At 49.3% G+C, this 107,851-nt stretch overlaps 2 protein-coding genes across 8 annotated transcripts in view; one reads left to right on the forward strand and one right to left on the reverse strand.

Annotated features, from left to right (window-relative positions):
- Positions 1 to 9,187, reverse strand: part of LOC116958194 (uncharacterized) — a 342,903-nt gene extending 333,716 nt beyond the window's left edge. The window contains exons 1-2 of the mRNA XM_076056175.1: positions 8,947 to 9,187; positions 8,439 to 8,541 (exon numbers count right to left, since the gene is read on the reverse strand). The gene's annotated coding sequence lies outside the window, so the exon portion shown is untranslated. The remainder of the gene's footprint in view (positions 1 to 8,438; positions 8,542 to 8,946) is intronic.
- Positions 9,188 to 44,756: 35,569 nt separating this feature from the next.
- Positions 44,757 to 101,167, forward strand: LOC142905310 (uncharacterized). 7 transcript variants are annotated; one of them, XM_076056226.1, is made up of 10 exons: positions 44,758 to 44,973; positions 57,737 to 57,796; positions 62,277 to 62,374; positions 66,115 to 66,183; positions 68,580 to 68,765; positions 70,235 to 70,485; positions 81,673 to 81,840; positions 82,847 to 83,012; positions 86,487 to 86,564; positions 87,868 to 101,167. In XM_076056226.1, the coding sequence occupies exons 3-10, from the start codon at positions 62,284 to 62,286 to the stop codon at positions 89,676 to 89,678; spliced, it is 2,820 nt and encodes a 939-aa protein (XP_075912341.1). In that variant the 5' UTR covers positions 44,758 to 44,973; positions 57,737 to 57,796; positions 62,277 to 62,283; the 3' UTR covers positions 89,679 to 101,167. The 7 variants fall into 7 exon arrangements, with proteins under 7 accessions (XP_075912345.1, XP_075912346.1, XP_075912341.1 ...); XM_076056227.1 differs by lacking the exon at positions 44,758 to 44,973 and adding an exon at positions 49,288 to 53,365; XM_076056230.1 differs by lacking the exon at positions 57,737 to 57,796 and having other exon boundaries at positions 44,757 to 44,973; positions 66,115 to 66,165.
- The last annotated feature ends 6,684 nt before the right edge of the window (positions 101,168 to 107,851 follow it).

Below are 107,851 nucleotides of genomic sequence, written 5' to 3' on the forward strand. Positions count from 1 at the left end.
AATTCGTTTTCCATGTAGTATAATGCATAGTAGAGTACAGTGTAGCGTGTGTAGTTATAGTTTAGTATGTATGTAGAACTTTCCTTCGCAGCCGTAAGTAGCCAACCGTGCTAAATCGGAGGTGCGGGCGGAAGGACAACAAACTATTATAATCATCATCATCATCATAGTCATCATCGTCAATCATTATCGGCAGCTATCAATCCACTGCTGCGATTGAAACGCTCCCCCCAAACCCCACACCGAGGTGTCGGCATTCCTGCGACGAATCTCGTCCACTTGGGATGGGCGGCGGGGCGGCGGGGCGGGGATGTTAAATTAAAAATAATCCCGGACAGGTTTCGCTCTTTGCCTCAACCAAGAACCAAAGGCCCTAAACCCAGCGGTTCTTAACCTAAACTCCCTTTCCTTCTCAATTGTTAACAACAATGTAACACATGTTAACAAACACACACACACACACTAGGGTTTGATTAAACAAAAGTACGTTGTAACTTACGTGACCGTGGCTTCTCATTTGTGTTTCGACGATTCACCTTCTAAAAAAGAATCTGGCCGTGTCTCGCCACCCCCCAGAAAGGGCATCATGCACCCCCCATGTTAAGAACCACTGCCTAACCTTTCTCAAGCTTTGCCGTCTCTCTCTCTCTCTCGGTCCCTCCTCCTTGTGCTCAATCCACGCCGTCGCTATCCACCCCCTCCTCCACTGGAACAAACTTCCCCCGTCCGCATTAATAAGCAGTCACCTTCGCCCAATAATTTTCCACTGCTCACTCAAAACTCACTTCTTGATACTCCTCCCCCCCCCAGCACACCCCACGACCCTCCCCTTAATCTCCCCCTCATAACGACCACCGCCATTCCTGTTCCCCCTTCATATTCTCATTACGCGGCTATCACTCATCAACCCCCATTCATTCAATCAATTCATCATCATTTACCGTCATCAATTTCAATTTTCACCAAATTCACGCATCATCACAGATTCGCACCCCCTCCGCCCCCCCTCCCCCCCACCATTGCTTCCTCTCATTTATTTCGTCCACCTCACCTCCACCGTTATACAATCACACATGCCGTTGTTGTACCACTGTTAATTCTCTGTAAAGCGCCTTAAGGCGGTCGATAAAATGCGTTAAAGAGTCGCTCGTGCCAAGGAAAACCCCTACCCATATCGTGCATTGTACGTACAACTGGGGCGGAGGAGCGGTGGCGCAGCGATTAGTCGCTCTGCGTTCCGGGATCTGGAAACTGCCGAGCGGGGGATATATCCCGCTCCCCATCTCCGTGGTGGACATCCTCCGGGACGCGTTCCCTCCCTCGGCTGCCACTCCGCGCTTAGTCTCGACCACCGGCGCACCGTCCCTCCAGACCGTGGACGTGTTATCCTGCACGAGCCCACTTACTACTGTTTGCCCGCAACTATTTGAGCGCCTTTGACCTTCTCCCGTGTCCGAGACGTTTGACGTCTGATGCAAGTTCCAGGATGGGCCCGGGGGTGTGTCCCGATCACCCGCCGAATCTCGGAGCGTGCGAGCGGCTCGGCGTTAGTTTTATTTCGGGAGGCGTAGTAGTAGCGGCATTAGCTGTGGCAGCAGTAGTGGCAGTGGTAGTAGCACCCTCCCGCATGGCCTTGTGGGAGCCTCCGTACCGACGAAATGAGTTAAATTCATAGAAATAGGTTTAACCCTTTTAACTGGCACAAAAACTGACACCTTTATTCAAGGCATCATGTCTGCAATAACCACAACACAAGCAGTCAAAACGCAAACAAAAAAGACAACTCTGATAATAATGTGCACTGTCCTTGAATTTGATTGGTCCACACCCGAGACGGCTTTTCTTAGAGCCTAGTCTCCATTGGTGTTGGACCAGAAGACGCCAAAAGGCGTACAACTCAAAAACAGCGCACTATCAGAGTATTGAGGGCTCGGGGTGAGCATTTATATTATGAGACCTCCTTTGCCAGTAACCAGATATAGGTTAAACCTATTTCTATATCTGGTTACTGGCAAAGGAGGTCTCATAATATAAAAGAGTTAAATTCAGTTTTCATTCCTATTCTATTCCGATGAACTACCGTTCCGTTCACGTCATCGGAAGGGATTAATCTGTTCCCTAATCGATGGTGATATGTTAACTACCTCGCCTGGAATTCAGTAGATTGCGAGTTCATTCCCAAGTTTGTTGCCTGTGCATTTTGGAGTTTGCGGTGTCCTCTCCTCGTGGTCGCATGGATTTTTCTCCAGGTCCGCCAGTTTTTCCCCTTCACATTTAGAAACATGGGATTCAGAGTGTTTGGCCGATAGAAGTTTCCACACCAGAGGCCACATCGTTAAGCTATCATTTGTGCTCGCCAGGTCACTTATGAAAAAGAGCCACTAGGCTCGGCGGGCCTTAACTCGGTCACGTAAAAATATTAAACGCTAAAAGTACGTGATCCAGTCTGTCAATATCCTTCCAGGCACGCACCTCCGCAGTCTTCTTTGCATTTTGTTGAGCGGGATAATTTTCTGACTTTCATCGCTGATAAACGGCTTTCGCGACAAGCGAGGTTTCTGGACACCGTCAAGAGTCCGCACGTGGTGCAGACGCCATAGACGGAACACCGCAAGTCAAAAGGTAACGAACGGCGTCCTCTTTGCTGAAACCAGAGAGAAGCGAGAGTCAAACCCTCAGGCAGACCCCGGGTCTCTCTACCGTAAAACCAATGATGACCTCGTCAACGCCTATAAAACGGTGTGCGCGTATGCTGCCAAGGATGGGGCTCACCATACTCCGTAATACCTGTGTGATGTCATGACCTTAATAGGTGCTCGCTAACAGCACTTGTCCCTGCAGTGTAAGGCTAACATGGGGGGGAGAGATCTATGTTTTGTGTGTGTGTGTATATATAGCTGTGGGAGATAGACAACGATCCCCAGTGTAGCCTTCAACAGACTGCCGCGGCAAGTGCTGTTAGCGAGCAGCACCTATGAAGGCCGCCACGGCACACGGGGGGGGGGGTGGGTGGCCAGCACCACGCCCGGCCGCCTTTGTCTCCCTCGTGGCGATGTTCACTAACACACCGCACTTGGCACCGTACCTCATTTCAGAATCCGAAAGTTGGTTCATACTGGCGCAATCCGACGAGCTACAAAAAGCCCTTCTCTCACAGATGTCCAGTCTGACCGAGGGGATTACTCAGGACCAGTTCAGATAAATCCGTCACCGATGTTGGCCGTGAGCGGGAATCGAACTCGGGCCCGGTCGGGGTTCGGGGCGCCACCGCTCCCCGATCCACTGTAATGCATTTGTTAGCAGCACCGCAGGCGCAACATTTGTCGCGAGAACATCTTATATTGCACACTCTTATTATGAGTTTCAGTCCATCACGAGTGCACAGAGGGCCGGGCATATGTTGCAAAGACTGAGCAAACGTTTCTTTTGGGGGGAAACCGGTAACATTCGACTGGCACTGCAAACTAAAACCGCATGCGGCATTTTAAAAGGAACCTCGCAAGGTAACGGCAGGCGTATGCTCAGCGTGTTGACAGTGAGCGTGGCGTATTTACAATTGCAGTTTCAGAATCCCAGGGCACAAGATACGCACCGTCCCCCCCCCCCCCCCATGGAGCCGGTAGGAAAAACGCATTTCCAGCAGGCAAGCGGTACAAGAGTAATCTTAAATGCTCTGAGAGCAACAGCAGCATATTTAATCTAAATTCACTCACACGCAGTGTCAATTATTGCCTTCTTCGGCACGGTCTGCCAATACACAATGTGGCGCGCACACACACACACACACCAGCAGCAACAACAACAACAGCAGAGCAATATACGCGCACATTTAGTAAACACCAAAGACCAAGACAAAGCTCCCCCCCGTGTAGCCTCTAACATACTTGGGGCAAGTGCTGTTATCGAGTAGCGGCACCTAGGAAGAGCGGCACACCGTGGCACACGAGGGGGTGGGTGGCCAGCACCACGCCCGGTCGCCTTCGACTCTACCCATTAGGGATGTTTACTACACACACCGCCATCGCTACACCAGCTACTTATTTGAGGCCGAGAGGACCTCACGGGGGAGGCGCCAGGACAGGTTCAGATAAATCGTTACCTGGTGGTGTTGGTGGCCGTGAGCGGGAATTCAACCCGGGTGGGCCAGGTTTGTAGCGCAGCGCTAACTGCTACACCACTATCGTGTACAGAAGGCCTACGCGATGTTGTATATGATCCATAGTATAGGTTTTTTTTTGGGTTAGATCGCGTAAATGTAAAAGTGTCGTGAAACCCGCCACCACCACCCGGACAAGACAATTTTGCAAGGTTTTGTCACGGAAACAGAACGTGCCAATTCGTTATTAGTACAAAACAACCGTTGTGTTCGTATTAAAGGTTTGTGGGTTAGATCACGTTATTTATAAATGTGTCGTAACCCTCCACCACCCGACACGGCCAATCAACAAAAAAAAGTGTCACGCTGACAAAAGACAAATAATTCACTACTTCAGCCCACCAGTGTGTTGAAGAGTGAATCCACAACATTTTCAGTTTGGTTACGACACATTTATAAATAAACGCGATCTAACCCAAAAAAAACTTTATTATGAATAATATTGGTCGCGAAAGCCTACGTGTTAAACCAACCGTGGTGTGTTGGAAAGCAAATCCACAACATTTACAGAGTACAACATTTCGTCAGTAATTACAACTAGCATCATCTTTGCTCTCCAATACACTGATGTGCTGTACAATGTTTGTGGAGTTACTCTCCAACACACCGCTGTGCTGTACAATGTTTGTGGAATTACTCTCCCAATACACCGGTGTGCTGTACTATGTTTGTGGAATTACTCTACCAACACACCGGTGTGCTGTACAATGTTTGTGGAATTACTCCCCAACACACCGGTGTGCTGTACAATGTTTGTGGAATTACTCTCCAACACACCGGTGTGCTGCTGTACAATGTTTGTGGAATTACTCTCCAATACACCGGTGTGCTATACAATGTTTGTAGAATTACTCTCCAACACACCGCTGTGATGTACAATGTTTGTGGAATTACTCTCCAACATCACCGATGTGCTGTACTATGTTTGTAGAATTACTCTCCAATACACCGGTGTGCTGTACTATGTTTGTGGAATTACTCTCCAACACACCGCTGTGCTGTACTATGTTTGTGGAGTTACTCTCCAATACACTGTGCTGTACAATGTTTGTGGAGTTACTCTCCCAACACACCGGTGTGCTGTACTATGTTTGTAGAATTACTCTCCAACCCACCGCTGTGATGTACTATGTTTGTGGAATTACTCTCCAAAACACCGGTGTGCTGTACTATGTTTGTGGAATTACTCTCCAATACACCGGTGTGCTGTACAATGTTTGTGGATTTACTCTCCCAATACACCGCTGTGCTGTACAGTGTTTGTGGAATTACTCTCCAACACACCGGTGTGCTGTACTGTTTGTGGATTTGCTCTTCAATACACCGGTGTGCTGTACAATGTTTGTGGATTTACTCTCCCAATACACCGATGTGCTGTACTATGTTTGTAGAATTACTCTCCAACACACCGGTGTGCTGTACAATGTTTGTAGAATTACTCTCCAATACACTGATGTGCTGCTGTACAATGTTTGTGGATTTGCTCTTCAACACACCGGTGTGCTGTACAATGTTTGTGGAATTACTCTCCAATACACCGATGTGCTGTACAATGTTTGTGGAATTACTCTCCAATACACCGGTGTGCTGTACAATGTATGTGGAATTACTCTCCAATACACCGATGTGCTGCTGTACAATGTTTGTGGAATTACTCTCCAATACACCGGTGTGCTGTACAATGTATGTGGAATTACTCTCCAATACACCGGTGTGCTGTACAATGTATGTGGAATTACTCTCCAATACACCGGTGTGCTGCTGTACAATGTATGTGGAATTACTCTCCAACACACCGGTGTGCTGTACAATGTTTGTGGAATTACTCTCCAACACACCGGTGTGCTGTACTATGTTTGTGGAATTACTCTCCAATACACCGGTGTGCTGTACAATGTTTGTAGAATTACTCTCCAACACACCGCTGTGATGTACAATGTTTGTGGAATTACTCTCCAACATCACCGGTGTGCTGTACAATGTTTGTGGAGTTACTCTCCCAACACACCGCTGTGCTGTACAATGTTTGTGGAATTATTCTCCCAACATACCGGTGTGCTGTACTATGTTTGTGGAATTACTCTCCAATACACCGATGTGCTGTACAATGTTTGTGGAATTACTCTCCAATACACCGATGTGCTGCTGTACAATGTTTGTGGAATTACTCTCCAACACACCGCTGTGCTGTACTATGTTTGTGGATTTACTCTCCAATACACCGGTGTGATGTACAATGTTTGTGGAATTACTCTCCCAATACACCGGTGTGCTGTACTATGTTTGTGGAATTATTCTCCCAACACACCGGTGTGCTGTACAATGTTTGTGGAATTACTCTCCAACACACCGGTGTGCTGTACAATGTTTGTGGAATTACTCTCCAATACACCGATGTGCTGTACTGTGGAATTACTCTCCAATACACCGATGTGCTGCTGTACAATGTTTGTGGAATTGCTCTTCAATACACCGGTGTGCTGTACAATGTTTGTGGAATTACTCTCCCAACACACCGGTGTGCTGTACAATGTTTGTGGAGTTACTCTCCACTACACCATGTGCTGTACTATGTTTGTGGAATTACTCTCCAATACACCAGTGTGCTGTACAATGTTTGTGGAATTACTCTCCAATACACCAGTGTGCTGTACAATGTTTGTGGAATTACTCTCCAATACACCGATGTGCTGTACAATGTTTGTGGAATTACTCTCCAATACACCGATGTGCTGCTGTACAATGTTTGTGGAATTACTCTCCAACACACCGCTGTGCTGTACTATGTTTGTGGATTTACTCTCCAATACACCGGTGTGATGTACAATGTTTGTGGAATTACTCTCCCAATACACCGGTGTGCTGTACTATGTTTGTGGAATTATTCTCCCAACACACCGGTGTGCTGTACAATGTTTGTGGAATTACTCTCCAACACACCGATGTGCTGCTGTACAATGTATGTGGAATTACTCTCCAATACACCGCTGTGCTGTACAATGTTTGTGGATTTACTCTCCAATACACCGATGTGCTGCTGTACTATGCTGTCGATTTGATCTCCAACACAACCGCTGTGTTGGAGATCAAATTAGCAACGAATTGGCACGTTTTGTTTAAGTCGGGTGGTGGCGGCATCAACGACACATTCATATTTACGCGATCAAACCTAAAAACAAAAAAACTACATTATAAGTTACGTACGTTTACGAGTATGCATTAGCATGTCGGGCCCATGAGTGAGGTAAGGCTGAGGAGGTTGCGGTTAAACCTTTAACTATACATTACTATTTATCTAACCTAAAGAACAACCTATATTATACATTTACTACATTACGAGTAATTATGGGCATATCGGAGCCAGTGGCGCGCTCCGAATAAGGGGGTGGAATAACAAAAATCGTGAGGAGAGTGAACGACGCCCCAAGTCGTAGATTAATACAAATTAAGGTCTTGGAAGGAGAGAGAGAAAAAAAACATCGAATAACAAAAAACAAAATTTGGGGTGGAATTTTAACAACAAAAATTTTTCCACTCTCAAGGCGCCGTCAGCGCCAGCCGAAGCCTCCTGGGCCCAATCCAGGCGAGCTATCCCGCCACTTTAACGCAGCCGAAAGCCAACGACAACTTCGACACAGATAGCAAACGCCGCGGCGAAAACCCGGCGCCGTGGGAGACAAACGAAACGCACAACTATAAACGTTTTAAAACGAGGGGAGGCGAGGTCGCGTTCTATCGATAGATGGAAGGGGAGGGGGGCTTTGTATATTCGGCGTTTTGTGTCAAACACAAGGCCTAGGCCCGTCTACTCCGCGCGCCCTCCCCCCTTGCCTAGAACGCCACCGCCGGGCGAGCGCGAGACCGGGCACTGGGAGCTAGGCGAGGTCGAGGCCTCGACCTCGAGGTTCGGAGGTGGGGGGGGTTTAATTTCTCTCCTGTGCGTCTGTTATAATCGCTTTATACTTTAATTCCCCTACTCCTTTCCTCGCAGATTGTTGTGCGTATATATTTTGTCGGTGGTGGTGGGGAGGGTATCAACGTTTAAATAAAACTGCCATCGCCTCTTTTAATCGGCGGTAGTAATGTTGAGAATATTAATAAATAAATAAAACTGACGTCGCTTCTTAATTAATCTTCACTTTACAAACCCCGGCGATACTTCTTTTACCCCCCCCTCACCGCCGCCGCATTAACAGCAGCGCTTTAAAGCGACACACACAAAAAAATGTTTAAAAAAACGAATTAAAGCCTCGACCACACCTGGGCCTCTGCGCCGACTTACCGAGTCGGGGCGAGTCGGCCCCAAGCGGGACTGGGAACGGCTCCCTCCTCCTCCTCGTCCTCCTCCTCGTCCTCGTGTGTCACAGCGATTTGTATTCTTCCGCCTTTCCAAACGCAGCAAAGCAGACAAAATAAAACAAAGCCCTCCCCCCACCACCACTACCACCTCAAAATCTCAAACGTAGACGGGAGAAGTCGCGCATTCAACTCCCACGTTTTTACAAAATTTGGCCACCCACCACCCAGGCCAGGCAGCCACTCGCCCGCTCACTCACTCACCCACCCACCCCCCAAATCGTCTCCCTCCACGCAAGACGAACGCCTTCTACGCTGGGCTAAGGCGTTGTGGGGGACGATTTTAATCGAGGCTGTTATTTAATTGACGCGAGAGGAGAGCGACAGCTTTCCGCACCGAAACAACAGCAGCAGCAACAACAATAATAATATAAACCACCCCCTCCATGAGCGATAGCAGCGGTAGTGAGTAACAATGGCGAAAGAGCGGCCACCAGCGATGGGGTAGAGGAGGTGGTGAGGTGGGAGGGAGCTGTCCCCTTTCTCTCTCGCCTCTCTCTCTCTCTTCGCGATGGCTTCTCCGGCCTCTGATTGCCTCCCCCCCCGCCCCCGTGAAAGCAAGGGAGGAGGAAGGAGGAGGAGGAGGGAGGAAGGAGGAGGGAGGAGGAGGCGGCGGTGGTGGTGGCGGCAGCCGCCGTAGGGGCGACAGGGCGGGCGGGCGGAACAAAGGCTGCGGGAAAACGGTGACGTAGTCACTCACGTGACCGCTCACGGTGGTGGTTGGTGGTGGTGGTGGTGACGGTGGTTGGTGGTGGTGGTGGTGACAGTAGTGGTTGGTGGTGGTGGTGGTGGTGACGGTGGTGGTTGGTGATGGTGACGGTGGTGGTTGGTGGTGGTTGGTGGTTGGTTGGTGGTGGTGACGGTGGTGGTTGGTGGTGGTGGTTGGTGGTGATGGTGACGGTGGTGGTTGGTGATGGTGACGGTGGTGGTTGGTGGTGGTGACGGTGGTGACGGTGGTGGTTGGTGATGGTGATGGTGGTGGTTGGTGGTGACGGTGGTGGTTGGTGGTGGTGACGGTGGTGGTTGGTGGTGGTGGTTGGTGGTGATGGTGACGGTGGTGGTTGGTGATGGTGACGGTGGTGGTTGGTGGTTGGTGGTGGTGACGGTTGGTGGTGGTGACGGTGGTGGTTGGTGGTGACGGTGGTGGTTGGTGATGGTGACGGTGGTGGTTGGTGGTGGTGGTGACGGTTGGTGGTGGTGACGGTGGTGGTTGGTGGTGGTGGTGACGGTGGTTGGTGGTGGTGGTGACGGTTGGTGGTGGTGACGGTGGTGGTTGGTGGTGGTGGTGATGGTGGTTGGTGGTGGTGGTGACGGTGGTGGTTGGTGGTGGTGGTTGGTGGTGGTGACGACGGTGGTGGTTAGTGGTTGTTGGTGGTTGGTGGCGGTTGTGACGTTGGTGGTGACGGTAGTGGTGGTGACGACGGTGGTGGTTGGTGGTGGTTGGTGGCGGTTGTGACGTTGGTGGTGGTGACGGTGGTGGTTAGTGGTTGTTGGTGGTTGTTGGTGGTGGTGGTGGTAGTTAGTGGTGGTGTGAGGCATGAAGAGGTGAGATAGAGGCACCACCCAGCATCATTGTCAACAACAATTCTCAACCATAAAAATCAACACCACAACGATCACCAGCCATGCAACTGGCGGTAGTGACGTGATTGTGGTTGGTGGTAAGTTAGTGACGGTGGTGGTGACGGTGGTGGTGACAGTGGTGGTGACAGTGGTTGTAGTGACGGTGGTGGTGGTTGTAGTGACGGTGGTGGTGGTTGTAGTGACGGTGGTGGTTGTAGTGACGGTGGTGGTTGTAGTGACGGTGGTGGTGGTTGTAGTGACGGTGGTGGTGGTTGTAGTGATGTTGGTGGTTGTAGCGAAGGTGGTGGTAGTGACGGTGGTGGTGGTTGTAGTGACGATGGTGGTAGTGACGGTGGTGGTTGGTGGTTGTAGCGAAGGTGGTGCTAGTGACGGTGGTGGTGATGTGAGCAGGAGACGACGCCGAGAGACAAGACAGAGACACCCAGCATCATTGTCAACAACAATCAACAACAATTCACAACAACAATAATTCACAACAACTTCAACTGTCTCACGTTGAAGGTGGTGGTGGTCGTGGTGTGAGCGGCGGCGAGACGGAGACACCCAGCATCATTGTCAACAACAATCAACAACAACAATCAACAACAATCAACAACAATTCACAACAACTTCAACTGTCACACGTTGAAGGTGGTGGTGGTGGTGGTGTGAGCGGCGGCGAGACGGAGACACCCAGCATCATTGTCAACATCAACAACAATCAACAACAATCAACAACAATCAACAACATCAACAACAATTCACAACAACTTAAACTGTCTCACGTTGAAGGTGGTGGTGGTGTGAGCGGCGGCGAGACGGAGACACCCAGCATCATTGTCAACATCAACAATCAACAACAATCAACAACAATCAACAACAATTCACAACAACAACAATTCACAACAACTTCAACTGTCTCACGTTGAAGGTGGTGGTGGTGTAAGCGGCGGGGAGACGGAGCCACCCAGCATCATTGTCAACATCAACAATCAACAACAATCAACAACAATCAACAACAATTCACAACAACAACAATTCACAACAACTTCAACTGTCTCACGTTGAAGGTGGTGGTGGTGGTGGTGTAAGCGGCAGGGAGACGGAGCCACCCAGCATCATTGTCAACATCAACAATCAACAACAATCAACAACAATTCACAACAACAATAATTCACAACAACTTCAACTGTCTCACGTTGAAGGTGGTGGTGGTGGTGTGAGCGGCGGCGAGACGGAGACACCCAGCATCATTGTCAACAACAACAACAATCAACAACAATCAACAACAATCAACAACAATTCACAACAACAATAATTCACAACAACTTCAACTGTCTCACGTTGAAGGTGGTGGTGGTGGTGGTGTGAGCGGCGGCGAGACGGAGACACCCAGCATCATTGTCAACATCAACAATCAACAACAATTCACAACAACAATTCACAACAACTTCAACTGTCTCACGTTGAAGGTGGTGGTGGTGGTGGTGTGAGCGGCGGCGAGACTTAGACACCCAGCATCATTGTCAACAACAACAATCAACAACAATCAACAACAATTCACAACAACAACAATTCACAACAACTTCAACTGTCTCACGTTGAAGGTGGTGGTGGTGTAAGCGGCGGGGAGACGGAGCCACCCAGCATCATCGTCAACATCTAAATTAGTAATATTTCAATTTAAAAAAAACTTTATTTTTAAACACGCTTTAATGAAATGTACCGTACTAGTAGTGGCAGAACTCCACGACTCCAGGAAGTGACCATGAAGCTTGCCACAACGTAAGGGGGACGCGTGGTGATTTACAGCCAACAACGTCAGTTGAGCGTGGACAATTAGAGGCCAAGCCGAAACATAACGTGGAAAAAAATATTGTTTAAAAATATTTTTTTTTATGATAGAATATAGTGTTGTCATCAGTGTGACATAAGTATACCAAGTTTGTAGTCGATACCACATTGGGAAGTGGGTAAACATTGAGTTACAAGATTTGAGGATACAACAACAAGAACAGACTGAGTTAAATAAAAGAGTGTAATAATAATAGAAACAACAATTGACAAACACAACCGGTGCTTTATGATTTACACTCGGTGTGGCTGTTGTGAGTGACGTGAAAAGAAGGCGTTCTCATTGAGAGAAACGTCGTCACGTTATTGGCCTTCCCGTGAAAGTGATATCGTCTTATCTACCGACGGTAGAGATTTATAAACAACTAGCTTTAACTACCCGGCTTCGCCCGGGACTTGGATTCACCACGCCCGGCCGCCTTTGTCTCCCCAGTGGCGATGTTCACACACACCACACCAGTTGCTCGTTTGAGGCCGAGTCGACCTAGGGGAGGCCCAGGACCGGTTCAAATAATCGTCACTGGTGGTGGCCGTGAGCGAGAAACGAACTCGGGTCGCCGGGTTCGTAGCGTGGCGTAGCAGTAACAGCTACACTACACACATACACACACAGATACACACACACACACGCAGATACACACACACAGATACACACACACATACACACACAGATATACACACACACGCAGATACACACACACACAGACACACACACAGACACACACAGAGAGATGCACACACATACACACAGACACACACATACACACAGACACACACACACAGACAGCGCGCTACCCGCTACGCTACAATGCGTTACGCTTCCACACACACAGTCACAACAACAACAACCGCCATTCGCCGCTAAGTAGCGGTGACATCACCACGACGCTTGTGTCAGGCTATGTGCACCTTGAGGCCACGTGAAGTGTCGAACGCCCGCTGGCAGGAGTTGACGGGGCAGACCCAGGTGCCACGGGTCGACTGACTGAGATGACTGGCTGATGCACCACCTGTGCCCCCTACTGTGCCAACCTGCTGTGCTTTAGCCACCCGGCGCTCCGCTCGTTGTTCTGAGCGTCGCTCCTCCGCCCTCCGTTGTTGTTAGAGGGCGACTACCTCCAACTGCCCAGTAGCGTCCTTCACGAGCCTCCTCCACAGAGGCCGATCTTGACACCGCTGGAACCAGTCATCGGCAAGTCCACTCAGCTCCACGTCCTCCTGTACCACATCACTCCATCTCTTCTCTAGCCCGTGCCGCGCCCGTTTAGCCCCCTCAATCCGGCCGAACAAAAGCTGTTTCGGCATGCGGTGGCTGGGCATGTGGGCTACATGACCCAGCCATCGTAGCCTTGCCCGCCGGAGGAGCTCACCGATGGGACCTTGCCCAAATCTTTCAAGGATTTGTGAGCTCCTCACACAATCCAGTCTGGTTAAACCCAGGATGGATCGTAGGCAGGCCAGCCTAAATGTTTCTAACCGGCGAAGATGTTCCATTAGGGGGGTCCACGTTTCGCAAGCGTAGAGAAGGGAGGGAATGACCGTGGCCGAGAAGACCTTAAGCTTAGTGCGGAGCGACAGACCAGGTAGCTTCCACACAGCGTTACGCAACCGATGAAAAGATATTGCCGCTCGACTGATTGAGAGTGAGACCTCTGCTGTTAAACTGGAGCCGGTCATAAGCACACTGCCCAGGTATGGGAAACTCTCCACTCGCTCCACAACTGCCCCATCACTGATTGGGAATTGTGGGGGTGTAGTGTCCGATGGTACAAAATATCCAGGCAGGTGCTTAGTTTTGGTGGGGCTGATGGTAAGGCCCTACCTCTTAGTGGCACGCTCCAGTCTCAGCAGCAGCGTCTCAAACTCCTCCTCTGAATGAGCAGCTATAGGGAGCGATCCCTTGACCGCACCCGGGCTTCGATCAGCCTCCCATTATATCTGTACCAAATAGAGATTCCCCCGGTACAGCTATTGAAGGCTTCACGAACTACGTGGTCAAAATAGATGTTAAATAATGTTGGAGCCAGAGGACATCCCTGTCTTACCCCAAGGTGTACTGGGAATGGCTCTGACTCCCGGCCACGTAGTTTTACCCGGGCCCGCTCACCATCATAAAGGTCCTTAATGATCGTGAGCAGAGGGTCAGGGACTCCAAAAGCACGAAGAATAACCCAGAGCCCAGGCCTACTGGATGGTATCCTAGGCCTTGACCAGGTAAATAAAGCAGAGATGTAGGTCTTATTGGAATTCCCTACACCTCTGCTGTAGCAGACGGACAGAAAATATGGAATCTGTGCAGGACCGCCCTTTCCTGAAACCGCATTGGGGCTCCGCAAGCCTCTCATCAGCGTGCCTGGCGAGGCGATGTTGAATAATCCTTGCCAGGACCTTTCCCGGCACACTGAGGCGTGAGATGCCCCTGTAGTTGTTACAGTCTGTGCGGTCCCCCTTCTTGAAAGGGGGACAACCAGTGCATCCTTCCAATCCTGCGGAACCCGTCCAGTGGTCCAGATTGTTGTTATGATGTCATATAGGGCAGTCTGTGCACAAACGCCACCCTCCCTCAGCATTTCGCTTGGGAGATCATCTCTGCCCGCTGCCTTTCCTGGTCTCAGACTCCGGATCGCTTTCAGTACTTCTTCAACAGATGGTACTTCAGCCAGCCACTCATAGGGGGTGACTTCTTCCAATATTTGAGGCACCGCAGCCTCAGCAGGGTCATCCTCACTTTGTGCCACGATGTTTTCCTGGCTAAGAGATTTTCCCTCCCCCAGGACCTCACAGAAATGCTCAGCATATCTGCAAACCTGTTCCTGGGGGTTGGAGATTGGATCACCGTTTTTTTCCCCTAATGATGGTAATAGGTGTGGCGCTGCAGGTTACTTTTTTGATGGAGTTAAATAGAGATTTGTGATCGCGGGCCACTGAGGCAGACTTCATCTCCTCAGCAACCCGCGACCACCACCCATCCTTGCAGCGCTTCACGGCTCTCCGAACCTCCGAGCGAAGGCTGCGGTAAGCCTCCTCATTCTCTGACGTGGGATTCTGTCGCCGATGACAGTGGGCTTGTCGCTTTTTCTCAACCATCCTGAACATCTCCTCTGTCAGCCAGGGTCTCTGGGGAGGTCTGGACCGCGTACCCAAAGCAGCCATTGCAGCTGCATGAGTCACAGTCCTAAACCTCGCCCATTTAACCTCGACATCAGGAGGAGTGGGGGACGATACCAATCCCAGCCGCAAGCGATGATGACATTCTCGCTTGCAACTTTCATCAGATAACTGAGACCAGGCCACATTAGGTAGGAATGGGGTCCTGGGTGTACACCCACCACCGGAGTGGAAGAATGGCAGATGCATCTTACAGTTGACTAGTCGATGGTCAGAGGGCAGATCAGCTCTACGCTAGGTCCTGGTGTCAAGGACATGGGCTCGCATCCGCTGGTCCGTCACTATGTAGTCCAGCAGATGTTCTTGCTTGGACCCGGTATGCATCCAAGATGTTGTGTGGATGCGCCGATGCGGGAACAGCGTGTTGGTAATTACAAGCCCATGGGCTGCACAAAAATCTAGCAGCCTCCTACCGTTGTTATTGAGCTGATCTGGCCCATGCCCTCCAATCACTCCAGACCAGGTGCCAGCATCATGACCAACTCGGGCATTGAAGTCACCCAACATGATGACTCTATCCCGAGGTGCCACTTTAGCCAGCACCTGTGACAGGAGGTCATAGAAGGCATCCGACTCATCGGCTTTGCCTGCATCCCTCCACAGATGTTCGTATTCGGTGGGGGCATAAGTAACCACGACCACCACTCCTCGCCTCCGGTTGATGGAAAGGCGAGCCCAAAGTAGCCAGGGGCTTACAGCTTCCCACACCTCACCGTCACGCTCCCACGCCCCCTTCATTCTTTTGTTCAAAAGACGAGCCACACTCTGTTGTTTGGCAGTCTGCTGCCCCGATTAGAGGACTGTCCACCCCTCATGGTGGCAGGAACCAGAACCGGTCCACCGGACCTCCTGAATGCCACAGAGATCCAGGTGGTACCGGTCCAGCTCCCGACAGAGGAGTGGCAGCCTCTTCTCCGCAGTGAGCGTTCGAACATTCCACGTGGCCATCCGTAGAGCTTTTCGTTGTTTATGGAGGAGCCCCGAGGGTAGAGATTCAATCTCCTGGCTCCGCCAATTGGGGTTTGGCCAGGAGACGTCATAGACGCCTGTCCCCCCGGGGCCTCCGGCACAAGCTTATTAGTTACATATTTCAGTTTAACTCGTGGTTTAGTGGTAATTAATTGAAACACACATACAGACATACACACACACACACAGACAGCGCGCTAACCACTACTCTACAATGCGTTATGCTTCCACACACACACAGATACACAGACACACACACAGACACACACACACAGACACACACACAGACACATACACACAGACACACACAGACAGCGTGCTAACCACTACACCACAATGCGTTACGCTTCCACACACACACAGATACACAGACACATACACACAGACACACAGACACACACAGACAGCGTGCTAACCACTACACTACAATGCGTTACGCTTCCACACACACACAGATACACACACAGATACACACACAGACACACAGACACACACAGACAGCGCGCTAACCACTACACTACAATGCGTTACGCTTCCACACACACATACACACACACAGACACACACACACACAGCGCGCTAACCACTACACTACAATGCGTTACGCTTCCACACACACACAGATACACACACAGATACACACACAGACACACACACAGACAGCGCGCTAACCACTACACTACAATGCGTTACGCTTCCACACACACATACACACACACAGACACACACACACAGCGCGCTAACCACTACACTACAATGCGTTACGCTTCCACACACACACAGATACACACACAGATACACACACAGACACACACACACAGACAGCGCGCTAACCACTACACTACAATGCGTTACGCTTCCACACACACATACACACACACAGACACACACACACATCGCGCTAACCACTATACTACAATGCGTTACGCTTCCACGTGCGCAGGTCACGTGACAGATTTGACGTGACAGCTCGCTTGCCGTGCAAACAATATCTTAATTATTGAGCTCCTCCCCCACTCCCCCCCAAAAAAGTGTAATTTTTATAATTTTTGCATGGTGTACACTCTGGAAAGTACCCACAAATTAGCTGCATGTCGGGAGGTACGCTAAACATTTTGAACAGAAACACATAATCACAACTTTGCCTTTTATATATATTGAGATACGCAACAATAAAACAATAAAGCACACTACACAACCTAAGGGCCGTCCATAAATGACGTCACGCACCTAGGGGGGGTGGTGGGGGGGTGAGACATTTGTGACGATTTGTGACGAGGGGGGGGGGGGGGTGAGTAATGTGACGTCACATCAATAATGCGCAACTTTAAATAAATATAGACAACACGTTCTACTTAATTAAATATACTTTTTTCAATAAATGTTTTCTCCTACAACATCAGAGTGCAGCGCCACATTAAACACGCACTACAATGACAAATAGTTTAAAGCGATTTGAAGCATGCTTTATTTATTTATTTTGGAGGGGGGATGGGGGCAGAGCTTTGTGACGTCATATTTGAGGGGGGGGGTCTGGCTTTTTGCGACGCCGTGTGACGATGGGGGCGCGGGGGGTGTGGTCAAAAATCGTCCAAAATCGCGTGACGTCATTTATGGACGGCCCCATAGAGCCGGGACCTGCTATGTCTGCAGAGTGCAAACTCGCATTGTGACACAGTCTCATTACAGCCATGGGTTCCCCTTTCCACTGCCCTGAATGGAGCTCAAACGGCGTGGCAAAAGTGCGAGGCTAATGGCAATGAACGAAGGGAAAATCTCTCACTCAGACGCCTTCACAGCCGCCCCGAGGCCACAAATTAGACTGTGGTGTTGCAGCTGTTTCTAATATACGAAAAACGTACAATGTTAACTTCATTAGATGATTCACGTTGAAAGAACCATTACATCTTTTTTTTTTTTAATAAACAAAACAGTTAAATTTCGATTTAAAGCTTTCGTGACTGCAAGGATTCATCTTCTTTGGTTCTTTCGGTAAAGTCACCACGTAGAATGAGAATGAAACAATAAAACAAAATAAGACAAAATTCTCACGACGTTTCGGCCACAACACAAGCAGCCTTCTTCAGGTGAAGCGCTGTCGTCCCGACAGTTCTGTTCCTTCACCTGAAGAAGGCTACTTGTGTTGTGGCCGAAACGTCGTGAGAATTTTATCGTCTTATTTTGTTTTATTGTTTTTATTCTCATTCTACGTGGTGACTTTACCGAAATAACCAAGAAGACAAAACAGTTTATAGAAAAGTATTTTTTTTATTAGAGGAATAATTTACTCACCTCCAGTTGCTTGGTGTGGTGGGGCCCAAGAACCCAGAGTGGACGAACATCGCCTGACCACAACAATCAACAACAATCAACAACACCAATCAACTACAACAACAACAACCATCAACCATAACAACAAACAACAATAAACAATAATCACCAACTGCAGCACGTGACAGTGGTGGTTTGAGCGAGCGTGAGACGCGCAGAGCTGGCGTCAGACGGAGGCACCCAGCATCAGCCGCATCACCAGGAACGAATCTGCGACATTGGGCTCCGGCAGAATCTCTAACTTATTCAACTCAAAACTCAATTACTAAGCTAAAAAACTCAACTATAAAACTCTAAGCTCAACCATTATGCTCAAATTTCAACCATTAAACTCAAAGCTCAACTAATCAACTCAAAGCTCAACAATTAAACTCAAAGCTCAACTAATCAACCCAACTATTAAACTCAATGCTCAACTATTAAACTCAAAACTCAATTGTTAAACTCAAAGTAAATTATTAAACTCTAAGCTAAACAATTAAACTCTAAATTTGGATTTAAAGCTTTCGTGACTGCAGGGATTCATATTCTTGGTTCTTTCGGTAAAGTCAGGTAGAAGGGAAACAATGAAATAATAAAAATATAAAACAATAAAATTCTCACGACGTTTCGACTGCAACACTAAGCCATCATCATCAGGTGTGAAAAGCACGGCAAGAAAATTTGAAAAAAGTGGCGGGTTTGTTTTAACGTTAGCACCACGGAGAGCGATTTGGCAGTTATTCAGATGGACGAGTTCATCTATGTTCGGAAAAGAGGAGGGGGAGACGAAATATAATGGATACGGTCTGAAAGCCACCATAAGCGTGAAAAATCAATTAAGACCAGAAATGGTTTATCAAATTCTTCCAATGATTGCTAAACCAGAATCCATCTTCTCGGTTGAAATGGTCTCTGTGCTTGTATATGTGGATAGCCTCATGAACGAATCTTTCATGGCAGCCAGATGGCTTGCAAAGAACCTCTGTCTTGGAAAAGTCAATGTCATGTGAACCTACTGAATTATAACAGTGATCTGCCACGGCCGAGGTGTTGGCCCTACCGTGTTTTAGGTCTGCTTTGTGTTCATGAATGCGGTCCGAGACATGTCGTTTGGTTTCTCCAATGTAACTACTACCACAGATATTCTTGGTTCTTTCGGTAAAGTCACGTTGATGATGACTGTTTGTGTTGCAGTCGAAACGTCGTGAGAATTTTTATTGGTTTATATATATTTATTATTTTATTGTTTCCTTTCAACGTGACTTTATCGAAAGAACCAAGAATATGAATCACTGCAGTCACGAAAGCTTTAAATCAAAATACTACTAGTTTGTAGACACCAGGGTACTGTATGTCCAGAATCACATATTTTACAGACGGCACCAGATCACGGATTTTATGTAATGTGTTGAATCAGACCTGGATCTTGTGTTTATTCAAGATTTTGGAGATCTTTTTTGTGATCCCCGTGATGTAGGGTAAAGTGATGGTTTTGAAAGGCTGCTCAAGAGGGTCCTTCTTCATGGTTGGAGTGATAGCTTTGCGGATTGTGTAGTCGGAGTAACCATTAGCCTTAAGAGCTTGTTGTACGTGCTTGAGTTCACTGGCTATGTGTTCCTGGTCGGATATGCATTGGGCTCTATGGTGCAGAGTCTTGATGAGGGAATTCTTCTGGGATGGATGGTGGTGGGAATCCGGTTTCAGGTAAGCATCCGTATGGGTAGCTTTCCTGTAGATAGAGTGGCTCATTGAACCATCAGGTCTCTTTTTTATTAGGACATCCAAAAAAGGTATCTTGCCATCTATTTCGACTTCCATGGTAAATCTGATGGCTGGGTGTATGGAATTGATGTGGTCGAAGAATTGGTCTAGAGCAGGCCGGCCATGTGGCCAGATGACAAAAGTGTCATCCACGTACCTCTTCCATAAGGTTGGGCGCAGAGTGGCAGTCTGGATGGCGTCAGTCTCAAATTTCTCCATGAAAATGTTGGCTACAACCAGAGATAGGGCGGAGCCCATTGGGGTGCCCTCAGTTTGTTTGTAGAAAGTTCCATTCCAAGGGAAGTATGTATTGGTTAAGCAGTGTCTCACCAGGGGGGGTACCTCAGTGTTTAGTTCTTGATGAACCAAGTCTTCAATGATTGCGATGGTGTCAAGTACAGGAACTTTGGTGAATAAGGAAACCACATCAAAGTTGACAAGCAGGTCGTCTGGGGACAGGGAAATACCCGTGAATGTCGATACCAGGTGAGTAGAATTTTGTATCGCAGAGGTGGTTTTTCCAGTGAAAGGTCGCAGGATTTCAGACAGCAAACGAGCCTGTTTGTAGGTGGGGGAGTTGATAGTAGAGACGATGGGACGAAGGGGTGTATCTACTTTATGTATTTTTGGTAAGCCGTATAATCTTGGTGGGCTGGCAGCAGAAGGTTTCAACGAGAACTGTTTGGTTTGATCAATTAATGCGGTTGAATCAGAAATGATTTTGTTGGTTTGTATGACGAGGCTGTTGGTGGGATCTCTTTTTATTTTTGTAAAGCTGCCATCGTTGAATAGTTCTTGAATGTTGTTGTTATATTCTATTTTATCCATGATGACCTAAAACACGGTAGGACCAACACCTCGGCCGTGGCAGATCACTGTTATAATTCAGTAGGCTCACATGACATTGACTTCTCCAAGACAGCGGTTCTTTGCAAGCCATCTGGCTACCACGAGAGATTAGTTCATGATGCTATCCACATATACAAACACAGAGACAATTTCAACCAAGAAGATGGATTCTGGCTTAGCTATCATTGGAAGGATTTGATCAACCATTTCGGGTCTTAATTTATTGTTCACGCTTACGGTGGCTTTCAGACCTCATCCATTATTTTTGTCTCCACCCTCCTCTTTTCCGAACATAGATGGACTCGTCCATCTGAAGAACTGCCAAATCGCTCTCCGTGGTGCTAACGTTAAAAAACCACCACTTTTTCAAATTTTCTTGATGTGGTTTTCACACCTGATGATGATTGCTTGTGTTGCAGTCGAAACGTCATGAGAATTGTATTGTTTTATATTTTTATTATTTTATTGTTTCCCTTCTACGTGACTTTACCGAAAGAACCAAGAATAATTAAACTCTAATCACAACAATGAAACTCAAAGCTAAACTTATAAACTAAAAGCTAAACCATTAAAATCAAAGCTCAACCACTGAACTAAAACATCAACTATTCAACTCAAAACTGAACTATTATACTCAAATCTAAACTTTTAAACTCTTAACTCAACAATTAAACTCAAAATTAATCGTTTTAACTCAAAGCTAAACCGTTAGACTCTAAGCACAACCATTAAACTCAAAACTCAACCATTAAAATAAAAGCTAAACCAAAGCTCAACTATAACACTCAAAGCTCAACTTTTAAACTCAACTATTACATACTCTTTTGTTCTTTCGGTAAAGTCCCGTAGGCATAAAATAAAATAAATCACGACGTCTTGAGCGAAACACAAGCGTCCGTCATCAGGTGGGAAAGCATGATCTGCTGCTGAGGCAGACTCTGCAAACCTACCGGCTACCTTCAGAGACTTGTTCATGAAGCCATCCAGATATATAAACACAGACACAACTTCAACCACGAGGATGGGTACAAACTGAGCAATCGTTGGAAGGACGCTATTAACCAGGTAAAGTCTTAACTGACTGTGATGTTTCCATCCTACCTGCCTATGTCAGCTGTTATTTCCGACTCTCTGTGTGTGTGTCTCTTTCTCTATGCCTCTCTCTAAGATCTTGTAAAAAGGTTTCAGTTTTGTTGCCAGAAAAAAGGGGAAAAACCCTATTATTACATTTTGGTACTGGCAAAGGAGGTCTAATGATGTAGATGCTCACCCCGAGCCCTCATTACTTTGATTGTGCATTGTCTTTGAGCTGTGTAACGCCTTTTGGCGTCATCTGGTCGAGCACCAATTGGGTCGAGGCTCGAAAGAAAGCCGTCCCTTGGTGTGGACCAATCACTTTTAAGCACAATGCCACATATATTATCATAGTGTGTGTTTTTTGTTTGCATTTTGACTGCAGGTATTGTGGCTAATGCAGACATGAATCCTTGTAAAAAGGTTTCAGTTTTGCTGCCAGAAAAAAAGGGGAAAAACCCTATTATTACATTTTGGTACTGGCAAAGGAGGTCTAATGATGAGGAAGTTAGATGTTAACAAGATTGTCATCAATCAGAGTATCATCTAGATTTGAAGTTTTCGTGACTGCAGGGATCCATAATCTTTGGTCCTTTCGGTAAAGTGACATAGGTAGAAAATTAAATAAATTCAATAAATTAAATCACAAATTTATTTTATTTTATACCTACGTCACTTTACCGGAAGAACCAAAGAGCATAGTAACATCCCAATTTCCGACACCCTAAAATCGGTACTAGCTCAAGGGTTGAATTTCGCAGTCACCCCTAAACATATCCCAGTGGATGATATAATTTCCCAGGTCGACGTAGCCCTCAAAGGCTTGGGACACATCCCGGCAGACGTTGCTAGATCTGAACTCGCTGCTATCCTCAAAAACGCTAAGAAACCCATTAGTAACATCAGCAAGGACGAGCGTTCTGAACTCGCTCCATTTAAAAAAACAGAGATGACATAGTCATCCTCTCAGCCGACAAGGGCAATGCCACTGTCATCCTGGATAAAACCACATACAACAACAAAATCCAGGACCTTCTTAATGATGGCAGCTATACCAAAATCAACAGAGATCCCACCAACTGCCTAGCTACAAAAACCAACAATATCATCACTAAATCGACTTCTCTAATCGACCAGACCAAGCAGAGCTCCCTAAAACCTTCGGCTGCTAGACCACCCAGATTTTATGGCCTTCCAAAAATCTACAAAGAAGGCACCCCGCTCCGTTCTATCGTCTCCACCATTTACTCACCCACCTACAAACTGGCCCGATTTATGTCTGAGAACCTGCTTCCTTTCACGGGCAAGTCCACCTCAGTTGTACTTAACTCAGCTCACTTGGTTTCTCTAATCAAGGACATCTCATTGTCTCCAGATGATTTGCTTGTCAGTTTCGATGTAGTCTCTCTGTTCACCAATGTACCTGTACCTGAGACCATTGCTATCATTGAAGACTTGGTCCAACAAGGACTGAATGCAGATGTACAAACTTTGGTAAGGCACTGCCTTACCAACAAATGCTTCACCTGGAATGGTACATTCTACAAACAAAATGGGGGAACCCCAATGGGTTCTCCCTTATCGCCAGTGGTAGCAAATCTTTTCTAGGAGAAATTTGAGACAGATGCCATCCAGACATCCACCCTACATTCGTCTTCTGGCCACATGGCCTGCCAGTACTGAACCAATTTCTAAACCACATCAATTCCATACACCCGTCTATCAAATTCATCATAGAAGTGGAAAAGGATGGCAAGCTACCATTCCTGGATGTTTTGATCGAGAAGAGACCCGATGGCTCGTTGGGACATTCGGTCTACAGGAAAGCCACCCACACGGATGCCTATCTAAAGCCTGACTCCCACCACCATCCAGCCCAGAAGAATTCCCTCATCAAAACACTACAACATCGGGCCCATTACATCTCTAACCAGCACCACCTAGCCAGTGAGTTGGAGCACGTACTCCAAGCCCTCAGGATGAACGGATACTCGGACTATACAATCCACAAAGCGGTCTCCCAAGCTATGCGGAGACAATCGTCTTCAGGAGCCAACCAAAACCATCACTTTACCTTACATAGCAGGGGTTACCAAAATATTTCCTAAATCTTAAACAAACACAAGATCCAGGTTCGTTTCAACAAAGTACACAAAACCCGTGATTTAATCCCATCTGTAAGGGATGTTATTCCTGACATGCAATACCCTGGTGTCTACAAACTGAGTTGTGGTTGTGGCAGCAGGTACGTTGGGGAAACGAAATGACATGTTGCTGATCATTGTTTTAACGCTGTGGGTTCACACGAAATTGATTTTTCCAAGACAGAGGTACTCTGCAAACCTACCTGCTACCTTCAGAGACTTGTTCATGAAGCCATCCAGATATATAAACACAGACAACTTCACGCGAGAGGATGGGTACAAACTGAGCTATCATTGGAAGGACGTTATTAACCAGGTATAGCCTTAACTGACTGTGATGTTTCCATCCTACCTACCTATGTCAGCTGTTATTTCCGACTCTCTGTGTGTCTCTCTCTCTCTATGCCTCTCTCTCAGATCTCTCATGCTCGCATGTCCTTTGGATTACACTCTCATGCTCAAATGTCCTTTGGATCACACTCTCATGCTCACATGCCCTTTGGGTTGCACTCTCATGCCTTTAGATTACACTCTCATGCTCACATGTCCTTTGGATCACACTCTCATGCTCACGTGCCCTTTGGATCACACTCTCATGCTCACGTGCCCTTTGGGTTGCACTCGCATGCCTTTGGATTGTACCATTCTTCGATCTTACATTAACATGCTAATCCCTCACATTAACATAGCCACTTCCGTGCCCTCATCGAGGAGGCCGCTCTCCTCCTGTCTTACAGTTGCAATGCTAATTTCTCACATTAACATAACAAGCCCCGCCCAAATCGTTATGACCCTTGAATTACACCTCAGCAGCAGACCACGCTTTCAAACCTGATGACGAACGCTTTTGTTGAGCCAGAAACGTCGTGATTTATTTTATACCCACGTGACTTTACCAAAAGAACCAAAGAGTATGGATTCCTGCAGTCACGAAAGCTTCAAATCAAGATTCTACTATTCCACTCAAAGCTCAATTATGAATCTCAATAAGCTACTGTTAAACTCAAAGCTCAACGATTAAACTCAAAGCTCAACCTTTACACTCAAAGCTCAATTATGAAGCTGAACACTCAACTATTGAACTCAAAGGCCAACTATTAAACTGAAAGTTCAACTGTAGATTTGAAGCTTTCGTGACTGCAAGGATCCATACTCTTTGGTTCTATTCGGTAAAGTCACGTAAAAAAACAACAAAAAACACAACCCAAGTGGCCTTCATCAGGTGAAGGGACCAGACTGTCTAGAGGACAGCGCTGGAGTGCCAGAAACGTCAGTCTGGTCCCTTCACCTGATGAAGGCCACTTGTATTGTGGCCGAAACGTCGTGAATTTTTTTACCGAATAGAACCAAAGAGTATGAAAGTTCAACTATTAAACTCAAAGCTCAACCATTGAAATCAAAGCTCAACTATTAAACGCAAAGGTCAACGATTAAACTCAAAGTTCAACTTTTAAACTCAAAGCTCAACTATGAAACTCAAAACGCAACTGTTAAACTCAAAGTGCAGCTATTAAACTCAATGCTCAAGGAATAAACTCAAAGGTCAACCATTAAACTCAAACTGAACTATGAAACTCAAAGCTCAAATATTAAAATCAACACTCAACTTGAAAAAACTCAACGCTCAACTGTTAAACTCAAAGTTCAACCATTACACTTAAAACTAAACTATTACACTCAAAGCTCAACTATAAAACTCAACACGCCACTGTTAAACTCAATGCTCAACTAATAAACTTAAAGCTCAACCATTAAACTCATGACTCAATTATTAAACTCAAATTTCAGCGATTAAACTCGAAGCTCAACTAATAAGCTCAAGGCTCAACTATTCAACGCTAAACTCAACTATTACACTTAAAGCTCAATGATTAGGCTCAAAGCTCAACGATAATTTTCAAAGCTCAACTATTAAACTCAAAGCTCAAGTATTAAACTGAGTGTTCAACCATCAAACTCAAAATACAATTATTAAACTCAAAACTCAACTATTAAACTCAACGTTGAACTATTAAACTCAGAGCTCAACCAGTAAACTCAAAGCTGGACGATCAATCTCAAAGCTGAACTATTAAACTCAAAGCTCAACTGTTACACTCAAAGCTCAACTATGAAACTCAAAGCTCAACGATTAAACTCAAAGTTCAACTATTACACTGAAATCTCAATTTGAAACTCAAAGCTCAACCATTAAACTCAACTATTAAACTCAAAGCTCAACCATTAAACTCAAAACTGAACTATTAAAATCAAAGCTTAACTATTAAATTAAAAGTTCAACTATTAAACTCAAAGGTCAACGATTAAACTCAAAGTTCAACTATTAAACTCAAAGCTCAACTATTAAACTTAAAGCTCAACTATTACACTCAAAACTCAAATATGAAACTCAATAAGCCACTGTTAAACTCAAAGCTCAACAATTATACTCAAAGTTCAACCTTTGAACTCAAAACGCAACTAATAAACTCAGAACTCAACTATTCCTCTCAAAGCTCAAGTATTAAACTCAAAGCTCAACGATTAAACTCAAAGGTCAACTATTACACGCAAAACCAAACTATTACACTTAAAGCTCATTTATTAAGGTCAAAGCTCAATGATTATTCTCAAAGCTGAACTATGAAACTTAATGTTTAACCATTACACTCAAAACTCAACTATTAAACTCAAAACTGAACTATTAAACTCAAAGCCCAACTATTAAAATCAAAGCTTAACTATTAAACTTAAAGTTCAACTATTAAACTCGAAGGTCAACGATTAAACGCAAAGTTCAACTATTAAACCCAAAGCTCAACTATTAAACTCAACGTTCAACTAATAAACTCAAAACTCAACTATTAAACTCAACGTTCAACTAACAAACTCAAAACTCAACTATTAAACTCAACGTTCAACTATTAAACTCAAAGCTCAATTATTAAACTCAAAGATCAATTATTAAACTCAAAGCACAACTATTAAAATCAAAGCTTAACTATTAAACTCAAAGTTCAACTATTAAACTCAACGTTCAACTATTAAACTCAAAGCTCAACGATTAAACTAAAAACTCAACCATCAAACTCAAAACTGAACTATTAATCTCAAAACACAACTATTACACTCAAAACTCAACCATTACACTCAAAGATCAACTATGAAATTCAAAACGCAACTGTTTAACTCAAAGTTAATTTATTATACTCAATACTCAACGAATCATACACTGACTCACTCACACATCATACACTGACTCACTCACATCATGCACTGACTCACTCACACATCATACACTGACTCACTCACACATCATACACTGACTCACTCACACATCATACACTGACTCACCCACACATCATACACTGACACACTCACACATCATACACTGACTCACTCGCACATCATACACTGACTCACTCACACATCATACACTGACTCACTCACACATCATACACTGACTCACTCACACATCATACACTGATTCACTCACACACCATGCACTGACTCACTCACACATCATACACTGACTCACTCACACATCATACACTGACTCACTCACACATCATACACTGACTCACTCACACACCATGCACTGGCTTACTCACACATCATACACTGACTCACTTACATCATGCACTGACTCACTCACACATCATACACTGACTCACTCACACATCATACACTGACTCACTCACACATCATACACTGACTCACTCACACATCATACACTGACTCACCCACACATCATACACTGACACACTCACACATCATACACTGACTCACTCGCACATCATACACTGACTCACTCACACATCATACACTGACTCACTCACACATCATACACTGACTCACTCACACATCATACACTGACTCACTCACACATCATACACTGACTCACTCACACACCATGCACTGACTCACTCACACATCATACACTGACTCACTCACACATCATACACTGACTCACTCACACATCATACACTGACTCACTCACACATCATACACTGACTCACTCACACATCATACACTGACTTACTCACACATCATACACTGACTCACTCACACATCATGCACTGACTCGCTCACACATCATACACTGACTCACTCACACATCATACACTGACTCACTCACACATCATACACTGACTCACTCACACATCATACACTGACTCACTCACACATCATACACTGACTCACTCACACATCATACACTGACTCACTCACACATCATACACTGACTCACTCACACATCATACACTGACTCACTCACACATCATACACTGACTCACTCACACATCATACACTGACTCACTCACACATCATACACTGACTCACTCACACACCATGCACTGACTCACTCACACATCATACACTGACTCACTCACATCATGCACTGACTCACTCACACATCATGCACTGACTCACTCACACACCATGTACTGACTCACTTACACATCATACACTGACTCACTCACACATCATACACTGACTCACTCACACATCATACACTGACTCACTCACACATCATACACTGACTCACTCACACACCATGCACTGGCTTACTTACACATCATACACTGACTCACTCACATCATGCACTGACTCACTCACACATCATACACTGACTCACTCACACATCATACACTGACTCACTCACACATCATGCACTGACTCACTCACACATCATGCACTGACTCACTCACACATCATACACTGACTCACTCACACATCATACACTGACTCACTCACATCATGCACTGACTCACTCACACATCATGCACTGACTCACTCACACATCATACACTGACTCACTCACACATCATACACTGACTCACTCACACATCATACACTGACTCACTCACACATCATACACTGACTCACTCACACATCATACGCTGACTCACTCACACACCATGCACTGACTCACTCACACATCATGCACTGACTCACTCACACCATGCACTGACTCAATCACACCATACACTGACTCACACATCATACACTGACTCACTCACACCATGCACTGACTCACTCACACCATACACTGACTCACTCACACATCATACACTGACTCACTCACACATCATACGCTGACTCACTCACACATCATACACTGACTCACTCACACATCATACACTGACTCACTCACACATCATACGCTGACTCACTCACACACCATGCACTGACTCACTCATACATCATGCACTGACTCACATTTTGCACTGACTCACTCACACATCATACACTGACTCACTCACACATCATACACTGACTCGCTCACACCACATACACTGACTCGCTCACACATCATACACTGACTCGCTCACACATCATACACTGACTCACTCACACACCATGCACTGACTCACTCACACATCATACACTGACTCACTCACACACCATACACTGACTCACTCACACATCATACACTGACTCACTCACACATCATACACTGACTCACTCATCATACACTGTCTCACTCACACATCATGCACTGACTCACTCACACATCATACACTGACTCACTCACACACCATGCACTGACTCACTCACACATCATACACTGACTCACTCACACATCATACACTGACTCACTCACACACCATGCACTGACTCACTCACACATCATACACTGACTCACTCACACATCAAACACTGACTCACTCACACACCATGCACTGACTCACTCACACATCATACACTGACTCACTCACACATCATACACTGACACACTCACACATCATACACTGACTCACTCGCACATCATACACTGACTCACTCACACATTACACTGACTCACTCACACATCATACACTGACTCACTCACATATCATACACTGATTCACTCACACACCATGTACTGACTCACTTACACATCATACACTGACTCACTCACACATCATACACTGACTCACTCACACATCATACACTGACTGACTCACACACCATGCACTGGCTTACTTACACATCATACACTGACTCACTCACATCATGCACTGACTCACTCACACATCATACACTGACTCACTCACACATCATACACTGACTCACTCACACATCGTACACTGACTCACTCACACATCATACGCTGACTCACTCACACACCATGCACTGACTCACTCACACATCATACACTGACTCACTCACATCATGCACTGACTCACTCACACATCATGCACTGACTCACTCACACATCATGCACTGACTCACTCACACATCATGCACTGACTCACTCACACATCATACACTGACTCACTCACACATCATACACTGACTCACTCACACACCATGCACTGGCTTACTTACACATCATACACTGACTCACTCACATCATGCACTGACTCACTCACACATCATACACTGACTCACTCACACATCATACACTGACTCACTCACACATCATACACTGACTCACTCACACATCAAACGCTGACTCACTCACACACCATGCATTGACTCACTCACACATCATACACTGACTCACTCACATCATGCACTGACTCACTCACACATCATGCACTGACTCACTCACACATCATACACTGACTCACTCACACATCATACACTGACTCACTCACACATCATACACTGACTCACTCACACATCATACACTGACTCACTCACACATCATACACTGACTCACTCACACATCATACGCTGACTCACTCACACACCATGCACTGACTCACTCACACATCATGCACTGACTCACTCACACCATGCACTGACTCAATCACACCATACACTGACTCACACATCATACACTGACTCACTCACACCATGCACTGACTCACTCACACCATACACTGACTCACTCACACATCATACACTGACTCACTCGCACATCATACACTGACTCACTCACACATCATACGCTGACTCACTCACACATCATACACTGACTCACTCACACATCATACACTGACTCACTCACACATCATACGCTGACTCACTCACACACCATGCACTGACTCACTCATACATCATGCACTGACTCACATTTTGCACTGACTCACTCACACATCATACACTGACTCACTCACACATCATACACTGACTCGCTCACACCACATACACTGACTCGCTCACACATCATACACTGACTCGCTCACACATCATACACTGACTCACTCACACACCATGCACTGACTCACTCACACATCATACACTGACTCACTCACACACCATACACTGACTCACTCACCCATCATACACTGACTCACTCACACATCATACACTGACTCACTCATCATACACTGTCTCACTCACACATCATGCACTGACTCACTCACACATCATACACTGACTCACTCACACACCATGCACTGACTCACTCACACATCATACACTGACTCACTCACACATCATACACTGACTCACTCACACACCATGCACTGACTCACTCACACATCATACACTGACTCACTCACACATCAAACACTGACTCACTCACACACCATGCACTGACTCACTCACACATCATACACTGACTCACTCACACATCATACACTGACTCACTCACACATCATACACTGACTCACTCACACATCATACACTGACTCACTCACACATCATACGCTGACTCACTCACACATCATACACTGACTCACTCACACATCATACACTGACTCACTCACACATCATGCACTGACTCACTCACACCATGCACTGACTCACTCACACATACACTGACTCACTCACACCAACAACAACAACCGCCATTCACCACTAAGTGGCAGTGTCGTCACCACAATGCTTGTGCCAGGCTATGTGCACCCTGAGGCCACGTGAAGTGTCGAACGCCCGCTGGTAGGAGGTCACGGGGCAGACCCAGGTGTCACGGGTCGACTGACTGAGATGACTGGCTGATGCACCACCTGTGCCCCCTACTGTGCCAACCCGCTGTGCTTCAGCCACCCAGCGCTCCGCTCGTTGTTGTGAGCGTCGCTCCTCCGCCCTCCGTTGTTGTTGGAGGGCGACTACCTCCAACTGCCCAGTAGCGTCCTTCAAGAGCCTCCTCCACAGAGGTCGATCTTGACACCGCTAGTACCAGTCATCGGCAAGTCCACTCAGCTCCATGTCCTCCTGTACCACATCACTCCATCTCTTCTCTAGCCCGTACCGCGCCCGTTTAGCCCTCTCAATCCGGCCGAACAAAAGCTGTTTTGGCATGCGGTGGCTGGGCATGCGGGCTACATGACCCAGCAATCGCAGCCTTGCTCGCCGGAGGAGCTCACTGATGGGACATTGCCCAGATCTTTCAAGGATTTGTGAGCTCCTCACACAATCCAGTCTGGTTAAACCCAGGATGGATCGTAGGCAGGCCAGCCTAAATGTTTCTAACCGGCGAAGATGTTCCATTAGGGGGGTCCACGTTTCACAAGCGTAAAGAAGGGAGGGAATGACCGTGGCCGAGAAGACCTGAAGCTTAGTGCGGAGCGACAGACCAGGTAGCTTCCACACAGCGTTATGCAACCGATGAAAAGATATTACCGCTCGACTGATTCGGAGTGAGACCTCTGCTGTTGAACTGGAGCCGGTCACTCACACCATGCACTGACTCACTCACATCATGCACTGACTCACTCATCATGCGCTTATTCACTCACACATCATACACTCGCACAACCACTGACCCATTCACTCAGCATACACAGGTTCACTCATCGTGTGCTGGCTCACTCGCACATCATACACTGACTCAATCATCATACACTGACTCACACATCATACACTCGCTCACACATCATACGCTGACTCACACATCATACACTGGGAGTGTCGAGTGGCCAGCTATGGCTGCAGTTTTTTGTCATACATGTTATGTATATCGTTTATTGTTACATTTAAAATCACAGTTCCTATGATTACTGTTGTTACATTGCTATTATAGCTTTATTTTTGTCTGGTTGTGGTGTAATAGTTTTCAGCAAAGTAGATTAATATTTTGTTTGTTGCGGTTGCACCCGACTTAAGAGCCGCATGGCTCACAGGGCTCTACCTAATAAATTAAACTTGAAAAAATGAAAAACTTGATTTACAATTTTTAGTACGACGTTTCGCTGTTAATTGCATCCAGCATCATCGGGCAATTTGCCTGAATGTTGAAGCCCTCCACTTGCTCCCGGTCTTAAATAGAGCAGCAAGGGTGACGTCATCATCAGTTAACCCAATCAGGTGCAGTGATTTGAGGCGGGGTGTGTATTGTAACAGAGCACTGAATGCCAAATCACGAACGCAAAAGCAACACTGCTGAAAGCGATCAGATTGTTAAAACAATTAAAATACCATATATCTCAGGAGTAACTGACAAATTAGCCCGTGTTTTGCCAAAAGCAAAACATAAAGGAATATTTGGTACAGTACACAAAATTCAAAACTAGTATCTTGCACTAAAGACGAATTACCTAAGTTATCAACAGAAGGTGTATATCGGATTAATTGTTTATGTGGCAGATGCTATATTGGTCAGACGGGACGTAACATCAGCGTAAGACTAAAATAACACCAAATAAATATTAAATTATCTCAAACACAACTGTCGGCAGTGGCAGAGCATGCTTGTCAACAAGGACACTCAATTGATTTTGATAACGTTGAAGTGTTGTGTAAAACTAATTTTTACTGGCAAAGACTAATTAGAGAAAACATTGAAATTGAGAGAAAATGTATAACTTGAATCGCTCTGACAGCTACAGGCTTAGTGCGGCCTGGAAGCGTATTATTAAGTAAAATATATATTACAATAAAAATTCCTTACAGGGGAAACAAATACTAATGAATAACAATTGAATGATTACCAATCTATCATATAATTACAATACCCTCCCCCATCTGCTCAAATCACTGCACCTGATTGGGTTAACTGATGATGACGTCACCGTGCTGCTGCTCTATTTAAGACCGGGAGCAAGTGGAGAGCTTCACCATTCCGGCAGATTGCCCGATGATGCTGGATGTAATCACCAGCGAAACGTCACAGTACTCAAACTGTAAATGTTGTGGATTCACTCTTCAACACACCGGTGGGCTAAAGTAGTGAACTAATTGTCTTTTGTCAACGTGACACTTTTTTTGATGATTGGCCATGTCGGGTGGTGGAGGGTTACGACACATTTATAAATAACGCGATCTAACACAAAAACCTTTATTATTGATAATATTCGTCGCGAAAGCCTTCGTGTTAAACTGAATGTAATGCAACGCAGAGAGTCGGCTAATACACAGTTAACACATAGCGTGGTTGATTAACGTTCTTCCAAAAGCTCAAAGTTCAACGATTCAACTTAAATCTTGATTTGAAGCTTTCGTGACTGCAGAAATCAAAACTCTCTTGCTCTTTCGGTAAAGCCACGTAGATAGAAAACATAATAAAAGAATAAAATAATAAATTGATAAAATAAAATAACACAATAATATTCTCACGACGTTTCGGCCACAACACAAGCGGCCTTCATCAGGTGAAGGGGACGAGACTGTCTGGAGGACAGCGCTGGAGTGAGCATGGCTTATTATTTTATTCTCATTCTACGTGACTTTACCGAAAGAACCAAAGAAGATGAATCCTTGCAGTCACGAAAGCTTTAAATCGAAACATAATAAAAGAACACGACGTTTCGGTCGCAACCCAAGCGTCCGTCATCATGGTGAGAAAGAATGATCTGCTGTTGTGGCTTTATATAGGTGTAGTGTTGTAAATATTGACGAACACACTTCTTTATGAGGCACACTGTTTTATTGTCTTTCTTCCGACACGGTCCCTAACACACATAAGGCGTATGACGGTCCCCTTACCCGATACCTAAAGAGGTATAGCCTCCGGACTCAGCAGGACCCATCACTGGTGACCCGCTAGCCTAACGTCCTGTGGCTGGGACCTAGGGGAGGCTGACTGACCCGACCACTCGGTCTGTGGGTCTGGACCACTGGTCTACACTGAGCCTCAGCCCTTTAGAAGGGATGTAGAGCTTGGGTCCAGGGTCCTGTCTATCCAGGACCTATTCTCCCCTGACCGCTGGTCTACACTGAGCCTCAGCCCTTTAGAAGGGCTGTAGAGCTTGGGTCCAGGGTCCTGTCTATCCAGGACCTATTCTCCCCTGACTACTGGTCTACACTGAGCTCCAGCCCTTAGAAGGGCTGTAGAGCTTGGGTCCAGAGTCCTGTCTATCCAGGGCCTATTCTCCCCTGACTACTGGTCTACACTGAGCCTCAGCCCTTTAGAAGGGCTGTAAGGCTTGGATCCAGGCTCCTGTCTATCTTCAGCCCGGGCTTCGGTCTTCGTGTGGAGAGAACTCAGCCAGAGCTCTCAGCGCTCTGGCTTTTATACCGGTTCGTGGCTGGCTCCGTCCAAGCCACGCCCCTTCTTGGAACCTTCTGATTGGCCCTCACGAACCGTCGTTTGGATCCGCTCTCACCTCTGTTTGACACCCAGTGGTACTGCAGGTTACCGAATGGTGAGTGGCGATCACCTCTACATAGGCGGGGGGGGGGGTTTCTATTGTCGTGGCTGTAGAAGTTCACGGGGGGAGAGGGGGGAGGGTGTGTGGCGTGCAGGGATGGGTGGGGGCTGAAAAAATTAGCATGAAACTCAAAGCCCAACTATTAAACTCAAAGCTCAACTATTAAACTCAAAGCTCAAATATGAAACCCAAAGCTCAACTATTAAACTCAAAGTTCAACTATTAAACTCAAAGCTCGACTACTAAACTCAAAGCTCAACTATTAAACTCAAAGCTCAACTATTAAACTCAAAGCTCAACTATTAAACTCAAAGCTCAACTATTAAACTCAAAGCTCAACTACTAAACTCAAAGCTCAACTATTAAACTCAAAGCTCAACTATTAAACTCAAAGCTCAATTACTAAACTCAAAGCTCAACTATTAAACTCAAAGCTCAACTATTAAACTCAAAGCTCAACTATTAAACTCAAAGCTCAACTACTAAACTCAAAACGCAACTATTAAACTCAAAACTCAACTATTAAACTCAAAGCTCAACTATTAAACTCAAAACTCAACTATTAAACTCAAAACTCAACTATTACACTCAAAACTCAACTATTAAACTCAAAACTCAACTATTAAACTCAAAGCTCAACTATTACACTCAAAACGCAACGATTACACTCAAAACGCAACGATTACACTCAAAACGCAACTGTTAAACTCAAAATATTATTTGGTTCTTTCGGTAAAGTCACGTAGAATGTTTTTATCATAATAATAATAGAATACGACGTTTCGATTGCAACACAAGCAACCATGATGCTTGTGTTACCGAAAGAACCAAATAATAATTCCTGCAGTCACGAAAGATTCGAATCTAGTTTGTTAAACTCAAAGTTCAGCTATTTAACTCAAAGCTCAAATATTCAGCTCAAAGGTAAAATCTTCAACTTAAATCTCAACTATTAAACTCAAAACTGCAGTGTCTCTCTCATCATCATCATCATGGTGAACTAGGATATATTAACTCCCTCGCCTGGTATACAGGAGGTCGTGAGTTCGATCCGAACCCTGACAATGCCTGCAGTACATTTGGAGTTTGAGTGTCTCTCTCTCTCATCATCATCATCTTCACGGTGGCTAGGAGATGTTAACTACCTCGCCAGGAATACAGGAGGTCGTGGGTTAGATCCCGACCCTGACAATGCCTGCTGTATATTTGGGGTCTGCGTGTCTCTCTCATCATTATCACGGTGGTTAGGAAATGTTAACTTCTTCGCCTGGTATACAAGAATTCGTGGGTTTGATCATGGCCCTGATCCCTGTATATTTGGAGTTTGCGTAACTCTCTCATCATTATCACGGTGGTTAGAAGATGTTAACTACTTCGCCTGATATACAGCAATTCGTGGGTTTGATCATGGCCCTGATCCCTGTATATTTGGAGTTTGCGTAACTCTCTCTCCCCGTGGTCGCGTGGATTTTTGTAGAAGGGGTGTACGACCTATTCTCATAACTAAAATTTACTTTTGACTGTGATGATTTACCCTGTGTGGTCGTGGGGAGCGGTCGTGTCGTAGCGGTTAGCACGCAACCCTAAGGAGAGACAAGACTCTCCTGAAATCACACGTAACATCGACGGAAAAAAATGTCTACATCTGATTGGGAACATGTAGATAACACGACAGCCTCTTCAGCCGCCTCAATGTCAGCTAAATGCAATGATAACCCGATTTCCAACGTTAACCTCCTTTCCAAGAAGAAGCCAGATTCACACGTCAAAAAGTCGGACGTTGACAAGATGGTTATCAATCAGAGTAACAGTCCAATTTCAGACATCCTAAAATCGGTTCTAGCCAAAGGGTTGAATTTCGCAGTCACCCCTAAACACATCCCAGTTGATGATGTAATTGTCCAGGTCGACGTAGCCCTTAAGGGTCTGGGACACATTACTGCAGACGTGGTAAGATCAGAAATCGTTGCAATCCTCAAAAACGCTAAGCCACCTATTAGCAACATCTGTGAGGATGAGCGCTTTGAGCTTTCTCAATTAAAAAAGAGAGATGCCATCGTCATCCTCTCAGCCGACAAGGGCAATGCCACAGTCACAATGGACAAAACCACATACAACAACACAATTCAGGACCTACTTAATAATGGTAGCTTTACCAAAATTAAACGAGAACCCACCAACTGCCTCGTTACGAAAAGCAGAAATATCATCACTGATAATAGGGGTTTCCCCTTTTTTCTGGTAACAAAACAGGTGTTAAGATATTCTTGGTTCTTTCGGCAAAGTCACCACGTAGAAGGGAAACAATAAAATAAGAAAAATATAAAGCAATATTTTATTGTTTCCCTTCTACGTGGTGACTTTACCGAAAGAACCAAGAATATGAATCCCTGCAGTCACGAAAGCTTTAAATCAAAAGGTGTTAAGATGTTAAAACACCAAACTGAAACCTTTTACAAGGAATCACGTCTTGCATTAACCACAATGCTTGTGGTCAGAATGCAAACAAAAAACACACTCTGGTAAGAAATCATCACTGATTCGACGTCTTTAATCGCACCAACCAAGCGGTTTTCCTTAAAACCCTCTGCTGCTAGACCATCCAGATTGTTTGGATTACCAAAAATCCATAAAGAAGGGACACCCCTTTGTCCTCTCGTCTCCACCATTGACTCACCCACCTACAAACTGGCCTGATTTCTGCCTGAGACCTTACAACCATTCACTGGTGAGGCCACCTCAGCTGTACTTAATCAGCTCACTTGGTGTCGTTAATTAAGGACATCTCACTATCTCCAGGTGATTTGCTCGTTAGTTTCGATGTGGCCTCTTTGTTTACCAAAGTTCCTGTGCCTGACACCATTGCAATCATTGAAGATTTGGTCCAACAAGGAGGACTGAATGCTGATGTGCCGGCCCTGGTGAGACACTGCCTCACCAACACTTACTTCACCTGGAATGGAACATTCTACAAACAAGTTGAAGCTACCCCAATGGGTTCTCCCTTATCTACAGTTATAGCCAATGTTTTCATGGAAAATTTGAGACAGATGCAATCCAAGCATCCACTCTACGTTCCGTCCTTGTGGGAGAGGTACGTAGATGACACGTTCGTCATCTGGCCACATGGCCAACCAGCTCCGAACCAATTCCTCAACCACATCAATTCCATACACCCAGCTATCAAATTCACCACGGAGGGGGGAAAAGGATGGCAAGCTACCATTCTTGAATGTTTTAATCGAAAGGAGACAAGATGGCTCAATGGGACACTGTCTACAGGAAAGCCACCCATACGGATTCACATCTAAAGCCTGACTCCACCACGATTCTGTCCAGAAGAATTCCCTCATCAAAACTCTACAATATAGAGCTCCATGTATTTATGACCATCACCACCTAGCCAGTGAACTGAAACACGTACACCAAGCTCTCAAGATGAATGGATATTCAGACTACACAATCCGTAAACCTATCACCCCAACCGTTGGGAAAGAACCATCTGAGGACCCAATCAAAACCATCACCTTGCCATACATAACAGGGGTCACCATAAATATCTCCAAAATCTTGAGCAAACACAAGATCCAGGTTCGATTTAACACAGTACATAAAATTCGTGATCTGATCCCATCTGTGAATGATGTGATCCCTGACATGCAATACCCTGGCATCAACAAACTAAGCTGTGTCTGTGGCAATAGTTACATTGGGGAAACTAAGCGACATGTCTTGGACCGTGTTCGTGAACATAAGGCAGATCTGAAACACGGTAGGACCAATACCTCGGCCGTGGCTGATCATTGTTTTAATACGGTGGGCTCACACGAAATTGATTTCTCTAAGACGAAGGTACTTTGCAAACCCACTGGCTATCAACAAAAATGCGTTCATGAAGCCATCCATATATACAGACACAACTTCAATCAAGAAGAGGGGTATGAACTGAGCAATCATTGTAAGGACGTTATCAACCAGTTTAAGTCATAACTGGCTGTGATGTTCCCATCCTACCACTTTCCGATGTTGATATTTTCGGCTCTGTGATTTTACATGAACAAGTAAAATTTCATCTTCTTGGTTATTTCGGTAAAGTAACGTAGAAGGGAAATAATAAAATAACAAAAATAAAACATAATAAAATTCTCACGAGAAGCAAGAAAATTATTGCTGTGGTTTTCACAGAACTGTCGGAAAGACAGCGCTGTCTTTCCGACAGTTCTGTTTCTTCAAGAAGATTAAATTTAACCTACACGTGTAGTAGTAGCTAATACACGTAGTAGTAGCTACTACATCACTATGTACGTGTAGGTTACACTACACTACTACATAGTGATGTAGTAGTGTAGTAGTAGCTACTACTACACTACTACTACACGTGTAGTAGTAGCTACTGCACTACTACTACTACTACACGTGTAGTAGTAGTGCAGTAGCTACTACTACACGTGTAGTAGTAGTGTAGTAGTAGCTACTACTACACTACTACTACTACACGTGTAGTAGTGGTGTAGTAGTAGCTACTACTACACTACTACTACACTACAAGTGTAGTAGTAGTGTACTACACTTGTAGTGTAGTAGTAGTGTAGTAGTAGCTACTACTACACGTGTAGTAGTAGCTGCTTGTGCTACTATGATAGTCTGGCACTCTAATGTGTGGGTTGGAGAGGTGACGCAGTGATGGCCGACACTGAGGATGTTGGCGACGTGGATGGAGCTTGCTCGCATGGTTGCTACGGTGGTTGTGGCGGTTGTTGTGGTTGCTACGGTGGTTGTGGTGGTTGTGGTGGTTGCTGTGGTGGTTGTTGTGGCTGCTATGGTGGTTGTGGTTGCTGTGGTGGTTGTTGTGGTTGCTGAGTTGTTGTGGTTGTTGTGTGGTTGTTGTGGTTGCTGTGGTGGTTGTTGTGGCTGCTGTGGTTGTTGTGGCTGCTGTGGTGGTTGTTGTGGCCGCTATGGTGGTTGCTGAGTTATTGTGGTTGTTGTGTGGTTGTTGTGGTGGTTGTTGTGGTTGCTGTGGTTGTTGTGGTTGATGTGGTTGTTGTGGTTGCTGTGGTGGTTGTTGTGGTTGCTGGTGGTTGTTGTGGTGGTTGTTGTTGTGGTTGTTGTGGTTGCTGGTGGTTGTTGTGGTGGTTGTTGTTGTGGTTGTTGTGGTTGCTGTGGTGGTTGTTGTGGTGGTTGTGGTTGCTGTGGTGGTTGTTGTGGTGGATGTTGTGGTTGCTGTGGTGGTTGTTGTGGTGGTTGTTGTGGTTGTTGTGTTGTTGTGGTGGTTGTTGTGGCTGCTGTGGTTGTTGTGGTTGCTGTGGTGGTTGTTGTGGCCGCTATGGTGGTTGCTGAGTTATTGTGGTTGTTGTGGTTGCTGTGGTGGTTGTTGTGGTTGCTGTGGTGGTTGTTGTGGCTGCTGTGGTTGTTGTTGTGGCTGTTGTGGTTGTTGTGGCCGCTATGGTGGTTGTTGTGGTTGCTGTGGTGGTTGTTGTGGCCGCTATGGCGGTTGCTGAGTTATTGTGGTTGTTGTGTGATTGATGTGGTTGTTGTGGTTGTTGTGGTGGTTGTTGTGGCTGCTGTGGTGGTTGTTGTGGTTGCTGTTGTTGTAGTGGATATTGTGGTTAATGTGCTGTGGTGATTGCTGTGGTGATTGCTGTGTTGTGGTTGTTGTTGGTGTGTTGTGGCCGCTGGTGGTGGTTGTTGCGGCTGCTGGTGGTTGTTGTGGCTGATTGTGGTTGTTGTTGGTTGTGCTAGTGGTTGTTCAATTTGAATCACAGTTCCTACGATCACTGTTACATTGTTTTTATAGCTTTATTTTGGCGATATTCGAAAACGTTTTGGTTAAGCCATGTTTGTGTTTGTTGTAGTACGGAGTTAGCCTGATAACTTTATCTAAATTCTCTTATCGGTTTTGATTTAAAGCTTTCGTGACTGCGGTGATTCATATTCTTGAAGGGAAACAATAAAACAATAAAATATATATCAAACAATAAAATTCTCACGACGTTTCGGACTGTAACACAAGCAGTCATCATCAGGTGTGAAAAGTTTCTTGCCGTTGGTTTTCACACCTGATGATGACTGCTTGTGTTACAGTCCGAAACGTCGTGAGAATTTTATTGTTTTATATTTATTATTATTGTTGTTTCCCTTCAACGTGACTTTACCGAAAGAACCAAGAATATTAAAATTTCGATTTAAAGCTTTCGTGACTGCAAGGATTCATCTTCTTTGGTTCTTTCGGTAAAGTCACCACCACGTAGAATGAGAATAAAATAATACATTGATAAAATAAAATAACGCAATAATATTCTCAATTTATTATTTTATTCTCATTCTACGTGGTGACTTTACCGAAAGAACCAGAGAAGATGAACCAAGAATATGTCTTACGGTTGTTACTGTTAGACTTGCATTCCGTTGGGATTTTTTTTTCTGGAATATTTTACTGTCTTTTGTCCTGGCTGTTTCTGTCACTTTGAGATGTTCTTCGTTCATGATTTGTTGCGGTTAAACACGAGTTAAGGGACCGTCCATAAATGACGTCACGCGATTTTTGACGATTTTTGACCCTCCTCCCCCACCACCCTCGTCACACGACGTCACAAAGAGTCAGACCCCCCCCTCAAATGACGTCAGTAAGCTCTGCCCTCCCCCCCCCCCAAAAAATGCTTCAAATCGCTTAAAAGTAAGAACGTGTTGTCAATATTTATGTAAAGTTGCGCATTTTGATGTGACGTCACATTTCTCAACCCCCCCCTCCTCGTCACACATCGTCACAAATGTCTGACCCCCCCCCTCCCCTAGGTGCGTGACGTCATTTATGGACGGCCCCTAAGAGCCTCGTGGCTCACAGGGCTTAACCCAATAAGTGAAATCTAAAACTTCTATGAGCAGCACCACGTGATGTCGCCGGGTTGCCCCACACGCTTTTAAAATGTCGGCCGCGCGCGCATGCGCAGTGCCCGCTGTAGCCCCCCCCTCACTCCTCCCGCCCCTCTCCCCATTCACCACGCCCCTTCCCCCACTATCCCCGCCCCTCCCCCACACACCCCTGCCCTTCCCCTACTGCCCCGCCCCTCTCCCCATTCACCACGCCCCTCCCCCCACTAGCCCCGCCCCTCGGCCCGCCTCTCCCCCCACACACCCCCGCCCCTCCCCCACTGCCCCGCCCATCTCCCCATTCACCACGCCCCTCCCCCCCACTAGCCCCGCCCCTCGGCCCGCCCCTCCCCCCACTCACCCCCGCCCCTCCCCCCACTGCCCCGCCCCTCTCCACCCCTCCCCCACTCTCCCGACGACGATGCTGCTGCTGATTCCGTTGGTGGTGGTGCCGCAACAACAACAACAACAATCGTCAATACCACCACCACCACCATCACTGAGTGTGTGTGTTGTGGCCTTGGAAGGGAAAATATATAACAGACGACGTTTCGGACCAATGGCCCTTCTCAGTACAGCAACTGAATATTGTATTTGTACTGTTTGGGTCACGTAGATGGGAAAAAAAAATCACGACGTTTCGGACGATTGTGTTGCGCCCGAAACGTCGTGATTTATTTTATTTTATACCCAAGAAGACTTTACCGAAAGAACAAAATAGTATCGTGACAGCAAGGTTAACAAAATCACACAAACACGACACTACCATCCACCATCCTACCCAGGCAAAGCCCACTTACTACAGTTTTGTTTATTATGTTTTTATTCATTCCCTATTTTTCAGAAGCCGACCTGGCAATCCCAAATGACAAGCTCAGCAAAGTGGTCCCACCATTTGAACATTCATTAACCTTATGGCAACGTCATTTTACGTCTGCTGAAGGCGAGCGACACGGCAATCTGTTCCTCTCCGCGAGCTCTACACGATGCGCTAATCAAAGTTTTAATTCCGATTTTGACTTCCGTTTATTCGGGACCCCCGGGGGTCCATCCGTTAAGGTTAATTTATAGCAGCCAAATCATCAAAAAATCATCCCAATCGGGGACACAGCCCCGCCCTAATCTTACTCTAGCCCCGCCCCTTCAATCCCGGCTCGTCCAATAGCGACGCTCCCCCTCACCCGAATCGTACTCAAACCCCGCCCCCTGCAGCAGCCCCACTCCCCCTAGCCCCGCCTTCTATCCTTACCCTGACTCTAGCCCCGCCCCAACAATCCCGGCCCACTCAAAGTCCCGTCCAATAGCGACGCTCCCCCTACCCGACTCGTATTTAAACCCCGCCCCCTACAGCCCACTCTCCCTAGCCCCGCCTTCTATTCGTTCCCTTACTCTAGCCCCGCCCCTACAATCCCGGCCCATTCAAAGTTCCGTCCAATAGCGACGCTCCCCCTCACCCGAATCGTATTAAAACCCCGCCCCCTACAGCAAGCCCACTCCCCCTAGCCCCGCCTTCTATTCGTTCCCTTACTCTAGCCCCGCCTCCCTAATTTAGCCCCGCCCATTGAGACCCGCCCACTGGTGGTCTCGACCAATAGCGACGCTCCCCTCTCCCTAATCTTATTCAAACCCCACCCTCTATGTTCCAATAGCCACCGCCTCTGATAGTTGGTCATGTTCTGTGGAACTGCCTCCCTAAGAGCTTCGCAGCTCATCGGATTCCTCCAGTACCGTGCATAGTACAGTATATAAATATTCTGATTCTGATTATTCAAGCCCCGCTCCAGACCCTCGAGTCCGTACCCTAAGCCCCGCCCCACACATTCCAATTAGCCCCGCCCCACACATTCCACTTAGCCCCTCCCCCCTCCTTACAAGCCCCGCCTAACTCCGTAGATGTCCAATCGCGACGCCCTCTTCCCCACTCTAGTCCCGCCTACCCAAAACTCTAGCAACGCCCCCTCCCGCCTCATTAACAGCCCCGCCTACTTCGTCGATGTCCAATTGATACGCCCTCCTCCTCCCCCCACCCTAGCCCCGCCTACCCCACTCGAAAGCCCCGCTTACTCTCAGTCAATGTCCAATCGTGACGCTCGCACTCCACCCCCCCCCCCTCGATTTTAGCCCCGCCTACCCAACTCTCGCGACGCCCCTTGCCCCAACCACAGCCCCCCCCCCCGCTTACCACACTCTAGCCCCGCCCATCCTATCTAGCCCCGCCCCCCCGCGTCGGACATATTGCGTGAAGCGGACGCTCAGGAGCCACTTCCGGGAGTCGCGCGCGCGCGCCCAGCGGTGGGGGGTGTGCGGAGTTATTTATTTATTAACCCCCCCTACTACTACTGTACGAGTACAGTACACGCACACACTCACACACAACACCCTGACTCACACACACACAACAACCCTCAGGGTGACGTGCGAGCGGGAGTTTGACGTCCACATTCGCTGCGTCTCGGTACGTACGAAGCTGCCGTCCGCAGTGCTGTGGCGTTAAAGTTGACGGTGGCGACTAAGAGGGCCACGCTCGTGTGCGGAGTTGCCAGCGACATTGCGCCTTAAGCTAAACGTGTTGTAATAAGGGCATTGCGACTCAATGATGTGTCGTTAAACCCGCCACCACCCGATAACCACCTCGCCTCGTGGTCTACAGGAGGTCTGTGTCTCTCATCATCATCACGGTGGCTATGAGATGTTGACTACCTCGCCCGGTATACAGGAGGTCTGTGTCTCTCATCATCATCACAGTGGCTAGGAGATGTTAACTACCTCGCCTGGTCTACAGGAGGTCTGTGTATCTCTCATCATCATCATCACAGTGGCTAGGAGATGTTGACTACCTCGCCTGGTCTACAGGAGGTCTGTGTCTCTCATCATCACGGTGGCTATGAGATGTTAACTACCTCGCCTGGTCTACAGGAGGTCTGTGTCTCTCTCTCATCATCACGGTGGCTATGAGATGTTAACTACCTCGCTAGGTATACAGGAGGTCTGTGTCTGTCTCTCTCATCATCACGGTGGCTAGATGTTGACTACCTCGCCTGGTATACAGGATGTCTGTCTCTCATCATCATCACGGTGGCTATGAGATGTTGACTACCTCGCCTGGTATACAGGAGGTCTGTGTGTCTCGTCATCATCATCACGGTGGCTATGAGATGTTAACTACCTCGCCTGGTATACAGGAGGTCTGTGTCTCGTCATCATCATCATCACGGTGGCTATGAGATGTTGACTACCTCGCCTGGTCTACAGGAGGTCTGTGTCTCTCATCATCACGGTGGCTATGAGATGTTAACTACCTCGCCTGGTCTACAGGAGGTCTGTGTCTCTCTCTCATCATCACGGTGGCTATGAGATGTTAACTACCTCGCCAGGTCTACAGGAGGTCTGTGTCTGTCTCTCTCATCATCATCACAGTGGCTATGAGATGTTAACTACCTCGCCAGGTCTACAGGAGGTCTGTGTCTGTCTCTCTCATCATCATCACGGTGGCTATGAGATGTTAACTATCTCGCCAGGTCTACAGGAGGTCTGTGTCTGTCTCTCTCATCATCACGGTGGCTAGGAGATGTTGACTACCTCGCCTGGTATACAGGATGTCTGTCTCTCATCATCATCATCGTCATCACGGTGGATATGAGATGTTGACTACCTCGCCTGGTGTACAGGAGGTCTGTGTCTCTCTCATCATCATCACGGTGGCTATGAGATGTTGACTACCTCGCCTGGTATACAGGAGGTCTGTGTCTCTCATCACCATCACGGTGGCTATGAGATGTTAACTACCTCGCCTGGTCTACAGGAGGTCTGTGTCTCTCTCATCATCATCATCACAGTGGCTATGAGATGTTGACTACCTCGCCTGGCCTACAGGGGGTCTGTGTCTCATCATCATCACGGTGGCTATGAGATGTTGACTACCTTGCCTGGTATACAGGAGGTCTGTGTCTCTCATCACGGTGGCTATGAGATGTTAACTACCTCGCCTGGTCTACAGGAGGTCTGTGTCTCTCTCTCATCATCATCATCACGGTGGCTATGAGATGTTAACTACCTCGCCAGGTCTACAGGAGGTCTGTGTCTCTCTCTCATCATCACAGTGGCTATGAGATGTTAACTACCTCGCCTGGTATACAGGAGGTCTGTGTCTCTCATCATCATCACGGTGGCTATGAGATGTTGACTACCTCGCCTGGTCTACAGTAGTTCTGTGTCTCTCTCATCATCACGGTGGCTATGAGATGTTAACTACCTCGCCTGGTATACAGGAGGTCTGTGTCTCTCTCTCATCATCATCATCACAGTGGCTATGAGATGTTAACTACCTCGACTGGTCTACAGGAGGTCTGTGTCTCTCTCTCATCATCATCATCACAGTGGCTATGAGATGTTGACTACCTCGCCTGGTATACAGGAGTTCTGTGTCTCTCTCTCATCATCACGGTGGCTAGGAGATGTTAACTACCTCGCCTGGTATACAGGAGGTCGTGGGGTTCGATCCAGACCCTGACGCCTGCTGCTGCTGCTGTATATTTGGAGTTTGCAGTGTCTCTCTCACCGCAGTCGAAACGTGGATTTTGCTCCGGGGTTTTTCCCCCTCCACGTTTAGAATGGACATCAGCACGCGTTCAAAGACTTTTCTTTTTAGCCGATGCCGGTTCATTCCTGCGTGGTGAGCTGATATCATTTTTTTTTATATACCCGGCGTATCGTCAGGTTTTAAGACATGAAGAGCCACACACAGCGCTTCCGCTGTGCCCGTGAGCTGGTGAATCGATCTCCTCCGGCTTATTGGGTGGGCACTTCGTGTTCCTCCTTACCGGACTCGTGTTAGGGTGGCGGTGGGTGGTGGTGGTGGAGTTGTTAGCGGCACATCGTCGTCAGTGGTTTTCATAGATTTTAAGATTTTTCGTGACTACTGCAGGGGATCGATGCCCCTTGGTTATTTCGGCAAAGTCACGTGGGTATGTGAAATAAAATCGGTTAAATGACGACGTTTCGATTGCTACACAATTGATCATCGGCGGGGAAGAAATAAAAATATTTCTTGCTGTGGGGTTTTTCCTACCCGATGGCGTTTGAAATAGAAACGTCGTGATTTGTATTTGTTTTTTTTATTATTTTTCTATACCAACGTGAGTTTACCGATGGGGCCAACGAGTTTTGAGTTGTGTTAGTTCGCCAGGGTGACCCTGGTCAGCAGGAGGCGGTGTTGGTTTAAAGACGATTGGGATTCGTCCTGTTGCAGTGGGTGTGGGTTGGACTTCTTTCGCGCCGTACGTTAGGGGAGGACAACACACTGGATCCAACAAGCAGCTCTAAAGATATTAGTTTTAAATCTAGTGTGGTGTGTGTAGTGTATGGTAGTGTAGCGTATGGTACACTACCATACACTACACTACTATACACTACCATAATGGTAGTGTATAGTAGTGTAGTGTGTAGTGTATGGTAGTGTAGTGTATGGTAGTGTAGTGTATAGTAGTGTATGGTAGTGTAGTGTATAGTGTATGGTAGTGTAGTGTATAGTAGTGTATGGTAGTGTAGTGTGTAGTGTATGGTAGTGTATAGTGTATGGTAGTGTAGTGTATGGTAGTGTAGTGTATGGTAGTGTAGTGTATAGTGTATGGTAGTGTAGTGTATAGTGTATGGTAGTGTAGTGTATAGTAGTGTTTAGTGTGTGTAGTGTATAGTGTATGGTAGTGTTTAGTAGTGTGTTATCGCGTATGGTGTAGTGTGTAGTGTATAGTAGTGTCGTGTATGGTACTACCATACACTACACTACTATACACTACCATAATGGTAGTGTATAGTAGTGTAGTGTATAGTGTATGGTAGTGTATAGTTTATGGTAGTGTATAGTAGTGTAGTGTATGGTAGTGTAGTGTATAGTAGTGTTTAGTGTGTGTAGTGTATAGTGTATGGTAGTGTTTAGTGTGTGTAGTGTATAGTGTATGGTAGTGTTTAGTAGTGTGTAATCGCGTATGGTGTAGTGTGTAGTGTATAGTAGTGTAGTGTATGGCAGTGTATAGTAGTAGTGTATAATCGTGTATGGTGTCGTGTGTAGTTTATAGTGTAGTGTAGCATGTAATGTATAGTGCGGTGTGTACGTACGTTGAACGTCTTTCTCACACGGAACTTACAGCCAACCGCGATGATCCGAGGCGCGACAACATTTACCAAATGGTGTTCGCGTTGCAATTGTCGAAATTTTTGAATAACGTCCCGGCGACGTTTAATAACGTCAGCCCTTGCGGCAAGGCGGCAAACGTGGTATCGTCAACGCCTAACGCACCCGCGGTGTTTACCGGGGCGGCCGAGGGTTTTCTCGTTATCGTGAAACCCCCTCGGCAAAAACCACGAGGCAGACGCTCCCCCAGCCCAGCCCGGTCACCCTGGTGGTGAGGCATCACGCGGAGCTCAGACTGCCGCTGCTTCTGCGGCCGTCTGGAACGCTCTTCCCCTTCCCGATGTTAGGATGGGATGCCACCGGGAGCTATGGGGCCGTTCATAAATGACATTTGTGACGATGTGTGACGTGGCGGTGGGGGGTGGTGTTTGAGAAATGTGACGTCACATCAAAATGAGCAGCTTTATAAGTAAATACGGACAACACGTTCTACTTAATCAAATAGACTTTTCGATAAATGTTTTCTCCTACAACGTCAGAGTGCAGCGCCACACTAAACGCGCGCTACAATGACAAATAGTTTAAAGCGATTTGAAGCATGTTTTAATTTCTCTCTGGGGGGGGGGGGGGGTGGGGGTAAAAAAATCGTCCAAAATCACGTGACGTCATTTATGGACGGCCCCTTTTCTGTACTACTTTTAAATCATCGTCTGGAATAGATGTGGTGCGGAACGTCCGACCCGCGGGCTGTGTAAGGGCCCGCGAAATCATTTGGTCTGTCCCCTGCCAAGGCAACTTGCAGGCGGGACTCGAAATTCAAGAACGGGCTAATTTTTTTAAGCTGATAATTTAGTATGGCCTTGCGAATGATGTCATAAATATCCACGTGGCCCCTTGGGGGAAAAAAAAAAAGGTTGCCCGCCCCTGACTGTCAAACTAATTTCTTTAGAGCTGCTTCTCGTTGTGCTCAGTTTCCTGTCCTTCCCCAAACCCACGCACATCAGATTACCACGGGTGGCTGCGTATGGTGCGAAAGAAGTTGAACCAGACGTTCGTAATTCACTACAGTTTAAACGCGTAGGCTTTCGCGACCGATGTCATCTGTAGTAGGGGTTTTTGGGTCAACACAATAGCCGGTAAGGACGCGTTCAAAGGGATCGCAAACAGTAAGACTACTCCACAAATCTGGCTGTCGCCTGATGAAGCTGGTTGTAATTACTGGCAAAGCGTCGTACTCGGATTGTAAATGTTGTGGCTTGGCTCTCCAACACGCCGGTGTGCTGTACTAGTACACTACGCTACTATACACTACGCTACTATACACTACACTACTATACACTACGCTACTATACACTATGCTACTATACACTACGCTACTATACACTATGCTACTATACACTACACTACTATACACTACACTACTATACACTACACTATATACTACGCTACTATACACCACGCTACTATACACTACGCTACTATACACTACGCTACTATACACTACGCTACTATACACTATGCTACTATACACTACACTATATACTACGCTACTATACACTACGCTACTATACACTACACTATATACTACGCTACTATACACTATGCTACTATACACTACGCTACTATACACTACACTATACACTACGCTACTATACACTACACTATACACTACGCTACTATACACTACACTATACACTACGCTACTATACACTACGCTACTATACACCACGCTACTATACACTACGCTACTATACACCACTACTATACACTACGCTACTATACACTACGCTACTATACACTACGCTACTATACACTACGCTACTATACACCACGCTACTATACACTACGCTACTATACACTACGCTACTATACACCACTACTATACACTACACTACTATACACTACACTATACACGACTATACACAATACACTACACTACACACTACTATACACTACTTTACACTACACAGCATACAGTGGACTACGATACTCAATTTAAAACTCATTTCTTGAGAAGTGCTTTTGGGTTTAGTTTGTTGTCCTTCCTCACAGTGGCTATGAGATGTTAACTACATCGCCTGGTATACAGGAGGTCTGTGTCTCTCTCATCATCATCACGGTGGCTATGAGATGTTGACTACCTCGCTTGGTCTACAGGAGGTCTGTGTCTCTCTCTCATCATCATCATCACGGTGGCTATGAGATGTTGACTACCTCGCCTGGTCTACAGGAGGTCTGTGTCTCTCATCACCATCACAGTGGCTATGAGATGTTAACTACATCGCCAGGTCTACAGGAGGTCTGTGTCTCTCCATCATCATCATCACGGTGGCTATGAGATGTTAACTACCTCGCCTGGTCTACAGGAGGTCTGTGTCTCTCCATCATCATCATCACGGTGGCTATGAGATGTTAACTACATCGCCTGGTCTACAGGAGGTCTGTGTCTCTCCATCATCATCACGGTGGCTATGAGATGTTAACTACCTCGCCTGGTATACAGGAGGTCTGTGTCTCTCTCATCATCATCATCACTGTGGCTATGAGATGTTAACTACATCGCCTGGTCCACAGGAGGTCTGTGTCTCTCCATCATCATCACGGTGGCTAGGAGATGTTGACTACCTCGCCTGGTGTACAGGAGGTCGCCTGCTGTATATTTGGAGTCTGCGCGTCTCTCTCTCATCATCATCACAGTGGCTATCAGATGTTAACTACCTCGCCTAGTCTACAGGAGGTCTGTGTCTCTCCATCATCATCATCATCACGGTGGCTATGAGATGTTGACTACCTCGCCTAGTATACAGGAGGTCTGTGTCTCTCTCTCATCATCATCACCACGGTGGCTATGAGATGTTAACTACCTCGCCTGGTCTACAGGAGTTCTGTGTCTCTCCATCATCATCATCATCACGGTGGCTATGAGATGTTGACTACCTCGCCAGGTGTACAGGAGGTCGCCTGCTGTATATTTGGAGTCTGCGCGTCTCTCTCCCCGATTTTCCTCCGGGGCCGTCCGCTTTCTCCCCTCCACATTTACTTAGTATCGACATGACCGCGCGTTGAGAGTGTATTTGTCTGCTGCTATGAATATCGACGTGGTGGTGGTGGTGGTGATGATGATGATGATGAGCCCACGATCGTTGGTGATGGCCGGGCCGCTTCTGAAAGAAAGAGCGACACAGAAGCTCATTGGGCTCTTACCTGGTGACAATATAAATAGTTTATAATTTAGTTTATAGGAAGCGTGCTGTGCCAGTTGTGCTCCACGCATGGTATAGACAATGTAGTTTAACACCGTAGCAGGCTTTCGAGACCAATGTCATCCATCATAGAGTTGGTTTTGTTTGGGTTAGATCACGTAAGTATATAGATGTTGTGTCGTTAGAACCCGCCACCACCCGACACAGCCAACTAGTAAGGGTTTGTCACGTAAACAGAACGTGGCCAATTCGCCACTAGTACAGCACTAGTATATAGTGTAGTGTATAGTGTAGTGTGTAGTAGTGTATAGCAGTGTAGTGTATAGTAGTGTAGTGTTTAGTAGTGTATAGTAGTGTAGTGTATAGCAGTGTAGTGTGTAGTAGTGTAGTGTGTAGTCGTGTAGTGTATAGTAGTATAGTGTATAGTAGTGTATAGTGTAGTAGTGTAGTGTATAGTGTAGTGTATAGTAGTGTAGTGTGTAGTAGTGTATAGTGTAGTATATAGTGTGTAGTGTGTAGTAGTGTAGTGTGTAGTAGTGTATAGTGTAGTGTATAGTGTAGTGTATATTAGTGTATAGTGTAGTATATAGTGTAGTGTATAGTGTAGTGTCTAGTAGTGTATAGTGTAGTATATAGTGTAGTGTACTAGTACAGCACTAACCGGTGTGTTGGAGAGCCAAGCCACAACATTTACAATCTGAGTTTCGACGTTTCGCCAGTAATTACAACCAGCTTCATCAGGCAACAGCCACATTATGGATAGCTGATGTAAACAGGACTATGTATGCCGTACATCAAATAAGCGTGGAACTGAGCCCAACTTAAGCGAGTGGTGGCAATTCCACATTCCCATGGCCGGACTAAGAGCATCCATTCCGTTAGACCGCCCAATGCCGGCAACTCGGCACGGCCTCAACTTGAGTCAGCGGTGGACATTCCACATTCCCAGGGCCGGACCAAGGACATCCGTTCCGTTCGACCGCCCAAATGTCGGCTTCTAGACAGTTTCGTGTGCTTACAACGGCCTCAACTTGAGTTAGTGGTGGACATTCCACATTCCCATGGCCGGACCAAGGACATCCGTTCCGTTCGACCGCCCAAATGTCGGCTTCTAGACACGGTCTCCGTGTGCGTACACGGTCTCAACTTGAGTCAGCGGTGGACATTCCACATTCCCATGGCCGGACCAAGGACATCCGTTCCGTTCGACCGTCCAAATGTCGGCTTCTCGGCACGGCGAAGCCGCGAACTGAACTCGTAGGCCCGTTATTAACATCGTTGCTTCTCGATATTATTATTGTTATTATTGTTGTTGTTGTGGTGGTGGTTGGTTGGTTGTAGACGTTTTGTTTAAGATCGTTGCTTCTCGATATTATTGTTGTTGTGGTGGTGGTTGGTTGTAGACGTTCTGTAAAGGGGGTTTAATGTTTTAGTTTATAAATCTTAAATAATTAATGATTTAGCGCGGCGCCTCCCTGCGGATGCTGGCGTGAGGGGATTCCGACTCAAACGAGGTTTGTGGCGATTTAATTTACAAAAAAACACATTTTTTTAAAAAAAAGTTAAAGTTGCTTTAAAAGTTGTCGCCGCTCTGCCGTGTGTTTGTCTGTACGTGTGTGTAAACGATTTCTAGCAGCAGCAGCGGCGTTTGAAGAGAGAGAAAGGAAAGTAAATTAACGGCGGCGATTCTGTTACAAAGCGAGAATTAAAACCTCAACAACAAAAAAAACTGATTTAAGTTCCGCGGGACTTTGAAATATCTGCCTCACGTTCTTGTAGACAAACCTACACGAACTTGCTTGCCGATAACAAAACTTTTGCAAGTATTATCGGGCGACAAGAGACGGGGGTTTATTTTTTTTATTTAAAAAACCATTAATAATTTAAACAAAAATGTTGAGGTATTTAAATTCGTGTCGCTGAGGGGGGAGAGAGACGGGGCGCGCCTCGGCCTAGGCCTTTAGCCTGAGGCCCTCTAGGCCGCTGTGAAACTTCCCTCACGTTTAGCGAATTATAACAACTTAATTAACTTTAAAACGTTTTATAGTGGACGACGACTCAACGTTGTCGCTTGTTGCGGTGTTAGGCCGTGTGTGTGTGTAATGTTATTGTTTAATAAGGGGGGGGGGTGTGTAAAAGTAATCGTGAGCGCGCGCTGCCATACACCACAATTTAGCATAATTTATTTTATTATTATACACGAGGACGTTATTGTACTTCTGTGCGTTTCTAAACGATGATTAAAACTTGTTCGTGTCTCGCTCGGTGAATTACTGCCGGCGAATGTGGCGATTTGTGGCGCTTAAGATGAAATGGTGAGGCCGTAGCTAAATGTTTGTAATTTTTAGCAGCTGCAATTTTGATTGTTTTTAACAAGCGGCCTGGCGATCACGAATGATAGCAGCTGAACCAAATGGCTTATAACATGATCATAATCATACTCATCATCATACTCGTCATCATAATCATCATACTCATCATCATACTCATCTTACTCATCATCATACTCATCATCATACTCATCATCATCATACTCATCATCATACTCATGATCATCATACTGATCATCATCATACTCATCATCATAATCATCATACTCATCTTAATCATCATACTCATCATCATACTCTTCATAATCATCGTCATACTCATCATAATCATCGTCATACTCATCATAATCAGACTCATCATACTCATCATCATATCATCATACTCATCATCATATCATCATACTCATCATAATCATCATACTCATAATCTTAATCATAATCATCATACTCATCATACTCATCATCGTGTGGCAATAATGTATAGCAGCAGGCAAAGACTCTGAATGCATAGAGACACATAGACATCCATAGAGATACATAGACACCCATAGAGATACATAGAGACCCATAGTGATACATAGACACCCATAGACACCCATAGAGATACATAGACACCAATAGAGACACATAGACACCCATAGAGATACATAGACACCAATAGAGACACAGACACCCATAGAGATACACAGAGACACATAGACACCCACAGAGACGCATAGACACCCATAGAGACACAGACACACAGAGATACATAGACACCCATAGAGATACATAGACACCAATAGGGACACATAGACACCCATAGAGATGCATAGACACCAAGAGAGACACATAGACACCCATAGAGACACATAGACACCCATAGAGATACATAGACACCAATAGAGACACATAGACACCCATAGAGATACATAGACACCAAGAGAGACACATAGACACCCATAGAGACACATAGACACCCATAGAGATACATAGAGACACATAGAGATACATAGAGACCCATAGAGATACATAGACACCAATAGAGACACATAGACACCAATAGAGATACATAGACACCAATAGAGACACATAGACACCAATAGAGACACATAGACACCAATTGAGATACGTAGACACCAATAGAGATACATAGACACCGATAGAGACACATAGACACCCATAGAAACCTATAGACACCCATAGAGATACATAGACACCAATAGAGACACATAGACACCCATAGAGATACATATACACCCATAGAAACCTATAGACACCCATAGAGATACATAGACACCAATAGAGACACATAGACACCCACAGAGATACATAGACACCAATAGAGACACATAGACACCCATAGAGATACATAGACACCCATAGAGATACATAGACACCAATAGAGACACATAGACACCCACAGAGATACATAGACACCAATAGAGACACATAGACACCCATAGAGATACATAGACACTAATAGAGACACATAGACACCCATTAGAAACCTATAGACACCCATAGAGATACATAGACACGAATAGAGATACGTAGACACCAATAGAGACACATAGACACCCATAGAGATACATAGACACCAATAGAGACACATAGACACCCATAGAGATACACAGAGACACATAGACACCCACAGAGACGCATAGACACCCATAGAGACACATAGACACCCACAGAGACGCATAGACACCCATAGAGACACATAGAGACACATAGACACCCACAGAGACACATAGACACCCACAGAGACACATAGACACCCACAGAGACACATAGACACCCACAGAGACACATAGACACCCACAGAGACACATAGAGACCCACAGAGACACATAGACACCCACAGAGACGCATAGACACCCACAGAGACACATAGACACCCACAGAGACACATAGATACCCATAGAGACACATAGACACCCACAGAGACACATAGACACCCATAGATACACAGACACCCACAGAGACACATAGACACCCACAGAGACGCATAGACACCCACAGAGACACAGACACCCACAGAGACACATAGACACCCACAGAGATACATAGACACCCACAGAGACACATAGACACCCACAGAGACACATAGACACCCACAGAGACACATAGACACCCATAGATACACAGACACCCACAGAGACACATAGACACCCACAGAGACACATAGATACTCATAGAGACACATAGACACCCACAGAGACACATAGACACCCATAGATACACAGACACCCATAGATACACAGACACCCACAGAGACACATAGACACCCACAGAGACACATAGACACCCACAGAGACACATAGACACCCACAGAGACACATAGACACCCACAGAGACGCATAGACACCCACAGAGACGCATAGACACCCACAGAGACACATAGACACCCATAGATACACAGACACCCACAGAGACACATAGACACCCACAGAGACACATAGACACCCACAGAGACGCATAGACACCCACAGAGACGCATAGACACCCACAGAGACACATAGACACCCATAGATACACAGACACCCATAGATACACATGTGCAAAGAGACACATAGACACCCATAGATACACAGACACCCATAGATACACATATGTGCAAAGAGACCCATAGAGATGCATAGCTACCTATCAGAGATGCATACAGATACATACTGATCAACGGAGTGGCTTATCACGATCACGTATACATTTATAGCAGCTTCCAAAGACTCTGAACGCGTGCTGTTGATTCTAAACGAGGAGGGGAATAACCGAAGGATCCAGAGAAAAATCCACGCGATCACGGCGAAATAGAGAGACGCAAACTCCAAATATACAACAGGCATCAGGGTTGGGATGGAACCCACGACCTCCTGTAAACCAGGCGAGGTAGTTAACATCTCCTAGCCACCGTGATGATGATGAGAGAGAGAGACACAGACCTCCTGTACACCAGGCGAGGTAGTTAACATCTAGCCACCGTGGTGATGATGATGAGAGAGATACGCAAACTCCACAAATATACAGCAGCAGGCGTCAGGGTCGGGATGGAACCTACGACCTCCTGTACACCAGGCGAGGTAGTTAACATCTCATAGCCACCATGATGATGAGAGAGAGACACAGACCTCATGTACACCAGGCGAGGTAGTTAACATCTCCTAGCCACCGTGATGATGATGATGAGAGAGACACAGACCTCCTGTAGACCAGGCGAGGTAGTCAACATCTCATAGCCACCGTGTTGATGATGATGAGAGAGAGACACAGACCTCCTGTACACCATGCGAGGTAGTTAACATCTCCTAGCCACCGGGACGCCCGCAATATTAAACGGACGTTGTACGGTCCGTGTCAGGTGGTGGAGGGTATGAACGACACAGGCTTAGTCGGGGCGTGAACATGGCCCCGACGCAAACATCAATTATGAATCGTAATGGAGTTGAACGCAGCTTTCATTGTCGGTGTATCAACGCCGCAGAGCTATTGAACGACCACCCTTAGCTGCCGATGTTATACCCAAGTGTGTGTTTGTGTGTGTGTGTTGAATGTCTTTCCCACCGTCGTACGTAGCCGACCGTGGCTAATAGGAGGCGCTGTGGTGAAGGAAACGAAGCTCTGTCGTCCCGACAGGTCTGTTCCTTTCACCTGAAGACGGCCGCTTTGCGTTGTGGCCGAAACGTCGTGAGAATTTCATCGTGTTATTTTATTGTTTTTATTCTCATTCTACGTGGTGGTGACTTTACCGAAAGAACCCAAGAAGACACAAAAAGCAGTTAGAAAGAAACTAGTTTTCATTTGGTATCGTAGTGTAGTGCATAGTAGTGTAGTGTTTTGTTTAGTATGTGTAGTGTACAGTAGTGTATGTATTGTAGTGTATATTGTAATGTGTATAGTAGTGTATAATGTAGTGTATAGTCGTGTGTAGTGTACAGTAGTGTACAGTAGTGTATTGTAATGTGTAGTATATAGTGTAATGTGTAGTGCGTAGTGTATAGTGTAGTGTATAGTAGTGTAGTGTTTTGTTTAGTAGTGTGTAGTGTACAGTAGTGTATGTATTGTAGTGTATATTGTAATGTGTATAGTAGTGTATAATGTAGTGTATAGTAGTGTATAATGTATTGTTTAGTCGTGTGTAGTGTACAGTAGTGTAGTGTACAGTAGTGTAGTGTACAGTAGTGTACAGTAGTGTATTGTAATGTGTAGTATATTGTGTAATGTGTAGTGCGTAGTGTCGTGTGTAGTGTATAGTGCAGTGTATAGTAGTGTATAATGTATTGTTTAGTCGTGTGTAGTGTACAGTAGTGTAGTGTACACTAGTGTATTGTAATGTGTAGTATATTGTGTAGTGCGTAGTGTAGTGTAATGTGTAGTGCGTAGTGTCGTGTGTAGTGTATAGTGTAGTGTATAGTAGTGCATCGCGTAGTACGTATGTTGAACTTCTTTCGAACCATACGTACGCCGATCGTGGCTAATCGGAGGTGCGGGGGAGCGACACCAAACTAAACACTAAAAGCAGCAATGAGTATTTTATTGCAAGTGAGATGAGATTTGATTCGTAAGTCGGGCGACAATGTTCCGGCAGTATTTCTGTCGTAGTAAGACCCCCCCCCTCCACCACCAAACATCTATTCCGCTCGCTGGACCCGGGGAAAGCCTCGCCGAGTTTCAAGACTCCTTTTTGCAGTAGTGGTGGCCGTGTTCAGCGTTTGGGATTTGTCTTGGCCAATACCAGTTAGATTTTGCGTGCGTGTTTAGCCTTCATGGGTGCTCCGCTAACAGCACTTTCTCCAAAAGTCTGTTAAGGCTATATGGGGGTGGGGGGGGCGATCTTTGTTGAGTTTGGTGTTGAGATGTTAACTACCTCGCCTGGTATACAGGAGGTCTGTGTCTCTCCATCATCTCACGGTGGCTATGAGATGTTAACTACCTCGCCTGGTCTACAGGAGGTCTGTGTCTCTCTCTCCATCATCTCACGGTGGCTAGGAGATGTTAACTACCTCGCCTGGTCTACAGGAGGTCTGTGTCTCTCTCTCCATCATCTCACGGTGGCTAGGAGATGTTAACTACCTCGCCTGGTATACAGGAGGTCTGTGTCTCTCTCTCCATCATCTCACGGTGGCTATGAGATGTTAACTACCTCACCCGGTCTACAGGAGGTCTGTGTCTCTCTCTCCATCATCTCACGGTGGCTATGAGATGTTAACTACCTCGCCTGGTCTACAGGAGGTCTGTGTCTCTCTCTCCATCATCTCACGGTGGCTAGGAGATGTTAACTACCTCGCCTGGTCTACAGGAGGTCTGTGTCTCTCTCTCCATCATCTCACGGTGGCTAGGAGATGTTAACTACCTCGCCTGGTATACAGGAGGTCTGTGTCTCTCATCATCATCACGGTGGCTAGGAGATGTTAACTACCTCGCCTGGTCTACAGGAGGTCTGTGTCTCTCTCATCATCATCACGGTGGCTAGGAGATGTTAACTACCTCGACTGGTATACAGGAGGTCTGTGTCTCTCTCTCATCATCACGGTGGCTAGGAGATGTTAACTACCTCGCCTGGTGTACAGGAGGTTGTGGGTTCGATCACAGCACCTAACAACTGCTGTATATGTAGAGTTTGCGCGTCTCTCTCATCATCACGGTGGCTAGGAGATGTTAACTACCTCGCCTTGTATACAGGAGGTCGTGGGTTCGATCACGGCACCTGACAACTGCTGTATATGTGGAGTTTGCGCGTCTCTCTCATCATCACGGTGGCTAGGAGATGTTAACTACCTCGCCTGGTATACAGGATGTCGTGGGTTCGATCACGGCACCTGACAACTGCTGTATATTTGGGGTCTGCGTGTCTCTCTCACCATCACGGTGGCTAAGAGATGTTAACTACCTCGCCTGGTATACAGGAGGTCGTGGGTTCAATCACGGCACCTGACAACTGCTGTATATTTGGGGTCTGCGTGTCTCTCTCACCATCACGGTGGGTAAGAGATGTTAACTACCTGCGTCTGCGTGTCTCTCTGTACCTGTGGTTGTGTGAATTGTTCTCCGGGTCCTCCGGTTTTTCCGCTCCGCATTGAGAATCGACATCACGCGCCTGAGAGTGTTGCTGCTGCTGCGAATCTCCACGTGACGGTGACGATGATGATGATGATGAGTCACTTCGTTGAGCTGCGTTCATTTGTGATGGCCATGTCAGGGCTTCTGAGAAGAGAGCTCTAGAGTAGATCCACGAACACATTCTCCTGCGGAGGGGGGAGCCGGTAGGAACGTTGGGTTGCTCGGTCAATGGCCAGGGTCAACGGCGGCACCACCACGTGGTGCATTCCGCAACAATATGCCCGACTGTGAGGGCGGGCACAAGCCGGCGTGAGTAGGTTAAACGTTGAGTTTTATAAGGGCACCACGGGGTGACCAGCCCCTCCCCACCCAGGCCCACCCCTCCCACCCAGTCCCACCCTCCCCACCCAGCCCCTCCCCACTCTCCCCTCCCCACCCAGCCCTCCCCATCCAGCCCCTCCCCTCTCCACCCAGCCACACCCCTCCCACGTGGACAGACATCCACAGACATACACAATTAATCCCCTGCCTCCTGTGAGAATTAATCCCGGTTGGGCTTCCAGTCCACTACGTTTCCTACCAGTACCAGTATAAATGGGCGCTAGGTGGCGATGTTTTTATATATCCGGGTGTCCGGATACACGTGGACAGACATCCACAGACATACACAATTAAAATCGCCTGCCTCCTGTGAATTAATCCCGGTTGGGCTTCCAGTCCACTACGTTACCTACCAGTATTATCTGGAGACTTAGGGGGGAAAGGGGGTGCTGTATTTTAAAAAAAAACGGCGGATATTCACTCAGTCATTATTTAAAAAGGGTTATTTGTGCATATTCTTGCATAAGATGTTTGTAGGTGTTGTGTGTGTGTGTTTTATTAGCGCTTTAAATGTGTTTACTATGTGAAATTGACGTTAATAAACATACAAATAGACACAAAATAAATATCCTGCCGTTAAAAGTTACCGTATTTACTGTGACGTGCTTCACCACTCCAGTCATCTCAATGAGACTGCACCACGGGGTGATGTCAGCAGTGTGTGCATGTGGCTGTGTGTGTGCATGTTACGTAAAGCAACTTTTCGCCAGATCGCACCGTCTCTATGTTTATTGCTTTTACATTACCGAAGTTTATTGCGTCCAGGTGTTTCCATTGTTTTAAGTTGTATGTGCGTAGTGTTTAATGTACCGTATATGAAATTTGCGTGTGACTACGCGTGTGTGTGCGTGCATGGCTACGCGTGTGTGTGTGCATGGCTATGCGTGTGTGGCTATGTGCGTGTGTGTGCATGGCTATGCGTGTGTGTGTGTGCATGTGGCTATGTATGTGTGTGTGTGCATGTGGCTATGCGTGTGTGTGTGCATGTGGCTATGTGCATGTGTGTGTTCATGTGGCTGTGTGTGTGTGCATGTGGCTGTGTGCGTGTGTGTGTGCATGTGACTATGCGTGTGTGTGTGCATGTGGCTATGCGTGTGTGTGTGCATGTGGCTATGCGTGTGTGTGTGCATGTGGCTATGCGTGTGTGTGTGCATGTGGCTATGCGTGTGTGTGTATGCATGTGGCTATGCGTGTGTGTGCATGTGGCTATGCGTGTGTGTGTGCATGTGGCTATGTGTGTGCATGTGGCTATGCGTGTGTGTGTGCATGTGGCTATGCGCGTGTGTGTGCATGTGGCTATGCGTGTGTGTGTGCATGTGGCTATGCGTGTGTGTGTGCATGTGGCTATGCGCGTGTGTGTGTGCATGTGGCTATGCGCGTGTGTGTGTGCATGTGGCTATGCGCGTGTGTGTGCATGTGGCTATGCGTGTGTGTGCATGTGGCTATGCGCGTGTGTGTGCATGTGGCTATGCGCGTGTGTGTGCATGTGGCTATGTGCGTGTGCGTGCATGTGGCTATGTGTGTGTGTGTGCATGTGGCTATGCGCGTGTGTGTGCATGTGGTTACATGTGTGGTTACGCGTGTGTGTGTGTGGGTGTGTATGTGTGAGTGTGCGTGTTTGTATATGTGTGTGTATGTATGTGTATATGTGTGTGTGGGTGTGTGTGGCGTGCAGGGAGACCATGGCTAGGGTCGCAGCCAATGGCCGGAGAGACGCACGGCAGCAGCCGGCCAACGCACGCCGGGACCACCGCAAGGGCGGCCACACCCACGGTAGGGCCGGCCTCCCGTGGTGCCGTGCGCGTGGTTGAGGGGCGGTCGCCACCGTCTGCCCGCCTGCTTTATTCTGATAGTACCCCATGTGGTGGCCCAGGGGGCCCACGTGGCATGCCGTCAAATAACTATTATTTAGCTACAGGGACTCCTCTACTTACGAACATTCGACTTATTAACTTTCAGAGATACGAACAAACCGGTCCCGTATGTGTCCAGTTGCCTGTTAGGACCCAGAGGTGTAAGTTCAACCGCCGTGCAATAGATGGCGGTGGTGGCATCTGCAGAACGTGAAGAACCAGTGGCATCTACATCTGCAGAACGTGAAGAATCAGTGACATCAACATCTACATAACGTGAAGAACCAGTGGCATCTACATCTGCAGAACGTGAAGAACCAGTGGCACCTATATCTGCAGAACGTGAAGAACCAGTGGCGTCTACATCTGCAGAACGTGAAGAACCAGTGGCACCTATATCTGCAGAACGTGAAGAACCAGTGGCGTCTACATCTGCAGAACGTGAAGAACCAGTTTCATCTACATCTGCAGAACGTGAAGAACCAGTGGCATCTACATCTGTAGAACGTGAAGAACCAGTGGCATCTACATTTGCAGAACGTGAAGAACCAGTGGCATCTACATCTGTAGAACGTGAAGAACCAGTGGCTTCTACATCTGCAAAACGTGAAGAACCAGTGGCTTCTACATCTGCAGAACGTGAAGAACCAGTTTCATCTACATCTGCAGAACGTGAAGAACCAGTGGCATCTACATCTGTAGAACGTGAAGAACCAGTGGCATCTACATTTGCAGAACGTGAAGAACCAGTGGCATCTACATCTGTAGAACGTGAAGAACCAGTGGCTTCTACATCTGCAAAACGTGAAGAACCAGTGGCTTCTACATCTGCAGAACGTGAAGAACCAGTGGCTTCTACATCTGCAGAACGTGAAGAACCAGTGGCATCTACATCTGCAGAACGTGAAGAACCAGTGGCATCTACATCTGCAGAACGTGAAGAACCAGTGGCATTTACATCTGCAGAACGTGAGTAACCAGTGGCATCTACATTTACAGAACGTGAAGAACCAGTGGCATCTACATCTGCAGAACGTGAAGAACCAGTGGCATCTACATCTGCAGAACGTAAAGAACCAGTGGCATCTACATCTACTGAACGTGAAGAACCAGTGGCATCTACATTTGCAGAACGTGAAGAACCAGTGGCATCTACATCTGTAGAACGTGAAGAACCAGTGGCTTCTACATCTGCAGAACGTGAAGAACCAGTGGCATCTACATCTGCAGAATGTGAAGAATCAGTGGCTTCTACATCTGCAGAACGTGAAGAACCAGTGGCTTCTACATCTGCAGAACGTGAAGAACCAGTGGAATCTACATCTGCAGAACGTGAAGAACCAGTGGCATCTACATCTGCAGAACGTGAAGAACCAGTGGCATTTACATCTGCAGAACGCGAGTAACCAGTGGCATCTACATTTACAGAACGTGAAGAACCAGTGGCATCTACATCTGCAGAACGTGAAGAACCAGTGGCATCTACATCTGTAGAACGTAAAGAACCAGTGGCATCTACATCTGCAGAACGTGAAGAACCAGTGGCATCTCCATCTACTGAACGTGAAGAACCAGTGGCATCTACATCTGCAGAACGTGAAGAACCAGTGGCATCTACATCTGCAGAACGTGAAGAACCAGTGGCATCTACATCTGCAGAACGTGAAGAACCAGTGGCATCTACATCTGCAGAACGTAAAGAACCAGTGGCATCTACATCTGCAGAACGTGAAGAACCAGTGGCATCTCCATCTACTGAACGTGAAGAACCAGTGGCATCTACATCTGCAGAACGTGAAGAACCAGTGGCATCTACATCTGCAGAACGTGAAGAACCAGTGGCATCTACATCTGCAGAACGTGAAGAACCAGTGGCATCTACATCTGCAGAACGTGAAGAACCAGTGGTATCTACATCTGCAGAACGTGAAGAACCAGTGGCATCTACATCTGCAGAACGTGAAGAACCAGTGGCATCTACATCTGCAGAACGTGAAGAACCAATGGCTTCTACATCTGCAGAACGTGAAGAACCAGTGGCATCTACATCTGCAGAACGTGAAGAACCAGTGGTATCTACATCTGCAGAACGTGAAGAACCAGTGGCATCTACATCTGCAGAGTGTGAAGAACCAGTGGCTTTTACATCTGCAGAACGTGAAGAAGCAGTGGCATCTACATCTGCAGAACGTGAAGAACCAGTGGCATCTACATCTGCAGAACGTGAAGAACCAGTGGCATCTATATCTGCAGAACGTGAAGAACCAGTGGCATCTATATCTGCAGAATGTGAAGAACCAGTGGCATCTACATCTACAGAACGTGAAGAACTAGTGGCATCTATATCTGTAGAACGTGAAGAACCAGTGGCATCTATATCTGTAGAACGTGAAGAACCAGTGGTATCTACGTCTGCAGAACGTGAAGAACCAGTGGCATCTCCATCTACTGAACGTGAAGAACCAGTGGCATCTACATCTGCAGAACGTGAAGAACCAGTGGCATCTACATCTGCAGAACGTGAAGAACCAGTGGCATCTACATCTGCAGAACGTGAAGAAGCAGTGGCATCTACATCTGCAGAACGTGAAGAACCAGTGGCATCTACATCTGCAGAACGTGAAGAACCAGTGGCATCTACATCTGCAGAACGTGAAGAACCAGTGGCATCTACATCTGCAGAACGTGAAGAACCAGTGGCATCTACATCTGCAAAACGTGAAGAACCAGTGGGATCTACATCATCCGAATGTGAAGAACCAGTGGCATCTACATCTGCAGAACGTGAAGAACCAGTGGCATCTACATCTGCAGAACGTGAAGAACCAGTGGCATCTACATCTGCAGAATGTGAAGAACCAGTGGCTTTTACATCTGCAGAACGTGAAGAACCAGTGGCATCTACATCTGCAGAACGTGAAGAACCAGTGGCATCTACATCTGCAGAACGTGAAGAACCAGTGGCATCTACATCTGCAGCACGTGAAGAACCAGTGGCATCTACATCTGCATAACGTGAAGAACCAGTGGCATCTACATCTGCAGAACGTGAAGAATCAGTGGCATCTACATCTGCAGAACGTGATGAACCAGTGGCATCTGCAGCACATGAAGAATCGGTGGCATCTACATCTGCAGCACATGAAGAATCGGTGGAATCCACATCTGAAGACCATAACGAATCGGTGGCATCTACAGGAGATTGTGCAACTTTTAAAGCCATTTCCCACGTTTAGTGTGCATGCCGTACAGCATGTTTGGAATCGGCAGGAGTACAGTTGGACCGGCGTACAGACCTGGACCCTAATTCGTTCGTAAGTAAAGGAGTCCCCGCATTTTCAGCGGCGACCTGGCCATCGCGAACGATGTCAACTCAACAAAGTGGCTTTATATGGAGGCAACAACCGGCGGACCAGGAGAAAAATCCACCGCGACCATGGGGGACAGAGACGCGAACTCCAAATTCACAGCAGGCGTCGTCGGGGTCGGGATCAAACCCACGACCTCCTGCATACCTGGCGAGGTGGTCAACATCTCCGTGACGATGAGAGAGACGCTTGGGGACATTCACGCGCGTCGGAAGGCGTCTGCGGGAAGCCGTGCGCACGTAAATTGTTGTTCACCTCCCCCCCCCTCTCTCTCTCCTCGTTCAACTTTTAGCAGATCGCAAGCAAAGGAATGCCGCGGTGCACTCCTCCAAGGCCGCCCGCGGTGAGGCGAGCAGGAAAGGTGCGGGCGGCAGGCACCCGTCTCGCGCTCTCTCGCACACACGACAAGGACAAGGACAAACAAGCGCCGTTCACCACCACCACGCGGCGTCGACGTCACCACGGCGCCCGTGCCGGGGCCGTCGCGCGCGTGCACGTTGAGGCCTCTAACGTGCACGTTGAGGCCTCTAACGTGCACGTTGAGGCCTCTAACGTGCACGTTGAGGCCTCTAACGTGCACGTTGAGGCCTCTAACGTGCACGTTGAGGCCTCTAACGTGCACGTTGAGGCCTCTAACGTGCACGTTGAGGCCTCTAACGTGCACATTGAGGCCTGAACGTGCACGTTGAGGCGGCCTGAACGTGCACGTTGAGGCCTCTAACGTGCACGTTGAGGCCGCTCACGTGCACGTTGAGGCCGCTCACGTGCACGTTGAGGCCGCTAACGTGCACGTTGAGGCCTCTAACGTGCACGTTGAGGCCTGAACGTGCACGTTGAGGCCTCTAACGTGCACATTGAGGCCTGAACGTGCACGTTGAGGCCTGAACGTGCACGTTGAGGCCTCTAACGTGCACGTTGAGGCCTGAACGTGCACGTTGAGGCGGCCTTTGCCTCGCCATTGAACGACAAAGACGACCGTCACATCGGTCGCCATCGCGCGGCGCTTGCAGACGGCCGCCGCTCCTGCGGCGGCCGTCTGGAACGCTCTTCCCCCTTCCGATGTTGTAAGGCCGCTGGGGCTGCCATCTAGATGGAGATCGTCTCGATTGACAGGCTGGTTTAGTTTGTTGTTCTTCACCCACGCCTCCGATCAGCCAGGGTTGGCTACCTATGGTTCAAAAGACGTTCAACACACACAGACTCACGCAGACCCCCCCATAGACTCGCACCCACACTCCTCGCTCCTCCGTCAGCCACGGTTGGCTACCTATGGTTCAAGAGACGTTCAACACACACAGACTGACGCAGACACCCCCATAGACTCGCACCCACACTCACTCCTCGCACCTCAGATCAGCCACGGCTGGCTACCTGTGGTTCAAGAGAAGTTCAACACACACAGACTCACGCAGACCCCCCATAGACTCACACCCACACTCCTCGCTCCTCCGTCAGCCACGGCTGGCTACCTATGGTTCAAGAGACGTTCAACAGACAGAGACTCAGGCAGACACCCCCATAGACTCGCACCCACACTCGCTCCTCGCTCCTCCGATTAGCCAGGGTTGGCTACTTATGGTTCATAAGACGTTCAACACACACAGACTCACGCAGACCCCCCATAGACTCGCACCCACACTCACTCCTCGCACCTCCGATGAGCCACGGCTGGCTACCTATGGTTCAAGAGACGTTCAACACACACAGACTCACGCAGACACCCCATAGACTCGCACCAACACTCACTCCTCGCACCTCTGATGAGCCACGGCTGGCTACCTATGGTTCAAGAGACGTTCAACAGACAGAGACTCAGGCAGACACCCCCATAGACTCGCACCCACACTCGCTCCTCGCACCTCCGTCAGCCACGGTTGGCTACCTATGGTTCAAGAGACGTTCAACACACAGAGACTCAGGCAGACACCCCCATAGACTCGCACCCACACTCACTCCTCGCACCTCCGATGAGCCACGGCTGGCTACCTATGGTTCAAGAGACGTTCAACACACACAGACTCAGGCAGACACCCCCATAGACTCGCACCTCAGATCAGCCACGGCTGGCTACCTATAGTTCAAGAGAAGTTCAACACACACAGACTCACGCAGACCCCCCATAGACTCGCACCCACACTCACTCCTCGCACCTCCGTCAGCCACGGCTGGCTACCTATAGTTCAAGAGAGGTTCAACAGACAGAGAGTCAGGCAGATCCCCCATAGACTCGCACCCACACTCGCTCCTCGCTCCTCCGATTAGCCACGGTTGGCTACCTATGGTTCAAGAGACGTTCAACACACAGAGACTCAGGCAGACACCCCCATAGACTCGCACCCACACTCACTCCTCGCTCCTCCGATTAGCCAGGGTTGGCTACTTATGGTTCATAAGACGTTCAACACACACAGACTCACGCAGACACCCCCATAGACTCGCACCAACACTCGCTCCTCGCTCCTCCGATTAGCCACGGCTGGCTACCTATGGTTCAAGAGACGTTCAACAGACAGAGACTCAGGCAGACGCCCCCATAGACTCGCACCCACACTCACATCTCGCTCCTCCGATTAGCCAGGGTTGGCTACTTATGGTTCATAAGACGTTCAACACACACAGACTCAGGCAGACACCCACATAGACTCGCACCTCCGTCAGCCACGGTTGGCTACCTATGGTTCAAAAGACGTTCAACGTACGCACGCGCACATTTTTTTTGATCAACACCCTCCCGCCTTCTCTCTCTTGCTCCAACAGAGCACAAGCGCACAGCCGTGCCACCACGATCCCCCCCACCTCCCTCGTCACCACCTCCTCCGTCCCCACCTCCTCCGTCCCCACCTCCTCCTGCCACAGCGGCGAAGCAGCGCACCGCCCAGCCAGCGGTGCGGCGTTCCAGCCGGCAGCGCCGGGTCAAGTTGAAGCTGGACCCCAGCGAGGAGTGTGAGTGATGCTGCTGGCACCCCAACACCGCCACCGCCACCACCACCGCCACCACCGCCGTTCGCCACTAGGTGGCGGTGACGTCACCACGGTGCCCGTGCCAGGCCAGGTGCACTTTGAGGCTTTCGCGTGAAGTGGCAGAGGGCCCCGCTGGCAAGAGGTCACGGGGCAGACCCTGCAGGTGGTGCCATGGGTTGACTGACTGAGATGACCGGCAGTGCTCCCTTGCTGTGCCAGGCTAGGTGCAGGAGGTCACGGGGCAGACCCTGCAGGTGGTGCCGTGGGTTGACTGACTGAGATGACCGGCAGTGCTCCCTTGCTGTGCCAGGCTAGGTGCAGGAGGTCACGGGGCAGACCCTGCAGGTGGTGCCATGGGTTGACTGACTGAGATGACCGGCAGTGCTCCCTTGCTGTGCCAGGCTAGGTGCAGGAGGTCACGGGGCAGACCCTGCAGGTGGTACCGTGGGTTGACTGACTGAGATGAATGGCAGATTCACCACCAGCTGTGCCCTCTGCTGTGCCAACTACTCTCAGACTCCTCACACACACGGAGAGGGGCGATACTCGGGCAGCCTTGCCTACAGAGAGGGTTCCGGGGGTGGTTCAGACCATGGCAGATGCCCGATGCACAAATGTCAAATTAAAAACACTCCAGTGGTAGCGGTGCAACGGTAGTCATCTAGAACGGAGACCGGAGCACAACGCGTAACGACGGTGGCCCCGATCCACAAAACAATAACGAGGAGACATCGCGATGGCGATGGCGATGACGACGATGACGGTGATGATACACTAGTACTCCGCTGCTGCTCCTGACGCGGTGATGTGAGCATGAGCGCCTGAATAATAACATTGTAGTCGTTGCTCTGCATCGCCCTCCCTCACCTCCCTCACCTCCCTCACCTCCCTCCCTCACCTCCCTCTCCTCCCTCACCTCCCTCACCTCCCTCTCCTCCCTCCCTCACCTCCCTCACCTCCCTCACCTCCCTCCCTCACCTCCCTCTCCTCCCTCCCTCACCTCCCTCACCTCCCTCACCTCCCTCCCTCACCTCCCTCTCCTCCCTCCCTCTCCTCCCTCACCTCCCTCACCTCCCTCACCTCCCTCACCTCCCTCCCTCACCTCCCTCCCTCACCTCCCTCTCCTCCCTCCCTCTCCTCCCTCACCTCCCTCACCTCCCTCCCTCACCTCCATCACCTCCCTCCCTCACCTCCCTCCCTCACCTCCCTCACCTCCCTCACCTTCCTCACCTTCCTCCTTCACTCCCTCCCCCCCTCCCTCCCTCCCTCACCTCCCTCCCTCACCTCCCTCACCTCCCTCCCTCCCTCACCTCCCTCCCTCCCTCCCTCCCTCCCTCACCTCCCTCACCTCCCTCTCCTCCCTCACCTCCCTCCCTCACCTCCCTCCCTCACCTCCCTCACCTCCCTCCTTCACTCCCTCCTCCTCCCCTCCCTCCCTCCCTCCCCTCCAGGTGTGAGGAGGAAGCCGGTGATAGTGAGGAACGTGCAGCAGCAGAAGGGGCAGGTGGTGGTGGTGGTGGAGGAGCAGAAGAAGGAGGTGGAGAAGGAGGTGGAGCAGGAGGTGGAGCAGGAGGTGGAGCAGCAGCAGCAGCAGCAGGAGGAGGAGGAGAAGGAGCAGGAGTTGGAGGAGGTGACGGCACCAGTGGAGGAGGTGAAGTTCTCCACGGACGTCAAACGCGTGCTCAAGCCGCACGTCTGCCTGGTGAGGGAGGTCGCGTTGCTGCCCATAGACGCTTGGCACGTTTCAGAAGCTATCACGACGAAGCGTGGATCATCGTCGGCATCACGTGGGAATGTATAGCAGCAAAATACTCTGTAAACGCGTAGAGATCCAGAGAGACACATTGAGACCCATAGAGATGCATACAGACCCATGGATACCCATAGAGGTACAGACCCATAGAGATACATACAGACCCATAGAGACCCATATAGATACATACAGACCCATAGAGATACATACAGACCCATAGATACCCATAGAGATACAGACCCATATAGATACATACAGACCCATAGAGACCCATAGAGATACATACAGACCCATAGATACCCATAGAGATACAGACCCATAGAGATACATACAGACCCATAGAGATACATACAGACCCATAGAGATCCATAGAGATCCATAGAGACCCATAGATACCCATAGAGATACATAGAGATGCATAGAGACACGGAGATATACATACAGACCCGCAGAGATGCATAGAGACACGTAGATATACATACAGACCCACAGAGATGCATAGAGACACGTAGATATACATACAGACCCACAGAGATGCATAGAGACACGTAGATATACATACAGACCCATAGAGATGCATACAGACCCATAGAGATACATAGAGATACATAGAGATCCATAGAGATACATAGAGACGCATACAGACCCAAAGTCTAAGCTAAACTATTTTTATTTTACCAGGTAAGGCACCTTTCCACCTCGTCTGGTCACGTGTCCTCCCCAGGTTCACCCAAGGGCCATGTCCTCACCCGCCCTCTCTCTCACTGTTGCCAGAGCTATGCCCCTGCAGTCCCATTTGTCCCTTGGTGCTGTCTCTGCCCTCAGGTGACACCTAGTACGTCACTACACGTGTGTATATTCAGGTGACACCTAGTACGTCACTACACGTGTGTATATTCAAGTAACATCTAGTACGTCACTACACGTGTGTATATTCAGGTGACATCTAGTACGTCACTAGACGTGTGTATATTTAGGTAACACCTAGTACGTCACTACACGTGTGTATATTCAGGTAACACCTAGTACGTCACTACACGTGTGTATATTCACGTGACACCTAGTACGTCACTACACGTGTGTATATTCAGGTAACACCTAGTACGTCACTACACGTGTGTATATTCAGGTGACACCTAGTACGTCACTACACGTGTGTATATTCAGGTGACACCTAGTACGTCACTACACGTGTGTATATTCAGGTGACACCTTAGTACGTCACTACACGTGTGTATATTCAGGTGACACCTAGTACGTCACTACACGTGTGTATATTCAAGTGACACCTAGTACGTCACTACATGTGTGTATATTCAAGTGACACCTAGTACGTCACTACACGTGTGTATATTCAGGTGACAGTACATCACTACACGTGTGTATATTCAGGTGACACCTAGTACGTCACTACACGTGTGTATATTCAGGTGACATCTAGTACATCACTACACGTGTGTATATTCAGGTGACACCTAGTACGTCACTACACGTGTGTATATTCAGGTGACACCTAGTACGTCACTACACGTGTGTATATTCAAGTAACACCTAGTACGTCACTACACGTGTGTATATTCAGGTGACACCTAGTACGTCACTACACGTGTGTATATTCAGGTGACACCTAGTACGTCACTACACGTGTGTATATTCAAGTAACACCTAGTACGTCACTACACGTGTGTATATTCAGGTGACACCTAGTACGTCACTACACGTGTGTATATTCAGGTGACACCTAGTACGTCACTACACGTGTGTATATTCAGGTGACACCTAGTACGTCACTACACGTGTGTATATTCAGGTGACATCTAGTACGTCACTACACGTGTGTATATTCAGGTGACACCTAGTACGTCACTACACGTGTGTATATTCAAGTAACACCTAGTACGTCACTACATGTGTGTATATTCAGGTGACATCTAGTACGTCACTACACGTGTGTATATTCAGGTGACACCTAGTACGTCACTACACGTGTGTATATTCAAGTAACACCTAGTACGTCACTACACGTGTGTATATTCAGGTGACACCTAGTACGTCACTACACGTGTGTATATTCAGGTAACACCTAGTACGTCACTACACGTGTGTATATTCAGGTGACACCTAGTACGTCACTACACGTGTGTATATTCAGGTTACATCTAGTACGTCACTACACGTGTGTATATTCAGGTGACATCTAGTACGTCACTACACGTGTGTATATTCAGGTGACACATAGTACGTCACTACACGTGTGTATATTCAGGTGACACCTAGTACGTCACTACACGTGTGTATATTCAAGTGACATCTAGTACGTCACTACACGTATGTATATTCAGGTGACACATAGTACGTCACTACACGTGTGTATATTCAGGTGACATCTAGTACGTCACTACACGTGTGTATATTCAGGTGACACCTAGTACGTCACTACACGTGTGTATATTCAGGTGACACCTAGTACGTCACTACACGTGTGTATATTCAGGTGACACCTAGTACATCACTACACGTGTGTATATTCAGGTGACACCTAGTACGTCACTACACGTGTGTATATTCAGGTGACACCTAGTACGTCACTACACGTGTGTATATTCAAGTAACACCTAGTACGTCACTACACGTGTGTATATTCAGGTGACACCTAGTACGTCACTACACGTGTGTATATTCAGGTGACACCTAGTACGTCACTACACGTGTGTATATTCAAGTAACACCTAGTACGTCACTACACGTGTGTATATTCAGGTGACACCTAGTACGTCACTACACGTGTGTATATTCAGGTGACACCTAGTACGTCACTACACGTGTGTATATTCAGGTGACACCTAGTACGTCACTACACGTGTGTATATTCAGGTGACATCTAGTACGTCACTACACGTGTGTATATTCAGGTGACACCTAGTACGTCACTACACGTGTGTATATTCAAGTAACACCTAGTACGTCACTACATGTGTGTATATTCAGGTGACATCTAGTACGTCACTACACGTGTGTATATTCAGGTGACACCTAGTACGTCACTACACGTGTGTATATTCAAGTAACACCTAGTACGTCACTACACGTGTGTATATTCAGGTGACACCTAGTACGTCACTACACGTGTGTATATTCAGGTGACACCTAGTACGTCACTACACATGTGTATATTCAGGTGACACCTAGTACGTCACTACACGTGTGTATATTCAGGTTACATCTAGTACGTCACTACACGTGTGTATATTCAGGTTACATCTAGTACGTCACTACACGTGTGTATATTCAGGTGACATCTAGTACGTCACTACACGTGTGTATATTCAGGTGACATCTAGTACGTCACTACACGTGTGTATATTCAGGTGACACATAGTACGTCACTACACGTGTGTATATTCAGGTGACACCTAGTACGTCACTACACGTGTGTATATTCAAGTGACATCTAGTACGTCACTACACGTATGTATATTCAGGTGACACATAGTACGTCACTACACGTGTGTATATTCAGGTGACATCTAGTACGTCACTACACGTGTGTATATTCAGGTGACACCTAGTACGTCACTACACGTGTGTATATTCAGGTGACACCTAGTACGTCACTACACGTGTGTATATTCAGGTGACACCTAGTACATCACTACACGTGTGTATATTCAGGTGACACCTAGTACGTCACTACACGTGTGTATATTCAGGTGACATCTAGTACGTCACTACACGTGTGTATATTCAGGTGACACCTAGTACGTCACTACACGTGTGTATATTCAAGTGACACCTAGTACGTCACTACACGTGTGTATATTCAGGTGACACCTAGTACGTCACTACACGTGTGTATATTCAGGTGACACCTAGTACGTCACTAGACGTGTGTATATTCAGGTGACACCTAGTACGTCACTACACGTGTGTATATTCAGGTGACATCTAGTACGTCACTACACGTGTGTATATTCAGGTGACACCTAGTACGTCACTACACGTGTGTATATTCAGGTGACAGTACGTCACTACACGTGTGTATATTCAGGTGAGACCTAGTACGTCACTACACGTGCGTATATTCAGGTGACACCTAGTACGTCACTACACGTGTGTATATTCAGGTGACATCTAGTACATCACTACACGTGTGTATATTCAGGTGACATCTAGTACATCACTACACGTGTGTATATTCAGGTGACACCTAGTACGTCACTACACGTGTGTATATCCAGGTGACACCTAGTACGTCACTACACGTGTGTATATTCAGGTGAAACCTAGTACGTCACTACACGTGTGTATATTCAGGTGACACCTAGTACGTCACTACACGTGTGTATATTCAAGTAACATCTAGTACGTCACTACACGTGTGTATATTCAGGTGACATCTAGTACGTCACTACACGTGTGTATATTCAGGTGACATCTAGTACGTCACTACACGTGTGTATATTCAGGTGACATCTAGTACGTCACTACACGTGTGTATATTCAGGTGACACCTAGTACGTCACTACACGTGTGTATATTCAGGTGACACCTAGTACGTCACTACACGTGTGTATATTCAGGTGACACCTAGTACATCACTACACGTGTGTATATTCAGGTGACACCTAGTACGTCACTACACGTGTGTATATTCAGGTGACATCTAGTACGTCACTACACGTGTGTATATTCAGGTGACACCTAGTACGTCACTACACGTGTGTATATTCAAGTGACACCTAGTACGTCACTACACGTGTGTATATTCAGGTGACACCTAGTACGTCACTACACGTGTGTATATTCAGGTGACACCTAGTACGTCACTAGACGTGTGTATATTCAGGTGACACCTAGTACGTCACTACACGTGTGTATATTCAGGTGACATCTAGTACGTCACTACACGTGTGTATATTCAGGTGACACCTAGTACGTCACTACACGTGTGTATATTCAGGTGACAGTACGTCACTACACGTGTGTATATTCAGGTGAGACCTAGTACGTCACTACACGTGCGTATATTCAGGTGACACCTAGTACGTCACTACACGTGTGTATATTCAGGTGACATCTAGTACATCACTACACGTGTGTATATTCAGGTGACATCTAGTACATCACTACACGTGTGTATATTCAGGTGACACCTAGTACGTCACTACACGTGTGTATATCCAGGTGACACCTAGTACGTCACTACACGTGTGTATATTCAGGTGAAACCTAGTACGTCACTACACGTGTGTATATTCAGGTGACACCTAGTACGTCACTACACGTGTGTATATTCAAGTAACATCTAGTACGTCACTACACGTGTGTATATTCAGGTGACATCTAGTACGTCACTACACGTGTGTATATTCAGGTGACATCTAGTACGTCACTACACGTGTGTATATTCAGGTGACATCTAGTACGTCACTACACGTGTGTATATTCAGGTGACACCTAGTACGTCACTACACGTGTGTATATTCAAGTAACACCTAGTACGTCACTACACGTGTGTATATTCAGGTGACACATAGTACGTCACTACACGTGTGTATATTCAGGTAACACCTAGTACGTCACTACACGTGTGTATATTCAGGTGACACCTAGTACGTCACTACACGTGTGTATATTCAGGTGACACCTAGTACGTCACTACACGTGTGTATATTCAGGTGACACCTAGTACGTCACTACACGTGTGTATATTCAGGTGACATCTAGTACGTCACTACACGTGTGTATATTCAGGTGACACCTAGTACGTCACTACACGTGTGTATATTCAGGTGACACCTAGTACGTCACTACACGTGTGTATATTCAGGTGACACCTAGTACGTCACTACACGTGTGTATATTCAGGTGACACCTAGTACGTCACTACACGTGTGTATATTCAGGTGACACCTAGTACGTCACTACACGTGTGTATATTCAAGTGACACCTAGTACGTCACTACACGTGTGTATATTCAGGTGACACCTAGTACGTCACTACACGTGTGTATATTCAGGTGACATCTAGTACGTCACTACACGTGTGTATATTCAGGTGACACCTAGTACGTCACTACACGTGTGTATATTCAGGTGACATCTAGTACGTCACTACACGTGTGTATATTCAGGTGCCATCTAGTACGTCACTACACGTGTGTATATTCAGGTAACACCTAGTACGTCACTACACGTGTGTATATTCAAGTAACATCTAGTACGTCACTACACGTGTGTATATTCAGGTGACACTTAGTACGTCACTACACGTGTGTATATTCAGGTAACATCTAGTACGTCACTACACGTGTGTATATTCAGGTGACATCTAGTACGTCACTATACGCGTGTATATTCACGTGACATCTAGTACGTCACTACACGTGTGTATATTCAGGTGACACCTAGTACGTCACTACACGTGTGTATATTCAGGTGACATCTAGTACGTCACTACACGTGTGTATATTCAGGTGACACCTAGTATCTCTGTGTGTCTCTGTGTGTGTATCTATCTCCGTGTATCTATGTCTGTCTCTGTGTGTGTATCTATCTCCGTGTATCTATGTGTGTCTCTGCGTGTGTATCTATCTCTGTGTATCTCTGTGGGTCTCTGTATATCTATCTCCGTGTATCTATGTGTGTCTGTGTGTATCTACCTCCGTGTATCTACGTGGGTCTCTGCGTGTGTATCTATGTGTGTCTCTGTGTGTATCTATGTGTTTCTGTGTGTCTATGTGTGTCTCTGTGTGTATCTATCTCCGTGTATCTATGTGTGTCTCTGTGTATCTATCTCTGTGTATCTATGTGTGTCTCTGTGTGTATCTCCGTGTATCTATGTGTGTCTCTGCGTGTGTATCTACCTCCGTGTATCTATGTGTGTGTCTGTGTGTATCTATCTCCGTGTTTCTATGTGTGTCTCTGCGTGTGTATCTACCTCCGTGTATCTATGTGTGTGTCTGTGTGTATCTACGTGTTTCTATGTGTGTCTCTGTGTGTGTATCTACCTCCTGAAATATGTAACAACTAAGCTTGTGCCGGAGGCCCCGGGGGGCCAGGTGTCTATGATGTCTCCTGGCCAAACCCCAATTGGCGGAGCCAGGAGATTGAATACCTACCCTCGGGGCTACTCCAGAAACAACGAAAAGCTACTACGGGTGGCCACGTGGAATGTTCGAACGCTCACTGCAGAGGAGAGGCTGCCACTCCTCTGTCGGGAGCTGGACCGGTACCGCCTGGATCTATGCGGCATTCAGGAGGTCCGGTGGACCGGCTCTGGCTCCTGCCACCATGAGGGGTGGACAGTCCTCTACTCGGGGCAGCAGACTGCCAAACAACAGGGTGTGGGTCTTCTTTTGAACAAAAGAATGAAGGGGGCGTGGGAGCGTGGCGGTGAGGTGTGGGAAGCTGTAAGCCCCAGGCTACTTTGGGCTCGCCTTCCCATCAACCGGAGGCGAGGAATGGTGGTCGTGGTTACTTATGCCCCCACCGAAGATGAACATCCGTGGAGGGATGCAGGCAAAGCCGATGAGTCAGATGCCTTCTATGACCTCCTGTCACAGGTGCTGGCTAAAGTGGCCCCTCGGGATAGAGTCATCATGTTGGGTGACTTCAATGCCCGAGTTGGTCATGATACTGGCACCTGGCCTGGAGTGATTGGAGGGCATGGGCCAGATCAGCTCAATAACAACGGTAGGAGGCTGCTAGATTTTTGTGCAGCCCATGGGCTTGTAATTACCAACACGCTGTTCCGGCATCGGCGCATCCACACAACATCATGGATGCATGCCGGGTCCAAGCAAGAACATCTGCTGGACTACATAGTGACGGACCAGCGAATGCGAGCCCATGTCCTTGACACCAGGGCCTACCGTGGAGCTGATCTGCCCTCTGACCATCGACTAGTCATCTGTAAGATGCGCCTGCCATTCTTCCACTCCGGTGGTGGGTGTACACCCAGGACCCCATTCCAACCTAAAGTGGCCTGGTCTCAGTTATCTGATGAAAGTTGCAAGCAAGAATTTCATCATCGCTTGCGGCTGGGATTGGCATCGTCCCCGACTCCTCCTGATGTCGAGGGTAAATGGGCGAGGTTTAGGACTGTGACTCATGCAGCTGCAATGGCTGCTTTGGGTACGCGGTCCAGACCTCCCCAGACACCCTGGATGACAGAGGAGTTGTTCAGGATGGTTGAGAAAAAGCGACAGGCCCACTGTCATCGGCTACAGAATCCCACGTCAGAGAATGAGGAGGCTTACCGCAGCCTTCGCTCGGAGGTTCGGAGAGCCGTGAGGCGCTGCAAGGATGGGTGGTGGTCGCGGGTTGCTGAGGAGATGGAGTCTGCCTCAGTGGCCCGTGATCACAAATCTCTATTTAACTCCATCAAAAAAGTAACCTGCAGCGCCACACCTATTACCATCATTAGGGGAAAAAACGGTGATCCAATTTCCGACCCACAGGAACAGGTTCGCAGATTTGCTGAGCATTTCTGTGAGGTCCTGGGGGAGGGAAAATCCCTCAGCCAGGAAAACATCGTGGCACAAAGTGAGGATGACCCTGCTGAGGCTGCGGTGCCTCAAATATTGGATGAAGTCACCCCCTGTGAGTGGCTGGCTGAGGTGCCATCTGCTGAGGAAGTATTGAAGGCGATCCGGAGTCTTAGACCAGGAAAGGCAGCGGGCAGAGATGATCTCCCAAGCGAAATGCTGAGGGAGGGTGGCGTTTGTGCACAGACTGCCCTATATGACATCATAACAACAGTCTGGACCACTGGACGGGTTCCGCAGGATTGGAAGGATGCCCTGGTGGTCCCCCTTTTTAAGAAGGGGGACCGCACAGACTGTAACAACTACAGGGGCATCTCACTCCTCAGTGTGCCGGGAAAGGTCCTGGCAAGGAGTATTCAGCATCGCCTTGCCAGGCACGCTGAGGAGAGGCTTGCGGAGCCCCAATGCGGTTTCAGGAAAGGGCGGTCCTGCACAGATGCCATATTTTCTGTCCGTCTGCTACAGCAGAGGTGTAGGGAATTCCAACAAGACCTACATCTCTGCTTTATTGACCTGGTCAAGGCCTATGATACCATCAGTAGGCCTGGGCTCTGGGTCGTTCTTCGTGCTTTTGGAGTACCTGACCCTCTGCTCACGATCATTAAGGACCTTCATGATGGTGAGCGGGCCCGGGTAAAACTACGTGGCCGGGAGTCAGAGCCATTCCCTGTACACCTTGGGGTGCGAGAGGGATGTCCTTTGGCTCCCACATTATTTAACATCTATTTTGACCACGTAGTTCGTGAAGCCTTCAATAGCTGTACCGGGGGAATCTCCATATGGTACAGATATAATGGGAGGCTAATCGATGCCCGGGTGCGGTCAAGGGATGGCTCCCTATTGCTCAACCACGTTATGTATGCTGATGACTTGGTAATAGCTGCTCAGTCAGAGGAGGAGTTGGAGACGCTGCTGCTGAGACTGGAGCGTGCCACTAAGAGGTGGGGCCTTACCATCAGCCCCACCAAAACTAAGCACCTGCCTGGGTATTTTGTACCATCGGACACTCCTCCCCCACAACTCCCAATCGGTGATGGGGCAGTTGTGGAGAGAGTGGAGAGTTTCCCATACCTGGGCAGTGTGCTTATGACTGTGCTTATGACTGGCTCCAGTTTAACAGCAGAGGTCTCACTCCGAATCAGTCGAGCGGCAATATCTTTTCATCGGTTGCGTAACGCTGTGTGGAAGCTACCTGGTCTGTCGCTCCGCACTAAGCTTCAGGTCTTCTCGGCCACGGTCATTCCCTCCCTTCTCTACGCTTGCGAAACGTGGACCCCCCTAATGGAACATCTTCGCCGGTTAGAAACATTTAGGCTGACCTGCCTACGATCCATCCTGGGTTTAACCAGACTGGATTGTGTGAGGAGCTCACAAATCCTTGAAAGATCTGGGCAGGGTCCCATCGGTGAGCTCCTCCGGCAGGCAAGGCTGCGATGGCTGGGTCATGTAGCCCGCATGCCCAGCCACCGCATGCCGAAACAGCTTTTGTTTGGCCGGATTGAGGGGGCTAAGCGGGCGCGGCACGGGCTAGAGAAGAGATGGAGTGATGTGGTACAGGAGGACGTGGAGCTGAGTGGACTTGCCGATGACTGGTACCAGCGGTGTCAAGATCGGCCTCTGTGGAGGAGGCTCCTGAAGGATGCTACTGGGCAGTTGGAAGCAGTCGCCCTCCAACAACAACGGAGGGCGGAGGAGCGACGCTCACAACAGCGAGCGGAGCGCCGGGTGGCTAAAGCACAGCAGGTTGGCACAGTAGGGGGCACAGGTGGTGCATCAGCCTGTCATCTCAGTCAGTCGATCCGTGGCACCTGGGTCTGCCCCGTGACCTCCTGCCAGCGGGCGTTCGACACTTCACGTGGCCTCAGGGTGCACATAGCCTGGCACAAGCGTCGTGGTGACGTCACCGCCACTTAGTGGCGAATGGCGGTTGTTGTTGTTGATCTACCTCCGTGTATCTATGTGTGTCTCTGTATCTATCTCTGTGTATCTATGTGTGTCTGTGTGTATCTATCTCGTATATCTATGTGTGTCTCTGTATCTATCTCTGTGTATCTGTGTGTCTCTGTGTATCTATCTCCGTGTATCTCTGTGTATCTCTGCGTGTGTATCTACCTCCGTGTGTCTATGTGTGTCTGTGTGTCTCCGTGTGTCTATGTGTGTGTCCGTGTGTCTATGTGTGTGTCTCTGTATATCTACCTCCGTGTGTCTATGTGTGTCTCTGTATATCTACCTCCGTGTGTCTATGTGTGTCTCTGTATCTACCTCCGTGTGTCTGTGTGTGTCTGTGTGTATGTATGTGTGTGTCTGTGTATCTACCTCCGTGTGTCTATGTGTGTCTCTGTATATCTACCTCCGTGTGTCTATGTGTGTCTGTGTGTATCTATCTCGTGTATCTATGTGTGTCCGTGTGTATCTATCTCTGTGTGTCTCTGTGTGTATCTACCTCCGTGTATCTATGTGTGTCTCTGCGTGTGTATCTATCTCCGTGTATCTATGTGTGTCTGTATCTATCTCCGTGTATCTATGTGTCTCTGTGTGTAACTACCTCCGTGTATCTACCTCCGTGTGTCCGTGTGTCCCCCCGTAGGAGTGCGGCAAGGAGTTCCGCCAGTCCACCGACCTGTTCCGCCACCAGACGCTGCACACGGGCGAGCGGCCCCTCAAGTGCGGGGCGTGCGGCAAGGCCTTCGCCCTGCAGGCCGACCTCAACCGGCACGCCATCATCCACACGGAGCAGCGGCCCTACGCCTGCCAGGTGGGGCCTTCCTCTCAACCACCACACGCACAAGCACAGTCACACGCACAGTCACACAGTCACACGCACACAGTCACACACACACGCACAGTCACACGCACAGTCACACGCACAGTCACAGGCCTGCACAGTCGCAGGCTCATTCACTCGGCTTTCTCATCGATCAGAAGAGATCGCTTCGCTGTCGCTCTGCCTCCCTGTCTCTCCGTCCCTGTGTCTCTCCCTGTGTCTCTCCCTGTCTCTCCGTCTCTCTCGCTGTCTCTCCGTCTCTTTCCCTGTCTCTCTCTCCCTGTGTCTCTCTCCCTGTCTCTCCGTCCCTGTGTCTCTCCCTGTGTCTCTCTCCCTGTCTCTCCGTCTCTCTCGCTGTCTCTCCGTCTCTTTCCCTGTCTCTCTCCCTGTCTCTCTCTCCGTCTCTCTCCCTGTGTCTCTCCCTATGTCTCTCCCTGTCTCTCTCCCTGTCTCCATCCCTGTCTCTCTCCCTATCTCTCCCTGTCTCTCTCTCCCTGTGTCTCTCTCTCTCTCTCCGTGTCTCTCTCTCCCTGTGTCTCTCTCTCTCCCTGTCTCTCTCTCCCTGTCTCTCTCTCCCTGTCTCTCCCTGTCTCTCTCCCTGTCTCTCTCCCTGTCTCTCCGTCTCTCTCCCTGTCTTTCTCCCTATCTCTCCCTGTCTCTCTCTCCCTGTGTCTCTCTCTCCCAGTCTCTCTCTCCCTGTGTGTCTCTCTCTCTCTCCCTGTCTCTCCCTCTCTCTCCCTGTCTTTCTCCCTATCTCTCCCTGTCTCTCTCTCCCTGTCTCTCTCTCCCTGTGTGTCTCTCTCTCCCTGTCTCTCCGTCTCTCTTCCTGTCCCTCTCTCCCTATCTCTCTCCCTGTCTCTCTCCCTGTCTCTCTCCCTATCTCTCCCTCTCTGCCCGTCTCTCTCCGTCTCTCTCCCTTTCTCCGGCTCTCCATTTCTCCGGCTCTCTCCTTCCCCATCCGTCTCTCCGTCCCCACCCCGTGTCTCCGCGCGTGCAGGAGTGCGGCAAGGCGTTCCGCTGGTCCCAGAACCTGGTGCACCACCGGCGCTCGCACAGCGACGTGCGCGAGTTCCAGTGCGAGGGCTGCGGCAAGGGCTTCAAACACCGCCGCACCCTTGTGGAGCACCAGCGGGCGTACTGCGCACACGGTGCCGGCCACAATGGTGGGGCGCGGGGCGGTGGGGACGGTGGCGGTGACTGTGGTGGTGGTTGGTGGTGGTGGTGGCGGCGGTGGTAGTGGCGGTGGCGGTGGTGGTGACTGTGGTGGCGGTGGTGGTGGCGGTGGTGGTGGCGGTGGTGGTGGCGGTGGTGGTGGCGGTGGTGGCGACGGTGGTGGTGACGGTGGTGGTGACGGTGGTGGTTTGGTGATGGTGGTCATGAGTGAGTGGAGTTTGTGTGTTCTACTCCTGTTCTACAGAGTGAGTGAGTGGAGTTTGTGTGTTCTACTCCTGTTCTACAGAGTGAGTGGAGTTTGTGTGTTCTACTGTTCTACAGAGTGAGTGGAGTTTGTGTGTTCTATCCCTGTTCTACAGAGTGAGTGGAGTTTGTGTGTTCTACTCCTGTTTTACAGAGTGAGTGAGTGGAGTTTGTGTGTTCTAGCCCTGTTTTACAGAGTGAGTGAGTGGAGTTTGTGTGTTCTAGCCCTGTTCTACAGAGTGAGTGAGTGGAGTTTGTGTGTTCTAGCCCTGTTCTGCAGAGTGAGTGAGTGGAGTTTGTGTGTTCTACACCTGTTCTACAGTGAGTGGAGTTTTTGTGTTCTACTCCTGTTCTACAGAGTGAGTGAGTGGAGTTTGTGTGTTCTACTCCTGTTCTACAGAGTGAGTGAATGGAGTTTGTGTGTTCTACCCCTGTTCTACAGAGTGAGTGAGTGGAGTTTGTGTGTTCTACTCCTGTTCTACAGAGTGAGTGAGTGGAGTTTGTGTGTTCTACTCCTGTTCTACAGTGTGAGTGAGTGGAGTTTGTGTGTTCTACCCCTGTTCTACAGAGCGAGTGAGTGGAGTTTGTGTGTTCTACTCCTGTTCTACAGAGTGAGTGAGTGGAGGTTGTGTGTTCTCGCCCTGTTCTACAGAGTGAGTGAGTGGAGTTTGTGTGTTCTAGCCCTGTTCTACAGAGTGAGTGGAGTTTGTGTGTTCTAGCCCTGTTCTACAGAGTGAGTGGAGTTTGTGTGTTCTAGCCCTGTTCTACAGAGTGAGTGGAGTTTGTGTGTTCTACTCCTGTTCTACAGTGTGAGTGAGTGGAGTTTGTGTGTTCTAGCCCTGTTCTACACAGTGAGTGGAGTTTGTGTGTTCTACCCCTGTTCTACAGAATGAGTGAGTGGAGTTTGTGTGTTCTACTCCTGTTCTACAGAGTGAGTTAGTGGAGTTTGTGTGTTCTAACCCTGTTCTACAGAGTGAGTGAGTGGAGTTTGTGTGTTCTACTCCTGTTCTACAGTGTGAGTGAGTGGAGTTTGTGTGTTCTACTCCTGTTCTACAGAGTGAGTGAGTGGAGTTTGTGTATTCTACTCCTGTTCTACAGAGTGAGTGAGTGGAGTTTGTGTGTTCTACCCCTGTTCTACAGAGTGAGTGAGTGGAGTTTGTGTGTTCTACTCCTGTTCTACAGAGTGAGTGAGTGGAGTTTGTGTGTTCTACTCCTGTTCTACAGAGTGAGCGAGTGGAGTTTGTGTGTTCTAGCCCTGTTCTACAGAGTGAGTGAGTGGAGTTTGTGTGTTCTACCCCTGTTCTACAGAGTGAGTGAGTGGAGTTTGTGTGTTCTACTCCTGTTCTACAGAGTGAGTGAGTGGAGTTTGTGTGTTCTACTCCTGTTCTACAGAGTGAGCGAGTGGAGTTTGTGTGTTCTAGCCCTGTTCTACAGAGTGAGTGAGTGAACCCCCTGGTCTGCATGGGTTTCCCTCCTGGTTCTCCGCTCCCCTCCCACAGCTAAACCCCCCGCTGCAAGAACACTTGACAGGACGTACGTACGTATGTGTGTACGTTGAACTTCTTCCGCGGCACCGTACATAGGCCAAACCGTGCCGTTTAGTTCCGAACAAAATTTAGTTCGTCAACTGTACACGATTTGATGGCGCGTGGCTTCCAGTGGCTTCCGAACATCGGAAGGAAAGGGGCGTTCCGCCTTTGTCCGACGGCGAACCACCGAAAGCCTCCGCCCTGAGGGTGAAATAGCGAGCGAGGCGGTGCGGTTCATCTGCCGCAAGTCACCGGGTGCCGGGTCTCGCCAAAACGTGTCCGTTTTGGCGAGACCCGGCACCGGGGCACGGTGGGATCTCTCGCGGTGGCCGTCACGGCACGACCCGCAGCCGGAGGGCGCTTCGCCTGCCGCGGCTCGCCCCCGTTTGTTTTCGCTTGCCTGTCTGTTTGCCGGACGTCCCGTAGAGTTAAGCGGGCCTCGGTCGGTGCGGTCACCGCCGGCTACGCCGCTGCGCACGCCGCCGCCGTGTTGGCCTCGTGCACGTGACCACGGAGACATTCGCGGCCTCGTGCACGTGACCACGGAGACATTCGCGGCCTCGTGCACGTGACCACGGAGACATTCGCGGCCTCGTGCACGTGACTACGGAGACATTCGCGGCCTCGTGCACGTGACCACGGAGACATTCGCGGCCTCGTGCACGTGACCACGGAGACATTCGCGGCCTCGTGCACGTGACCACGGAGACATTCGCGGCCTCGTGCACGTGACCACGGAGACATTCGCGGCCTCGTGCACGTGACCACGGAGACATTCGCGGCCTCGTGCACGTGACCACGGAGACATTCGCGGCCTCGTGCACGTGACCACGGAGACATTCGCGGCCTCGTGCACGTGACCACGGAGACATTCGCGGCCTCGTGCACGTGACCACGGGGACATTCGCGGCCTCGTGCACGTGACCACGGAGACATTCGCGGCCTCGTGCACGTGACCACGGAGACATTCGCGGCCTCGTGCACGTGACCACGGAGACATTCGCGGCCTCGTGCACGTGACCACGGAGACATTCGCGGCCTCGTGCACGTGACCACGGAGACATTCGCGGCCTCGTGCACGTGACCACGGAGACATTCGCGGCCTCGTGCACGTGACCACGGAGACATTCGCGGCCTCGTGCACGTGACCACGGAGACATTCGCGGCCTCGTGCACGTGACCACGGAGACATTCGCGGCCTCGTGCACGTGACCACGGAGACATTCGCGGCCTCGTGCACGTGACCACGGAGACATTCGCGGCCTCGTGCACGTGACCACGGAGACATTCGCGGCCTCGTGCACGTGACCACGGAGACATTCGCGGCCTCGTGCACGTGACCACGGAGACATTCGCGGCCTCGTGCACGTGACCACGGAGACATTCGCGGCCTCGTGCACGTGACCACGGAGACATTCGCGGCCTCGTGCACGTGACCACGGAGACATTCGCGGCCTCGTGCACGTGACCACGGAGACATTCGCGGCCTCGTGCACGTGACCACGGAGACATTCGCGGCCTCGTGCACGTGACCACGGAGACATTCGCGGCCTCGTGCACGTGACCACGGAGACATTCGCGGCCTCGTGCACGTGACCACGGAGACATTCGCGGCCTCGTGCACGTGACGTGTTTTGTTGGGCAACACTCCTCAAGCCACCGCCACGCCCCCTCCGCTCGCGCCCCTGGCAGGTGACGGCGCTGCGGCGCAGGCGGTGAAGCAGGAGCGGCTCGACGGCGGGGAGGCCGGCGTCGAGGTCAAGGTGGAAGGTAGCCTGGGGTGGGGGGGGTGGGGGGCGTGGGGGGCGTGGGCGGTGGTGGTGGATGTTGAGTGGCGGCAGCCGCTGGGTTGGTCACGCTTGATAGCGGAGGTTGCGCGTTGAACCGCACCGGAATTCCACCACCGCCGCTACCACAGTCACCGCCGCTACCTAAGTCACCACCGCTACCACCGCTATCGCAGCTACCATAGCTACCACAGCTACCTCAGTCACCGCCGCTACCTCAGTCACCACCGCTACCACCGCTACCACCGCTACCACCGCTACCACAGCTACCTCAGTCACCACCGCTACCACAGCTACCACCGCTACTACAGCTACCTCAGTCACCGCAGCTACCTCAGTCACCATCGGTACCGCAGCTACCACAGCCACAGCTACCACAGCTACCACCGCCACCATCGCTACCACCACTACAACCGCTACCACAGCTGCCACAGCCACAGCTACCCCCGCCTCTACCACAGCCACAGCTACCACCGCTACCACAGCTACCACAGCTACCACCGCCACCATCGCTACCACCGCTACCACAGCTACCACAGATACCACAGCTACCACCGCTACCACAGCTACCACAGCTACCACCGCTACCACAGCTACCACAGCTACCACCGCTACCACAGCTACCACAGCCACAGCTACCCCCGCCGCTACCACAGCTACCACAGTCACCACCGCTACCTCAGCTACCACCACTACCACCGCCACCACAGCTACCACAGCTACCACCACCACCACAGCTACCACAGCCACCATCGCTACCACAGCTACCACAGTTACCGCTGCTACCACCGACACCACCGCCACCGCTGCTACCAAGGAAATAATTGTGGCAGCTGTCCCTGTGCATCAGTCTGTCAGTAGGGGGTGGCGATGCTGCTGCTGCTGTGAGGGTCTGGCCTAGGGGCACCCCCAGTGGCAGCTGTCCCCGTGCATCAGTCTGTCAGTAGGGGGTAGCGATGCAGCTGTGAGGGTCTGGCCTAGGGGCACCCCCAGTGGCAGCTGTCCCCGTGCATCAGTCTGTCAGTAGGGGGTAGCGATGCAGCTGTGAGGGTCTGGCCTAGGGGCACCCCCAGTGGCAGCTGTCCCCGTGCATCAGTCTGTCAGTAGGGGGTAGCGATGCTGCTGCTGCTGTTGCTGCTGCTGCCGTGTGGTCTCGCCACATTCGGTCGAACTCCGGGCCCGCAATGTTCCTAACCAACGCCACCCAATACCCCCCCCCCCGTGGGCCCCCCCCCACCCCCCGTGCCCCCCCCCCCCCCCGCCACTCCCCCGCTCTGCCTCAACAGACCCCACGAAGACACTCGGCCTCGAGCGACCGCGTGGCGACGTGCCGCCCCCCCCCCCGCCGCCGCCGTCGTCGCCCCCCCCCTCCTCCTCCTCCTCCTCTCCGCCGTCGTCGTCCCGCCCCCCGCCCCCCGCGTCGTCGTCGTCGTCGTCGTCGGCGCCTCGCCGCGGGCAGGCCAAGCGCTACGCGTGCCCGCAGTGCGGCAAGGCCTTCCGCCAGTCCACCCACCTCCTGCGGCACCGCTCGCTGCACACGGGCGAGCGGCCGCTGCGCTGCGGCGAGTGCGGCAAGGGCTTCGCGCTGCCCGCCGACCTGCGGCGCCACGCCGTGGTGCACGCGCCCCAGCGGCCCAGCTACGCCTGCGACCTCTGCCCCAAGACCTTCCGCTGGCCCCACGGCATCGCCAAGCACCGGCAGACGGCGCACGCGGCCCGCGGCTCGGAGCCCTTCGGCTGCGGCACGTGCGGCAAGGGCTTCCGCTCCAAGGCCTACCTGAGCACCCACCAGACGGTGCACCGGGGCGAGAGGCCCTTCGGCTGCGACGGCTGCGGCAAGAGCTTCGGCTGGATGGCGAGCCTCCGGGCCCACGTGAACCACGTGCACCTGGGCCTGAGGCCCTTCCAGTGCGAGGAGTGCGGCAAGACGTACAAGTCGAAGCACGGCCTCCTGGAGCACCGCCAGCGGCGGCACGCCGGCGGGCTCCGGCCGCACCCCTGCGGCTCCTGCGGCAAAGCGTTCGCGACGGCCGCCGCCGTGAGCATCCACCGCAAGACGCACGCGGCCGAGCGGGAGCGCCGGCACGTGTGCGGCACGTGCGGCGCCGGCTTCTTTCAGGCGGGCACGCTGGCCAACCACGTGCGCACGCACACGGGCGAGCGGCCGTTCGCGTGCGAGGTGTGCGGCGTCGCCTTCACACGCTCGGACCACCTGCGCAAGCACGTGCACACGCACCTGGCCGGGGGCGGCAGCGGGGGCGGGGGCGGCGGGGGCGGGGGCGGCGGGCGCAGGGTGCTGTTGGGCGAGGACGCCGTCGCGAGCGTCGGCGGCGGAGGGAACGGCGGTCACGTCGGCGGCGGCGGCGGCGGCGGCCACGTCGGCCACATTGGCGGCGGCAACATGATCGCCGCCGGCAACATTGTCGCCGGCGGCAACATTGTCGCCGGCGGCATCGGCCACGTAGGCGGCGGCCACATGGGCGGTGGCGGCGGCCACATCGGCGGCGGCGGCGGCGGCGGCGGCAGCATCGGCCACATCGGCGGTGGCAGCATCGGCCACATCGGCGGCGGCAGCATCGGCCACATCGGCAGTGGTGGCGGCAACATCGGCCACATCGGCGGCGGCAACGTCATCGGCGGCGGCATCGGCCACATCGGCGGTAGCCACATCGGCGGCGGCGGCGGCGGCGGCGGCGGCAACATCGGCCCCGGCCACGGCATGAGCAGCGGCGGCGTCGGCGGCGTCGGCGGCGGCGGCAGGAAGCTGCTGTGGCCGGGCGGCGCCGATGGTGGCGGCGGAGTCCTGGCCTACGGCGGCGTGAAGGTGGCCGGAGGAGGCGGCGCCGGTCTCGGCGGCGGCGGCGGCGTCGGCGTCGGCGGTTACGGCATCGGCGGCATCGGCGGCATCGGCGGCGGCAGCGGCGAGGGGCTGCCGCTGTGGGTGACGGCGCCCGGCATGCAGCCGTACCCGGGCCGCGCCGTCAGCGTGCTCACGGCGCCGCCGGCGCCGGCGACCGCCATGGACGTCAAACTCTCGGCCGTCCTCTTCCAGGAGGGGCTGGCGGCGGTCGCGGCTGGGGTGAACGTGTTCAACTGACGCGGGGGCGGCGGGAGGATGGAGCCGGTGTTCGGCACGATGAACCGGATCGGCCCGGTCGAGGCCAGATTGGCCCCGGCGAGCCCCTGCCGGATTTCGGGCCCCGGTGACGGCGGACCCGGCGGCCGGCGCGGTTTTTCCCGGGGCGAGCGTGGAGACGTGCGCGGTGGGGTTCGCCACGGTGCCGATATCGGTTTGGCCGCGAGTTTGCAAAGCGGTGTTGGTGCCCCTCGGGGTAGACCACTCGGCATCATCATCAGCAGCAGCAGCAGCAGCATCGCCACCCCCCTCTACTGCCAAAACACCTGGCAGGGACCTCCTGACGACGAGGTGCTGAGACTCTGCAGCGAGACTTTCCAGGGTCAAGTTGAAGAACAACCCAGGCGGTCGGCAGGGAATGAGACGCCGCCATTCAGGATCCGCCGGCCAAATTTTCTCGTCGTTGTTGTTGTATTCTGCGGTTTTGTTTTATTACTCCCCCCCTCCCCCCTCCTCCGTGTGTGGCCGTTGTTGTTTTTGTTGTACAGAAGTTTTTCATTTGTGTCTGCCACGGTTTCTGGTTTCGCCCCCCGCCCTACGATTCTATTCCCCCGCTGCTGTCAGCTGTAATGGATGGAGGCTTTCCCCGCTCCCTCACCCCTCCCCCCATGAATGCGTGGAGGAACCACAGACGAAGCCGTAAGGCAGCAACAGCAATTGCCCAAGCTCTGGCGGTGTCTTATATACGGGGGACTCCTCTACGTACAAACGAGTTGGGTTTCCGAGGTCCGGTTAGTAAGTCCGATTTATTCGTAATTACGACATCCTGCTTGGATGGAGGTGGAAGCTGACGGAACTCTTACCATTTCTGGATGATCTGCTCGAACGGGGGTCGAAATGGTAAGATAAAATACGGCGTTTACCGAACGAAAACGCACGCTGACACCTACCTGAATGCAGGAGTCACACCCATCGCCCCACGCAGAAATCCACTCTCATCAAGATGCTCATTCGTCGGCCTAAGAAAGTGATAGTCTTGACAAGTGAAATTGTCAACGGTAGCAGAACACGCGTGCCAACAAGGACACTCAATTGATGTTGAAGTTCTGCGCGAAACAAGCTTCTACTGGGCAAGACTAATTTGAGAATCTATCGAAATTGAAAGAAATAAAAATAATTTCAACCGTTTGGACAGCTACTGACTTAGTGCTGCTTGGACACGAATCGTCAAATAATACTTTGTTTAAATGCATGCCCATACAGGCCACAGTACTTCAATAGGGATTACCTTTGGGACGGCTATTGTAGTCCACACAATGGGCCTCCCATAATGCGCATGCAATGATACACGTCGATTCATTAATCCCTCCCCCCCACTTTGCGCAAAAATAGCGTACAAGCGTTGTCATTACATCGATGCCTCTATGTAAGGAACGAGACAGGTGGACTGGCTGTCGCCTGATGAAGCTAATTGCAATCGCTGGCGAAACGTCGTACTCAGATTGTAAATGTTGTGGTTTGGCTCTCCAGAACACCGGTGTGGTTAATTGGCCACGTTCTGTTTACATGACAACCCTTACTAATTGGCTGTGGTGGCGGGTTTAACGACACATTTACGCGATCTAACCCAAAAAAACCTGGCTTATGGATGATCTTGGTCGCAAAAGGCTACGTGTTAAACAGGCTACGTGTTAAACTTCACTCCCTTCGATTCCAAACGTGTTGTACGGCATGTACACTAAACACGGGAAATGGCTTTAAAAGTTGTATAATCTCCTGTAGATGCCACTGGTACTTTACATTCTGAAGATGTAGATGCCACTGGTTCATGTTCTGCAGATGTAGATGCCACTGGTTCTTCACGTTCTGCAGATGTAGATGCCACTGGTTCTTCACGTTCTGCAGATGTAGATGCCACTGGTTCTTCACGTTCTGTAGATGTAGATGCCACTGGTTCTTCACGTTCTGCAGATGTAGATGCCACTGGTTCTTCACGTTCTGCAGATGTAGATGCCACTGGTTCTTCACGTTCTGCAGATGTAGATGCCACTGGTTCTTCACGTTCTGCAGATGTAGATGCCACTGGTTCTTCACGTTCTGCAGATGTAGATGCCACTGGTTCTTCACGTTCTGCAGATGTAGATGCCACTGGTTCTTCACGTTCTGCAGATGATGCCACTGGTTCTTCATGTTCTTCAGATGTAGATGCCACTGGTTTATCACGTTCTGCAGATGTAGATGCCACTGGTTCTTCACGTTCTGCAGATGTAGATGCCACTGGTTTTTCACGTTCTGCAGATGAGGATGCCACTGGTTCTTCATGTTCTTCAGATGTAGAAGCCACTGGTTCTTCACGTTCTACAGATGTAGATGCCACTGGTTCTTCATGTTCTTCAGATGTAGATGCCACTGGTTTATCACGTTCTGCAGATGTAGATGCCACTGGTTCTTCACGTTCTGTAGATGTAGATGCCACTGGTTCTTCACGTTCTGCAGATGTAGATGCCACTGGTTCTTCACGTTCTGCAGATGTAGATGCCACTGGTTCTTCACGTTCTGCAGATGTAGATGCCACTGGTTCTTCACGTTCTGCAGATGTAGATGCCACTGGTTCTTCACGTTCTGCAGATGATGCCACTGGTTCTTCACGTTCTTCAGATGTAGATGCCACTGGTTCTTCATGTTCTTCAGATGTAGATGCCACTGGTTCTTCACGTTCTGTAGATGTAGATGCCACTGGTTCTTCATGTTCTTCAGATGTAGATGCCACTGGTTCTTCACGTTCTGCAGATGTAGATGACACTGGTTCTTCACGTTCTGCAGATGTAGATGCCACTGGTTCTTCACGTTCTGTAGATGTAGATGCCACTGGTTCTTCACGTTCTGCAGATGTAGATGCCACTGGTTCTTCACGTTCTGCAGATGTAGATGCCACTGGTTTATCACGTTCTGCAGATGTAGATGCCACTGGTTCTTCACGTTCTGCAGATGTAGATGCCACTGGTTTATCATGTTCTGCAGATGTAGATGCCACTGGTTCTTGACGTTCTGTAGATGTAGATGCAGATGCCACTGGTTCTTCACGTTCTGTAGATGTAGATGCCACTGGTTCTTCACGTTCTGCAGATGTAGATGCCACTGGTTCTTCACGTTCTGCAGATGTAGATGCCACTGGTTCTTCACGTTCTGCAGATGTAGATGCCACTGGTTCTTCACGTTCTGCAGATGATGCCACTGGTTCTTCATGTTCTTCAGATGTAGATGCCACTGGTTTATCACGTTCTGCAGATGTAGATGCCACTGGTTCTTCACGTTCTGCAGATGTAGATGCCACTGGTTTTTCACCTTCTGCAGATGTAGATGCCACTGGTTCTTCACCTTCTGCAGATGTAGATGCCACTGGTTCTTCACGTTCTACAGATGTAGATGCCACTGGTTCTTCACGTTCTACAGATGTAGATGCCACTGGTTCTTCACGTTCTGCAGATGTAGATGCCAACACCGCCATCTATTGCGCAGCAGTTGAACTTGTGACTCTCGGTCCAAGCAGGCAACTGGACAAATACGGGACGGGTTTGTTCCCATCTCTCAAAGTTCGTACGTCGAGTGTTCGTAAGTAGAGGAGTCCCTGTACATGTTGAGATGTCGAGTCGATTGAGGAGTGTTTATATGTGCGGAAGGAAACCTGTAGGAGCTGTGTACACCCACGCGCGCGACATGGGGTGCGAGAAGGAGCAACGCTGTATCCCGTTGCTGCCGCCTCCCCGGCAAAGCCGGGGGGGGGGGGGGGGGGGGATATGAGGAGGGGGAGGGGACTTTCGCATCCCATCTGCCTGTGATCCACCAACCCTTGCTTGCCCGGCCGCCCGCATACCCCCCTCCCCGCGGCCATGACAGGATCCGTTGTGCAACTCTCCGTCGGCAAACAGTGTAGTCGCTCCCGTCTCCCTTGGCTGGTGGACTCCTCTCGAAGTCTCTCTTGGCAGTCACGCGCACACACACACGCAGTGGCCTGGCCCACAAAATGAACCCGCGAATTCCCCCTTTGCTGCCGACCTCGTCAAGGAGCTGTGAACCCTCATCGCCCCAACTCTGGTCATCATCCTCGCGGCAGCGGCAGCGGCTATTGGCTGACCGTAGTTACAAAGACGGTGGTCACCGCATCGCTCGGCGCCCTCTGCGGCCGTCTGGAACGCTCTTCCGATTGCTGAAAAGGCCACGGGGAGCTGTGATGCACTTTTAAATCATCATCTAGACTGACGAAACGAATTTCTTTACAAGGCGTGCCTTGCCGTCCGACAATTAGACTAATGAGCGAAATGCTGAGCAACCGATGGTTCAACTTTCACCTTGCTGCCAGCAGCCCACGAAGATCGAACAACGGGCTCCCGCAGGGATCAGTTCTGGCCCCAGCGCTGTATAATCTCCACACGAGCGACATTTTGCTGCGTGTCCACACGCGTGGATATCGCACTCGCAACTCAAGCACGGGAAACGGAGGACGCTGAGGCAGTCCTCAAACGATCTGAAGACTCTGGAAGAATACTTCGAGAATCGGCGCCGAAAGCCAAACCCATCGAAGAGCGCCGCCCCCTGCCTTCGACCCGAACAACGGAAGACCTTCGAAAACGTTGAACGTTAACTTCTGCGGGGCAAAGCTGAGGCACGGCGAACACCCTCGGCATTTAGGAGTCACCCTGGATCGGACGCTTAACCACCACCACCACCACACTCTTTGGTTCTATTGGGTAAAGTCACGTAGGTGAAAATAAAATAACAAAAAATCACCACGTTTCGGCCACAACACAAGCGGCCTTCATCAGGTGAAGGGACGAGACTGTCTGGAGGACAGCGCTGGAGTGGAAGAAGCCACGCTTAGATCATGACCTTTAAGCTGTGAGAAGAAAAAGACCACGCACCTTGACAAAGGAATTAGCATATAATTTAGCATTGAAATGGCTCATTGAAATAGCTAAGTTAAAGTATACACATCCGCAGAGGTACCCCTTGACAAAGGAATTAGCATCGAATTTAGCATTGAAATAGCTGAGTGATTAGCTTGTAACTGGTCACAGAAATAGCTATGTTAAAGTTACAGCATATACATTCACCGAGGCACCTAGTACTCATCAAACAGGAGAATTTAGCGAAACACAACCACGCTCAGCCATCGGACCTGTGTGCGAGCAAACAAGGTGTTCTGACAAAGAAATTAGCATAAAAAATTAGCATTTGATTGGCGGATTTTAGGAAAGAGGTGGTGTACGTGCCGGTGGACTTGCCGTTTGGCGCGGGGGGAGGGGGGGGGAGTTTACCTATTGATGGTGTGAAAAGGGAATTTATAAGAGCTGCGAAAGTTTGGGGTACCACTACTTGAAAAAATATACCGTACCATTGAAATTAGTTTAATGTTTAGTTCGATTTAGAACGTCTTTCCAATGGTTGCTTAATTTGAAACCATCCTCAAACAAGCTTAAGGTGCGACGAAAGCACGAGCGAATAGTTTTCAGAAACTTGCCAGCACGTTGACGACAATCGACGCGGGCCCTTGCCGACTCCAACCGCGGAGTGCCGTGCCGCGCTGTGGGGCGCAAGCCCTCACACGAACGGCGAAATTGCCGAACGCGCTCCGCATCGTCAGCGGTTACCGAAAGTCTGCTCCACTCCCGTGGCTTCCTGTGCCGGCGAATATTGCGCCGGCCAACATCCGACGCCATGAGGCGACGACACGGGAGAAAAAAGAAGATGATGAAGAGCGCGACCGTGCCGCTCCGTCAAGATCTAAAGCGGGGGGGGCGGGGAACCTTTTTTTTCTGCCAAGGGCCATTTGGATATTTATAAAAATAATTCGCGGGCCATGCCGAATTATCGACTTAAAAATGAGCCCGTTTATATTTGGTCAAACGTTGAATTAACTCGCCCCTAATGCGACGGGCTGGAATTGCTTCTCTTTTGGCGAGGCGTGGTGGTGGTGGTGGTGATGTTAGCCGCTATTGACGATGTTGCTGCTACTCGCAACTGCTTTTCCAGGTTTGCCCTCCGAGATCTCTTGAATTTCGAGTCCCGCCTGCGGTTGCCTTGGCAGGGCCAGAGACCCGAATGATTTCGCGGGGCCCTGTACGGCCCAGGGGCCAGACGTTTCCCACCCCTGATCTAAAGGAACCCGTCCAAGTCTAAAATCCAGGAAACCGCCTCGCCTCTCGCAGCCAAAAATAAACACGCCGCCACTGGGTCTAAATCGACGGTGGAGGAACCGGGATTTTCTCTTCCACGACGACTACGGACCACGCCGAACCGCGCGCTAGGGACGCAACGCGGCAGATGCGCGTACACGTTTCGTAAAAAGGGAGATCAAAGAATCGCCCCCCACCCCCCACTGCGACTGTGGAGAAGTCTAAACCATCGAGCACATCACCGGTGAACGCTCCGTCCGCGCACATCGTGGTGCCATCGCTGAAATCCACGCTGCGTCAACCGCCCTATTGGACCCAATGAGGAACCTTTGCATTCATTTGATCATCATCGTTAAGGCAAAAAAAAACTGTTGCTTTTGCCATACGAAAAGAAAACTCTTTTTTTGTCGCGTTTAGTTTGTCGTCCTATCCCCCCCCCGCCACAACCTCCGGCGACACGAGGTCGGCAAACGCACGGCGCGGACGAGAAGTCGAAACGCACCGATGTGCCGTAACGGAGCGTTCTCGTTCCGTCGTTGGTCTCCTCGTGCGGACGAGGTCTCCGTGGCGTTCCCTCCAACACGCCCGTCGGCTTCTGCCGACCGTAGCCCTCTCGATGTAACGCGATGTACGAATGTAAACGCAGGTTTTGTTTTGTTTTTAATACACCCGCAAGTAATCAAATCCTACCGTTTCACGCGACTCGATTCTTGGGCGTCACCCGGGGAGGGCGGATGGTGGGAGTCGGTTTTAATCTTGGAGAGTCGGCTCGCGGGACCGGTCCGCACGCCCGTTAGCTTCAGGAGGCTTGGACAAGTGACGCTCGACTAATATTCTAGATTTTTAAAGCTTTCGTGACTGCTAGGATCCATGCTCTTTGGTTCTATTGGGTAAAGTCACCACGTAGGTGAAAATAAAATAAAAAAAATCACGACATTTCGGCCACAACACAAGCGGCCTTCATCAGGTGAAGGGACGAGACTGTCTGGAGGACAGCGCTGGAGTGGAAGCCATGCTTAGATCACGACCTTTAAGCTGTGTGAGTAAAAAAAGACCACGCGCCTTGACAAAGGAATTAGCATATAATTTAGCATTGAAATGGCTCATTGAAATAGCTAAGTTAAAGTATACACATCCGCAGAGGTACCCCTTGACAAAGGAATTAGCATCGAATTTAGCATTGAAATAGCTGAGTGATTAGCTTGTAACTGGTCACAGAAATAGCTATGTTAAAGTTAGAGCATATACATTCACCGAGGCACCTAGTACTCATCAAACAGGAGAATTTAGCGAAACACAACCACGCTCAGCCATCGGACCTGTGTGTGAGCAAACAAGGTGTTCTGACAAAGAAATTTGCATTAAAAAATAGCATTTGATTGGCGGATTTTAGGAAAGAGGTGGTGTACGTGCCGGTGGACTTGCAGTTTGGCGCGGGGGGAGGGGGGGGAGTTTCCCTATTGATGGTGTGAAAAGGGAATTTAAGAGCTGCGAAAGTTTGGGGTACCACTACTTGAAAAAATATACTGTACCATTGAAATTAGTTTAATGTTTAGTTCGATTTAGAACGTCTTTCCAATGGTTGCTTAATTTGAAACCATCCTCAAACAAGCTTAAGGTGCGACGAAAGCACGAGCGAATAGCATTCAGAAACTTGCCAGCACGTTGACGACAATCGACGCGGGCCCTTGCCGACTCCAACCGCGGAGTGCCGTGCCGCGCTGTGGGGCGCAAGCCCTCACACGAACGGCGAAATTGCCGAACGCGCTCCGCATCATCAGCGGTTACCGAAAGTCTGCTCCACTCCCGTGGCTTCCTGTGCCGGCGAATATTGCGCCGGCCAACATCCGACGCCATGATGCGACGGCACGGGAGAAAAAAGATGATGAAGAGCGTGACCGTGCCGCTCCGTCAAGATCTAAAGCGGGGGGGCGGGGAACCTTTTTTTTCTGCCAAGGGCCATTTGGATATTCATAAAAATCATTCGCGGGCCATGCCGAATTATCGACTTAAAAATGAGCCCGTTTATATTCGGTCAAACGTTGAATTAACTCGCCCCTAATGCGACGGGCTGGAATTGTTTCTCTTTTGGCGAGGCGTGGTGGTGGTGATGTTAGCCGCTATTGACGATGTTGCTGCTACTCGCAACTGCTTTTCCAGGTTTGCCCTCCGAGATCTCTTGAATTTCGAGTCCCGCCTGCTGATGCCTTGGCCGGGCCAGAGACCCGAATGATTTCGCGGGGCCCTGTACGGCCCAGGGGCCAGACGTTTCCCACCCCTGATCTAAAGGAACCCGTCCAAGTCTAAAATCCAGGAAACCGCCTCGCCTCTCCTCTCGCAGCCAAAAATAAACACGCCGCCACTGGGTCTAAATCGACGGTGGAGGAACCGGGATTTTCTCTTCCACGACGACTACGGACCACGCCGAACCGCGCGCTAGGGACGCAACGCGGCAGATGCGCGTACACGTTTCGTAAAAAGGGAGATCAAAGAATCGCCCCCCCACCCCCCCCACCCCCCACTGCGACTGTGGAGAAGTCTAAACCATCGAGCACATCACCGGTGAACGCTCCGTCCGCGCACATTGTGGCGGCAACGCTGAAATCCACGCTGCGTCAACCGCCCCATTGGACCGAATGAGGAACCTTTGCATTCATTTGATCATCATCGTTAAGGCAACAAAAAAACTGTTGCTTTTGCCATACGAAAAGAAAACTCCTTTTTTTTGTCGCGTTTAGTTTGTCGTCCTATCCCCCCCCCCCTCCGCCACAACCTTCGGCGACACGAGGTCGGCAAAGCACGGCGCGAACGAGAAGTCGAAACGCACCGATGTGCCGTAACGGAGCGTTCTCGTTCCGTCGTTGGTCTCCTCGCGTGGACGAGGTCTCCGTGGCGTTCCCTCCAACACGCCCGTCGGCTTCTGCCGACCGTAGCCCTCTCGATGTAACGCGATGTACGAATGTAAACGCAGGTTTTGTTTTTAATACACCCGCAAGTAATCAAATCCTACCGTTTCACGTGACTCGATTCTTGAGCGTCACCCGGGGAGGGCGGATGGTGGGAGTCGGTTTTAATCTTGGAGAGTCGGCTCGTGGGACCGGTCCACACGCCCGTTAGCTTCACGAGGCTTGGACAAGTGACGCTCGACTAATATTCTAGATTTTTAAAGCTTTCGTAACTGCTAGGATCCATGCTCTTTGGTTCTATTGGGTAAAGTCACCACGTAGGTGAAAATAAAATAACAAAAAATCATGACGTTTCGGCCACAACACAAGCGGCCTTCATCAGGTGAAGGGACGAGACTGTCTGGAGGACAGCGCTGGAGTGGAAGAAGCCACGCTTAGATCACGACCTTTAAGCTGTGTGAGAAGAAAAAGACCACGCGCCTTGACAAAGGAATTAGCATATAATTTAGCATTGAAATGGCTCATTGAAATAGCCAAGTTAAAGTATACACATCCGCAGAGGTACCCCTTGACAAAGGAATTGGCATCGAATTTAGCATTGAAATAGCTGAGTGATTAGCTTGTAACTGGTCACAGAAATAGCTATGTTAAAGTTAGAGCATATACATTCACCGAGGCACCTAGTACTCGTCAAACAGGAGAATTTAGCGAAACAACCACGCTCAGCCATCGGACCTGTGTGCGAGCAAACAAGGTGTTCTGACAAAGAAATTAGCATAAAAAATTAGCATTTGATTGGCGGATTTTAGGAAAGAGGTGGTGTACGTGCCGGTGGACTTGCCGTTTGGCGCGGGGGGGGGAGTTTACCTATTGATGGTGTGAAAACGGAATTTAAGAGCTGCGAAAGTTTGGGGTACCACTACTTGAAAAAATATACTGTACCATTGAAATTAGTTTAATGTTTAGTTCGATTTAGAACGTCTTTCCAATGGTTGCTTAATTTGAAACCATCCTCATACAAGCTTAAGGTGCGACGAAAGCACGAGGGAATAGTTTTCAGAAACTTGCCAGCACGTTGACGACAGTCGACGCGGGCCCTTGCCGACTCCAACCGCGGAGTGCCGTGCCGCGCTGTGGGGCGCAAGCCCTCACACGAACGGCGAAATTGCCGAACGCGCTCCGCATCATCAGCGGTTACCGAAAGTCTGCTCCACTCCCGTGGCTTCCTGTGCCGGCGAATATTGCGCCGGCCAACATCCGACACCATGATGCGACGACACGGGAGAAAAAGAAGACGATGAAGAGCGCGACCGTGCCGCTCCGTCAAGATCTAAAGCGGGGGGGCGGGGAACCTTTTTTTTTCTGCCAAGGGCCATTTGGATATTCAGAAAAATCATTCGCGGGCCATGCCGAATTATCCACTTAAAAATGAGCCCGTTTATATTTGGTCAAACGTTGAATTAACTCGCCCCTAATGCGACGGGCTGGAATTGCTTCTCTTTTGGCGAGGCGTGGTGGTGGTGGTGGTGATGTTAGCCGCTATTGACGATGTTGCTGCTACTCGCAACTGCTTTTCCAGGTTTGCCCTCCGAGATCTCTTGAATTTCGAGTCCCGCCTGCGGTTGCCTTGGCAGGGCCACAGACCCGAATGATTTCGCGGGGCCCTGTACGGCCCAGGGGCCAGACGTTTCCCACCCCTGATCTAAAGGAACCCGTCCAAGTCTAAAATCCAGGAAACCGCCTCGCCTCTCCTCTCGCAGCCAAAAATAAACACGCCGCCACTGGGTCTAAATCGACGGTGGAGGAACCGGGATTTTCTCTTCCACGACGACTACGGACCACGCCGAACCGCGCGCTAGGGACGCAACGCGGCAGATGCGCGTACACGTTTCGTAAAAAGGGAGATCAAAGAATCGCCCCCCACCCCCCCCACCCCCCACTGCGACTGTGGAGAAGTCTAAACCATCGAGCACATCACCGGTGAACGCTCCGTCCGCGCACATCGTGGCGGCAATGCTGAAATCCACGCTGCGTCAACCGCCCCATTGGACCGAATGAGGAACCTTTGCATTCATTTGATCATCATCGTTAAGGCAACAAAAAAAACTGTTGCTTTTGCCATACGAAAAGAAAACTCCTTTTTTTTTTGTCGCGTTTAGTTTGTCGTCCTATCCCCCCCCCCCTCCGCCACAACCTCCGGCGACACGAGGTCGGCAAACGCACGGCGCGGACGAGAAGTCGAAACGCACCGATGTGCCGTAACGGAGCGTTCTCGTTCCGTCGTTGGTCTCCTCGCGTGGACGAGGTCTCCGTGGCGTTCCCTCCAACACGCCCGTCGGCTTCTGCCGACCGTAGCCCTCTCGATGTAACGCGATGTACGAATGTAAACGCAGGTTTTGTTTTGTTTTTAATACACCCGCAAGTAATCAAATCCTACCGTTTCACGCGACTCGATTCTTGAGCGTCACCCGGGGAGGGCGGATGGTGGGAGTCGGTTTTAATCTTGGAGAGTCGGCTCGCGGGACCGGTCCGCATGCCCGTTAGCTTCACGAGGCTTGGACAAGTGACGCTCGACTAATATTCTAGATTTTTAAAGCTTTCGTGACTGCTAGGATCCATGCTCTTTGGTTCTATTGGGTAAAGTCACCACGTAGGTGAAAATAAAATAACAAAAAATCACGACGTTTCGGCCACAACACAAGCGGCCTTCATCAGGTGAAGGGGACGAGACTGTCTGGTAGGACAGCGCTGACTAATCCACGACTAATACTCGTGGATAACTTAAAGCCGGCGGTGATGATTCTTAGCCTGGAGCCCTGGGGGGGGGGGGGGGGGGTGCATCGGGCATCCCCTGGGCGTGCGTGATGCCCTTTCTGGGGGGCGCCGATCATCGCAAAAACGCGAAGCCACGGGGGCACGTTAAGTAGCGAGTCAGTTTTCGCCAAACCCTACGAGTTGATTAACGTCGTACATTGTTAAAGATTGAGAACCGACGGGGCTGGAAGGCTGCAGACAAGTTTAAGGAACCACCGACTTCTGAGTGTGCGGCCTTTTCATCAGGCACGAGGATTGGAAGTCACGAATGGTTCGGCCAGCGGACTTGCGGCTCTCAAGTGAGCGTGGGGGAGGGGGTGGTAGAGAGGATTCTCACTTTCCCGTTTCAGTCGTCCCTCAGCCAGTCGTGGAAATTCCACATTCCTACGGTTAACCATAATCGATACGCAGGTGAACTCCGTCGATTCGACACCACCCCCTGGCCCTGCTTGGCCCCCCCCCCGATCCAGATTCGGACGTCTGTGTCGCGAGGCCGGTGGCGTGGCAGCCAGGTTTGGTTCCGACTCGGATCGGCAAATAGCCCAGTGGGGAAAACCAGCCGTGCTGGGCCAGGGCCAGGCGCAGGCACGGCTCTGATGTGCCAGTAGAAAAACCAGCCGTGCTGGGCCAGGGCCAGGCTCTGGCACGGCTCTGATGTGCCAGTAGAAAAACCAGCCATGCTGGGCCAGGGCCAGGCTCTGGCACGGCTCTGATATGCCAGTAGAAAAACCACCCGTGCCGTGCCTAGCCGCTGGCACTGCCTTGGCTCCGGATTGTGCAAGTCGAGGCAAAATAAAAACACCCGTATCATGCCCAGGGCTAGGCACCGGTATGGCTCGGATGTGCCAGTAGAAAAACCACCCGTGCTGGGCCAGGGCCAGGCATGGCTCGGATGTGCCAAGCGGAAAAATAAAAAAAACACCCGTGGCCGTGCCACCAAGGGACAACGACGCCGGCTCCGAATCGTAAGCAGAATATTTATAACAGATGTGTCCGGCAGCGGGCACGGGGTGGTGGGTGGGTGGGGGGGGGGATCAGAACGCAACAACAAAAAAATGAACGCAGCTGAGCGAATCTCCCCCCCACCCCCCCCCACCTCTCATTTCCCCCGGCGCTCCCACGGACGTGTCGTTGCGACGCGAGAATCGATTTGACCACACGGTCATTCGCAACGTTTAGGGGAAGAGAAAAGCGGGTGGAATAAAATGCCGCGCGCCCGCCGCCGCGGGTTTCGGCCTGCACAACGCCGATCGGCGCGGTCGGCTACGTACGGCGGGGAAGAAGTTCAACGTCCCTGCGCATGTAGGTATGCCGCGGAGACGGCAACTACCTCCCCTGGGTACGATCCCGAACTCTGCGACGCCTGCGGCGTATTTTGAAGTCCGCTTGGTCTCTTTCTCTCATCGCGGTGGCTGGGAGATGTTAACTCCCCTCGGCTGGTATGCGGGATGTCGTGGGTTCGACCCCGACCCTGACGACGATGCCTGCTGCTGCTGCTGTATATTTGGATTTGAAGTTTTCGCGACTGCAATGACCCCATACTCTTTGGTTCTTTCGGTAAAGTCACGTGGGTAAAAGTAACAAAAAAAAAGTTAATCAAATCACGACGTTTCGGAGGCAACACAAGCTCCCGCCATGAGGTGTAACTAGCGCAGCAAAATGACGGTAATTTTGCGCAAATCTCTCTCGCTCTCCCCGTGGGTCGCGTCGATTGTTCTCCAGGTCCCTCCGGTTTTCCCCACCGCGTTTAGAATCAACATCGCGCGTCTGATTTCCACGCGTGATGACAAGCCGCTTCGTTGTGCCATCATGAGAAATACACTTTAGTTTACGTACAGAGCCCTATAAGCCATGGAGTGGAAGACGGCGAGGGAGTTGGCATCGCTGCCTCGCCATTGAAGGCGGCCGGGAAAATCACCGATGGAGAGGTGAAATTGGACGTCCGGGCAAGGGTTCCCCAAACTCGCCTTTTGCGATGGCTGTTTCATTTACCAGCTAAGGCCCCCACCGAGCTGATGCGTGTAGCTCAACTTTCAGAAGCCCTGACCTGGCCATCGCAAGCGAACACGGCTCAACGAAGTGAATTGTCATCATCGTCACGTGGATACTTATAGCGGCAGTCAAATCCTCTGAATGCGCCATGTTGATTCCAAACGTGGAAGGACAAAACATGCGACTACCACGGCGAGAGAGAGACACACACACAAACTCCAAACATACAGCAGTTGGGTCGAACACGCGACCTCCCGTACGCCAGGCGAGCTAGTTAACGTCTCTTAGCCACCGTGATGATGATGATAGACACGCAAACTCCAAATATACAGCAGCAGGCGTCACAGGGTCTGGATCGAACCCACGACCTCCCGTACACCAGGCGAGCTCGTTAACATCTCCTAGCCACCGTGATGATGATGATGAGAGACACGCAAACTCCAAATATACAGCAGCAGGCGTCACAGGGTCTGGATCGAACCCACGACCTCCCGTACACCAGGCGAGCTAGTTAACGTCTCCTAGCCACCGTGATGATGATGAGAGACACGCAAACTTCAAATCTACAGCAGCAGGCGTCACAGGGTCTGGATCGAACCCACGACCTCCCGTACACCAGGCGAGCTCGTTAACATCTTGCCACTGTTGCACCTCAAATCAGACCTCTAAACTCCATCTCCGCCACCATCTCTGGCGCGTGCTCTGTATTAACTTTTATTACTCCTTAAAAACTCGTTAGCAGATAAAAAAAACAAAAAACCTATTTCGGGTATCCTGTTTGTAAATGTTAACCCACAACCTCTGGCAATTGCAAACGCTGCCATGGATTTACTCTCCAACACACCGGTGGCGTTGCAGGGCACCGATTGTCAGGTCTGGTTTACGTGACACAACCTCACTACTCTTCTTTGGTTCTTTCGGTAAAGTCACCACGTAGAATGAGAATAAAATAATAAATTGATAAAATAAAATAACACAATAATATTCTCACGACGTTTCGGCCACAACACAAGCGGCCTTCATCAGCGCTCCAGCGCTGTCCTACCAGACAAGTCTCGTCCCTTCATCTGATGAAGGCCGCTTGTGTTGTGGCCGAAACGTCGTGAGAATATTATTGTTATTTTATTTTATCAATTTATTATTTTATTCTCATTCTACGTGACTTTACCGAAAGAACCAAAGAAGATGAATCCTTGCAGTCACGAAAGCTTTAAATCGAAATTTAACCTCACTACTCTTTGGTTCTATTCGGTAAAGTCACGTAGGTAAAATAAAATAACAAAAATCACGACGTTTCGGCCACAACACAAGTGGCCTTCATCAGGTGAAGGGACCGGACTGTCCAGAGGACAGTGATTTTTGTTATTTTATTTTTTACCTACGTGACTTTACCGAATAGAACCAAAGAGTATGGATCTTTGCAGTCACGAAAGCTTCAAATCTAGAATACAACCTCACTAATTGGCTGTGCCAGCTGTCAATGGAGGGTTAACGAAACGACATACAGACTTAAGCCATCTAAACACACAATGAAGAAAAAAAAAACACTTTATTTTGAATGCTCTACTTTTGGGTCGCTTGCAGCCTGTTCTTCTATAACGCCGCGTGTGTTCACAACGCGAATTGGACATGGTGCGATGGACGCGATGAGGGAGCACCGTTTTTCGAACGCGGACGTGAATTGGATCTATCGCGCGATCCGGGTTGAACGGAACTACATCGCGGCTGCCCCGGCGTGGCATCGCCATCGTCGTCGTCGTCGCAACAAGGGGGCGCTGTGGATGCTGCTGGATTCTTCTCGATGCTGCTGCCCAGCAAGCGACCTCGGCCTCTGTTCGGCCCAACGTTCAGCATCTCACGGTGTTGCCGAGGACCGTGCCCTTTAGCCTGTACGCCGGACTCTCGATCATCCGCGTGCGGTTCATCCGATTTGCGGATTCACCGCGCACCTCACAATTTGACGTTATTGTTAACAACTCGTGGATTTTCCCTGAAGCCCGTTGTTTGATCATTTGAAAAGCGGGCGTGCGTTGTAAATTCTTGGAAATATTTACTACGTGTCAAACGGCGCTTAAACTCAACAAATACGTTCCGGCTAATCCCAAATCCACACGATCGCCCCTGCAGTACAGGAGTTGCCATATCTTTAAAATAGTGGGGCGGAATTTGATTGATGTTGATTGGCTGTGGCTCTGCTGTCATCCAGTGGGCGGAGTTTGATTGATGTTGATTGGCTGTGGCTCTGCTGTCATCAAGTGGGCGGAGTTTGATTGATGTTGATTGGCTGTGGCTCTGCTGTCATTCATTTAGTGGGCGGAGTTTGATTGATGTTGATTGGCTGTGGCTCTGCTGTCACTCACTTAGTGGGCGGAGTTTGATTGATGTTGATTGGCTGTGGCTCTGTTGTCATTCACTTAGTGGGCGGAGTTTGATTGATGTTGATTGGCTGTGGCTCTGCTGTCACTCACTTAGTGGGTGGAGTTTGATTGATGTTGATTGGCTGTGGCTCTGCTGTCACTCACTTAGTGGGTGGAGTTTGATTGATGTTGATTGGCTGTGGCTCTGCTGTCATCCACTTAGTGGGCTGAGTTTGATTGATGTTGATTGGCTGCAGCTCCGCTGTCATTCACTTAGTGGGCGGAGTTTGATTGATGTTGATTGGCTGTGGCTCTGCTGTCACTCACTTAGTGGGTGGAGTTTGATTGATGTTGATTGGCTGTGGCTCTGCTGTCACTCACTTAGTGGGCGGAGTTTGATTGATGTTGATTGGCTATGGCTCTGCTGTCATCCAGTGGGCGGAGTTTGATGTTGATTGGCTGTGGCTCTGCTGTCATCCAGTGGGTGGAGTTTGATTGATGTTGATTGGCTGTGGCTCTGCTGTCAGTCACTTAGTGGGCGGAGTTTGATTGATGTTGATTGGCTGTGGCTCTGCTGTCACTCACTTAGTGGGTGGAGTTTGATTGATATTGATTGGCTGTGGCTCTGCTGTCATCCACTTAGTGGGCTGAGTTTGATTGATGTTGATTGGCTGCAGCTCTGCTGTCATTCACTTAGTGGGCGGAGTTTGATTGATGTTGATTGGCTGTGGCTCTGCTGTCACTTAGTGGGTGGAGTTTGATTGATGTTGATTGGCTGTGGCTCTGCTGTCACTCACTTAGTGGGCGGAGTTTGATTGATGTTGATTGGCTATGGCTCTGCTGTCATCCAGTGGGCGGAGTTTGATGTTGATTGGCTGTGGCTCTGCTGTCATCCAGTGGGCCGAGTTTGATGTTGATTGGCTGTGGCTCTGCTGTCATCCGCTCAGTGGGCGGAGTTTGATGTTGATTGGCTGTGGCTCTGCTGTCATTCACTTAGTGGGCTGAGTTTGATTGATGTTGATTGGTTGTGGCTCTGTCATCCATTGGGTGGAGTTTGATGTTGATTGGCTGTGGCTCTGCTGTCATCCACTCAGTGGGCTGAGTTTGATTGATGTTGATTGGCTGTGGCTCTGCTGTCATCCAGTGGGCAGAGTTTGATGTTGATTGGCTGTGGCTCTGCTGTCATCCGCTCAGTGGGCGGAGTTTGATGTTGATTGGCTGTGGCTCTGTTGTCATTCACTTAGTGGGCTGAGTTTGATTGATGTTGATTGGCTGTGGCTCTGCTGTCATCCAGTGGGCGGAGTTTGATGTTGATTGGCTGTGGCTCTGCTGTCATCCACTCAGTGGGCTGAGTTTGATTGATGTTGATTGGCTGTGGCTCTGCTGTCATCCAGTGGGTGGAGTTTGATGTTGATTGGCTGTGGCTCTGCTGTCATCCACTCAGTGGGCTGAGTTTGATTGATGTTGATTGGCTGTGGCTCTGCTGTCATTCACTCAGTGGGCTGAGTTTGATTGATGTTGATTGGCTGTGGCTCTGCTGTCATCCAGTGGGCGGAGTTTGATGTTGATTGGCTGTGGCTCTGCTGTCATTCACTTAGTGGGCTGAGTTTGATTGATGTTGATTGGTTGTGGCTCTGTCATCCATTGGGTGGAGTTTGATGTTGATTGGCTGTGGCTCTGCTGTCATCCACTCAGTGGGCTGAGTTTGATTGATGTTGATTGGCTGTGGCTCTGCTGTCATCCAGTGGGCAGAGTTTGATGTTGATTGGCTGTGGCTCTGCTGTCATCCGCTCAGTGGGCAGAGTTTGATGTTGATTGGCTGTGGCTCTGTTGTCATTCACTTAGTGGGCTGAGTTTGATTGATGTTGATTGGCTGTGGCTCTGCTGTCATCCAGTGGGCGGAGTTTGATGTTGATTGGCTGTGGCTCTGCTGTCATCCACTCAGTGGGCTG

The sequence above is a fragment of the Petromyzon marinus genome, chromosome 74 (assembly GCF_048934315.1).
Source record: "Petromyzon marinus isolate PM22_M1 ecotype Great Lakes invasive population chromosome 74, UKy_Petmar_22M1.pri1.0, whole genome shotgun sequence".
Lineage (NCBI taxonomy): Eukaryota > Metazoa > Chordata > Hyperoartia > Petromyzontiformes > Petromyzontidae > Petromyzon > Petromyzon marinus.

Bases quoted from the DNA above. Each gene is read 5' to 3' on its own strand.
- LOC142905310 (XM_076056226.1), top strand. From the start codon at position 62,284: ATGGCTAGGGTCGCAGCCAATGGCCGGAGAGACGCACGGCAGCAGCCG. The intron at 68,766-70,234 runs GTGAGTGATGCT...CCTCCCCTCCAG, and splicing joins GCTGGACCCCAGCGAGGAGT to GTGTGAGGAGGAAGCCGGTG. The intron at 70,486-81,672 runs GTGAGGGAGGTC...GTCCCCCCGTAG, and splicing joins TCAAGCCGCACGTCTGCCTG to GAGTGCGGCAAGGAGTTCCG.